The following is a 115919-nucleotide window of genomic DNA, read 5'->3' as shown; positions in this document are numbered from 1 at the left end:
TTTGTATTTTATTTAGAAACAGGGTCTCAGAGTTGCTTAGCACCTTACTTTTGCTGAGGCTGGCTTTGAACTCATGATCCTTCTGCCTCTGCCACCTGAGCTGATGGGAGTCCAGGCGTGCACCACCACACCCAGCCTGTTAGGGTAACTCTTTAACACATTATACTGTACAATTTTTTCTAGTTCTTTGTTTTATTTTTCCTACAGGACAATGAGCAACTTGAGGGCAGCTTCTTATTCTTTTGTCTGCAAGGTTTGGGCTTGGATTTTTTTTTTAATTTAAGATTATCAAATTGGTATAGAAACCACAATTTGAGAGAATAACCACACCCTAATATTTGCAGAGCATTCAGTTGTTTACACAGATCTATCTCAGTTGCCTGCGGGGTGCACTGAGAAGGATGTGGTTTCTTTTTTCTTTCCTTTTCTTTTTTTAAGAATTTAAGCTTTATTATTTATTTATTTATTTTTATGTGGTGCTGAGGATTGAACCCAGGGCCTCATCCAGGCTAGATAAGCACTCTACCACTGAGCTACAACCCTATCCCGAGATTGATGCTTTTATTACCATCACTTCTACCCTGCTATTTTTCAGAAAAAGATCTAAATTCTAGAGAGTGCAATACCTTGCCCCAAGGTAAATCAGCACTGGAGCCTCTCTATCAGAATTCAGATCTCATGCCAAGCATGGTTCTGGAGGTTCTGGAGGTGGAGGCTGAGGCAGGAGGGTCAGAAGTTCAAAACCAGTCTCAGCAACTAAGCAAGGCCCCAAGCAATTTACAGAGGCCTGGTCTCTAAATGGCCTCCACAACAACGTCTCCCCCCAAGTACTGGGGCTCCAATCTGGGGCCTTGTGCATGCGGGTCGCTACTCTACCACTGGGCTACAATTCCCTAATCCCAGTGGCATGTTTTTTATTTTTATTTTTAATTATGTTTAATAAAATAAAATTTACCATCTTATCATCTTCACTTTTTAAAAAAATGGTTAGTTGGATACAATGCCTTTTTTTTTTTTTTGAGAATTTTTTAATATTTATTTTTAGTTTTTGGCAGACACAATATCTTTGTTTGTATGTGGTGCTGAGGATCGAACCCGGGTCGCACTCATGCCAGGCGAGCGCGCTACCAGCCCCAGGATACAATGCCTTTTATTTATTTATTTATTTTTATGTGGTGCTGAGGGCCTCGCACATGCTAGTTGAGTGCTCTACCGCTGAGCTATAACCCCAGCCCCTATCATCTTTTCTTCTTTCTCCCTTTTTTTTTTTTTTTTTTTTAATATTTTATTTCTTAGTTTTCGGCAGACACAACATTTTTGTTTGTATGTGGTGCTGAGGATCGAACCCGGGCCGCACGCATGCCAGGCGAGCGCACTACCGCTTGAGCCACATCTCCAGCCCCTTTATTTCACTTGTTTGTTTTTGCATGTGGTACTGAGGATCCAACCCAGGGTCTCGCATGTGCAAGGTGAGCTCTCTACCACTGAGCCACAACCCCAGCCCGATTTTTTGTGTTTTTTTTAGGGGGTGGGAGGGACCAGGGATTGAACCCAGAGGCACTTAACCACTGAGCTACATCCCAGCTATTATTTATTTATTTTGAGGTAGTCTCACTAAATTGCTTAGGGCCTTGCTAAATTGCCAAGGCTGGCTTTTTTTTTTTTTTTTTAAGGTGGACACAATATCTCTATTTTATTTATTTATTTATTTATTTAATTTTTTATTTTTTTAGAGAGAATTTTAATATTTATTTTTTTTAGTTATCGGCGGACACAACATCTTTGTTTTGTATGTGGTGCTGAGGATCGAACCCGGGCCGCACGCATGCCAGGCGAGCGCGCTACTGCTTGAGCCACATCCCCAGCCCTCTATTTTATTTTTATGTGGTGCTGAGGATCGAACCCAGTGCCTCACATGCCAGGCGAGCATGCTAACACTTGAGCCACATCCCGAGCCCCATCAAGGCTGGCTTTGAACTTGCTATCCTCCTGCCTTAGACTCCTGAGTTGTTGAGATTGCAGACATGCACCACCATGCCCGCCTCATCTTAGCCATTCTTAAGTGTACAGTCCAGTATTGCTAAGTACATTCACATTGCTGTGCAGAATATCTCCAGAACTTCTATATCTTGCAAAACTGAAACACTGTACACATTGAACAACTACCCCTTTCTCCTTCCCCCAACCCAATCCATTTTCTGTTTTTATGAGTTTGACTATTTTATTTATTCATTTATTTATTTAGGTACCAGGGATTGAACTCAGGGGCACTCAACCACTGAGCCACATCCCCAGGCCTATTTTGTATTTTATTTAGAGAAAAGGTCTCACTGAGCAGCTTAGCACCTTGTTGTTGCTGAGGCTGGCTTTGAATTTGTGATCCTCCTGTCTCAGTCTCCCAAGTCTCTGGGATTACAGGCATGCGCCACCACACTTTGCGAGTTTGACTATTTTAAATGTCTTATAAGTGGAATCATGTAATGTTTATGGTTTTGTGACTGGCTTATTTCACTTAGCATAGTGTCCTCAAGGTGGATGGTCCATGTTATATCATGTGACAAGATACTCTTCTTTTTTCTTAAGGCTGAATAATCAGGTAGACACCACATTTTGTTTATGTTGCCATCCATTGGTGACATTTGGGTTGCTTCCATCTTTGGGTTATTATGAATAGCAATGAATATGGGTGTGCGAATATCTCTTCAAAATTCTGCTTTCCATTCTTTTAGATATAAACCCAGAAGTGGTATCCCAATGAGTTTTTGTTTTTCTCTTGTTTTGTTTTTGAGATGGGGTCTCTGTGTTGCCAGGTTGGCCCTGAACTCCTGGTTTGAGTGATCCTCCTGCCTCAGCCTCCCAAGTTGCTGGGACTACAGGTGCACACTACCATGCTTAGAGTTTTGTTTTGTTTTGGTTTGGTTTTTTGGTATTGCGGATTGAACCCAATACCAAGCTACATACCCATTCCATTTTTTATTTTGATACAGGGTCTCACTAAGTTGCTAGTGAAGATCTCACTAAATTATGGACTCCTGTCTCAGCCTCCCCAGCTGCTAGGGTTACAGTTGTGTGCCACCCCACCTGGCTAAGGATGTATTCTAAAATTCCACATCTTATCCCCAAAATGATTTGAGGACATGGTTCCAGCCTCTTCATCAGCATCTTTTTAAAAAAAATTTTTTTTTTGAACCACTGAAAACCACTGAAGGTAAAAGAGGAGTGTGACCAACAAATCCTTGATGGAAGCCAGGTGTGGTGGTGCATTCTTGTAATCCCAGTGACTCAGGAGGTTGAGATAGGAGGATCATAAATTGCAGGTCAACCTGGGCAATTTAGTGAGAGCATGTCTCAAAATAAAAAAGGTTGGGTTGGGGGCTGGGAGTGTGGCTGAGCAGCACTTGCCTAGCATGCACAAAGTCCTGGGTTCAATCCTCAGCACCACATAAAAATAAATAAAATAAATGTATCCAAAAAAAAAAAAAAAAAGGTCGGTGTTGGTATGTAGCTCAGTGGCAGAGCACCCCTACGTTCAATCCCCTGCACCATACACACACAAAAAGTCTTTGAGGAATAAAACTCTTCACCTTTACCTTTGGGAAGTAGCTGCAGATAATTAAGACCATAAGAAATGGACTGAGTGGGCAAAGGCAAAGCTTTTTTCCTCTTTTACAGTCTTCCAAAACATTCACAAAGTTGCATTCAAACATTTAAGTCCTACAGATGTTCAGGGGTCACCAAGGACCGATATCCTGTGTATGATACTTGGTCTGTGTTGGGGTTAATAGCATAGATGCAAATGAAGATGTCCTGGGCCTGTTACAGAACCTCACTGAAGTCTCCGAGTAGCGAGTAGCTTATCTTAAACTAGCACTCAGCTCTGGACATTTATACCAATTATACCAGATATTGTTATTATTATGGTACTTGGGGATGGAACCCAAGGGTATTCTACCTATGACCTACATCCCCAATTTTTTGTTTTTGTTTAAGATAGTGTTTCACTAACTTGTTGAGCCTTGAACTTGTGATCCTCCTGCTTCAGCCTTCCAAGTTGCTGGGATTATAGGCATGTGCCACCATGCTCAACTAAAACCCAGTGGTGGTGGTGGGTGTTTACGTGGAATATCCTGACTTCTTTCTTTCCTTCTATTTTACCCCTTATACCTTTCCTAAACTTTGTGTTTGAAATATCTTGATTTTTTAAAAATTGGCAATTAAATTTTCAAAGTGTCTTAAGAAGCATTGAGTAGGGGCTGGGGGCGGGTAGCTCAATGACAGAGAGCTTGCCTAACATGTGCCAGGTCCTGGATTGAAGCCCCAGCACTGCAAAAAAAATTAAAAAGCATCATGTAAGTCAAAGGAAAAACTGAGAGTTTGCAATCTCTGGTGTGCTTGTACTATGGAGCATTTATGGTAGTCGGTGGCCTCTGGAGAAGAAATGTGTGTTCTCTCCTGGAACAGAAAGAGGGTGTGGTAATGGGGCATCTGTCAAATACCTACAACTATACTTGGGAATTGTTGAATATTTTGTAGGCTGAGAGGAAACAACCTAAAATGAACAAATAAGTTCTCCATGTAAGCATGTCAGTGCCAGTCCCATCGGAGAGACAAGCCCCAGGTCTCTCATCTATTCTGTTTGTGTTTACTTCTTGGAGCCATTATAAGAACTGACTTGCAAAACATTGACTTTTTCCTAAAATGTTATGCAGGTACTAATTGGAGCGATTATTTTGCCACAACAAAATAATAATAGCTCAGAGGAGTGTAACATTTGTGGAATGAAGGTAGCTTTTGTAGAAGCTGAGCCAGGAGATGTTAGAACCAACCTCTAGCTGGAAGAAACCAAGAGGAAAGAATGCCCTAGTGGTTCTTCCCTAGTGGGTTTGAGACAGAGACAGAATGCTGATCTTTTCTGGAAGTGATGTTGAGGAATCTGTGGATTTTAGAAATACATGTGGCCATAAATGGTCTGCGATCTGCTCTGAACAACTGAGCTCACCCCCAGACCTCAGGAATCTCACACTGGAAGTTCAGCTGAAAGAAATTTCTGACCTTTCCACCAGTTCTCTGGAGTAGGTCAGGGTTTTATAGTGTATTTCATATTCCCATCAGGAAAATACTAACTAAACTCTCAGATTCTATTACTCATAGTCTGGGCATGGTGGTGCACACCTGTAATCCCAGCAACTCAGGGGGCTAAGGCAGGAGAATCACAAGTTCAAAGCCACCTTAGGCAACTTAAACATTGACTTCAAATATAAATAATAAAATGGGCTGGAGGGGCTGTGGCTGTGGCTCAGTGGTAGCGCACTTGCCTGGCATGTGTGAGGCACTGGGTACAGTTCTCAGCACCACATATAAGTAAATAAAATAAAGGTATATATATGTATATATATATGTATATATATATATACACACACACACATGGGCTGGGGATATAGCTCAGTGGTAGAGCACTTCTGGGTTCAATTGCCAATACCATACATATGCACACAAAGGCAGCATAGTTAATCATCAGTACTGAGAATATTATAATTCCATTATTGCTATAATGCTTTACAATTTACACTTGTGGGGGCTGGGGATGTGGCTCAAGCGGTAGCGGGCTCGCCTGGCTTGCGTGCGGCCCGGGTTCGATCCTCAGCACCACATACAAAACAAAGATGTTGTATCTGCCAATAACTAAAAAATAAAAATAAATATTAAAATTCTCCTCTCTCTCTCTCCCTCTCTCACTCTCAAAAAAAAAAAAAAAAAAAAACAACGACAACAACAAAAAAAAACAATTTACACTTGTATCTCCTCATGTTGCTCCATAGCTGTTGTCATTCCTACTTTCAGATGAGGAATCTGGTATTTTCCCAGATATATTCCCTATTTCCGTTATAAGAATTCCCATTGACATTTAGTTAGAGCTCAAGATTTTTTTGTTTGTTTGTATCAGGAATTGAATCCAAGGTTGCTTAACCCCTGAGCCACATCCCCAGCCCTTTTTGAGACAGGGTCTTACTAAGTTGCTGAGACTGGCGTTGAATGTACAATCCTCCTGCCTCAGCCTCCCGAGTCATTGGGATTACAGGCATGTGCCACTACACCCCGCTGAGTTCAAGATCTTTCTTTTCTTTTCTTTTTTTTTTTTTTAAGCAACAAAAAGGTGTTTATTGCAAGCTAGCTCGGTCCTCCGCGCACACAGCAACTGGTGACACTGAGAGGCCCCGAGCCCAGAGTTTGCAGCAGTTTTATACATTCTTTGGAGAAGGCAGGGCCCCCACATACAGCATAGCATCTCTTAGCAAATCATCACAAACCGCGGGAAAATCAAACAACAACTCTAAAAAATGATTAGCAGATTCACTGGTGGGAACAAGTTGGGTAGGGATGATTGGTTACTACAAAAGGGGTATTCATTTGAACTGATTGGTTTAAGCCAAGAGGGGTGTACGTGGTGAACTACATGGTTTCCCAACACGTTTATCAACCACCATAAACTACTGGGAGGGTCATCTGGAATCCCAGGTATTTCCCTGTCTCATGCTGATTGGTGGCTGCTAGGGGGCTGCTATGGATCCCCACCTAGCCTGACTGAGTCAGGGACACCTGGCGCAGCAGATCTCTCCTGTTATTTGTAGATAAACAACTTAGCAGGGTGGGAATGTGCCTAGGAGTGCTCTGTGGGTCTTTCTAAGGACAAAGGTGATGTCCCTTCCTTGGATAGGCTTTGCTCTGAGGTAGAGGCTGGTTTTTCATTCCCCCTCTTTATCTGGAAACTTGGGAACCAATGATGGTTCCCTCAGTTGGGGGCCTATTTGGGCTGGCTCTACATCTTGGTAAACAGTAATCCTCAGGGGACAGTCTTCAACTTCCCAGACTCACTCAAAATTGGCTTCCTAGATCCAACCTGACTCTATTTACCTATCTACACTATCTATTTTTGGCTTCATTCCCCCCTAATTTTAGGAACTCTTTATTGCTGTAAGGAGAAGGGGCGATGGCTTGTTCTGGCTTCTTCAGAGCTGAAAAGGGGTGTCGAACATGAGGGGGCTCAACCACATGGGGGACAACGTGGGGGACGTGAGTTCCCTTTTAGAAGTCAGTTCTATTTGAAGTCTGGTTGGGGAAAAACATGTTGTCATCTGGGGATGGGTGCTTCTATGAGAGAAACAAAAACCATGAGTACTGGGCTGGGGATGTGGCTCAAGCGGTAGCGCGCCCGTCTGGCATGCGTGCGGCCCGGGTTCGATCCTCAGCACCACATACAAACAAAGATGTTGTGTCCGCCGATAAATAAAAAATAAATAAATATTAAAAAATTCTCTCTCTCCCTCTCTCTTTAAAAAAAAAAAAAAAAAAAAAAACAAACCATGAGTACTGAATGAATGTTGCAGCAGCTAGAATATGTCACTGTACAGAAGTTTCCTCACCAGGCTTTAACATCCCCAGTTATCAGGACTGTAAGCATAACATTTAACTTTTAGGGTTACAGATGTCCTCCCCCTTAAGATACAGTTTAATAATTTAATGTCATCTGATCTAGTTCAAGATCTTTCACATGGCCTAAGTCCTTGTTCTGGTCCTTGCCCACTTCTCCAGACCCCTCTTGCACCACTTTTTCCAAAACTTTCCGTTTTAGCCATCTTAGATTTCTTTTACTTTTTTTTTTTTTTTAAAGAGAGAAGAGAGAGAAAATTTTTTAATATTTATTTTTCAGTTTTTCGGTGGACACATCTTTATTGTTGTGTCCACCGAAAAACTGGATCGAACCCAGCGCCCCGCGCATGCCAGGTGAGTGCGCTACCGCTTGAGCCACATCCCCAGCCCAACTTTCTTAAATAGGTCTTCTTTCTAGCTAAAGATCCATTGTATATGGTATTTCTTCTGCTAGGACACTTTTTTCTCTCCTCTTTGCCTGGTCTCAGTTTAACATCATTTCTTCAAGGGAGCTTTCATGAACATTCAGGCTACTTTGGACTCCTTGGTAATGCTGTGTAGTGCCCCACACTTTCTACTATGAAGACTCATCATACTTAGAATTATTCATTCAAGGGCTGGGAATGAAGCTCAGTGGTAGAGCTCTCGTGTAGCATGTGCAAGGCCCTGGGGTCCATCCCCAGCATCACACAAAAAAAAAAGAAAAAAAAATTTACTCATTAGACTTTTCTCTCCTCACTAGATCCTAAGTTTCACACAGGCATAGTGCAAGTCCATCTTGTTTGATACTGTAGCCTTAAAGCCTAGTACTATATTCTTTTGTAACCACTGTCTTTCTGCATGGCCTATGGCCATGGAATGAATGCATCCAAACTTTACCTTGAATCCCACCCTCAGGTTCAATGCTGTGGGGCTTTTTTGACAAGGCTCCTTCTGCTATTTCAATAACCAAAGTCCTTTGATCAGCAACAAAAATGTGAACTTACCACACCACACCAAATGAGGTTGGAGCACAGTGCCTCTCTTTGATAACAATCAGAAAAGGCCAGTGCTAATCTCAGTATCTTCCAGTTTCTGTGATGTTCACAAGCCTTGGACAGTACCCTATTGGGCAGGGTCACAGATGGTAGGGAAATTTAAAGCTGCCCAGACTATTCCTATCTCAGCTGCTTCCTGGGTGTAGTGCACATTAGGGTCATTTGTAGATGGATCACAATTTTTTCCCCTCCTTTGTTCATTTTTCGTGGTATTAGGGATGGAACCTAGGCCCTCAATGCATGCTTGGTAAGTGCTCTACCACTGAGCTATATTCCCAGCCAAGTCCCCCCCCCCCCCTGTGGTGCTGGGGATGGAACCCATGGCCTTGTGCATCAAGGCAAGCACTCTAACAACTGAGCTATATCCCCAGCCCCATGCCCCATTTGTTGGAAGGAGTAAGGTATAGTCACCAGATTAATAAGGCAGTCAGAGGAAGTAACAGTCATTCCAGCTGGTGTGGCAGGCATTTGGCTGGTAAGCAAGCCCTAGTGGGAGGAACTCATGGCCTTGTTTCAACTTTAGCCAGCTGAAGTCCCTGCAAGTTGGGTATGCATGAACACCTCCCCGCCCCGCTTTTTTTTTTTTTTTTTTTTTTGTACTGGGGATTTAACCCAGAAGACAATTTGCCACTGAGGCACATCCCTAGCCCTTTATTCTTTTTTTCTTTTTTGGTGCTGGGGATTGAACCCAGAGCATTGGGCTTGCGAGACAAGCACTCTACCAACTGAGCTATATCCCCAGCCCCTAGCCCTTTATTCTTTATTTTTATTTTGAGACAAGGTCTAAGTTGCTTAGACCCTTGCTAAGTTGCTAAGACTGACCTAGAACTTGCAATCCTTCTGCCTGGGCCTCTCAAGATGCTGTGATTACAGGAGTACACCACTGAGCCCAGTATCCCTTGCTCCTTTTGAAAGCCAGTTACGTCTCTCCTTACCTGTCTTTGTGAAGTTCATCACCATATACTTTCCAACATCTAACTAATGGTGATATTAGCCAAAATTTGAAGTTGAACATTCAGGCAACAATGTATAGAATTGCAAGGCTTGGTTACAAATATGTGCAGTTCACATTGCCAGTGAGGAAAAGAAGATTGAGTATTGAATTCATAACATGAGCCACTTTAAAGTAAGCAACAAGGAGCCTAAAGCTACATTTCTCAAATGTGTGCACTCTACAAAACTGGTGTGTAACATCAGGAAGTCAGACGGGAAAATATCATGAACCAATGAATCTAAACAAGAAAGACACATTTCCCCAATTATGAATTTGCCAACCATGACTTTTTTTCCGCAAGTAGTCTTTAATGAGCATGACATCAACTCTGGCACACTGAGCTTCAAAAAGTTAAGACTAGAAATAAGTAGCACTGGTTACATTGGATACCTGCAAAGGGGGCATAGTCTATCTATCTCCGTTACCAAAAATACTCAAAATACACAAACTGGTGTATAAAAACAGAGCTAGAGCTGGAGCTGGGCATGGTGGCACATGCCTGTAATCCCAGCAGCTGGGAAGGCTGAGGCAGGAGGATCGCAAGTTCAAAGCCAGCCTCAGAAAAAAAAAAAGTGAGGCACTAAACAACTCAGTGAGACCCTGTCTCTTAAATAAAATACAAAACAGGTCTGGGGATGTAGCTCAGTGGTTAAGTGCCCCTGAGTTCGATCCCTGGTAAGAAGACATAGTCACCTTTTTTTTTTTTTTTTTTTTGAGATGGTAGTCTAACTACTTTGCCTAAGCTGGTCTCAAACTCATTTGCTCAAGTGATCTGACTCAACCTTTGAGTAGCTACAGGTATGTATATGACCATGTCCAGCTTTCATGTTGTTTTTTTTTGCCCTTGTTATTTTATCATTATCATTGTGGTGGTAGTATTGGGGATGAACCCATGGCCTTGGGTATGCTAGATACCACTGAGCTATCTCCTATCTTTTTTTTTTTTTTCTTTTAAGTTTGGAAAATGAATATGTATTGCCTTTTTTGTTTGTTTTTGGTGCTGGGGATTGAGCCCAGAGCCTGTTCATTCGAAGTAAGTAGCTCTGACTACTGCTTATCAACCAAAAGTAATGTAAAACTGTCTACAGGAAGTATCTACACACTAATAATTCTTCCTAACTCCTCTGATTTCCACTAAAATATTTAACCAGAAAGTATTAGGAAGCTGGACCCGGTGGCACACACATGTAATCTCAACAGCTCAGGTGGCAGAGGCAGGAGGAGTTCAAAGCTAAACTCAACAATTTAGCAAGGTCCTAAGCAACTCAGTGAGACCCCTCTCTAAATAAAACAAAAACAAAAGGGCTGGGGGTGTGGCTCAGTGGTGCCCCTGAGTTCAATCCTCAGTACCAAAAAAAAAAAAAAAAAAAAGTATTAGGAAAAAAGAAAAGTTATGAAATACTTCTAAAGCTCTTGCCAGACTCAGCCTTTTTTTTTGCACCAGTGTGTGTGGTGCTGGGGATTGAACCCAGGGCCTATGTGCAGGCACTCTACCAACTGAGCTATAGCCCCAGCCCCAGTCTTAACTGGGTAACTTTTTAGCTGTGGAGACATGACAGATACCTGGAAGAATACGTTTTGGAAACTGGCAAGCCTGGGCTGACTACCAGGTCTGATAATTATTTGCTGTATAAAAAATTTATCTAATTTTTCTGAGCCTGCTTTCTCATCTATGAAATGTGGTCATGTTATTTATGATAGTGAGCTACTTGGAAAATAACAAAATATCCAACATAAAAAAGGCTGGATTAAGGGCTGGGGCTGTGGATCAGCGTTAGCACACTTGCCTGGCAATATGTGAGGCACTACATATAAATAAATAAATGTCTATCAACAACCAGAAAAAAAAATACATATTTTTTTAAAAAAGGCTGGATTAAAACCTTTTAAAAAATATATTTGCGGGCTGGGGATGTGGCTCAAGTGGTAGCCCGCTCGCCTGGCATGTGTGCCGCCCGAGTTCGATCCTCAGCACAACATACAAAGATGTTGTGTCCGCTGATAACTAAAAAATAAATATTAAAAAATTCTCTCTTTTAAAAAAATATATTTGCTTTAATTGTAGATGGACACAATAGCTTTATTTTATTTATTTTTATGCAGTGCTGAAGATCAAACCCAGTGCCTCGCACGCACATGCTAGGAGAGAGCTCTACTGCTGAGCCACAATCCCAGCCCCTGGATTATGATCTTTAGAGACTCAAAGCATCAGGACTTTGGTGCCCAAATCGGTTGTTAGTAGAAAACAGAGAACACACTCAAGCTGAGGTAGGCCTAACTATTAACAAAGACATGGTAATGGAGTCCACAGAAACCATCAAGAAATAATGGGAGTTCCGGGAGCGGTCAGGCACGTCTGTAATACCAGCTGCTCGGGAGGTTGAGACAGGAGGATCATGAGTTCAAAGCCAGCTTCAGTAATAGCAAGGCGCTTAGCAAATCAGTGAGACCCTGTCTCCAAATAAAATACAAAATAGGGCTGGGGATGTGGCTCATCCCATGGGTGGGGTCCTCCTGAGTTCAATCCCTAGTACCCCGCCCCCCCCCCAAAAAAAAGGAGTATTACAGAAATCCAGAGCTAGGGCTGGGGCTCAGTGGTAGAACGCCTGCCTCGCACATGAGGCACTGGGTTCAATCTTCAATACCACATAAAAACAGTTAAATAGGGATATTGTGTCCATCTACAACTAATATATATATATATATATATAAAACCCAGAGCTAATAAAAGAATAGTCCTCTACCCTGCCACCTTTAGTATAGCAAGCCCCCTAACACTAAGCTACATTCCCAGTCCTTTTATAAATTTTGAGATAGGATCTCCCTAAGTTGCTCAGTCTGGCCTTGTAATCCTTCTGCCTCAGTTTCCCAAGTAGTTGGGATTGTAAGCTTGCATCATTGCACCTGGCTAGTTCTATCTTTAGATCTGGAGAGGAAAGAGGAGCTAGAAGCTAAAGAGAGCTGCTTGATAGGAACTCTGGTCTTTGGGGGACACAAGACAATCCATGTGACCTTGCCAGTAAGAAAGCCAGAGGAATATATTCTTATCATCCTTTCCTGATGTCTTTTGATCTTTGGGTTTACTAGTTGGTTACATATAACCTGAAGTCAGAAGGCAAGGGGTCCTGTTGATACAGTCCATGGAAATTTATGCCTCCTAAGGCCCAGGCAGCATGAAAAGTGGTTTTGCTTTGGGGATTAAAAATACTCAGCACCAACTCTTCCCCAACATAACTCATATTGTTATACACAAATTTGCATGTATGCTGCAACTAAAAGAACTTCTTTTCAGAATTTCTGGTTTCAAAATTCTATAAATTCTTCAATTAAACCTGCATCTCCCCCACCTCACCCCTTACATTACCTTTTTGTTTTTAGATATACATGACCGTAGAGTGTATTTTAGAGTACAACTCATTCCAATTAGGATCCCATTCTTGCAGTTGTATAATGTGGAATCAGACTGGTCATGTATTCACATATGAACAAAGGAAAGTTATGTCCAATTCATTGTACTGTCTTGAAGCTGCATTTTTCTCAGTATTTTTGGTGCCTAGTCTTTTTGTACCTTAAGCACATGCATAGACACAGGCAGCCCTGGGCCTGGTGCCAGAGAAGATGAGTTAAGTCTCAGGTTAACTCCTGAATACTGACTGTAAGGATCTCTGAGAGATTTTTTGAGAATCTAGAACTAATTTAGAATCAATATTAGGATTTTTCTGTTTAGGTTCTATTCATTAGGAATTCAGGAACTAGATGGGTTTTTTTTGGCAGTACTGAAGACTGAACCCAGGAGTGGGGTGCTCTACCACTAAGCTACATACCCAACCTTTTTTATTTTGAGACAGGATCTCTTACTAATTTGCCCAGGCTAACTTTGAATTTGTGATCCTTCTGCCCAAATTGCTGGGATTACAGGCATGCACCACTGCACCCAGCAGGAACTAGATTTTCTTAAACTCAAAAAATCCTATGATACTAAAACTTCCTACAATCCTACTGAAACAGTAAAATTTTCACTTTCTAAACAAAGAGAATAAAAGAAACCAGGACATCAATTTCACATTGACATTTTTATTAACGCCAACCGTTTTTTAATTATTATTTTTTTAAAACAATAGCACAAAAATGTTTCAAGGAAGCAGTCTCACAATCTGATGACCTTCTGAAATACAGTTAAGCCACACCAAATATGAATTTCTGTTAACACAAAAAAATTTTTTTAAGAAAAATAAAAAGAAAAGGAAAAAAGAAAAAAGTAGGTAAAGAGGAAGGGAAGGGAATGAAATTTAGAGTTAAAACTTATTGGATTAGGTAGGTGAGGCTTGTTAGTAGGATACACTGTTGAAGCAGAGTGGCACACATAGGCTTATAGTCATTGTTTTTGAAACCAGTTACCACTATTATATAGGCCCCGTAGCAGTTACCACTGGCTTTTTGCACGCAAAAAATGAACCAGAAGAAGCCAGAGTTGACTTGATACTGTTATGAAGAGGTTCAATAGTTGGCATGTTAGACAACTAAGACCATTTTTAGCAGAATAACTCCTTCAGGAAGGACTGGCTAAAAATCATTTTATTACTATTGTCTCACCTATATGCATTTTGGGGTTCTTAAAAGTCATCTTAAAAAAGGAAGAAAAATAATGTATATCAGTTTCTCTTATTTAATGTGGCTATGAAAGATGTTTTCTTAATATTTCTTTCTCTCTAAGAAGGACATCGGGGTCAGGTTGGGGGCTGGAGTAGAACTACGGGAGGAAAAACCCAGAGAGGGTAGAGGATTTTTTGTTTTTACTTTTTTTTTTTTTTTTCTTTCTCCTTTTTTGGCCAAGGGGTCACACAGAAGGGAGGCAAGGAGGAAAACTACAATCCTTGGTTCAGATTGAGTTATGCAGGAAAAGTTATCTTCCTGGTCAGTCCCCATGACAAAGAAAAAAAAAATTTTTTTTTTTTTTTTAAATATGCACAGACTTGGACTATGTTATACCAACCATTAGCCTTTCATGTTTAGCCATTCCCAGCAATGGACAACACTATCCTGGGCTTGTAGGCTGCTTGCAGAACCCACTGCACAAAAATTCTCTTCCCTAGAAGCCTCTAGTTTCCTTTTGGTAGGTTATAAAAACAGAACATCTGTCATTAACAAGAGTGTTAAATACTTTTAACCACTGACAAGGCTTCAGGAAGTTTCACAGTTTCATTATGCTCTACTTTATTACTATCATATTTACATTTTTATTTATTTATTTTTTTTGCTGAATTGCTGATTTTCCTTTTTCAATAGAATTTAATTCTGGAGTGTGAGCAGGAACCAGTTAACTACATTCATTGTCCAACCCCCACTGGTTTGAAAGAAGACTCCAAATTCTTGGCATATGAATCAGCTGTTCGATAGCTCCACCTTATCCTGGCAGCAAAGCAGCAGAAGAGCCGCAGCAGTGGCTGTCCAGGGTTCACACTGCAGGTGGGGAGGCTTTTCTCTGAAGGAGGTACTGGTGGATGCTCTCAGCATCTCGCTTTAGCCAAGCAGCATTCAGCAGGATATTTTCACAACACTGCTGGATGGTACGCTCAGCTGAAGGAGCTGGGTGACTCTCGAAGAAAGCCTGGTGTAAGAAAATCCATAGTGTAGAATCATTGCTAGCAAAAGCAAGTTAATATCAAAGCTATGAAAAAGTACCCACTGGCCTACATAAAGGATTCATTAGCCACAGTCATTAGAATTAACTGCTGCTACCCTCAGGCTAAGACAAATAAATACTTGGGTCTGCATATAAGAATTTTCCCCCAAATATCGAAAGTACAAAACCTAATCAAGAGAGACAGAACCTACTGCCTTTCTCTTAGGGTAATTGTTTAGTGGTTAATCTAGGCTTTGGATTTAGATGTAGCACTCAAATCTAGGCTTGGTCAAAATACCAGCCTGTCACTTTAAGTAAATTAACTACTCTAAGTCTCACTTTTCTCATCTGTGAAAAAATATGCACTCCAAAACTTAAGAGACAACTGAAACATTTGGCAAAATACCTGGCACACAGGACTCATGAACTCAACACGTTCTGACACATTCTGACTGTCGCAAATAAAGATCAATTTGTAAGGAATGATAAAATTAAGGATTTTAAATTGCTGTTTTATACTATAATACTTCATAGTCTCATATTTTTCATAGAATAAACAATTTTTTCTGCTGGTACTGGGGACCGATCACGGGGTGGTCTACTATTGAGCTACATCCCCAGCCCTTTTTATTTCGAGACAGCGTTTTGCTAAATCGCCAAGGCTGGCTTTGAATTTGCAATCCTCTTGCCTCGAGTAGTAGAGATTCCAGGTGTGCGCCGTCATACCCAGCTAAATAAAACTATTTCTGTTTGTTGTAATTTATCAAAATGCTTAAATAGGCTGGCGCTTGCCTGTAATCCCAGCAGTGAGAGGCTGAGTCAGGAGGATCGTGACAAAGCCAGCCTCAGCAAAAGCAAGGTGCAACTAGTGAGACCCTGTTTCTAAATAAAATATCAAATAGAGCTGGGGATGTGGCTCAGTGGTGGAGTGCCCCTGAGTTCAATCCCTGGTAACCCCTCCTCCCCACAAAAATCTTAAAAGTCAAACCATTTTTAAATGAAGTACACTTAATTTCAATGAAAATAAAGCAGCTCTTTAATACCAACCTGCAAAATGATAGGGGTCTTTCCTTTAAGCTAGTATTCATAGGTGTAGAAGAGAAAAATGACTATTTCATAAGATTAATTCTAATCTTTTAGAAATCAATTTACAAGGATAACAATGGCTCTTGCTTTAAGGCTTCTAATCATGGCTGGTTTCTCAGTGACTAAGTTAAAGTTGGATACAAGTCTTCCAGTTCCATCTCCAACAAATAGCACCAACATTTATATATCAGAAACCTGGGAATTATCTTTGACTTTCCTCCCAGACATGTTCACAATACAGAGAAACCACTTGGTAAATATTGTTAAAACTAAAGATTAACAAAAATCAACCCCTGAATCTCTTTTCAATTCCTCCATTCTTACTGCTGTGCCATTCTTATTTTTCATTTTTATCTTTTAGATGTAGATGGACACAATGCCTTTATTTTACTTATTTTTATTTTTATATGGTGCTGAGGATCAAACTCAGTGTCTCATAAGTGCTAGGCAAGCGCTCTACCACTGAGCTACAACCTCAGACCGTGCTGTGCCACTCTTGCTTGGAGAATTAGCACCCCAATTTCCTCCTCATTCTAAATAATTTTCCACACTACACAGACTGAAATTTTTACAACACAAATCAGATCATGTTTATAAACCATTTGAGGGTTTTCCAGTCTAGAAAATTCTTAATATGATCCACAAGGCCACATGTATGAGCTAGCTCCTACCTACCTTATCAGCCTCCACTACTCTGCCACAAAACCCATTACTTAATTCTCCTGCACAGAACCTATTAACATTACAATAATTGTTTATATAATACAATATATAATGTACACTAGATGACAGTAGAAGCCAAATCTTTCACTATTTTCTCAAGATTTAAATTCTTAAAACCTATTCCTAACAATGGTTCACACACACTCAGGGGCTGGGGTTGTGGCTCAGCAGTAGAGTGCTTGCCTGGCACGTGTGAGGCACTAGGTTTGATCCACAGCAACACATAAAAATAAACAAATAAAACAAAGGTATTATGTCCATCTACAACTTAGATTTTTAAAAAATTAAGAAAAACTGTTATAACTCAGAATTTCCAAATTCACACCTGACAATCACTATACTTATTTATAAAAATATTTAGCAGTTAAATGCAATGGGAAGCTTAAAGTTAAGATTTTTCTAATCAAAGCAAATTTGTCTCCCAAATGCTGAATTTTATTAGGTCCAAGGTCCATACTAAGCTGATTATCAATCTTTATTAAGGGCTAAAAGGAGAGACCACACATAACCATCTAGTCTCACTATGCACACAATAGACCTATAGAAGTCATGTTACCTAATCTAACAATCTCATCATCACCTTATTTTATAGATGAAGATACAGGCTCACAGGGATTAAAAAACATCCTCAAAGACAAAGCTAAGGGGCTGGGATTGTGGCTCAGCGGTAGAGCGCTTGCCTAACATGGGTGGGACCTGGGCTTGATCCTCAGCACCACATAAAAATAAAGACATTGTGTTGTGTCCATCTACACCTAGAAAATAAATATTTTTAAAAAGGACAAAGCTAATATGGGACAGAGCACAAATTGACACAGGTCAAGTGACTTGATTTCATACTCTTTCAACCACAATTCAACATCTTCAAAGATTAACCCAACTATAAATTTTTTAGACATGAGAAGATACAATCTAACCAGTCTTTCTCTAAGAAAAAAAAGCGAGGGGGGGAAATACTTTATCCCAATACCTCTACATTAAAACAAAGTTTAGTGTTTTTATATTTTAGATTGAAAGATAAAAAAGTAAACAGTACTTTCTCCTTACCTTAACCTCTCCAGCCATTTTATCAATTGCAAATCCCTCTACTGATAGCTGAAAAACAAGGTTTTTAAATAGTAAGTGAAATCAAAAAAGGCTAGGAACAAACTTTCATTTACCCTAAAAAATGAATTATTTTGTTATCTTCAAAACTTTAGTTTGTTATAGAAGGTAAAGGAGAGGGATGCAGAAGCCCTTAAACAAATCTAATAATTATTTGAGGAATCTCTTAAAAAGAAAGAACCTTTGGGTCTATTGAATCATGTATATTGCTCAATAACATCCATGATTATCAACCTACTCAAATAAAAAAATTCACACACCTTTATTAGTCTGGATATTAAGAACCCTCCCTGGTATCGATTATAAAGTTCTTCCCAGTTGTCCTTTATGAATTTCCATGCAGCTTTCCTCCCATGCTTGCTGCCTCCAGCTACTCCACCAATTACTGATACAGTGTCCTGTGGACGTACCTCTTCCTAAGAAGAGAAAAAGATTAAAAGTCTAGCATTTCCACAATATCTTCTGGTTCCGGAAAGTGCAACATACTGTTGAAATACCTAAGTAACCACATCAAAGACATGTATTCTTTGTTTTTAGGAATAAATGGCACCAGAAGCTTGTAGAGAAAGCATTTGTTTCCTCTCCCAAATACTCTGATTTTGAGTCTCATTATTAGTGGGAGATAAAATAAGTCAGTTAAAAAAGTTTATACCAGTTTTCCAAGAAGAGGACGCCTTAATCTATCAAGAGGATACTGAATCAAAGACACTTGCCACAGATGAGTGAGTAACAACTCCCTCTGAAAGCAGTTTTCCTTGTAACTTACTGAAAGTGCAAATGTAAGGACTTTTTGAATCAGTTCAGGCAAAAGAGTAGCCCCAAGGACCCTTTCAATTCGGTTTTTCTCTTCTTGCATATCTGCTTGTTTGTGAAGCTATAGGGAAAAAATAAAAACAGAGACAGTTAGCTCTTCCCAGGAAATTCTCCATATGCATATGTAAGCTTCTCCTTCAATAAGGTAAAACACTGGGTAGGACTGTCAAGGTATTACATTAAAAAGAATACTTGTCGTGGGCTGGGCTTGTGGCTCAGTGGTTAAGCGCTTGCCTTACATGCGTGAGGCACTGGGTTCAATCCTCAGCAATAAATAAATAGATTAATAAAAGATATTGTGTCCATCTACAACTAAAAAAAAAAATATTAAGAAAAAAAATACTTGTCAAGATGGTTGGGCACTAAATTTGTCCCTTGCAATTACAGTCAGTCAGTCATGAAATATAAGTGCTCAGTAGATAAATAATAGTAGCCTGTCATCAGTTCTAAGCAGTTTAACATCAACATATAAAGAGTACATCTATCGTGGCCAAATACTTTATAGCACTGATATCTGGTTAATGGTCTATGTTTTATGAACAAAACTAATCATTGGTAATCTTATACCATTAAAGATCATCAATTTAATTTATAATAGTGAAAACGAAAATAATCTAAATACCCAACAGCTATCCTAATTACTTATTCATTTTTAAAAAGATGCTTTTGGGGGGGGGGGCGTACTGGGAACTGAACACTGGGGGTACTTTATCACTGAACTACATCCCCAGTCCTTTTTTGGGGGGTACCAGGGATTAAACTCAAGGGCACTCAACCACTGAGCCACATCCCCAGCCCAATTTCTGAATTTATTAGAGTCTCACTGAGTTGCTTAGCACCTCACTAAATTGCTGAGGCTGGCTTTGAACTTGCGATCCTCCTGCCTCTGCCTCCTGAGCAGCTGGGATTACAGGCATGCGCCACCCTTTTAAAAATTCTTTACATTTTGAGACAGGGTCTAGCTAAGTTGCCCTGCCTGGCCTCGAACTTATAGTCCTCCTGCTTCAGACTCCTGAGTTACTAGAATTACAGGGATATGCCACTATGCCTGGCTCAAAAGATGCACTATAGAAGGTTACATTTTAGGAATATTTCATGACATAAGCATGTTCTTTTCTTTTTTTAGTTGTAGATGGACACGATATCTTTATTATCTTTATCTTTATGTGGTGCCGAGACTCGAACCCAGGGTCTCACACATGCAAGACGAGCGCTCTACTATTAAGCCCCAGCCCCAGCCCCCATAAGCATGTTCTTGATATTGAAATGAAAAAAAAAAAAAAAAAAGAGAGAGACAAAGCAAATAATCCTATATATATAAAAAAAGGTAATGTGAAGGGTAAAAACTTGAAAACACACCAAAATGCTAATACTAATTAATGATGGTCTCTGATCAGTGGCATCATGTACCTTTACATTTCTTTCTTTTCTGGAGTGCTGGGGATTAAACTCAAGGCCTTGCACATACCAGGCAAGCACTCTACCACTGAGCTATACCACTAGCCCTCTTCATGTTTCTTTTTTTTTGGTACCGGGGATTGAACCCAGGGATATTTAACCACTGAGTCACATCCCCAGTCCTTTGTTTATATTTTATTTTGAGACTGGGTCTCACCAAGTTGCTTAGAGCCTCGCTAAATTGCTGGATTTGGCTTTGAACTCTAATTCTTCTACCTAGCCTCCCAAGCCACTAGGATTATAAATTGCCACTACACCTGGCCCTCTTCACATTTCTTAACTGTAAAAGCAGCATACACTGAATGTGGAATATTAATAAGACAGAGATGCATAAAGAAAAAGTAAAATTACTACTATATACACACTGCCAAACCTGGAATGAGATTATATTATACATGCTATTTTGTAATCCACTTTTAAAAAATAATTACAGGTAAGTTTTATTTTCTTCTTTATTCTTTCCTAGTCTCTAAATCTTCTGTAGTGAATACAGAAAATCTTTTTTTTCATAATTAGAAACAAAACATCATATTTTTAAAAATTAAAACTGCAGAGGCTGGGGATGTAGCTCAGGGCAGAGCATTTGCCTAGGTTAAAGTAAGTCCTAAGCCTCTCTGGGTTTCACTTCACTCACCAGTAAAGTGAGGGGGACAAACTGATGATTTGTAAGGTCCTTTCAGCTGCAATATTCAAGGACAGAACTCAAGCTTTCAGGAAGCATCTCTTCCCAGAAGATAACCCTGATATATTAGTCCACCAGGTGGCACTCTAGTACCACATATTAAGAGGCATTCAAGCATTTGTTTTAACGCTATTCCTAAATTACCAACAGAAAATAATCACTTGCCATCAAACTGTTTGCTTGTCTATTTGTTTGTATGTTTGTTTTTGCAGTGTAAGGGGTTGAACTACAGGTGTCACACTTGCTAGGCAATACTCTACCAATGAGTTATATCTCCAGCCCCACTAAATGGTTTCTTCAAGAATTCTGATTTGAGGCTGGGGTTGTGGCTCAGAGGTAGATCTTTCGCCTAGCATGCATGAAGCACCGGGTTCAATCCTCAGCACCACATTAATAAAATGAAATAAAGGTATTGTGTCAACCTACAACTAAAAAATAAATGTTTTTTTAAAAAAATTCTGATTCTGCCTTCATTAGAACTCTTCCTATATTGATACTGTACACTCCCTTATGCTAATAAATGCAACTTCTCGTAAATACATATACTTGTATAACAATTCTTAAAAATATACCATAACATGAAGATGGTAATTTATGGCTTCTGCCATAAAACTTTCAGAACTGTTGTTTTTTTTTTTTTTCATACACTTATGGAATAGACAAAAAAAACCCACAAAGTATCCCATTTCATATGTATTTCATTCACATGATTTATAATCCACAGGTTCATAGAATATTCAGACTGAGAAGGGACCTTGATGTCTAATTGAAAAGTAAATCCAAAATATAACTTTTATATTATTAAAAAGGAAACCCATGGATAAACAACATGGGTAAAGTGGTAATTTTTAAAAAAATAAGTATCTTTTTAATTGTGGATGAATCTTTCAGTGCCTCACATATGTCAGGCTGAAAGCACTCTACCACTGAGCAACAACCCCATTTTTTGAGCCAGGGCCTTGCATTTGAAGTTCCCCAGGATGGCCATGAACCTTCAATCTTCCTATCTTCGTCTTCCAAGTAGCTGGGACTACAGCCCTGCAATACCACATCTAGTTCCCATAGCTTCTTTCTTTCTTTCTTTTTTTTTTTTAGTTGTTGATGGGGCCTTTATTTATTTATTTCTTAATATTTGCATGTCTGCAAGAAACATATATTTTTGCCAGGGCATTTTGTTCTTTTAACCATTTAAAGCTGTTCTCTGTGTCCATCCAAGTTCAGGAGCCTTTTCCAAATCACTCACCTTTAGCATAATGTCTAAGGTAGTACCATCACCATGCTTCAAAACGGTCAGATAGACCTACAAGACAATAAAGGAAGTTATCTGAGTACATCTACCCTGTTTCAAGGTATTTTAACATTACAAAAATACAGAAAGCAAGTAAAAACGTTGCAAGAAGTATGGAGGTACATATAAATCAGGGTAAGGATGTAAAAACCCCATGAACAACCATAGAGACAAATGGCATGTCGTAATAGCACAGCACACCAACTCTCTCTGGGGAATGTGCACAGGGGAATCACCTTTCAGAAGCACCATGTGGCAGAGAAATTTAAATGAGAAGCTGGCTACAAACCACCCAAATGGGATATGTTAAAATGAGAGTTAGACATGGCTTGTGGGTCATTCCTTAGGTCAGTTTTGGTTAGTATTAAAGAAGTTTCATGTTTCATAGAGTAATGTAGGTAACTAGAAATCAAAGAAATTTATTGTGGAAACTTACAGGACTCCTCAGGTCAGCAGAGAGAATCTGTTTTCCTTCCACATGGTCCTTAAACCGACGACGGGCTTCATCTAACGTTGCCTTGTGTCCTGCTTTTCCTAGTTTGCCCAGAACCAAGCCCCTCAGGAGTGCATCTAGATGACCTGATTGAAAAGTAAAAAAGACATAGGACTATTTAAAAGGACTGTTTTTATTAATTTAGCACCTGAATACTTTATAATTATATTACTGTAAGTCTGTGGTCTTAAACAAACACAATTCCCCTAATACGAAAGAGAACACTTGATTTAAATTTAATAAATCGTAAGAGGGAAAATGCTGAACAGCAAACTTGCTGACCATCTCTATTCACAAATGCCAATTATCTGGATTTACTAAATGTTACTCAGTCTAGTTAATTATACTGCTAAGGGCTGTGTGGAAAGAATAGGCTTATTATATCACAAAGCTCTGACACAAGATTCAGAAAAAGATAGTATGTGGAACTAGTATACCCTGTGTATGACAAACTGAAATCATATTTAAAAAAATATTTTTGTTATTGATGGACCTTTATTCATTTATTTATTTTTATGTGGTCCTGAGAATCGAACCTAGTGCGTCACACATGCTAGGCAAGTGCTCTACCACTGAGCCACAACCCCAGCCCTGAAATTATATTTTTAAATGAAGGCTGGTTGATGAATTCTTCCAAAGATACACAAACAGTCATTAAGGACGTAAAAAGAGTATCACCACTGATCATTAGGAAATGCAAATACAAACCACAATGAGATACTACTTCACACTATGATGGCTACAATCGAAAAGACAGAATATAAACAAAAGTGTTGACAAGGATGTGGAGAAATTAGAGCCCTAAAACACTGCTGGTGGAAATGCACAATGGTGTGGCCATTTAGAAAGACAGTTTGGCAGTTCCTCTGTAGGTTCAACATAGAGTTATCATGTGACCTTGCAATTCTACTCTTAGGTATTTACCCAAGAGAAATGAAAGTATATGTCTATATAAAAACTTGTACATAAATATTCACAGCAGAATTCATAATAGCCAAAAAGTGAAACCAATCCAAATGTTTACCAACTGATAAAATGTGCTACATCCCCACAATGAGATATTATTCTACCATAAAAAGGAATAAAGGGCTGGGGATATAGCTCAGTTAGTAGAGTAATTGCTGGGGTTCAATTCCCAGCACCACCAAAAAAAAAAATTAGGGCTGGGTATGTGCCTTAGAGGTCGGGTGCCCCGAGTTCAATTCCCAGTAAACACCCCACCCCAGCGCCAAAAAAAGAAATGAGATACTGACATTTAAGCTACCACCTGGGCAAATGCTAAATGAAAGAAGCCAGGTACACAAGGCCATATACTATGAGATTCTACTTATATGAAATGTCAAAAATAGGCAACTTTATGAGAGAGAAGGATTAGTGGTTCTCAGGGAATAGGGATTAACTGCCACTGGGCATGGGGCTTCATTTGGGGTGAAGAAATTGGTTAATGGTGATGGTAGTATAAGCTTATTATGAGCATACTAAAAAGCACTGAACTGTTTTTTGTTTTTTTTTTCTTTTGAGATACTGAGGATTAAACCTAAGGCTTTGCACTTACTAGGCAAATACTCTACAACTGAGCTACATCCCCAGTCCTTTTTATTTTGAGGTAGGGTGTCACTAAGTGGTCTGGAAACATGTATATGTCACCATGACCAACACAAAAAAGTCAAAATTAGCACACAAATCTGATAGATGTACAATGGAAAATGCAGTATATTCTTACTACCCAGCAGTAAAAGGAATGAACAACCTATATGTTTCTCAAAAACATGCCGAATAAGAAAAGCAAAATATAACACAATTTCACACAGGATATATTGGTGTACTTCTGTAATCTCAGCCATTTGGGAGGCTGAGGAAGGAAGATGGAAAGCTCCAGGCCAATTCTGATAATTTAGCAAGACCCTATCTATAAATAAATAAATAGGCTGGGGATATAGCTCAGTGGTAGAGCACTGTTGGGTTCCATCCCCCGTACTTGGAGGGGGAAGAAATATGTATATGTGTATGAGATTCTACTTGTATGATAGACAACATTAATCCACAGTGAAAGTAGTTAAAATAGTGTTTGCCTGGATAGGGTGATCAAGTAGCAGGGACTGGTTTAGAAGGGGCCTGAGGCTACTTTTAAAGAATAGAAATGTATGCATTTGTCAAAAGTCATACAGCTCAGTGGTAGAACATTTGCCTAGCATATGCTGAAGCCCTGTACTGACAAAGAAATGGGGGCAGAAGGTATCATTGAGCTAGACAGAACACTGACATTACACATTTTTGCAATATTTAAATCATAATTCAATAAAAAGCAAGTTTAAGAAAACTTACCAAGAGATCCAAAACAAAACAAAAAACAATTTATAACTCTGGCTCTGGTACTGACTTGCTATGTGGTGGAAGGTGATGTTTTATTATTTTGCTTTTTGATTCTTTCATCTGAGAGAAAACTAAAGCCATTCCCCCCTATATAATTTTTAAAATTTTTTGGTTTTAGTTATATATGGCAGTAGAATTAATTTTGACAAAATTTTTTAAAGAGAGAGAGAATTTTTTAATATTTATTTTTTAGTTTTTGGTGGACACAACATCTTTATTTTTTTATTTTTATTTGGTGCTGAGGATAGAACTCAGCGCCCCGTGCATGCCAGGAGAGTGTGCTACTGCTTGAGCCACATCCCTAGCCCAATTTTGACATATTTATACATGACATATACCTTATTCTAATCAGGATCCCAGTCTGGTGGAGTATATACAATGTTGAGATTCACCGTGGTATATCCATGTGTATACATAGGAAAGTTATGTCAGATTCATTCTATTGCTTTTCCTATTCCTATCTCCCCTCCCTTCCCTTCTTTCCCCTTTGTATAATCCATCGAACTTCTATTCTTCCCCTTACCAATAGCAACCATAACATTCATCCTTTGATCTTCTGGGATTGGCTTATTTCACTTAGCATATAGTCTCCAGATCCATCATACTGATGAATGTCATAAAAACATTCTTCTTTATGGCTGAGTAATATTCCATTGTATATATAAACCACATTATTATCCATTCATCTGGATTTTGAGGAATTCTATGTTCAGATGTCTAACATGACCTCAATTTAATATGCCTCAAACCAAACTCCTGTTGATTCCCTTTTGTCCCCAAAGATGCTTCTATGGCAGTTTTAATTTGATGACTCCTCTCTCAACCACACATTCTTTTTAGCAAAATTCTTTAAGGAAGTTCTTTAAAAAAAATAGTTTGTTCTACCTTCAAACTTCACACAGAACTTACTAACTACTTAGGAGTTGTAGCCAGCACCTCAAATGGATTAATCAGATAGCCTATTTTTCTTTTTTTGTTTTGTTTTTTCCTGCAGTGCTGGAAGTTGAGTTCAGAGCATGCTAGGCGAGTGTTCTACCACCAAGCTATATCTGTCTTCAGCCTATTCTTCGCATACTCAAGTACATCAAATCATGTTCGTCTACCCAAAACTCTAAATTATCACCTCAAGTCACAAAATATGAAAGTCAAAAACTTCTTACCACGGGTCCACAAGTCCTATAAGATCTAGTACGCTTCCCATGTTCCTCCCTCTCTCATTTACTCTGTTCTGACCTTACTAGCCTTCTTGTTATTCCATGTTCCCACCTTAGGCATTTGTCAGTCCCTCTGTCTGGACCATTTCCCCCCTAGATATACTTATACTTCTCTCTTTGGTATCTCTACTTAGATTCAAAGATTACCTTATTAGTGATTTCCCCAACTGCTCTCTATAAAATAGTGGTCTAGTACTCCTTATTTGCCTTACCTGGCTTTGTTTTTCTTCATGATACTTGTTATCAACCCAGAACAGTATATATTTAATTGTTTGCTGTTGTCTCCCACTAGAATATAAACCATACAGGGCAATGTTTTGCTTTCTGCTGTATCAGCAGCTTCTAGAATAATACTTGACATATAAGTTGCATAAATATTTGTTGAACCAATGAAAGACAAAGAGTGCTTAATACTGTTACTACTGTTCTTATTTCAAAAGACTCTCAAATTAAAATTAAGAGAAAGTACCACCTTTAACTATTAGAAGATGGTAAAAAAAATAATTATATTTGGAGTCTTCAAATCACCATTCTCAACATTTAAATGATAGCAAAAAGAGTAAATATGTGATTACAGAAATAATGATGGAGGAGAACATGTGTAAAAAAGCAATTAACTTCTTTAATTAAGAAAGCTGGGGCTGGAGATGTGACTCAAGCGGTAGCGCGCTCGCCTGCCATGCGTGCGGCCCGGGTTCGATCCTCAGCACCACATACAAACAGAGATGTTGTGTCCGCCGAATACTAAAAAATAAATATTAAAATTCTCTCTCTCTCTCTCACTCTCTCTTAAAAAAAAAAAAAAAAAAAAAAAAAAAAAGAAAGCTGGCCCCTGTGTCTCTTAGCTGTAACCTCGAGTTATAAGTTGTATATAAGGTGCCTAGTAGTATGGTAATATAAATAAGAAAAATAACTCAAAATTCCCATTAACTTTTCTTCACTATAAATGTGACTTTGGAACACTTTATTTTCTTTCTTTTTTTTTAAAATTTGTTTTTAATATTTATTTTTTAGTTTTCGGCGGACACACTTGTTTGTATGTGGTGCTGAGGATCGAACCCGGGCCACACGCATGCCAGGCGAGCGTGCTACCGCTTGAGCCACATCCCAGCCCAGGAACACTTTATTTTCAATACTGTATAAATCACATGTAGCAATAAATATATATGTAAGTACTACTGCACTGATGGTGATGACACATTAACTTCACCAGCAGACTTGGATGACTTGAGTTTTAATTTCTGGCAGTTGAATATATAGTAACATCTTATAAATATAAAGATGATTTTAATTAAGTTGTTAACTACAGGTGAATAAAAAAGTACCAGTTTCTGACTGATTTTTTTTCCCCATTAAGTACATCCATTACCTTCTCCAGGTTTGGGGTCCCAGCCCAGTCTCTCCCCTATAGGTGAAAAGACATCTTTCACAAACTCCTGGATTTCCTCATAGAAGTCTGTGTGGGACAAGAGAGTTGAGAGAATCCCCAGGTTACAGCTCAGGTCGCTCCATACAGTATAATTGGGCTCATTCACAAAAGCCTCCATGACTTTTAGAACCTCTACAGTGCTAATGATTCCAGCTCGAGCCTGGGATAGGAAAAAACATAAATTAACCTAGTCTTCAAAAAACAAAACAAAAAATAAGCATGTATTTTCAGCATAATCTACAGCTAATAATTTTTTTGGTTTGAGGAAATGAGACTAAATAAGTTCAGAAGAACACCATTGAAATAAAATTCCTATTATGAAAATATCCCTTACTTCTTCACTATTTATAAAAGAACTACTTTAAAAACTACAAAAATAGTTGGGGTTTTAATTCTTGACAGAGGCTCTTTCAAAGCTGGACCTTAAAAACTGTGTCAACTTAAGCCTCTCCTTTACTCGTTTCCAAAAGAGCACAAACTGGAAGGCACTACAAATTGAGAGTTCTTTCAGCACTAACTAATGGAGTTGGGAAAAAGAACTTCTGTTACAGCAGCCAACTGCACAAATGACCCACTCTCCTGGGACAGGTCTCTTTTGGCAAAGAGATTAGTAGATGTAAAGTTTTGAGCATCATTGCTAATCTATGTTTATACAAAGGAGGAATCTAAAACCAGTGATTGCAGAGGGCAGGGAAAATTTCAAGTTCAATTTAAAGGAACACTAGGAGGAACGTAACAATTTTATCATAGTCAAAGACATCCAGAAATTACAAAACCTATGTTGGAGTCACAAAAATAATATTACTAGCTGCTGCTTTAAGTCCTTTCTGGAATAAAACCAAATATAAATATATTTCTAAATTAATACACACTATAATTTGAATAATGACAAAACTACAAAAGTTCTAGCTTTTCTTGCAAACTACTTTAGAAAAAACATAAAATCATTCTAAATTACTGCCAGATGTAGTGGTGCGTGAATGCAGGCACGCACGCCTGTAATCCCAGTGACTGGGAAGGCTGAGGCAGAAAGATCATAAATTCAAAACTAGCCTTTTAGCAGTTTATTGAGACCCTAAGCAACTTAGCAAGACTTCAGTCTCAAAATAAAAAAATAAATAAATAAAAGGACTGGGGATGTGGATCAATGGTTAAGTGCCCCTGGTTTTAATTCACAGTACCTCTGCCCTCCACCCAAATCATTGAATTATTAAAAAAAAAAAAAAAAAAAAAAAGTAGGGAAATTTCTTAAAGGCTTATATCTATTTCTATTTAAAAGAGAACTTTTTGTCTTATAAAGAATGGTTTGACTAAAAATGATTAAAAAAAAACTGGCTTAGGAGTAGTGAAATGGTATTTGCTTCTGGTAAATTATATAGATCCAATCTTGTCATTTAATTACTAACAGTCATTTGCTCCTTTCCCAAAGGTGTTCACATTCAGAAGAACCATACTCTTCTAATTATGCTTTAGACACTCCAGGAAAAAACAAGATCCTTTAATCAACAAAATCTATCATATTACTTAAATGAGAGACACTTACCAAGGAGAAGAGGTCATTCTGTAATCCAAGTCGATCCACAGGAGGCAGAGAAAGGTCCCGAATGCCTGGTAATAAACTTTCCAGCATGGCAGAGCTATACTGGGTTCGATAAAACCCAACAGTTCCCAGATTTAACTGAAAAGATATCCAATAGGCACTATTAAATGCTTCCATTTATTTTATTTTATGTCTTTTTCGAACTTGCATTTATTTAACAAATCAACCTTTTGTATGTGTAAAATGAATTATGCTTTTAGATATATTTGTGTTAAAAATAACAAAGATCACACATGCTAACGAGTAGGGATTAAAACACAGAGCCCACAAAGTTAGCAATCAGTTGTCCAAAATAAATGCAAGGGCAAAAAACCCAGAAACTTGTAACAATAGGGCCAAAGTGAGGGACAGTGGGAGAAAGAGAGAGAATAATGTTGGCTAAATTTCTATTTCTAATCAATGGATTGTTATAGATTTATAGAAAATATTTACTATATATAAAAGCACTTGATAGAAGACTCTCTGAGAAAGATTAAGCTTTTACAAACACTGAGTAAAAAGCCTCAACAATTTCATATTTAAAATTTTTTTTTTCAAAGAGAGAATTTTAAAATTTTATTTTTTAGTTTTCGGCGGACACAACATATTTGTTTGTATGTGGTGCTGAGGTCTGAACCCGGGCCGCACGCATGCCAGGCGAGCGAGCTACCGCTTGAGCCACATCCCCAGCCCCCCATATTTTAAATTTTAACCTCCAGGAAGAACCATATTTTTCTAATTATGTTTCAGACACTCCAGGTAGAATAAGAACCTTTAATCAAAAAAATCTATCATATTATTTAGGTGAGAGATGCAATAAAGGTAATTTCATATTATTTTTGGAGTAAGGTAACCACTGATTTCTCTATAGGCTATTTACAAACAACTGAAACCATTTTTCTTTCCTTTTTTTTTTGTGACTGGGATCGATTGCATTTGTTAGGCAAGTACCCTACTACTGAGCTACAACCAAAAATATTTTTAAAAATATTTATATACAGTATAGTATAATGGTAAAATAAGAAGACATAAGTATTTTACTTCTTTTAATATTTATATTTTAGTTTTAGGCAGATACAATATCTTTACTTTTATGTGGTGCTGAGGATCGAACCCAGTACGTCACATGTGCTAGGCGAGCACTCTACCACTTGAGCCACAACTCCAGCCCTAAATATTTTATTTCTTATAAATATTTTAAAAAATCATCCCATAATTCTAATGCAACTTTTATTTTATTGATTCCCCCCCCCTTTTTTTTTCCTCTCCCTCTTTCATTTTGTAATGCTGGGGATTGAACCCAGGACCTTGTGTATACCAGATAAGTGCTCTACCACTGAGGTATGCCCCCCAGCCTCTATTTTATTGATTTCCTTTATCATCATCTTTTTTTTTTTTTTTTTTCCTGTTTGGTGGTACTGGGAATTAAACCCAGAGATGCTCTACCACCAAACTATATTCCCATCCCCTGCCCTTTTTTAATACCTTTATCCCTGCCACTGAGCCACAATCCCAGCCCTTTTTTATTTCTTAATTTTTTGGTACCAGGGGATTGAACTCAGGAACACTTGACCACTGAGCCACATCCTCAGCCCTATTTTGAGACATGGTTTAAGTTGCCCAGGTTAGCCTTGAATGTGGAATCCTCCTGTCTCAGTTTACTGAGTTGATGAGATTATAGGTGTTTAAAGTTGTAAGTCCACAAATGTTTTGGCTAAAATGACTTTATACAGAGTCTATTATTTTTCTTTTCCACTTCAGTCTTATTCTGTTTTATTTGCTTATCTACCACACCCTTATCTAATTAAAAGCACATATCTGGATTATACTATTTGAAAAATGCCCTAAATTTCACAAAGTTTTAGAATTGAAAGTCCTAGTCTATGGGGCTGGAATGTAGCTCAGTGGTAGAGCACTTGTCTAGTATGCATTAGTATACATGAAATCTGAGTTCAATCCCTGCACTACGCCTTACTCCCCTAAAAAAGTCTCAGACTAAACTGGAGCAGTAAAATTTAGAGAGAGTTATAAAATACATTAAAGAAATCAGTTCAGATAAGGTAAAAATGGCTCTGCCATTTCTGGACTCACCTTAACCCACTGGTCTGATTTGACATTTTTCAAAACCACATTCATCTCTGGCTTATCCATTAGAATTTTAAGTTTGGCCTGATTGGGATCTTCACTAGTAGAGATTGTGATAGGAACCATCCACTGGGGACAGTCTTCTCCTAATCAAGAGAAGAACAAACAGAAAACCTGAAAATTAACTTAATCCTGGAAGAAATAGATGGTAAAATGTACAGAGAGGACTGGTGTTGTTCTAGTCAGGGGCCCAAATTTAGGTGGTAAGCCAATAGCTCATTCTTAGTGCTACAGAAACTCTCCCAGCTAACCCAAATATTAGTGGAAAGGAAGATATAACTAATGAAATAATAACAGCCTAAAAAAAAAAAAAGAGAGATCAGTTAACTCATAGAATCACAAATGCAACGATTTAACCTTTATCATTGTTTTCCCTTCACAAAGCAATAGACATAGCAATGATTTTACTGTGAAAATAAATTTTGAGTAGGTGAAAGTGTTCCCATTGCATTGCATTTAAAAACCAATTTTAAGGTGCAGTCTTTAATGGGTATACACACTGATGAAACACTGATATTTATTGCTATGATACGACACATCCTGGGACCTGTTGCATTCTATTAATGAGGAGTCATATCTAAAAGTCTAAGCATTTGTAAGGCAGAAATACTATTTTAGATATCAGGCAGCAAAACAGACTTGCATTAAGATGCCAAACAAGAGTCCTTACCAAGTACATTAACAGTTATTTAAATAGTTGCATACCTAACATATGTAAGTTATATAGCCTAATTATCAGGCTAAACAACAAATTAAACCCCTCCCCTTCACACACTATTCAGGTTTTAATGTTGTTTATATTTGTCATTGAACATTATATTTATTTTTTAGTTTTCGGCGGACACAACATCTTTGTTTGTATGTGGTGCTGAGGATCGAACCCGGGCTGCACGCATGCCAGGCGAGAGCGCTACTGCTTGAGCCACATCCCCAGCCCCTGTCACTGAACATTATAAAAGCCTGTAAAACCTATCAGTATTTCAAAGCAGATTATAGGTATGAGGTAGAAAACAGCAACTATGACACTTAAGGATTTATTTGGATATATTGTTTGACTTGTAAGGCATTTATTTCATTTAAAAAAATCTTTTATAATTCTGTGAATTTAACCTAGGAGCACTTTACCACTCAGCTATATCCCCATCCTTTTTTAAAAAATTTTACAATTTTGAGACTGGGTCTCACTAAGTTGCTTAGATCAGTGCTAAGTTGTTGAGGCTGGCCTCAAACTTGCGATCCTTATATTTCTGCCTCCTGAATTGCTGGGATTACAGGTATGCACCACCACTCCCGACTTGTCAGACCTATTTATTATAAGAGTAATTCTAATGTTTTAAGAAGAGTTAAGGGCAGAGGCTATACTTCTTAATCCTAGGAGGATGCACCAGATCTTGAGGGTAGAACATGACAAGGCATTGGTGATGATAACATATACTTCTCTCTGTTGAGAACTACTATTCAGAGAAACACTTTACTTTTGGTTTTTTTTTCAATCAAACTTTAATTTCCTGGATAAAATTTTATAGGTAGGGAGTCTAACGTGTTTGAAAAAGTGTGAGTTAAAAACATGAACTCATGGGCTGGGGATGTGGCTCAAGTGGTAGCGCGCTCACCTGTCATGCGTGCGGCCCGGGTTCGATCCTCAGCACCACATACAAACAAAGATGTTGTGTCCGCCAATAGCTAAATAAATAAATAAATATTTAAAAAAAAAAAAATGAACTCATGGGCTGGGGCTGTAGCTCAGTGGTAGAGCGCTTCCAGCCTTAGAACCACATAAAAAATAAATAAATAGATAAACAGATAAATAAATAAAGATATTGTGTACATTCCTGTGACAAAATAAAAAAAAAATATTTAAAAAATAAAAACATAAACTCAGGGTTGGGGAGGTAGTTAATTGGTAGAGTGTTTGCCTAAATGGCAAAGCCCTGGGTTCAATCCACAGTGTGGAGGGAAAAAAAAGCAGAACTCATGGGGTTCTATTATTTTGTTTCAATTTCCTCCCTTGCCCTTTTATGTGTGTATGGGAGGGGCATTTGCAGTCTTCCTGCTTCAGCCTCCCAAATTGCTGGGATTACAGGCACATGCCATTGTGCCCAGCTAATTTCCACTTGTAACTTATTCGATAAGTGACCTCAACCAATTTAACTAGTTGTACCTCAGCTCTCTCATGTGCAAAATGAAAATAATACCACCTATATTTAAGCCATCCACTTAAGTACACCAGAAATCCTCTTTTATGGATTACGACTAGATATCACTTCTTAGATGTTCTAATTCTTCATTATAGACTCCAATAATACATAGACGCATGAGATTTTTTTTTAAGAAAGCAATTAAATACTATAAATAGTGTGTTGAATCTTATATTTTGATTTCTTAAGTCTCACTTTTATCCTTTTACCATCTCCTTTTTTTTTTATTAGTTCCATTATAACTATAAATAATGGATAATAATGCCAGGTGTGATGGCACATGCTTATAATCCCAGTGGCTCAGGAGGCTGAGGCAGGAGGATTTTGAGTTCAAAGCTAGCCATTAGCAACTTAGTGAGGTCCTAAGCAACTTATCAAGACCCTGTCTATAAATAAAAAATAAAAAGGGCTGGGGATGTTATTCAGTGATTAAGCACCCTTGAATTCAATCTGTGGTCTGGGGGGTAAAAAAAAAAAAAAGGATAATATTTCCTATTAGTTGGCACCCACTACTGATACCCCAAATCATCAATTACCTCCCATTTATAGCCATTTGCTTACCAACATAAGGTCCACTGGCACAGAACTTCTTTTGAGACAACTTCAGTAATCTGTCATCTTCTACCTAAAGAAACAAAATAAAGACTATAATAGCATCAACACTTTTGGAGCAGTGGGAGGAATATTCCTGTGATAAAGTAGATGATGGAACCAATAGAACCAAATGACTGATAAATACACAAAATGCAGTGGTGATGAAGATGATGTACTATAGAATCTTTATTCTAAAAAAAAGGCTGGGGCAGGATGTAGCTCAGTGGTAGAGTGCTTGCCCAGTATACATGAGGCCCTGAGTTCCATCCCCAGCACTGCGAAAATAAATACATAAATAAATAGCTAGTTGTGGTGGTGCATGCTTCAAATCACATCAATTCAAGAGGCCAAGGCAGGAAGACTGCAAATTTGAGGTCTCTCTTGGCAACTTAGTAAAACCCTGTTTTAAAATAAAAATTAAAAAAAAAAAAAAAATGGATGAGGGATGTGGCTCAGTGGTTAAGTGCCCCTGGGTTCAATTCCTGGCACCATAAATCAATCAATCAATCAATCAATTAATAATGGGTTTGTGGGGGCACTCAGTTGTAGAATGCCCCTGGATTCAATCTTTAGTACTGCGAAAAAATAAATATTAGGGGGCTAGATTGTGGCTCAGCAGTAGAGCACTTGCCTAGCACGGATGGGACCTGGGTTTGATCCTTGGCACCACATAAAAATAAAGGCATTGTGTTGTGTCCATCTACACCTAAAAAATAAACATTAAAAAAATACATATTTAAATAAATAAACAAACAAATAGATAAATAGATATTAGGGCTGAGGCCAAGGCTCAGCGGTAGCGCACTTGCCTGGAATGTGTGAGGCACTGGGTTCGATCCTCAGCACTGCATATAAATAAATGAATGAATGAATGAATGAATGTCCATTGATAACTAAAAAAATGTTTTAAAAAATTAACAAAATAAATAAATAAATGGCAAGTGTCCATGTAATATGACCCCTCAAAAGGGATGTATACCCAGTTGAGATGTTCCTAAAAGCAATGTATGTTTTCAAAGTATACAACACAATAAACAAGTTATATTAATCTTTATAAAGAAAGTCTTAAACTTTAGTCTTAAACTTCTAAGAAGCAGCAACATTACATTGGCATGTGGACTCACTATTCAAAATTCAAAATTTAAAATGCTTGTTAAACAGGAAATAGGCATAGGTGTTGTTTCAAAGGATGAATTTAGCAATGAAACAAAAAGTGTGTGTGTGTAGTTTGGGGGGCAGGCACTGAAAATAACTAAAAAGCCAGAACCAACAATAGCAAGTTCATTTGTTTAAAAAAATACTTCAACAGCTGGCCTTTAATCCCAGCAGCTCTAGAGATGGAGGCAGAGGGATCACAAATTCACAAATTCAAGGCCAGCCTGGGCAACTTAGTGAGACCCTGTCTCAAAATAAAAAATAAAAAGGGATGAGGATGTAGCTCACTGGTAGAGTGCCCCTGGGTTCAATTCCCAGTACTGCATTTAAAAGAAGAAAAGAGGGCTGGGCTGTGGCTCAGTGGTAGCGCATTTGCCTGGTATCTGTGAGGCACTGAGTTTGATTCTCAGCACCATGTATATTAAATAAAAAAATAAAGATCTATCAACAACTAAACAAAAATATTTTTTAAAAAAGAAAAAAACTATGTTAGAGAGTTCTTCTACTTTCAAAAGAATTAAGTCACAGATAGCCTTTTATTTATTTATTATTTATTTGTTTATTTATTTATTTTTATGTGGTGCTGAGGATCAAACTCAGTTTGTCTCTAAGTAAAAAAAAAAATGGCTTAGGGATGTGGCTCAGTGGTTAAGTGCCTAACACATGCTAGGCTAGCACTCTACTGCTGAGCTACAACCCCAACCCCACAGAGAGCCTTTTTATTATAATATAAAATGGGTGAGTTTAGCTCTGTACATAGACAAAAAAACAACAAAAGAAACAGAGCATCACCTTTAAGTAACTAGATGGGAAAAGTAAGCTCAGTTTCAGTAACACTATGAAGCAGTGATATTCCTGTTTTCTATTTGATAACAACTATGCTCTTAAAAGTGTGCATTAGAGGCAGGCATAGTGGCTCATGCTTATAGTCCCAGATACTGAGCTGAGACAAGATCACAAATTTCAGGCCAATCTAGACAACTTGGTGAGACTCTGCATCAAAAATAAAATTACAAGGGGGCTCAGGGAAGTAGCTCAGTGGTAGAACACCTATCTAGCATATATAAGGCTTTGGATTCACCCCACAGTCCCCCCCCCCAAAAAAATTTTTTTTTAAATATTTTTTTAGATTTTGATGAACATGCTAGGCAAGTGCTCTACCACTGAGCCACAACCCCAGATCCCCCGCCAAAAAATTTTAAAGTGTTTCGCTTGAAGAAAAAAATTAAAACTAAGAGTTCACACTATATGTTATCATTAAACAGTTGAATAGTTTTGAGGAATGAAATACTTAGAGATGAAAAGAACAATTATCTTTGTATGCTAATATCTTTCTTCTTTTTTGAGTCATTGGGATTATAGGTGTGTCTTATTTTGAGAAAGGGTCTTGATAAACTGCTGAGAGCCTTGCTAAATTAAGGAGGCTAACCTCAAACTTGCAAATCTCCTGCCTCAGACTCCAGAGCCCCTAGAGTTACAGGTATATACCACCATGGCTGGCTTGCTAATATTAAACAAATCAGGTAGAGAGATAACTACTTGTCAAATCTATATGGAATGTCGAGTATAATCAGTCATATATCATGAGTGATCTCATAATAGACTTTTCTTCTAAGTGGACAAAGAAGATTAAAAGAAATACAATATAGGTCTCTAAACTTAGAGGTAGTCTAGTCCACCAAATATGATAAATTGCATTCCCTAAGTTGACATTTCAAATCCTTGCAATCATTTAACTGAGAGGTCTTCCAGTATGTCTACTTTATTATAAATCCACTCATATTTTAAGTTAAGATATGGCTCTAGAAGGTTAACTTGCAAGCATCCACATTAAAATATTCTTTGTAAATGTGGTTGCATTTTGAGAGTGTAAGGGCTGGTTTAAATGTCATGTAGAATACTTGTAAAATTATAAATTTAAAAATTATAAATACTTTTTTTAAAATATTTATTTATTTATTTTTAGTTTTCGGTGGACACAACATCTTTGTATGTGGTGCTGAGGATCGAACCCGGGCCGCACACATGCCAGGCGAGCGTGCTACCGCTTGAGCCACATCCCCAGCCCCAATATAAAATTGTAAATACTTTGTAAAATTATACTTGACTTTATGAACAGTTCAAGACAAGAAAAAAAATTATAAACTGGGCATAGTGGTGTCCACCTGTAATCTCGGCAACTCAGGAGGCTGAGGCAGAAGGACTGCAACTTTTGAAGCTAGCCTCAGCAACTTAGTGAGGTCCTAAGCAAATTAGAAGACCCTATTTCAAAATAAAAAAACAAATAGGGCTGGGGATGTGGCTCAGTGATTAAGTACCCTTGAGTTCATTCCCCTGTACCAAAAATAAAGAGAAGAAAGTGCTATCAATCTTTTTCCTTAAAAATGGATAGTAACTAATTCCCTACACAGCTCACAAAACCTTGACAAACACATTTAAGAGAATAATTTCATAAGTAAAACTGAATTAAGACAAACTTTTTGGTAGGCATTAAGGGTTCATGTGTAATTTTCAGTCCTGCTGGAGAATAACTCATTCTGAAGTACTCCTCTTTAATTCAGGTTCAATCAATCAACATTAAAAACAATATTATAAAAGGAAATTATAAAGGCATATTGAATTTTACCAATTTTTTTTCTACATTTAATCAAGTGATTACATGGTTCTTCTATTTGGTTCTAGTAATATAGTGAGATTTTCTTTTTTTAAGATGGGGGTCTCAATGAATTGCCCAGATTGCCCTGAATCTTTTGATTCTTCTGCCTCAGCCTCCCACGTAACTGCAATTATAGGTCAGTGCCACTATGCCCAGCTCTTGTAGTAGACTTTTTAAATATTAAAACAACCTTGTATATCTAGAATGAAACTCATGTGGGGATTGGGGTTTATTTAGCCCAGTGGTAGAGCACTTGCCTTGCATGCCTAAAACCCTGGATTCAATCCCCAGCACCAAAACAAGAATAAACATCAAGTAGTGTTTTTAGAAGTAAACCAACAAATTTTCACAGTCTTCCTGAGGATAGTACAAGTAGACAATTTTGTTCCCTAACTATGTATAATTTAATGATGTTGGGCAGGGGCAAAGTCACTGAGAAAAGAGTACAAAGTTGGTATAAATTTCACTACAATTTAAAAAGTACAGAAAAGCAAATTTGGTAACATTGAACTGAATTTCATGCAGTGTAATATCAGACAAATAGGATTTTTTATAAGTTTACCTGTTCTGCTTCCACATAAATGAGAGGGAATCCCATTTGTTTGGTCCAGGTATTCATCACAGCTGCTATGGGTTTGCCACTAGCATTTTCTAAACTTTCCCAAAGATCCTCTGGAAGGCAAATCACAAACAATGATAATCTAAAATGTTTATGTGTTTATTTTCTTAAAACAAATTAGAAATATTATTTAACTCTTAACACTGCAATGCTGACCAATTCTTTGTTTCTTTCAGGTTCAGGAAACAGTAGGCCAAATTAACATCTCCTTATAAAAACTTGGCTTTCAGTCTTTTTTAACAAATGGTGCTGGGAAAACTTGTTATCCATATGTAGAAGAATGAAACTAGACCCTTCTCTCTCACCCTGCATAAAAATCAACTCAAAACAGATCAAAGGCCTAGGAATTAGAACAGAAACTATTTAACTCCTAGAAGAAAATATAGCATCAAGACTCCAGCATGCAGGCACAGGCAACAATTTTCTTAATAGGAGATCCCTAAAGCTCAGGAAATAATGCCAAGAGTTAATAAATGAGATGGCAGCAAATTAAAAAACTTCTGCACAGCAAAGGAATAATTAGGAATGTAAAGAAGAGGACCTACAAAATGGGAGAAAAATCTTTACTACTCTTCTGACATAAGATTAATATCTAGATTATACAAAAAACTCAAAAAAATTTCACACACACACACAAAAATAATAATAATCCAGTTCCCCAATACCAATAAAATAAAATAAAATAAAATAAAAATAAATGGGCAAATGAATTAAACAGACACACTTCAAAGACACGGAAATGACCAGTCAAAATGGTAGTCATCAAGAATACAAATAACAGTAAATGCTGGAGAGGATATAGAGAAAAAAAGGAACATTTTTTGGATTGTAAATTAGTACAACCATTACATAAATCAGTATGGAGGTAGGTATCTCGAAAGATTTAAGCATGGAACCACCATATGACCCAGCTATACCACTTCTCATTATTTATCCTAAAGAATTAGTCATCATACTATAGTGATATATGCATACCACATTTATAGCAGCACAATTCACAACAGTCCAGCTATGGAACCAGCTTAGGTGTCCATCAACAGATGAATGGATAAAGAAAATGTCATACACACATACACACACACACACACACACACACACGGGAGTTTTATTCAGCCATAAAGAAAAATGAAATTATGTCATTTGAAGGAAAATGGATAAAACTAGAAACCATTATGTTAAGTTAAATAAGTCAAATTCAGATGTCAAGGGTTGTATGTTTTTTTCTCATATACGGAATTAGAGAGGAAAAAGGTAAAGAAAGGTAGGTGTGGTTAGATATCACGAAAATCAAAGGGAGATCAGTTAAGAAAAGGGACTAAGAGAGAGAGGCGAGGTGGAAGGGAAGAAGCACTGGGAAGTGATACTGGCCAAATTATATTGTTATACTGTGTACCTATACAAATATGTGATAATAAATTCCATAATTATATATAACTATAATGCACCAATAAAATAAATTAAAAAACTGGTCTTTTATTCTAAGATGTACTTAATCATTCTAGCATATAAGAAAAATTATAAACTATAACAAAAGACAAATGAGTTCAAACAAGAAATAAGAATGAAAATATAGAAACATGTTCAAACTCACTGTGTAAATAAGCATTGTATCCATTCAATTAACCAGTTTTAAAATATTCATTGCTTAGCAAACTGAAGTAAAACTCATGGTTAAATTCATATGGTGGAAGATAAAGCAAAATATCAATAAGGGGTACATACTATGATGGTAGCATGCACAGAGGAAGGAAAAGCACATAAAGAAAAATCCAAAGAAAATAAAGGGTTCACAAGTATGATTTTTAGCCTTCAACTTGGAGTTGTTCATCACACACACAAGGGAATAAAGGTACACAGAATAAATGGTCTAATATACAAACAGGAAAAGTAAAAACCATAGCAATATGTTCAATAAGCTCCAAGAAAGTAGGGTATGAGAGTGGGAATAACAGGAGATGAGGCTAAAACATTAGGTAGGGGCTAACCTATTGATCACTGGCTTACAAAGAGGTATAGACTTCAGTGACAATAAATAGGAGGATATGATCTGATATTCCCTCTAGCAAGATAACTCTAGCCTCAGTGTAAGAGATGAACTTGAGCTGGAGTTGTGGCTCAGTGGTACAGCACTTGCCTAGTATGTGTGAGGCACTGGGTTCGATCCTCAGCACTACATAAACTAAACAAATAAAGGTATTGTGACAATCTATAGCTAAAAAATAATATATATATATATTAAAAAAGAAGAGGTGCACTTGAATAGAATGCAGCAGGGCAAGAAGTAGTGGATAAGTAGGCATTTCCAAGATTCTAGCGCAGAGATCACAAAAGCATGAATTAGGGAGAACAGCCGTGAGGACAGACAGGGTACAAGAGGATGCTGGGAATAATAATGGAAGTATATTTGAACTGCCAATTGACTTTCATAAATAACAAGGAAAAAAATGTTAAATGGTAGGCTTTGCTTTTCAAAAGTGTGACCCATGACTTAGTAGCACTAGGTTACCCAGAAGTTTGTTAGAAATTTCCCACCCTGGATAAAGTGACAATGCTTTCACTACTAACTCAAGCTATTAAGATTACCTGTAGCAGCATTCTTTTGTTGGAACTTGGTTAAATACATATTCATTCCTTTCTTAAAGTCCTGAGAAAACACAATTTTTAAATCCAGAAGAGTCAGATTTTGGAATTTACAGTATATATGCATATTAGTAGTCAAAAGCAAAATTTACTCAATTACTCAAGTATCAGATATACTGAAAAACATCTATCCCTCTAACATTTACTACCTTTTAAGAATGTATACACTTAGTCTTCTACTTAAAGTTTTAAATCAGCCTCCCATTCCTATCCCAAAACATACTTGGCACATTTTTCTTCTAAGAGACCACAACAGTAAATAAAAAAAGAAATGAAGATGAGCCAAAAATTACCTAGGAACTTAATTTTTTAAAAAGCCAGACATTTTATCCATGCAAAATTTAGGATTTCACCACAAAAGAATAGAAGATTAAAAAAAAAAAAATGCTCTTTTACCTTATCCCCAATGTAGTCATGTAGCATTCGGATGACAGATGCACCTTTGCTATATGATATAGCATCAAATATCTCATCAACCTCAGATGGATGGCCCACACTGACCTGGCAGACAGTGTGATTCAGGGTTATGACAGGAAGCAGACAGCCTGTAATACTGAATTACATAAAGAGCTTTCTAGGAAAACCCTTCTAACTTATAGTTTTCTGTCTTTAGATCACTCACAATGTGTATCTTAACCCTCAAAAGGGCACAGTAACTAGTGTTAATGAAGTAGAATATATAACACAATCCCCGTTATCTTTCAGAGCCTAGGTTCTAGTCCTGACTCTGCTCTTCTGGCAGGCAAGTTGTTACAGCTCTGTTTATTCTTGGTGGGGAGTGGGAGGGAAAGGAATATAGAGATGTAAAACATTTGATTTCTTATGTTAATTTTAACTATTCATAAATATATCAATCTTAGCTAAGTATGTCAAAGTAGGATTATAACTCTAGTTCTCTGAATGTAAAATATATATGTATATACTAACTTTAGTAAGGATAGGCTAACTCAAGAGAATTAAAATATGCACAAAAACATAATGACAATTATGAAATAATCTGTCCAGCATTTTCCTTGAGAGAAACAATGGAATCATAGTGTTATTTAAGACATATGGTTCCTACAGTATCATTCACAAAAATGTACATAGCACCGTCCAAAATTTTTATATGAGCTACCTTAAAATGAAATATTAATTAGAACTTATTCTTTTTAGATCTTCAAGACTGGAAATATGAACTATAAAAACAAGTGAAGGATAGGGATATAGCTCAGTGGCAGAGCACTTGCTTAGAATGTACAAGTTCCTAAGTTCAATTCCCAGTATTGCAATTTTAAAAAAAGTGGAACCATTCATGCAATTTTTCTTGCTTTCAGAATCCTAAGCTTCTCCGTAACTAATTATTCATTTCACTGAAAGGAAAGCAGTCATAAGCCAATGGTTGGAAAGTATAGCTCACTTCAATAGGATGGCTGTTATCTAAGGCATCAAGCTCCTGGGCACGGGTGTAATCAGCAGAAACAAACTGAGTCCAGATATCATACTCTGGAAAGCAGTGGTCTACACATAGATACTCAATCCAGGATGCGAAGCCTTCATTCAACCAAAGATGAGTCCACCATTCCTAAAAACAAAAAGTTGAAATATTTGAAAAAAACAAAATGACTGCAATTCCACTAATTTGAAAAGCATGTCCCTTCTACTATCCTCCAAAACTTATGATTTAATCAACTAAAATTAAATTGAAAACATTTGTGAAAAAAAGAGAAGCATCAGATGTCAACAAAGACCAACTAGTGATATCAGAGTCATGACTGAGAGACATTTTCAAAACATTGCTTAAATCACTTCTTACTACCAAAGGAGAAAAGAAGGAAAGTGGGAGGGAAGGAACCTATAGATGGATAGGAAAAGAGAAAAGATAAATACAGGTAAGAGCAGAGGTATCATTACATAAAATGTAGTTACAAATTTTTCTTAAACAAACAACAAGAAACCCAGAAAGCTATCAGAACAAAACAAGAAAAGTGGAAATTATTTCTATAATGACTAGGAAAAAAAATGAGAAGCTGAGTTGAACTTTCTAGATAAATAGAAAAACAATACTACTTCAATAAGATTTATGTGAAATTAACAGAAATGTCATGGCAGGAAGTAGTTCTCTAATGAATGGTATTTAAGCATTTATGGAATACAAAATTCTCACTATTTTAAGAATATATAGCGAGGGGCTGGGGTTATAGCTCAGTGGCAGAGCACTTGCCTAGCATGTGTGGGGCACTGGGTTTGATCTTCGACACCACATAAAAATAAGTAAAATAAAGGTATTTTGTCTATATACACACATACATATATATATATGTATGGATGGATGGAGAGAGAAAGAAAGACAGGGGAGAGGAAGAGGGAGAAATGAACAAACAAATGGGTGACATAAAAATAAAAAATTACATTTTTTAAAAGTCAAATTTTTAGACAGTTATCTTAATCTAATTTTTATTAAAGTTGATTATAGGGGCTGGGGTTGTAGCTCAGTGGTAGAGCACTTGCCTAGCATATGTGATCCTCAGCATCACATTAAAAAAATAAATAAATTAAATAAAGGTATGGTGTCCATCTATTAAAAAAATAAAAAAGTTGATTAAATTTCTTAGCAAAGGAAGGACATATATTAATCTAAGGCAGAGACCAAAATCCTAGTGTAAAACAAAAGTATTTAGAAATACTGAAAAGATCAAATACTTTTAACATTATATGATAGGTGGCTACTTGTCTCAGTGCTACTTAACTAGTAGACTCTATTAAAATAAACTGTTCTTCAACCCACATGGAGTTTCAGTTTATCAAACAACTCACATCTATAATAATTAGAACGGTTATATAAATCCAGTAAAAAGTTGCTGGTAAACAATATGCGCACATTTCCTTTACTAAAATTTATGGTAGTTTCAAAATAAAATCATAAGTTTTCTAAAAGCTAAGGAAAAAAATTTGATAGAAAGTAGCAAACTTGCTTCATTAAAAGATAATTTTTTGCATGTATTTGAATGCAGGCACTAACACACATAATTCCACATGAAATTTTATTTCAAAAAATTTTTTTCATTTGTAAGTAAAATTTTAAATATTCAAAGGTAAAGGAAAGAGTTTATTTTCAAGAACTGAATCAGGCATGTCATACTTGCTAAATGCCATACTTTGTTCCTTGTTTCTAAAACATACATATGAATTTAAACAACATTCAAGCCAGGATCAACTCTTTAGCAGCCTAAAATGCTATCAAGGAATCTGGCTGGCTCTACAATCTCCAGTTCTTTCACTGCAGAGGTACTTTTAGTTCACTTAATATCCTGTGCTCCTAAGGGCTTCCATAGACAGGATTTATTTAGAGTAAGAGTGAAAGGTCAGGACTAATGTACAGATTATTCACTGCAAACACTCTGATAAATGAGGATTTCAACAGCACTGTTGAAATTTTTATATACCTTTATTCTGTAGTCATTCTGTAGTTTTAGCTTTTTGTTTTTTTTAACTTTCATTTCATCATATTTCAACTTAATATTTTAGGAAACAACAAAATGGCCCCCGAAAACATTTCAATCTAATCAAAGATCAGTTTGTTATTTATCTGGTTACATTTCAGCTAGTGAACCACAAAGATGACTCAAGAAACTACAGTTAGCCTGGAATCTCACTGCATGATACATTCATCTTTACCAAAGAGGAATGTTTCTCACCCAATTTAGTATCTTGAAATTCCCCATTTGCAGACAAATTATAGAACAAGTTAAATTGTCCATATGTTCTCAATCAACACAGAGATTATGAATCCTTTTCAAAGTAGATCTTTTAAAATAAAATTTTTGAATCAATTATTTTTTGGCACAATGTTACAGCCAATCCTGAAACATAATGTGGCCAAAATAATACACAGCAAGATGAAAATAAATATATTTGAGCACTTAAAAATATTAAATACCATAGTAACAAGATTTCCAAACCATTGATGGGCGAGTTCATGTCCTACAACCAGAGCAACCCACTGGCGTGATGAAGAACAGGAGTTTTTTGGATCAATAAGCAATGCAGTCTCCCTGTGTTAAAGGGGGAAAAAATTGAAACAATTAAAATATTGTAATAAAAGCAGACTTGCACAAGTGGGGAACATTCAGATCAATTAGATACCAAGAAAACATTTTTTAGCATACACAGGATAGAAAAAATTCTAGGAATATTCAAGACTACCCCAAATAGATGTGAAATAGTTTAATTATCTGTTTGTTTTCTGAAATTTTAGAAACATTTTGTCTAAGGGATTAGGGATAATTGTGGTAGAGAAGAAGTCCTTCCATTAACTGAGGGAAGTGGTGGGGAAAGATGCATTCCAATGTCCTGAAAAGAACACTGAGCAGGATGTCCAAAACTTAGTGCATCTAAAAAGGCAATTGAAAGTAGAAGGCAAAAAAAAATGTTTACAGACTTTGTTTTAAAATTTACACAACCACATGGTTGTGTTGTGGTGACAGAAATGTAAAAACTTGGCTAGAAGATATGAAATCAGAGGTTCTTCAAACTGGATAAATAACCATCAAACTACTGGAGGAAGGAAAGGCACTGAAATGAAAGACTCAGCCAAGAATATATCCAAAAATGCTACTAATGCCAGATGCTCACTTTTAAAATTTTACATGCAAAGACAGTAGCACCAGAGGGGGATGTCCATCTGCATTTTTGAAATGTGCATGGAACTGGAGGGAGCCAGAAAAATTTATACCAGATCATAAAGCAGAAGCTGCTCAACTGTGATTAGGAGGAAGCCCTTATGAAGACAATGATGAGAAAGATAGGGCAGAGTAATGCATCATTAACATACCTATAAGTAACAAGGCCCCAGTTCTCCATGGCACCTTCATAAAATAAATATAAACATTTATTGATACATATGAATGTTTCTTCCTCAAAAATCTCAAAATTCAAATAAATTTATTACAATTCAGCAATAAAATGAAATTTACTTTACCAGCTGCAAAGTCTGCAATAGCAATGAGATCAATTTTAGGTAGAGGATAAGGAACATTGAAGTAGTCTTTATAAAAAGGCAAGGTTTTAGCAGCAACCTATAAAAGTATAAACAAAAGAACCATCTGATAAGTATTTTATTATAATTCATATAGAAATCCACAAAGGAAACCTGTTGCAAGCCAAAGTATCTCAAGTTACTAGAAATCAATCCCAGGGAGCCCTACTTCCAAAGACTGCCTTAGCCCCAAGCTTTGTATACATTGGCCAAACCCTAATCCATTTGTAATTTGGTATGAAAAAAATATAACTACATATTTTCTTGCCCTTTTCCTAAATAAATAAATTTTACTTTTATATATAATCGTTTTTTTTTTCAGAGCTAGAGTTTAAACCCACCGCTTTGTGCATGCTAAGCAAGTGCTCTATTACTGAGCTACACCCCAAGTCTGACTTATATTCTCTGAATCATTTTGTAAAATGTTAATACAACATCAAAGTTGGTATTTCCAAAGTTCTATTAAAAATAAAACCAAAGTAACACAACAACTTTCAGATTAAATTATAAATAATGGCACTAAGTAATTGATCAGAAATGTAAATTCCCCAACCTGGAGTTATGGACTGTTGGAACAATCCTCTTCAAGTACATTTACCTCTAACGCAAATTTTCCTTGCTCTGCTTTGCCAACAGGGGTGTAAACACGAACACACACACCATCTTTTGACCTTGTTTCTACAAAGTCATATTCACCCACAACAAATGCAACCAGATATGTAGACATAACAGGTGTTCGAGCAAACTTCACTTCCACTAAATTTTCATCGTCAGGGTATGGTTTCCGGTCTATTACATTCTTTAAAAAAAAGACAGGAAGAATAAAGAAAATTTAAACAGATTTACACTAATACCTAAGAGTAAACACTAGCCAAAAGCTGCAGATTTCAATGTTTTTCTTTTCTACTTTCCAAAATGGCTTGCTTTTCCATCCCAATTCATCCAGTGCTACCAAGATCTTTCCTCTCAAGAAGGAGAGTGATTTGATAAAGCACTCATACAAATAGCTGGGGGCTAAAATATTCAAATTATGAAGACTTGTGAGAGAAAAAAAAGAAATCAACTTTTTAAAAAATTCTTATTATATACCAGACACTGGGATGTTTTAAGTAAGATCTCAAAAACTTTTCAAATGAAATAGGATAGGAGAAAAATTATCAATAAAAATAAATATAACAGTGGATTATATTTTAAAGATATAGATTTCTAGATCTCAAGCAGTCTCTACAATAAGACTGGATCTGAGCAAATTTATAAGAAATGTTCACTTTACCCTTAGAAATTAATTTTTCTCTGGTGTTCTCCTTTTTGTCCTATTCAAACTCTTTCTAATTTCCAAGGAAAATTTATTCAAGAATAGAACCTAATAAATTCATTTACACTAAAATATAAATTAATATTTCAGTTTAATATGTTAGCTTCCTCTCTAGGAATATTTAAGAAGAGAATAACATTCTATCTATGGAATTCTCTCCACTAATAAATAGACAAAAACTACTTATTTTCAGGTACAGTAGGTTTTTCCAAGTGCCTCAGAGTCACACTATAAACTGCAGGCTACTACATGTCTTAAACAAGGCAATTCTAGACAATACACGTCAAGTGATGAATGCTTACTTTATTTATGAATGAGATCAATGACAGTAGTGAAGAGAAAATACACTTTATAGCTATAACTTCTGGTATTTAATAAGAAAATTAAGACCTTTTTCATTTAGGTAATATCTTTTAAATTTCTTTTTATGTCTTTAATAAAGAAGTAGATAATGTTATTCATGTATTTAACAAGAAATTTCTTCCATGAGGAGGAAAACTCTCCAAAAAATAAGGCAACTATGAAAAAGAGGGCTTACCTGAAAATAAAGAAAACTAATACTGGTGTTTCTGTTATATACTAAACACTGTACTAGTGGTTTCATGTTATCCAACCTAATCAGCAAACTAAATATACCTAAGCCTATTAAATATTTAAATGGACTTGTAAAACACAAACATACCATATTTGATAAAGCTACTCTGTCTTTAGGAACAACCAGTGAGATATCAAAAGTTGCTTTGATTGCAGGTTCATCCCAGCAAGGAAAAGCCCTCCGGGCATCAGTAGCCTTAAGAAAAAAATATGAAAATACCACGAAATTAAATACCACAAAAATTAAATATCAAAGTACCACAAAATTAACCTAAAAGGTAATTTCAAGACATAATCACCATTTCTCCATCATTCATTCCTTCATTTGATCAATGCCAGGCAACAAGCTACAATACTAACTACTAAGAAAATAAAATGCTTGCTCCCTTTGTCATACCAGCAATTATCTAGGAACTAGGTCTGCTATAGATCTTAACAAGATATGTGAATCGTTTGTAATTATATTTTTGCTTTTAATAAAACATTTCAAATTTAATGTGATTGACTTCACCAGTAATGCTAACATAACACAAAGCACAGACCACTCAACAGTATGCTGTAAGGATTCAGAGCTGGGAAAACATGAAAGGCTGCCTCTCTCGCTTTTATTTTAAAATTAAAGTATTCTCAGTCTTTGATGTGTTTGTGTGTGTGTTTTGTTGTTTGTTTGTTTGTTTGTTTGTTTTCTGGAATGGCAGCAACGGGAATAAAGATAGATGCTCTGTCAATTCAAAACAGGTCATTAGTTTAATAGCATTTCCATACACTACAAGTAAAACTGTCACCACCTCACCTACTTAAAAAGACCTCTATCTTTCTTTAAAAATAAAAAAAGAATCAGCTACCTGGGAAGTTGTAGTAGGAGAATTGCAAGTTCGAGGCCAGCCTAGGCAATTTAGCAAGACCCTGTCTTGAAATAAAATAAAAAGGGCTAGGGATGTAGCTCGGTGTTAGAGTGCTTGCCTAGAATACTCGGGGTCCTGGGTTCAATCATAGTTCCATTTATTTAAAAAAAAAATTAACGAATCAAAATCAAAAAGAATGCACTTAAAGCAAGATAAAATCTAATGTCTCTGAAGGATATCAGTAATAATAAAAGGAACTTTAGAATCAGAATAAAATCATAAAATGGAACGAATGATAAGAACACGAAAATAAATAAAATATGCAGAAGTGTATATTATTTCTAAAAAAGGATTTCTTCAAGAGTAAAATGTTAGATGGCTAACAGCGCACTCAAATTTAAGTAAATCATATGATTCTATCAATGAATACACAAGATATTATAAAACATGATATAATGAAATAAATTACAGCATAGAAATTTTTAAATTAGAAGCAGCAGCTATAGAGAAATGAATTCATACTTGAGAATATTAAATAAGTGACATAAATAATAAGATTTAAGTTTTAAAATGTCCAAAGGATATAGTGATAAAAGCAATGAAAGGTTCACTTGAGAGACACAGGAGCTAAATTTATTACTAACTGGTGTTCCTGAAGAAGAGATCACAGCAGATACTACAATGAAAATGTAATGGGAAAATTATGCTACTCTGAAGGAAGATCTGAATCTGAAAAACCAACAGGGTTCACCAAGTAATATGCAAAACTAATGAAAAGTTAGCTCCTGGTAATTTTTTTTTTTTAATTTTCAGGATCAAGAAATAATTTGATACTTGGCGCATTGGCCCACACCTGTAACCTCAGTGGCTCCAGAGGATGAGGCAGAAGGATCTCAAGTTCAAAGCCAGCCTCAGCAATTTAATGAGGCCCTGAACAACTCAGTGAGACCCTGTCTCTAAATAAAATTTTAAAAGGACTGGGGATTTGGCTCAGTGGTTAAGCACTCCTGAGTTCAATCCCTGGTACCTGCCCCAGCCCCACCCAAAAAAGAAATAATTTAAGAAGGAAGAAAACAAAGCAAAACAAAATAATGTGTTACCTACAAAGGAGAAGAAACACTCTAGTCTGTGATTCCTCTTGATAAAATGAGTTGCGAATGACTTTGGAAAAATATTTATAGACTTTTGAAAGGAAAAGATTTTAAGCTAATTGTATTATTCTTATAGTTGAACAAACTGGGCTTACTACTCACTGCTGCAAGAATTCATACCACAGGGAACTACAGAATGTTTCACCACCCTATTATATGATTTGGCTGGGTAAGCTGGGACTAGGAAGCAGAGATTCACTCCAGGTTGAGTGCTGTCAGAAAGTAGGGGCAGGAGCTAGGCACAGTGACACACGCCTATAATCCCAGCAGTTTGGAAGCTGAGGCAGGAGGATCACAAATTTGAGGCCAGCCTAGGCAACTTAAAAAGACCAAAATAAAAAATAAAAGCTTGGAGATGTAGCTCAGTGGTAGAGTGCCACTGATTCCATTCTCAGTGCCACAAGAGAGAAAGAGCACATGAGCAAGTAAGGGCAATTCTAAGAGTGGGGATTTAAAAAAATCCGTAGGGAGGGCAGACTAGAGCAAGCATAAAACTATAATGGGTAAAAATGCAGTAGTCACTCATTTTAACAGACAAATGGAGATATTTGGTATTTTGTGAGTAGCAAAATGACCTTGTTTTTGTCTATGCCTAGATGAAATTATGAAGTATTCTTGTTTTGTCTCACTTTATCATGGTCTCAGATTTCCCTTATCTGAGGTTGGTATTTTGTGATATTGTTTATGATCAACAGGAGAAAAACACAGACCAGAGCAGCTTCCAGATAGCTCTTTTGTTTTTCATCAACAAATCTATATACCCAGTAAAACTGATCAAGTATAAAGGCAAATAAAAGGTTTTCAAATATGTAAATGCTCAGAAATTATACCACACATACATCCTCTCTTTAAAAAAAAAAAAAAAAATTTGGAGGCCAGGCAAGGTGGCACACGCCTGTAATCCCAGCAGCTCAGAAGGCCGAGGAAGGAGAATTCCAAGTTCAAAGCCAGCTTCAGAAATTTAGCAAGCCCTAAGGAACTAAGTGAGACCTGTCTCAAAAAATAAAAAAGGGCTAGAGAAATGGCTCTGTGATTAAGTGACCCTGGGTTCAATCCCTGATGGATGGATGGAAGGAAGGAAGGAAGGAAGGAAGGAAGGAAGGAAGGATAAACAAAGAAGTTGGAAAATGGACATCATCAATTCTATCATTAATTCATATTGAAATTTACAGAAATAAAATTAATTAGATTTAACACATGGAAGGAAGGAAGGAAGGAAAATTGTTTTGGATACATACTCCTGTCTACATTCCAGGATGAAGTGTTCAAAGAATTACAAAAAGGCTTTAGAATCATTCAGACAGAATTAAGCCTAAACAGTAGTGGCAAATGTTAATAACAGAAGGAGGGCTGGGGGTGTGGCTCAGTGGTAGAGCATTTGCCTAGCATGCATGAGGCACTGGGTTCGATCCTCAGCACCACATGAAAATAAATAAGTAAAATAAAGGTATTATGTCCACCTACAACTAAAAATTAAACAACAACAACAACAAAAAACAGAAGGAACCAGGTGCACTGGAGCACGCCTGTAATCCCAGTGGCTCGTGAGGCTAAGACATGAGGATTGCAAGTTCAAAGCCAGCCTCAGCAACCCAGCAAGGCCCCAAGCAACTCAGTAAGACCCTGTCTCAGAATAAAATACACAAAAGGGCTGGGGATGTGGCTCAGTGGTCAAGTGCCTCTGGGTTCCATCCCCAGTACCAAAAACAAACAAACAAAAAAAACCCAGAAGGTTTAAAATTCTTGAAAGAGAATATATACCAGGTAAAATAAGTTGCACTAAACTGCACCTAAAATTTCAGGTTACACAAAACAAATAGTCCAAGGATCAACAAAGAAGTTGGAAAATGGACATCATCAATTCTATCATTAATTCATATTGAAATTTACAGAAATAAATTTAATTAGATTTAACACATAAAAATACCATTAGCAGATTTGAAACAATTTATATAACTTACACTTGAAAGAAGTAAGATAAACAAAGTAAATGTCAAAGGAGCAAAATAGCCAGGTATGGTGACATACACCTACAAGGCGGCTGAGACAGGACTATCAAGTTTAAGACCAGCCTGGGCAATGTAATGAGACCCCATCTCAAATTGAAAAAAAGGGTTAGGCTGTAGCTTAGTGGTAGAATACTTGCCAAGCATGTTCAAGGCCCTCAGTTCATTCCCCAGCAACACACACACACACACACACACACACACACACACACACATAAAGGAAACAGTGGTAGCAGCAAAGGAATGCCACAAAATAGCTAATAATGTAGTAGGAAAACCCATAGTTATCAAATATAAAATTGAAAAAGGCAATTAAGAAAGGCACATAGTATAAAAGCAATTCAACGAGGCATGATAGCACATGACTATGATCCTAGAAATTCATAAGGCTGATGGGCAGGAAGATCACAATTTTGAAGCCAGTCTTATGCAATTTAATGAGATCTTGTCTCAGGGGGAAAATAAATTGGGATACAGGGGGGATATAGCTCAGTGGTAGAGGACCCCTGGCTTTTATCCCCAATACGGGGTGGGGAGGACATAACAGTTCTGGCAGGTATTGAAACTTCTTTTCCTGAATGTATGTGTGTATGTGTATACACCTATATATAATCATTCCCAACACACCCACTTAATTCTCTCCATTTTGAAGATAGAAACAATGGGTGAATATAAACTATTCTATAATTATGTTCAAAGGCATCTAGTCTCAAATAATTATCCCAAATAGAATCAAGTTTTGTAACATGGTTAAAAATCATAATGTTAGAGAAGAATAACACATACCTCAAACTGTGTTACAGCAGCATAGCGCACCTCTCCAGAAGGGGTAGTATATTTACTTCTATAGAAACCTTTCATTTTGTCATTCAGCTCTCCAACAAAATCTATCTTTAAGGTTCCTGTACCTGTGATTAAAGATAAATAAAAAACACTTTTACGGATATGTTAAGTACAATTATCAAAAATATGTGCTCAAGATACTATATTCCGTTAGCTATTTACAATGTTCAAATCATTCTTTCCTTTCTCAAACACTCCTGCACTGGAGAGAACAGTCTGAAGTAAATGGCAAACTAATCCTAAAATAACTTTTCAAATTTAGTTTAGGTAAATGCTCAGAAAGTTCTTTATTTTTTTTTCTTCTGGTACTGGAGATTGAACCCAGGGCCCTTTACCACTACACTACACCCCCTTTCCCCATTCCCTTTTATTTTTGATTGAGAGACAGGTCTTGCTAAATTGTCAGGCTGATCTGGAGCTTGTGATCCTCCTGCCATAGCCTCCTGAATCACTAGGATTACAGGTGTGAGCCACCTTGCCTGGCTCAAAGTTCTTTAACTTTTTTAACCTAAGTCTCAAATTACGAGTACATGAAGATGGGAACAGGAAAGGAAACATTTATTATTAAATGCCTGACATACAATACTGTTCATAGAGTTTTTCAAATATTTATAATTATAAATTTGGAAATAGGTATTGTCCTCATTTTTTCAGATGAGGAAACTGAGACTGAAAAGTTATATAGCTTGCTGAAGGTCATAATAATTAGTAAGCAGCAAGAGTGAGATAAAATGTTTTAACCTAAAATTCATGCTCTCTGTCATTATTCTGTATGGATTGCTCTTTTAAGAAAACTTCATGCACAAGAAGAAAAATGTAGCCAATTACTCCATCATTAAAGACTAGTGCTATCTGTTCAATCCAAATGAAATACTGATTGCATACTATTGTACACAGGGAAGACCAATGACTTAATCAGCAAAAAAGGAACAAAACAAACTCAGTTACCTCAGTCAGTTGAACAATGATATTAAAAAAAAATTAAATTAACAAATTATTAAAATGAACAAATACAAAATACTAAATATGAATTCTATTGTTGTATAGAGCAAAACCAACTTCAGTGTATGACTTTCTTTAAAACAACAACAAAAAATATTATCTAGTGGTCATCTGCCAAATGTACATGCATGGCAAAACAATAATCCCATTTATAAATCAAGCTACCAAAAAACCCTCAAAAATGTTGAATTTGTAATTGATCTTTTTAAAGCCTATTTTTAACAAGGTCCAGAGCATGACAGTCTAACAAATCAAAGATATGGTATAACTATAAAGAAATTAGCCAATCATACAAAACTTGTATATTCTAGTGTTTCAAACTGTTATTTTAGAATGTTGTAGAGCAATGTTGACATTGGTCAAAATGTTTTTGACTTTCTTTCTCTTGACATATTATTTTGGATGATATTAAAGTCAAATCTTCACCTTCTAAAACTGAATCTGCTTTTTTGCAAAAGTCCAAAATCATGAGAATTGCAAGTTTACAAAATAAGCGAATGACAAATTACAAACTGTTTCTACACAAAAACAAAGCTTTCTTATGTGCCTCAAACTAGTTTGAAAGTAACTTAAATGAAAATTTCAGACCTCTGTAGCAAATCATCACCAAAGACAAGTGCCACATCTTAAAGTAATCATGTTGGAAAATCATAACTCCTCAACTGAAGTTTAATTGAACAGACCATCTGTGATGGTTATTTTTTTTTTTTTTTTTAAATCAGACATCTGTGAACATCTGAGGGAACAATGAATACTTTTGTTGTTGTTTTGTTATTGTTGACGAACCCAGGGCCTAAGGCATGATAAGCAGGCAATCCCATACTAACTATACTCCCTGAATGAATGCTTTTTCTTCAGAATTACAGATTACTGGGACAATAAATATGAAGAGAGAATCTATAAGAATTTTTAGTGATTAATACTAAAGAATTAATAAATAATATGGAATTTTTGAGGGGGAAAATTATTATATTTTATTTTCTTTAGGAATTCACTGAAGTTTTTATTTTTAAAAAAGCAGGTATGTTTGGCTGGGGTTGTGGCTCGGGTAGAGCGCTTGCCTAGCATGTTCGATTCTCAGCACCACATTTAAATAAATAAATAAAGGTCCATCGACATCTTAAAAAAAATGATAGGTATATTCACATTAATAAAGTTGGGCAAGGAAGATCTAATGGACTAGTAAAACCCACTACTTTAAATGGGACTTGTTTCAGGAATTTTATGTTATAATTCCATTAGTGGAACTGGCCAGTCTGTTCTTGCTAAGTCAGCTGTTTTTAATGTAACTCATAATTCATGGTAAATCTACTTTAAACTTTTCCTACTTTTAACAAAAGTGGATTTAAAACTCATAACTAAATAAGAAAGGCTGCTTACACTTTTACTTGGTTTTAAATCTCCAAGGCCATCAAACCATAACAAGATATTGACAGTGGCCACTTCCAAAAAGTGGCATACTAAACAAAATACAAAGTATTGGAAAGTTATTACCTGAAATTCAAACAAAACACAAGTTAAAGTTTTTTAAAAATCATTAATAAATGTAATTAGTGTCACATTATAAATACTAATTACAAAATACATACTATTAATAAAGTAGAAACATGGTAAGTTGAAGAAAAAGTACTTCTTGACAAATTTCACTTATCAAATTTACACCATATTTATACCATAAAGTAACTGCCAATTACTCTAATTTATACCTATTCACAGACATAATTTACATTGCTTTTCAAATTAGAGATCTTATTTCAATATCCAATGTATCCATTTGTGTAGTAAACCTTTTAAAACATTAATAAGCTTACTTATAAATTAAACAACTAAAAAAACAGAAACATCCACCAAATGTTAAATGCTAAGACCTACACTCTTTTTTTTTTTCAAAAAATTTTTTTTTTTTGGTCAATAGACTTTATTTATTTATATGCGGTGCTGAGAATTGAACCCAGTGTCTCACACATGCTAGGCAAGTGCTCTACCCCTGAGCCACAACCTCAGCCTAAGATCTACCCTCTTTAAAATGATAAGACCTAATAGTGCTTCTCCACATAACTACCACTCTACAGGACCCTTAACCACCGCTTCTGAGGTTGTGAGACCTTACAATGGTTAAGGTAGCTTAACCACCGTTCCAGAATAGTGCCAATATCAAAGTTAAATTTGATGATGTTAAGCACAAAAGTTACTAATATCATATATTTAATGTTTACTCCATTATCAGATAGACCACTTCTGCAATGTGTTAAAATCTGAAAAAACAAGAACTTTAGTTTTCTCTATTTAATTGACACATAATAATTGTAAATACTTATAGAGTCAGAATTTCATTCTTAAAGTAAACAGTGACTGGGTCACACATGCCTATGATCCCAGTGACTTGGGAGCCTGAGTTCAAGGCCAGCAAGACCTTGTCTCAAAATAAAAAACAAAAAGGACTGGGGAAGTTGCTTAGTGGAGTACCCCAGGGTGCAATCCCCAGTACCACAATAAAGAGAGAAAAAGAGAGAGAATTACAGCAAACAATAACTGGATAACTTTGACCCAAATAATTCTGTAAAATGTAAAAGCCAATGATTTTCCAGCAGATATTGATATAGATATTCGATAATTAAATATAGTCATACCTGCAGAGTTTCCTATTCTAACATTTGTACTGGTTATTTCTTTATTATATTAACTAAAAATTGTTACATTACTAAAAATCTCAAGAACTATGTTGTCAGGAATAGTAACACATGCCTGTAATCTTGTAAAAAGATAATCACAAGTTCAAGGCCAGGGTAAGCAATTTAGCAATACCCTGTGTCAAAATAAAAAATAAATAAAATGGTTAAGGTAGCTTAACCACAATTCTAGAACAGTGCCAATATCAGAGTTAAATTTGATTATGTCAAGCACAAAAGTTACTAATATCATATATTTAATGTTTACTCTTTGGTAAAGCAAAAGGGATGTAGCTCGTTGGTAAAGCACCCTGGATTTACTCTCCAGAATAAAAAATAAATAAAAAGCTAAATTATAAAATATTTATGGTCATAACCTTCCTTGACTTTTTTCTATTATTTGAAATGGCTTTACCATGTAGCATGTTAGCTGTGTCCTTATCAAGAAAGATGCAGGTCTTACTAATGCTGATTTTAAAAAATGACCTCATATATATATACGACCTCATATTTAAAGGGAAACACACACACATAAAGGGGAAAAAAGGTACAGACTATTACCTATGACAGTAGTATGAAATTCTGTGTTCTTAAACATACAACATTCTATGTTCTTAAAAATTATGTACATAAATGTCACAAAAATATGGTATAGTCTTATAAGGCAACAGAAGAAACTGTTTTTGAGTTGAGCTAAGACGACTAGATAGAATGGCAAATAAAATTTCACTATACAGCATTTGAATTTCAAATATGTACATGTATAATGTTTTAAAAATATTTAATTAAAAAATAAAAAACAAGCTGGGCACACATACACCTATAATCCCAGCAACTGGAGGCAGAGGCAGAAAGATTCCAAGTTCAAAGCCAGCCTCAGCAATTTAGTGAGGCCCTGGGCAACTTAGTGAGGCCTTGTCCCAAAATAAAAGGCTGGGGATATGGCTCAGTGGTTAAGTATCCTTGGATTCAATCCCTAGTACCAAAACTATAAAATAAGTAGATAGATAGATAGATAGATAAATAAATAAGCCAGCAAGCAAGCATAATGTTGTGATTAGAAGTACAGTCTTCTGATTTAAACTGCTCGGGTTTAAATCTCACCTCCACTCACCAGTTGTGTGACCCTAGACAAGTTATTTAAGTTAATTAAACATTTTTGTATCTTAGTTTTCTTTTCTTTATCTATGGAGATAATAAGACACTCTCTCAAAAGGGTTTTACTATGTTGTTCAGACTGGCCTCATATTTCTGAGCTCAAGAGATCCTGGGATTATCAGCATGTATACTAGGTTGCCTAGCTAATTTTTCATTCCTTTGTTTCTTTATGTTGGCAGTGCAGGGGATTGAACTCAGAGCCTCATACATGTTAGGTAAGCATACTACCACTGAGCAACATCCTCAGTCCCAAGTTAATATTTCTGATGCACTTACAATATTATCTGGAATAGATTAAACACTCAATATATATCTCCGTGTATAATACAAATCTATCATGTTAAGAGTTCTTACTTTTGTCCCATGAATTCAGCCAATATATTCTGATTTTTTTTTGGTAAGTATGGTTGATCTGCCTATCCATTCATCCATCCATCCATCCATCCCAGGGGCACTCTACCACTGTGCTATATCCCCTGTCTTTTTTATTTCTTGCTTCAAGATATGATCTCATCAGATTGCTGAGAACTTGGATCACCCTGTCTCAGCCTCCTGAGTAAGTGAGATTATAGGCTGTGCCACTACACCAGGCCCATGTGACACTTTTTGTTTCCTATGCTTGCTAGGTTTATATATTTTCTCAGACTTCTTTGGCAGTAAGGCTCTTTAGCACTGAGATACATCCCTAAGCCTTCTTATTTTTTATTTATTTATTTTGGGACAGGGTCTTACTAAATTGCTGAGGCTGGCCTTGAACTTGCAATACTCCTACCACAGACTCCCAGGTCACTGGGATTACAGGTGAGCACTACTGCACTTGGCTCAGACTTTTTTTTTTTTGGCGGGGGTGGGGGGGGTGGGGGGTGGTGTATTCTGGGGATTGAGTCCAAGGGCACTTAACTACTGAGCCAAAAGAGCTTTTTGTTTTTTACTTTGAAACAGGGTATTGCTTAGGCCTCACTAAATTGCTGAGTCTGGCTTTAAACTTTCAATCCTCCTGCCTCAGCCTCGAGTTGCTGGAATTACAGGAGAGTGCCATCATAGCAGCTCAGACTATTTTTAAAATCAGTGTTTCAAAATATTTTCTCCTGCCTTCTTCTTTTTACTTCATTAATTTCTGCTCTTTAATCTTTATTTTTATCTTCTACTTTCTTGAAGTTATGTGCTCTTTTTTGTCTAGCTTTGGGATTTATTTAAATTTTTTTTGTATTGTAGAATGCCTTTATTTGTTTATTTTTAATGTGGTGCTAAGGCTCGAACCTAGTGCCTAATAAATGGTATACAACTGCTCTGGCACCAAACTACAGCCCCAGCCCAAGCTTTGGTATTTAGCTAATTAATTTTCAGTCTTGCTCCTTAACTAAATATTGTTTTTTGTGTAATGTCTTACCTACATCCCTCATGTTTTATTTATTTTTTTAGAGAGAGAGAGAGAGAGAATTTTTTAATATTTATTTTTCAGTTTTCGAAGGAAACAACATCTTCATTATGTGGTGCTGAGGATCCAAACCAGCGCCCCAAGCATGCCAGGCAAGTGCATTACTGCTTGAGCCACATCCCCAGCCCATTTAAGCCACATCCCCAGCCCCCTCATGTTTTAATATATGGCAATTTCTTTATTCAGTTCTAAATATTTTCTGATTTTCTTCCTTTTCTTTTTTGGAAACAGGGTCAAGTTTGTCTTGAACTCCTGGGCTCAAATGATCCTTCCACCCCCAGAATCCTGAATAGCTGGATCTACAGGTATATACACACCACCAAAGCCCAGCTTTTCCTAATTATCATAACAAGTCGTCTTTGACTCATTAATTATTCAGAAAAATTTCCAATTATAGAAAAGAATTGTTTTGTTTCACTTTTGCTACTGATTTCTTTTCACAGAAAAGAAATAAAGATTTAAACTTAATTTTTTTTATTTTTATCAAAGTAATCATTCATAGTTTAAAACTCATATAATACTGAGTCTTATAAGTTGCAGGCCCTACCCAATACTCCCCATATCCTGCCCCCAGAAGTGAACAATTTCAACTCCTGTGATTTCTAAATACTTGTTTAGAAGATATAACTGTTTATTCAGTTTTTCAATCTTAAACATTTTCTCCTTAACGTAGAAAGTGAAGTCTTAGCTAAACCATCCCCATCACATCTCTTACAAAGAGTGAAATTTTCTATAGTTTGCAATTCTGAAAAAAAATTATTTTTTTTACTCTCACACAAATTCATAATTTGGCTAAGCACAGACCTCTAAGTTGAAATTCAGATTCATTTAGTATTCTGAAGCAATGGCTTCACTATAGTCTACATTCCTGATGAAAGCCTAGTGCTATTCTGATTACTGAAATTTTTTCCCTTTTCTTTCTTTTTTCTTTAAAGTATTAAGTGTTGAACATGTTAGAGAAGCACCCTACCATTGAGTTATATCCCTTTATAAAATTTTCAGACAGGGTCTCACTGAGTTGTTTAGGCTGACTGAATTTGGAATTCTCCTGCCTCAGCCTCCAGAGTAGCTGAGATTGCAGACATGCACCACTGCTCTGATTCCTGAAATTTGAAAATAATATAACAGCCTTTCTTTCTTCTGTCCCATCCCAAATACAAAATCTATGAGACCATCACTTTATTGTAAAAGTTCTAAAATTTGCTTTGGTCTGGAACTTTTTACACTTTATGAGTTAATCTCTCCCAATGGTATACCTCTGCAAACTGAAGGCTCCTGCCTCATCAATTCAAATAAAATGTTTAAAATTTTATGTCTTTAATAAATTCTTCCCATTTTCTCTGTTCGTTCTCTCTCTCTCTCTCTCTCTCTCTCTCTCTCTCTCTCTCTCTCTCTCTCTCTCTTTTTAAGGTGGATATTGGTCCTGTTGGATTGGTTCTCAAACCTTCAACTTCTCTGTTTTCCATTTCTTTGGTTTTCCTCCTGTTTGGAAGATTCCTTAATTTCATTTTCCAAAACTTCTACCTGTTTTGTTTTGTTTTAATCATATTATACTTTTTCTTCCTGTTGGATGGCCTTTTGTCATCCTTATTTGATGAATGTATTGTCTTCCTCTTAATTCTCTTAAGGATATTAATTAGTTTGAGGTTCTTCTTTCTCTTTATAATTTGTCTTTGTTTCTTCTAATTTCTTATGTTACTATAATATTTCTTTGCTTTTGTTTCTTCTAATTTCTTTTTTTGTGTGTGATTTTTTAGTTGTTGATAGACCTTTATTTTATTTATTTATATGTGGTGCTGAGATTTGAACCCAGTGCCTCACACGTGCTAAGCAAGTGCACAACCCCTGAACCACAGCCCCAGTCCCTCTTTCTAATTTCTTATGTTATTATTGTTTTGCTTTGTGCTCTTTCATTTATTTCATATTAGAAGTTTTCCCCACATGTTCGGTAATTATTGCCCCAGAGACTGGGTTTGGTCATGCTACTTGCTTTGGCTAACAAAATGTGAGTGAACATCAAACATATAATACCCATGAAAAAACTAACTTTTTTGTGGTTCACCTATTTGCCCTCTGCCATGTGTGAAAAATAGTATGCTGCAGATAGTGGTTAGTCACTAAAGATCCTAAGTGACTTGTAAAAGAGAAAACTTGTAAGCCAAATGGAGCCCTGTAAAGTTGGTAACAAGGCTACAGATCATCAGCAGTCCTCATAAGTCATGTGTAAGCAAGAAATATTAACAAGACAAGCCACTGAGATGTATGATCTTATTTGTGGGTTCAAATGTATACATACGTGTTTATATACACATAATATATTTCTGGAAGTATTCACCAAAAACAATGGAAGTGAAAGGGGTGAAAGACAGGGAATCTCAATTTTCATATTACTGTATATTTTCCAATATCTCTTAATATATTTCATGGCAAAACATTTATTTTGTTAATAATCATAAACAAAAAGGCCTCCAAAAGTACTAAAACAAAAGAAAACTACTCCAATTTAAATTTTTTCCAAAAAGTATTCATATTAAGGCAATAGATTTTCAATATAAAATTTTTAAAAACCTGGGCTGGAGATGCAGCTCAGTGGTAGAGCACCAGCCCAGCATGTGCCCCAGGTTCAATCCCCAGTAGTATACACACACACACACACACAAAAAAAAAAACACACACGAAAAAAAAAAAGAAAAAAAGAAAGAAAGAAAATTCTGGGAACCAGAAAACAGGTATAAATAAAAGTAAAAATCATTTATGCCAACACCCAGAGATAAACAAGACAGCATTTTATTCGTACTATTTTAGACAGATTATTCATCAATCTGAATATGTAATTTTATATTCTGCTTTTCAATCTTGCCTTACAATAAGCACTTTACAGTGTTATTAAGAATTCATAATCTGGGTGTTATAGTACCTGCCTGTAAGCTATTTACTCAGGAGGCTGAGGCAGGAAGATTAAAATTTTGAGGCCAGCCTAGGCATCTTATTGAGACTTTGTCTCAAAAAAAATAAAAAAGGATGGAGATGTAGTTCAGTGGTAAAATGCCACTGAGTTCAATCAGTAATGCAAAAATAAACAAATAAATAAATTTGCAGATCTTCACTATTAAATATATTTTACTATATTGATATGTCATGATTAATCATTTCTTTAGTTGTAGACAAATACATTAATTCAATATTTTTAATTTTTTAAATATTTTAGTTGTTGATGGACCTTTTATTTATTTTATTTTTTTAAAATATTTTAGTTGTTGATAAACCTTTCTTTCTTTCTTTTTTTATTTGTTTGTGATGCTGAGAATCAAACTCTGTGCCTCACACATGCTAGGCAAGTGCTCTATCACTGAACTACAACCCAGCCCTATTAATTCTATTTTTTTTTTTTTACCACCACATACAATAAGATACTTCTAAGCATAAAGTATTTTATTATTATAATTTTTTTCCTAAGAATACATTTGGGGGAGGGGGGTATGTGCAGATTAAACCCAGAGCCTTCTGCATGCTAAGCAAGTGTTTAACCACTGAGCAACATACCAGGCCTTTTTAAATTTGTAGATAGGGTCTCACAAAGTTGCCCCAATAGAGCTTAAACTTGCCAATATCCTGCCTCAGCCTTCTGTAATCCCTCAGCTGGGATTTCAGGTGTGAACCATTGTGCCTGACTAAGAATACAGACTTATTAGCAGAATTGCTAGGTTCCTGATATACAACGACAATTTATTTTTCAAAACAATTACACGAATTTATACTCCTACCAGTAATATCAAAGAAACTATATCATCAGGAATATTTTTCTTCAGTTCATATAACAGGCAAAAACTAATTTGGAAACAACACTGTTTTGATATTTCTCATTAATAAGAAACTAAATATTTTTTCAACTGTTTAATAGTCATTTTCATTTTCTTCTCTATGAATTATCTGTTCTTTTTCATTTGTTCATTTATTGAATTCTTAGTGCTTTGCCAATTGATTTGTACATAATTTCTTCCACTACATTAGGTTCAGAAAGTCTTTCATTTTCTTTGTTTTAATAATAACATTTTAACAAATCTTTCCTAGAATGCCCAAAACAATGTGCTGGTTGTACATCTGAATTAAATGTGGAGTATAAAACTAGAGGTTTGAATCAATTAGTATAAGATGGGTCTAGGTAAGTGTATTTTTAAAAAGCTGAAGCTAAAAAACAATGCATTCTAGGGCTGGGATTGTGGCTTAGAGGTAGAGTGCTTGCCTAGCATGTGTAAGGCACTAGGTTTGATCCTCAGCACCACATAAAGTAAAGACACTGTGTCCACCTATAAGTAAAAAATAAATATTTTTTAAAAATGCATTCTAGAGTAGAAAGAGCCTTAGTCTTGTTTCTTGGGAGAGAAAAAACCTTGGTGCCCCCTGAATTACAATGAACCTTTTTTATTTAAAAAAAAAAAATCATTCTTAAAACAATCTGCTAACAACAATAAAAGATAAAACAGTACACATAAATTTCTTTGGAATAACTAAAATGCCACCATTTATCATGGGACTTTACAAAAATCATGTCTCTTACCTGTTTGGAGAGTACTAGGAAAAGACAAGGTAACTTTTTCATCTTCATTCTGATAGTTAAATCCTGTAGCGTGTATTTCTGGAAAGGAAAAAAAAATTACTTTACAAATCTGGATGGACAAGACCAAATCTAGACTGCAGCAATAACACTTTTGAGAACAAAATCTCTACTAAAGCAATTTTTTTTGGGTGGAGGGAACAGTACCTGAGGCACTGTACCACTGAGCTACATCCCCATCCCTTTTCATTTTTTATTTTAAACAGGGTCTTGCTAAGTTGCCCAGGCTAGCCTTGAATTTACAATCTTCCTGCCTCAGCCTTTCAAGTGGCCAGGATTACAAGTGTGTGTGACCGCATCGGGCTTTAAAATGAGATATTTTTAATTTAGTAAAACAAGAATGTCATTTCAAATTAACATATTTTAGATTATATGACCGAAGTTAAATATGTTCCTAAAAAAATTATACATTTTTCATAATTCGCAAAACTTTGGTGATGTTAAGAGAAACACTGCCATTATAAATGTGATAGCTTTCTACGAAATTTCAAGAAATGTTTCATTTCTAATCCTTTGTGACTGATGTTGTAGTCTTACTGATGAGCATTTGAAGGATTTACTAAATGGCCAAAATTTTGGCCTTAAAGATATATCGGTGAAGCCAGGTATGGTGGCACACACCTGTAATCCCAGCAATTTGGGAGGTTGAGGAAGGAGGACTGCAAGTTTGAGACCAGCCTCAGAAATTCAGCAAAGCCCTAAGCAACTTAACAAGACCCTATCTCAAAAATAAAAATAAAAAGGGCTGGGGATGTAGCTCAGTGATAAAGCACCCCTGGGTTCAATCTTCAATACAAAAAAAAAAAAAAAGCTGATATCAATGAAAGTCCCCCCCCTAACCTCTGGCCAATTGATAATAATTCAAACTACAATATAAATCATATTCACATGTAAAAAAAATCTTTGTTGTTACATTTTACAGAAATAAAAAGATAAAAACACACATGTAGATTAAATCAAGTCTTTAATTTACCTTCTACCAAGAGTGAGAAGAGACTATTTATTTGGTTGCTACTTTAAGATGCTTAGTTGACTCATTTAAAAAACAAAACAAAACAAAAACAAGTAGGCCAAGTTCCAACCACAGACATCCATCCCCATTTAAAAAGAAAAGTCACTCAAAGAGGTGGCCTTAATAAGTATGTGAAAAGATCCTTAGAATCATTAACCACCGGGCAAATGCAAGTTAAAACCACAAGGAGACAACACTTCATACCCCTAAAAAAACTATAATCAAAATGATAGATAATAATAAGTGTTAGGGGGAGGTAGAGAAATTGAAGCCCTCATACATTGCTGGTAAAAATGTAAAATGGTGTAGTCACTTTGGTAAACAGCTTAGAGTTCCTCAAAAGTTAAATATAGAGTTAACATTTGATTCAGCAGTCCCACTCCTGCATATACCCCAGAAAAATGAAAAGATGTTCACACAAAAATGTGTACACAAATGTCATAGTAGTATTACTTATGATAGTTCCAAAGTGGGCTTTTGTTATCCAAATATCTGGCAATTGATGAATAAAATGTGCTATATCCATGCAATTCAAAATTTTCAATAAAAAGAAGCCAAGCACAATGGTGTGCATCTATAGTCTCAACTACTCGACTTGGACAGTTCTTTTTCCAGCTATCTAAACCTTTTAGGCCTCTGCTCAATTCACTTCTTGAGCTATCTATTCATTCCAGAACCACAAGAACCCTTACTCTGGAAGGACATGGTGACACATGTCTGTTATCCCAGTGAGGCTATAGGAGCCCAAGATCAAGGCCAGCCTCAGCAACTTAGCAAGACTGCCTCAAAGTAAAAAAAAAAAATTTAAAAGGGCAGAAGATGTGGCTCAGTGATTAAGCATGCCTGTGTTTAATCCCCAGTACCCCCCCACCCCCACACACACCCCCACCCCCGCAAAAAAGAAAAAAAATCCTTACTCTATATCCTCTGGTGAACTATTTTTAGCATTCACCACTATTTTACATTATATATTTGCTGTTGCCTATTGTAATATTATATCTACTTGGGGGGTTTTGTTTGTGATTCCTACCTCATAACCTCATGTGATTCCTTCCATACCTCATAACTGTTAAATCTTCTCCACCTCTCTCTGACTTATCTTGGTTGATAGAAGATAAGACCCCCATTTCAGAAGGGGTTCTGAAGAATCTGAAGAGATAGGCCATGCTGAATTTCCCCACTTAGTCTATTAGATATGTAATGAAGGCTCCATAAAAACTCAAAAGGAGGTCAGGCACTGTGGGACAGGCCTATAATATTAGCAACTGGCGGTGAGGGCACTGAGGCAAGAGGATTCCAAGTTCAAGGCCATCCTGGGGAACAGCCAAGAACCTGTCTCAAAATAAAAAATAAAAAGAGCTGGGGATGGGGCTGGGGATGGGGCTCAAGCAGTAGCGCGCTCGCCTGACATGCATGCGGCCTGGGGTTCGATCCTCAGCACCACATACAAAGATGTTGTGTCCGCCAAAAAACTAAAAAATAAATATTAAAAATTCTCTCTCTTTCTTAAAAAAAAAAAAAAAAGAGCTGGGGATCTAGCTGTAGTAAAGCATCCCTATGTTCAACTGCCAGTAACAACAACAACAACAACAAAAAACTCCTTTTCAAGAAGATCATAATATTCCTGACAATTCATTATTAATTTAATTACAACTAATTGGTTATATATGTATAAATAAAGGCTCTTTTTAAGAAAAATCCATTTATTTCTTAGTTGTAGTAAAGGACACATACCTTTATTTTATTTATTTTATATGTGGTGCTGAAGATTGAACCATGCTAGATGAGCACTTTACCACTGAGCCACAACCCCAGTGCCTAAATAAAGGCTCTTATTGAAATAATTTATTATGTGAGTGTTGCTACACTTAAGAAAAAAAATATTTTAAATACAATTGGCATTTTAAAATCTATGCACAGCGCTGGGGTTGTAGCTCAGTGATAGTACACTTGCCCAGCACGTATGAGTCACTGGGTACCATCCTCAGCACCACATAAAAATAAATAAATAAAGGCATTATGTCCATCTACAACTAAAAAAAAAAAAAAAAAAAAAAAGATTTTAAAACATCTACGCACATATAAAATATTTGGATACAGAATGCATGAGTGTATATGTTAGTAGTCTATTAATTAGAAGTACAGTAGTATATTGATTATTAATAAGAAGTAAAAAAAAATTTTTTTTTGAAGGGGGTAGTGCTGGGGATTAACCCAGGACCTCACATATGCTAAGAAGGCACTCTACCATTGAGCTATAATCTCAGCCCCAGAAATAGAATTTAAATATAACCCTAACTTACATAAAACTATGACAAGAAAGAGCTTACACTCAAAATACAATTACAGTACGCTCACTTTGACTAAAAGTTTACTTACAACAATATAGACCTAGAGTTTTCATTTAATAAGATGGGCTCATAAACTGAATTTTTAATGCCTTATTTTAAGAATTAAGATAATTACTTAAAATTAAGATACAATTTTAACTATAAGTAAAAAAATTCAAAATATGTATATGATATGCTATCATTTGTGAGCACAAACTTTCTCATACATGACATCTATAAAGGCACAGAAACTCTGAGGAAGGATATGTGATAAAAGATAATTATCACCATGAAGGGGGTTGGGAGGGTTGTAATCTATGCTGTTTTCACATTCTGAATTTGGCATCATGTGGTATATATTAACTAAGAAAGTTTTCAAATGTTTAAAATTACTTTTTAAAGATATTCATTTTGAGATCCTAATCAAATTTTTATAGCCAGTCTGCTAATGAATATGTGATCCTATTCTGGGTCTTCCAAGAATGGTTTAATAATAAGAAGATGCTCTTGCCTAGGTCTTTAGGTTTTGGGTCACCCATAGTTTAAAAATTATGATTGTTCTTACAGAACAAAGAGAGTACAGTGACTCACCTCATTTGTATAATCAGTCAGTCTTGAAGGGTAACAGTCCTCAAGGAGCAACAATACTTTATAACTAAAAGAAGGCAAACACTTGTATAGTATTACTTTAGTTTGTGCCAAAATTTCAGAGCCTCCCTCATGTGAATTCTTCCAAAATACAAAGTTAATTTTCTGCTCAACATTTGTGCAGATATGCTAATATTTAGTCCAGTGTGTTTCCTTTAAATATCCCTGCTCAGGGCAGGGATATAGCTTAATGGCAGAACACTTGCCTCTTCTGTGGCAAAATGTCCTTGGTTGGAGTCTCAGCACTGCAAAGGGAAAAAAGGTCCTTAAGAAACAAACTTCATCTTCTGTGGCCTCCTCTATGAGCCCATCTATTTAACTCCTAATTATCACCCTCTCTGCTGACTTTTCCTACTTTTCACTTAATATAGTAATTTTGGTTCTCCCCTTTTGACACAACAGGACTTTTCTTTGGCAAACACACAGCACCATGAGGGACCCTACTGTTATTGTTAGAATCAATGCGTATTATCGATAAATAATACAATCAGTAATTTTAAGGTAACTCCTGCTTTCCTTATTAAATAGTATTTAGATAGCAAAATTTTCTTTAGAAAAACTACTTAAGTATGTCCATGTGCCCTTATGAACTTGTAATATCTTTATTTAATCATTTATTCAATCAGTACTATAAGGAATAAAAAATGAGGAGTTTCCTTCCTATAAGTCTCACTGATTCTCTGGTCTCTTTTATTAACAGAATTAGCACAGAATATTTCTAGACACTTTAGTGCCATATCAAATTTATTTATTTATTTAGGGTACTGGGGATTTGACCCAGGGGCAATTTACCACTGAGCTACATCCCCAATCCTTTTTATTTTTTATTTTAAGACAGAATCTCACTAAGTTGCTTAAGGCCTCACTAAACTATGGAGGCTGGCCTTGAACTTGTGATCTTACTGTCTTAGCCTCCAGAGCCTCTGGGATTACAGATATGGGCTACCACGATTGGCTCAAATTTAAACACTATTGGTAAATACTATTGGTATTCATAAAAATGAAAAATGCTGGGTGCAGTAGTACATACCTATTGAAATGGTTTGCTACTCTCTTGACCCAGAAACCTTCACAAAATCATGCAAATCAATAAGTTCAGGGGGCTAGGGGTATAACTCAATGTAGAGTGCTTACCCTAGAATACACAGGCCTTGGGTTCAATCACTGGAACCACAAAAAATAAAACTCAGTGAAAGAGGTTCAAATCTTTGTGTTCACACTAAGAACATCCATGAAACTGCCATCAAGGGTATGCATACCCAAAAAAAACACAGAGTGTCTGAAGGATGTCACCTTAAAAAGTAATGTTTGAGGGCTGGGGTTGTGGCTCAGTGGTAGAACGCTGACCTAGCATGTGTGAGGCACTGGGTTTGACTTTCAGCACCACATACAAATAAATAAAAATAAAGATTCATTAACAACAAAAACAACAAATAAAAAAAAAAAAAAAAGCAATGTGTGAGTGCTGGGTGCAGTGGCACATACCTTTAATCCCAGCAGCGCAGGAGCCTGAGGCAGGAGGATTGTCAGGTCAAAACTAGCCTCAGCAACTTAGTGAGGCCCTAACCCTAACCCTGTCTCTAAATAAAATACAAAATAGGACTGGGGATGTGGCTGAATAGTTGAATATCCCCGAGTTCAATCTTCAGTAGCCCCTTGAAAAAAAAAAAGCAACGTGTGCTATGTGCTATTCGGGTGTTACAATGGACGAGTTGGAAAGTGTTCCCAGGCCAAACAGTGGGGCTGGACACAGGATTGGTGGCTTAAAAGGAGTGATGAATTTCTGTTGCACAAGCTTAAAAATGCGAGAATAATAACTCAGAATTTAAGGGTTTAGATTATAGATTATGTGGTCACTGAATATACGTAGGTGAACAAAGCACCCAGGATGCATGGCTGTACTTACAGAGCTCATGGTTGCATTAACCAATACATGAGTTCCCCCTGCCATACTGAAATGATCCTCAGTGAAAAGGAAAAAGGCCAAGCATGGTGCATGCCTGTTACTCGCAGTGATACAGAAGGCTGAGACAGGATGATCCAAATTCAAGGCCAGCCTCAACTGAGCTCTGTTGGATGTGGCTCAGTAGTTAAGTGCCCCTGGGTTCAATCTCCAGTACCGCACACCCCCAAAAAGAAAGGAAGAAAGGAAGGAAGGAAGTATGGATCAATTATTCCTAAACCAGAAGATAATTTGCATAAAATATATCCCTGAAGAAGCAAAACCTTATGGCACAAGAATCGATTATGGTTTTATGAATAAAATAAATGCAAATAAAAGTTTTATTTAAAAAAGGGAAATATAGGGCTGGGGCTGGGGCTCAGTGGTAGAGCACTTGCCTAGCATATGTGAGGCATGGGGTTCAATACTCAGCACCACATAAAAATAAACAAATAAAATAAAGGCATTCTGTCCATCTACAACTACAAAAAAAATTAAAAAGGGAAATATAAACTGTATTTAAAATATATGAAAAGGGGGTTGGAGGTGTAGCTTGGTGGGAGATCCCCTGGCTAGCATGCTCAAGGCCTTGCGTTTAATCCCCAGCAATGAAAAAATTCCAATATATATGAATTCACAAACATATACAAATGAATATTTTCATTGCACGTGTACATGTGTATGTATATGTTTGTGTATATATACATACAAACATGAAAATATGAAAAATTCATAATACTAATAAAGAAATTCAAAATAAAGACACTGCAAGATAACCAATTTTTAACCTATCAGATTAAAAAAAGGATCAAAAAAAATCTCAGATATACTGCTGATGAGGGTGTTTCCTTAACAAATTGGTGAATATTAGTCGAATCCCTCTGAAGTGCAATTTGAATATCAATCAGAATTACAAAATACAAGCCAGGTCTAGTGGCATAGGCCTGTAATCCCAGCAACTGGGGAGGCTAAGGTAAAAGGATCACAGGCTTGAGGCCAGCCTTAGCAGCTTAGAGAGGACCCACCCCTCCATCTTAAAAAAATAAAAAGGACTGGGGATAGAACTCTGTGGTAAAGCAACCTAGGTTCCCCTGTACTTTAAAAAAAAAAATCATAATTATAAAATACATATTTTCATATATATTTATTGAAACAGAAAAAAAGTCAATCAAAATTGTTACTGTTTATGCCAGCCTTATATATACAGATATATGCATACACATATATTTGAAAAAATTCTTAATACAAAATAAAGATATGTGTGTGTGTACATGTGTGTATGTGTGAGTGTGCATGAGTGTATGTGTATACACATAGTCTCTGACTCAGCATTTGTTCTCCCAGGAATTTATCCTACATATACCTTCCTGCATGTACAAAATGATGTGAGATATATACAAGGTTGTTCATTGTAATATGGAATTCCATTTAAATGATCATCAATAGAGGACTAGCTTGATGAATTATGATAAATTTATTCCGTCAAATACTATTTAACCATAAAAAATAAGAAAGCCTTTTATGTACTAATTTATGACAACTTCCAAGATATGCATATGCAGAGCACAGAACAGTTTCTCCTAAGATGCTACATGTACATTAAAAAGGAAATTTGTAATTCACTAAAATAGCTGCTTTCTCAGTAAAATTTAACAGACAAAATAGATTTTAAATTTAGGACACTCTCTCTGGTTCCTCACCCCATTTAACTTTTCAGTGTTATACACTGAAAATATACACATACTGCATCAAAAAAGTCTTCCTGTATTAATTTTTTTTTTTTTTAACCAGCAATTGAACCTAGAAACGCTTTACCACTGAGCCACATCCCCAACCCTCTTTATTTTGTATTTTCAGGCAGTATCTTGCTAAATTGCTTAGGGCCTTGCTAAACTGCTGAGGCTGGCTTTGAATTGGTGATCCTCCTGCCTCAGCCTTCTGAGTTGCTAGGATTATAGTGTGCACCACTGTGGCTGGCTTTATGATGAAACTGCATCATGGGAAAGGATGATTGAGATGAGATGGTATACTCAGGAGTCTATCTTTTTTTTTTTTTTTTTTTTTTTTGATACTGGGCATTGAACTCAGGGGCACTTGACCACTGAGCCACATCTCCAGCCCTATTTTGTATTTTATTTAGAGACACTCACTGAGTTGCTTAGCGCCTCACTTTTGCCGAGATTGGCTTTGAATTCATGATCCTCCTGTCTCAGCCTCCCAAAGCCAATGGAATAAAAGGTGTGCGCCACCACACCTGGCTAGGAGGCTATCTTTTAAAAAAGAATAAAAAGAACCAGGCATAATGGCACACGCCTGTAATCCCAACTACTCAGAAGATTGAGACAGAAGAATGACAAATTCAAGGACAGACTCAGTAAAAAGAAAAAAATAAAGCAAAAATAGAGCTGGGGATGTAGCTCAGGGGTAGAGTGCCTTTGGTTTCAATCACCAGTACTGAAAAAAAAAAAAAAGAAGAAAAAAGAAAATCACTGAAATAGAAAAAAAAAAAAAAAAAAGCCCGTCAAAATTGTTACTGCTTATGCTAGCCTTGTGCAGACAAATCTCTAGTAGATTTTGCCCTGCCATTATAACAAGACAATAGATATATAACCCAAAAATTCTAATATCAGAAATGCCAATTCAACTGTACTTCAAAATTTCCTTTCTAGCTGGGTGTGATGGTGTGCTCCCATAATTCCAGCTACTATGGAGGCTAAGGCAAGAGGACACCAAGTTCAAGGCCAGCCTGGCCAACTTAGAAACTGCCTCAAAAAAAAAAAAAAAAAAAAAATTTTTTTTAAAGAGGGCTGGGGATATAGCACAGTATAAACTGCTTGTCAAGCATGCATAAGGTGCTGGGTTCAATTCCCAATATCTCACACACACACATACCCACACACATCCAAAAAAAAAAAAATTACAAATTTAAATGTCTTCCTTTAGAATAAATTTAAGAGCTCTTTTGTACAGTATGATGACTATAATTAATGACAATATATTATATTCTTGAAAAATACAAAGATACTAGATACATGATCTCATTACAAAAATAATAACTATGTGAGCTAATTAATATATTTGTTAAATCAGTAGATTTACCTCTCTCCACATATATACAAATATATTTAAAAACACAATAGATATATATTGGTTAACTTAAAAATAAATACAATTTTTAGGGCTGGTGATGTGGCTCAAGCGGTAGCGCGCTCGCCTGGCATGTGTGTGGCCCGGGTTCGATCCTCAGCACCACATACAAACAAAGATGTTGTGTCCACTGAAAACTAAAAAATAAATAGTAAAAAATTCTCTCTCTCTCTCTCTCTCTCTCTCTCTCTCTCTTTTATAAATAAATAAATAAATACATACATACATACAATTTTTAAAAGTAAATTTAAAAAGACTGTCTTCTTCTAAGCCACTGCAGTAAATAAATAAAATAACATAATAAAGGTAACATAATCTACAAATTTCTATATATCCCACATGTGCCTATATATTTCAGTACTGAATCAAACATAATGTTTTTTTTTATTTTTAATCCAGATGACAATCTACCTATCATATTATTCATTTTAAAAAGTAATTCATGATTCAATGAAAAAGAAAGTGCACGGTCAACAAAGGATTACAATAGCCATTGCTACTGGGAACATAATACTTCTTCATAAACCCTCATATGTGTTGCATTGGAGGGGGGAAAAAAAAAAAAAAACATCATTCTGGAGAAATTCCAAAAGAGACTAAAGAGAAAATAAAATCAAGAGTTCAAAGATACATCTTACTTTGCAAGGATGAAAAAGGACTTCTTTCTCATCCTCAGGCATAAGAACCATTCAGACATATGCATAATTAAAGTTCAAGCCAAACCTATCTGACAATTCTCTATTTCTAAATTGACCCATTATTTATGTAACATAGGATGATACTATCCCATTGAGCTATCTAAAAAGTATAAAAAGAATGTAAATATGGCAAATATAAATCTCGTCCAACAAAGAAATTCCTTCCAGGGTATACCTATTCTTAATAAATGATTACTGAGTATTTAGTTAAACACTCATCAGCAGTACAAACACTAAAGTAATGCAAATATCTGGAGTCTAGACCCAATTTTGCCATTGATTAAATGGTATGACATTACTACTCAATTCTAGATTTTCATCTGTAAAATGATTATTAACTTTATTTAAAGTAAGAATGGAGCATAATTTAAACAAATTCTCATTCTCCTTTACCTGACTCCCCTGCAGAAATAAAAATATTCCGTGGAGGAGGGATTTCTTCTTAAAAGTAGTAAAGGACTACAAGACTAGGAAGTCAAGATGAAGAAGAGTATGGGTTTCCAGAAAGGAAGCTTTGCACTCTAGGTCACTTCTGCTCTGGAGTCATTTGCTGAGTCTGCTAGGCCTCACAGCCAAAAGTCAGAATCCAGGACCAATTAAGAATGGGAGCTTTAGGCTAGGATTACAACTCAGTGGTAGAGTGCTTGCTTAGCATGTGTGAGACATTGGATTTGATTCTCAGTACCGCATACAAATAAATATTGAAAACTAAAAGAATGGGAGCTTTGATAAACCACGCTTCTGCTTTGGACTTAAAATCTGAAAAATAATATTCTCATAATAAGAATGAACAAGAAGAGAGGTAATCCACTCATGGAATGAGATTAAACTTCAAAAACACCCTTGCAAGTCCTGATAGTAAAAAAAGATGATCCCTGAGTAGTATTAACCTTAAGATGAATAAAGATGAAGCAAACAAAAAATCTTCTCCAGAAGATGATACCATCATTGTATTTTGAGCACCTATTTTTCCTAATTCAGTATCTGGTATTCAATCAAATAAACCTTGGCACATCAGCAGAAAAAGACAAGTTGAATCAAAACAGCTAAATCAATGGACAACAAAATAAAATAGGATCCTCTAGATAAATTCCAATAAAAATGTGGCAGGAAATGATGCTGGGAAAACTGGATATCTATACAAAGAATGAAGTTTGGATCATTACTTTATACCATTAACTCAAAATGAATCAAAGATCTAAATGTAAAACCTAAAATTATAATGTGAGAAGAGAAGGGCCCAATGCTCTCCAAGAGTTACTTTTTGTTCTTCTCTCTTTGACAACCATGGTTGCCCCAAAATATTTCGTGGTCAGCCAAGACTACATCAGACACCCCTTAGTCATGCCCACTGGAAGACATTTTGCTTTGGCTGTCGCAAGTTTCAGTGGCATGTCGATCCCAGATAATTCTGTCCCACAGCTTCTCTAAATAACTCAAGCCCTCTGCAGCCACTTCAGTTGCCCCATCTGTGAGAAGCCCCTTCTTACCCATGACCAGGTAGAAAATCTGTGATTAGCTGGCAAGACACTGCATATGCAAGAGCCCAGGCCGGCCGCCTTTTGATCTATATAAGCAGGCGTCCACATTTGCTTATTCGAACAGTCTGGGTACTGCTTCCCCTAATGCTGTAACATAAATCCAAATAACGTCTCTTTTGGATGGTTAAATTTTGCCTATTCATGATTTCTATCTCAAGTAGAGCAGGTTCAGCTGATAACCCTGAGGCTGCTGGCACTGAAAGAGGCCAGCAGCAAGGGATGGTCACACTGAGGGCAGCTAGCAGCAGAAGAACTGTCGGGAGCAGCAAATAAATCATTACTTTTCTAACTCGATAGCCTTGAACAGCAGACAGCTGCTTCTGGGAATCTTTCCCAGTAATGGTGCTGAAAGACACACCAATTTGCAGGTGGCCACTGTTAATGGGGCAGATTCCATGCCTGGCATGGAATTTACGAGTTCTATAGCTTTGAATTCTGATGCCTGCTGCCCTGGGGTCAAAGAAATATGGGCATCCTCAATAGCCTTGAGGCACCAGCTGTCTAGAGGAAGAGAAGATACTGTGCAAGTGATAAGACTCTGATCAATCCATTTTCCCCAGAGCTTCTCAGTTCTTGTTTATCTTAAAAAAACTTTTCTCACAATAAATCCCCTTGATGTGCTTCCTTATAAATAAAGGTTGGTGGGCTTTTTCTCTTTGTTAGCGATTACGTCTAATCCACCCACCGTCCTGCTGTAAACTATTTTTCGTGTCTTTTATTTCTCATTATTACTTCAGACATTTATTTTCTCAGCTTGCTCCCAACCTCCATCTGGTTAACTGTTCCCTCGCTGTGCGGGACACAACAAGAGGAGAACAGTAGGTAGCCATGGATAGCTACCAGAAACGGCTAGCTGCAGCTGCTGGAAGAGTTCCAGCAAGTTCTGGTTGTCAGGAGAATGCTGATGAGGACTGCTAATACTAGGAGCCGAAAGACACTGGTATTCAAAGCTCAGAGCTGCTAACAGTAAGGGAGCTGCACTTTACCTATTTGTGATTTCTATCCAAACTGAGCAAAAGAACCTTCAGCAGATTAATGACAATACTTAGAAGAAATGTAAGAGAAAAGTTTTAGAACATCAGAGTTGGTATTTCTTAACTATGACAACAAAAGCACATACAACAAAAGAAAAAAAGACAAATTAGACTTAATCAATCTTAAAAACCTCTGTGCATCAAAGGACACAGTCAACAGAAATGGCATAATGGAAGAAAATATTTGTGAATCATACATCTGACAAGGAATTAAAATCCAGAATATTGGGCTGGGAATGTGGCTCAAGTGGTAGCGCGCTCGCCTGGCGTGCGTGGGGCCCGGGTTCGATCCTCAGCACCACATACAAACAAAGATGTTGTGTCCGCCAAAAACTAAAAAATAAATATTAAAAAAAAAACCTCTCTCTCTCTCTCTCCTCTATTAAAAAATTTTTTTTAAAAAATCCAAAATATATAAAGAACATATACAACCTCAATAAGAAAAAAAAATCCTGATTTTAAAAATGAGCAAAGGATTTGAACAGACATTTCTTCAAAAAGGATTTACAAATGAACAGCAAGCACATGAATAGATGTTCAATATCTCACTAAGAATTACAGAAATACTGACCAAAACCACAGTGATGCCAGGTGTGGTGGCACACACCTGTAATCCCAGCAGCTCAAGAGGCTGAGACAGGAGGATTGGGAATTCAAAGCCAGCCTCAGCAAAAGCAAAGGCTAAGCAACTCAGTGAGACCAAGTCTCTGAATGAAATACATAAAAAGGCTGGGGATGTGGCTCAGGGGTCAAGTGCTCCTGAGTTCAATCCCTGGTACCAAAACAAACAAACAAACAACAACAACAACAAAACAATGATACACCCATTAAGATGGTCACTAATAAAAAAGAGAGAGAATAACAAGTATTGGTGAAGATACGAAGAAATTAGAACCTTTGTATACAGTTGATGAGACTCTAAAATGATGCAGCCACTAGAGAAAACATTATATTTTCTCAAAAACTTAAAAATAGATTTACTATAAGATCCAGAATTTGCCTGGCACAGTGGCGCACACATGTAATCGCAATGGCTCAGGAGACTGAGGCAGGAGGATTGCAAATTCAAAACCAGTCTCAGCAACTTAGCAAGGCCCTAGGCAATTCAGACCCTGTCTCTAAAGAAAATATTAGTAAGGGCTGGGAATGTGGCTCAGTGGTTAAGCACCTCTGGATTCAATCCCTGGTACACAAAAAAATAAAAAATAAAAAAAATTTAGAAATTCTACTTCAGAATATTCGCAAAAGAACTAAAATTAGGGTCTCAAAGAGGTATGCGTGTATCCATTTTCATAGTACGGGCTAAGAGTAGCCGAAGGTGGAGGCAAGCCATATTCCTATTCATAGATGAAAGGATAAAATCATGTGTGTGTGTGTGTGTGCGCGCGCACACACACACACACACACACACACACACACACACACATAGAGTTTTTGGTGGTAGTACTAGGTATTGAACCCAGGGCCTCAGTCATGCTAGGTAAGTGCTCTACCACTAAGCTGCATCTGTGGCCCTTTCTAATTTATTTCATTTTGAAACAGGCTCTAGATAAATTATCCAGAGTGGTCCCAAACTTGTGACCCACTGGCCTTTCAAAAGAAAGGCAATTGATGTTATAGAATGCTATAACATAGCTGAATGTTGAGGACATTATGTTAATTGAAATAAGTCATTCACAAAAAAGCATACTGATCATGTGTGGGTAACACACACTTATAATCCCAGCAATTCAGGAGGCTGAAGCAGGAGGACCAGAAGTTTAAGGACAACCTAGACAATTTAGCAAGGCACTATCTCAAAATAAATAATAAAAAAGAGCTGGAGAGGTAGCTCAGCAGTAAATTACCCCTGGGTTCAATACCCAGTACCAAAAAAATGTGCGTGTGTGTGTGTGTGTGTGTGTGTGTGTACTTCATTTAAGTAGAATTACATTGTGTGTGTGTGTGTGAGACACACACACACACAATATAATTCTACTTAACTAAAGTACATAGAGCAGGGCTGGGGATGTGGCTCGAGTGGTGGCACGCTCGCCTGGCATGCATGCGGCCCGGGTTCGATCCTCAGCACCACATACAAACAAAGATGTTGTGTCCGCTGAAAACTAAAAAATAAACATTAAAAATTCTCTCTCTCTCTCTCTCTCCCCTCTCTCTTTAAAAAAAAATAAAATTAAAATAAAGTACATAGAGCAGTCAAATTAAAAAAAAAAAAAAAAGTGGAATGGTGACTGCCCATATTTTCCTTCTGCTCCCTCTATCTCCTGATCAACTTTGGTGATTCCCCATGGAGCTCTGCAGGTATGGCATGCCTTTATTTACCTCTTGAAAATTATAAGCAATTGATTATCTTTTCAATAGCAGTTATTTCCTGATCTGTTGACTTCACCATATCTGAATAATAAAATTGACCTTTTAAGAACACTGATACTCACATAGCCAAAGTTAATTTTATGCTGAATAAAGTCAAAACAAAAAACAAGGAGTATAGCAGCATAATTCCACCCATATAAAATTCAAATTCATTTAGAATGTCAAAAAGTAAATCACTAATTGTTTATACAGGATCTCACTACCGTACTGAGCTGGTCTCAAGCAATCCTCCTGCCTCAGACTTCTGAGAGCTGGGATTACAAGTGTATGCCATGCACCCAGCTATCTTTTTTTTTTTTTAAGTTGTAGTTGGACACAGTACCTTTATTTTATTTATTTATTTTCATGTGGTGCTGAGAATCGAACCCAGGGCCTCACACATGCTAGGCAAGCGCTCTACCGCTGAGCCACAACCCCTGCCCTGCACCCAGCTATCTTCATTTTAATTGTGCAGATGTGTGTGTGTGTGTGTGTGTGTGTGTATACATGTCAAAACTCATGAGCCCAGTGTGGTAGCACATGCCTCCAGAGGCTCAGGAGGCTAAGGCAGGAGAATAACAAGTTTGAGGCCAGCTTCAACAACTTATTGAGGACCTAAGCAACTTAGCAAGACTCTGTCTCAAAATAAAAAACAAAATGGGGGAACTCATCAAACTATACACTTCAAATAAGAGCAGTTTACTGTACATTAAGTACATATCAAAGCTGGGGTTAGGATACCTACAGAAAAGACCTCACACTTTCCAAAGAACAATAAGAATAATGACAACTTACAACAGTTCAACTTAGGATTTCATGACAAAACCATGTGAAAGCATAAGCGTTCAATAGAAAATATAGAATTTTGAATATTGGCCATTTTCTGGGCTAGCAATATGCCATACAATACTCTGCAGAAGCTAGGTAGCCACAGTGAATAGTAGCTCAAGAGAGCCACTCAATCACAAGGGTCAACAATCCCCACTCTAAGAGTACTGGGTTGGTAGGCTATGATGGTAGGTTAAGTATGTTAAATGCATTTTTGATTCAAAATATTTTCAACTTTTGATGTGTTCATCAGAATGTTATACCATCATCAAGTCAAGAAGCAACTGCACAACTTAGTTCTTTCCGAATACAAATGATGGAAGCCAGAAAACAATGGAAAAGCTTTATGGGCTGCAAGAAAATAACTGCAAACTTTAAAAGCTATAGCCAGAAAAATTATTCTTCAAAAATGAAAACAGGCTGGGGATATAGCTCAATTGGTAGAGTGCTTGCCTAGCATGCATCGAACCCAAGTTTGATCCCCAGCACCATAAAAAAAGAAAGAAAGAAAAGAAAAGGAGAACAGCTGGGGATGTAGCTCTGTAGGCAGAGCCCTTGCCTGGCATGCAAATAAAATACAAAATGGGGCTGGTCAAATGCCCGAGTTCAATCCCTGATTACCCACCCACAAAAAAAGAAAGAAAAGTTCAAGCCTCTGGCTAAAGAAATCAAACATCTAAATAAATGGAGAAACAGTCCACATTTGCAGACAAAGACTCAATATTATTAAATATCATTTCTTCCAAATTTGATGGATAAATTTAATGCACTTAACCAAAATTCCAGCAAATTATTTTACAGATTTGGACAAAATGACTCTAAAATTTACATGGAAAGGCAAAAGACCAGAAAAATCACAATATTGAAGAAGAAAAGAATACAGTCAGAGGACTGAACCACCCAACTTTAAGACCTATTATAAAGCTACAGAAATTAAGATGGTGTGGTATTAGTGAAAGAATATACAAATAAATCTGACCAGAGAGCCCAGAAATAGAACCACACAAATACAGTCAAACAATCTTTGACAAGAAGCAAAGGCAATATGATGGCAAAAAGCCAGTCCCTTCAATAAGTATCATGCAAGAACAACTGGACATCCACATGCGGGGAAAAAAAGAATCTAGATACAGACCTTACACACTTCACAAAAATTATCTCAAAGACTTAAATATAAACCATAAAATATTAAAAACTAAGAGAAGACAAAAAAAAGTAGAAATTCTAGGAGACTCTGAGTATAGTAATGGCTTTTTTGGGATGAGGATTGAACTAGGACCTTGCACATACTAGCCAACTAGCTAACACTCTACTAGTGAGCTAACTAAATTAAGGAGTGCTCTACCACTGAACTATATACCCCCAGTCCCTTTTATTTTGAAACAGGGTCTCAATAAATTGCCCAGACTAACTTGTAATTGCTGGTGATGACTTAAATATATCACCAAATGATTATCTATGAAAGAATAACTGATAAGCTAGACTTCATCAAAATTAAAAACTTCTACCGGGGCATGGTAACATATGCCTATAATTTTAGCTCCTCAGGAGGCTGAGGCAGGAAGATCATGAGTTTAAGGCCAGCCTGGGAAACAAAGCAAGACTCTGTCTCAAATAAATAGGGAAGCAGGTACAGTGGCACATGCTTATAATTCCAGCTACTCTGTAGGCTGAGGAAAGAAGATCACAAGTTAGAGGCCAACTTGAGCAACTTAGTGAAACGTTGTCTCAAAATAAAATTTAAAAAGGAGACAGGGATGTAGTTCACTGGTAGAGCATCCCTGGGTTCAATTCCCAGGATTTCAAAAAGAGGAAAAAAAAAAAAAAAAAGAGCAGGGGAAGGTAAGTATCCAGATAGACACCTCACAAAGACCTAGGAGATGGCAAATAAGCCTATGAAAAGATGCTCCATATCTTATGTTACCAGAGAAATGCAAATTAAAACAACAATTAGATAACAATATACACCTATTAGAATGACAAAATCCACAACACTAACACCACCAAATGCTATTAAGGATGTAGAGCAATAGAAACTCTCTTTCACTGCTGGTCAGAATACAAAATAGTAAAGCCACTTCAGATGACAGCATGGCAGTTTCTTACAAAACTAAACATACTCCTACCATATGATCCATAAATCTTACTCCTTGGTATTTATCCAAATGGGATGAAAACTTAAGACCAAACAAAAACCTACACATGGATATTTGTAGCAGCTTTATTCATACTTGCCAAAACTTAGAAGCAATCAAGATGTCCTTGTAGGTAAATGGATAAACTGGTACATCCAGAAAATGGAATATTATTCAGCACTAAAATGAAATAACTATTAAGCTGTGAAAAGACATGGATAAAATAAAACTTCAATGCATATTAGTAAATTGAAAGAAGCCAATCTGAAAGGCTATATACTACATGATTCCAACTACACGATATTTTAGAAAAGGCAAAAATTATGACCACAGTAATAAGATCAGTGGTTGCTAAGGGAGGGGATGGGAGAATGATAAACAGGCAGGGCAGAAGTATTTTTGTTTTGTTTTGGTACTGGGAACTGAACCCAGGGGCCCTAAGCTACAACCCCAAGACAATGGGGTTCTTTCTTTCTTTCAAGACAATGTCTTGCTAACTTGCTGAGGCTGGCCTAGAACTTGTAACCTGCCTGCCTCAACCTCCCAATGTCTGGGATTAGAGATGTATGCAGCAACATCCAGCAGGGCAGAGGATTTTTAGGCCAGTGAAACTATTCTGTATGATACCATAACGGTGAATACCTGTTATCACACACGTACATACACATACACAAACCCTAGATTGTACAACACCAAGAATAAACTACAAGATAAACCGTGGACTTCAGGTGATAATGACATTTCAACATAGGGTTATTTGTTGTTTAGAAATATACCACTCTGATGCAGGACAGTAGGAAAGGTTGTGAGTATATAGGAATTAAGTTTGTTATCTAAAAATAAAACAACAACTGAATTAAAAAAACCAGGATGCCCTGAAAGTTATCAAAGAATTTGGAAAATATTTGGTTCCTCAGTGTAGCCTGAAATGGTGAGTGGCTTGTGCATAAATTCTTCAGTAGAACAACAGCAAAGACTTTATACTCAAATTTCCAAAACTTCATACACTAAGGAATAGTGAATAAACTAGAGACAAAAAGTGTTCACTAATTAATAAAAGTAAGATCTCAGAAATAAGGCCTCTAAAAATGGCATGGGGTGTACCTCAGTAGTGGAACATTTGCCTAGAACACTGGGTTTGAACTCCAGCACCAAAACAACAACAAGAAAGCTGGGGTTGTGGCTCAGCGCTTTCCTGGCACCTATGAGGCACTGGGTACCATCCTCAGCACCACATAAAAGTAAATTAAAAAATAAAGTTATAGGGCTGGGCTGTATAACTTTATTTTTTAAATAAACTCCGTAGCAGAGTGTTTGCCTAGCACGTGTGAGGCACTGGATTCAATCCTCAGCACCACATAAAAATAAACAAAATAAAGGCATTCTGTCCATCTACAACAACAACAAATAATAATAATAATAAATTTATAAACAACAACAAAAAACAAACTTCTAGGAGATGGGGCTGTAGCTCAGAGGCAGAGCACTTGCCTATCATGCAAGAGGCACTGGGTTCGATCCTTAGCACCACATAAAAATGAAACAAATAAAATAAAGGCATGCTGTCCATCATCTACAGTGACAAAAAAAATAAAAATAAAAAACTTCTAAAAGCTATCCAAAAAAAAGAAAAAAAAAGATTGTGTTAGATTCTGAATCTTTTTAAAGAGTGTTTATGGGTTGGAGATATAGTTATGTGGGAGAGCCCTTTGAAATGGCTCACACCTGTATTCCCAGTTGCTCAGGAGGCTGATAGGAGTATCTTGAGTTCTAAGCAAGGCTCAGCAACAATGAGACACTAAGCAACTCAGTGAAACCCTGTTTCTAAATAAAATACAAAATAGGACTGGGGATGTGGCTCAGGGGTAAAGTGCCTCTGAGTTCAATCCCAGGTACCCTCCTCCCACCTCCCAAAACAACACCGCATGTATCAATGGAGTACACACAAAAAACTCAATTTAACATATTTCACCATAATATGGCATATTATATGTTTTCATTAAAAGCCTATGAGAATCTAAAAATTAAAAAGTAAAAATAAAAAGAACAAAAAATTAAATAGGGGCTGGGGATGTGGCTCAAGAGGTAGCGTGCTCGCCCGGCATGCGTGCGGCCCCGGTTCGATCCTCAGCACCACATACAAAGATGTTGTGTCCGCCGAAAACTAAAAAATAAATATTAAAAAATTCTCTCTCTCTCCCCCTTTCTCTCTCTCTCTCTCTCACTCTCTCTTTAAAAAAAAATTAAATAATAAAAAAGCCTATAAGACTCTCATAAGGGTTTTTCCTCTGTTCAATGAGGCAGCTATGTTAAATTTTGTCTTTAGGTTCAAGATACAAAGAAGATGCAAATTACACCACTTCCCTGGAATATCTCTTCAGCAGAGCCATTTCAGCAGAACTCAAAATGGCTCACAAAAATGTTTTATTTGGCCATTAAAGTTCTTTTTGTAATTTGAATATATATATTTGAAACATTCTTTCTTTGGTTCAGCCTCTGTCCTGTCACTCATTTTCCTAAACCAACCAATTCACTCATTCTTGTTATTGATTTGTCCCCACAAGACCTTTGGTTCTAATCTATATTGTATCTTTTAGAACTGAAGTTATACTTAAGAATCCTTTCATTTAAAATTTCTTTGTGAAATTCTATAATATATTTAATATATTTGTATTTAAAAATTGATATTTCCTTTTCTTTCAATCTTTCTGTTTTGAGGGTTGCATGTCTTTTCAGAATGACACTAAATAAGTCAAAAGCAAATAGATAATGGCTCATTAATGTTACTAGTTATCTACATATAATTGTATGATAGGATAGATATTACTAAGAATTGGATAAAGATATGATCAAATGTGAAAAACTGGGTTTGGGGTTGTGGCTCAGTGGTAGAGTACTCGCCTAGCACAGGTGAGGTATTGGGTTCGATCCTCAGCACCACATAAAAATAAATATATAAAAATAAAGGCATTGTGTCCACCTACAACTAAAAAATAATTTTTTAATGTGAAGAACCATTCCTTTTTATTATTAATATAATACTTCTGCTGTGAAATTATTACTATTTGACAATATTTATAAGCTACTTCATTCCATTAAACAAATGCATACACTCACATGCATACAAATATGCAATCACAAATATGCAATTTTGAGAAAAATGTTAAAATTTGCATGCTTTATATAGATAAACCAAAGTGATGCTAGCAGATTTGAAACTATATATTAGAATTTTATATGAATTATGTCACAAATGGAAAATGTTTTCTTATACAGCTAATTCTACAAACATATACCTGACAGAGTATAAGGGAAAAATTGGTATAAAACTTTCAAGTGATAATTTTCTATGTAGTTACACTCAAGCCATCTATAATGATAAATTAAAAGACTCTTTACCTGTTAGACCTGAGTTCAGTCACTCAAGAGTTTCGTATTTCTCTTGCAGAAGCTGATGGCAATACTAATCCCTGCACTGTGTAGGGAGGTACATTCCTTGTACTGGCTTAAATGCTAGTGATTTCACCAACCCTTGAAGTGCAGAACAGTAAAAAAACAGTTTTCAGCCGTTTTTCTTACTGATTTCTCATTTTTTAAATATTACAAAGTAGGATCTCAAATAGGTTTTTTTAATTAATTTAATTTAAAAGACAGTGCCTTAGTTTAAAGAGACACATGCCAATAGGTCTTTCAGGATTACTGCATATATCACAAGATGGCCTTTTTACACCCATTAAAAACTCACACAAAGAAGCAACAGTTTTATGCCTTCAAAGAATTTTCTGATTTTACCTTAAAGCAACAAAATTTAGTGGCTATAAATATCCAAATCAATCTTGCAGAAGGCCAATTGTAAGCATTAATGGGTACTAGAAGTGTGATAAGTTGGATCAAATAATGATGTCTAATTTATTCATTTATTTCCCTGTCATCAGTATACAGCTTGGGAAAGAGCTGGCACTGAAAAATCATAACTGCTAATTTTGAAGAAACAACATATTATATTTCCCCAGAAGGTAAAAATCACTAACTGCTAATATATTTAAGGGCAAAATTAAGATCTGTGTGTGTGTGTGTGTGTATGTGTGTGTGTGTAGTATAGAAGGCCAAATCTAACCCTGTTGCTGACAAATTTTAAAATACCAAATTAATACCATTTCCCATTTTCTTATACTCTAAAATTAAATGGGTTTCCATATGACTCCAGGTTTTTCGTGTTGCTATAGAAGAGAAGAGATGAGAAAAGTACCTTACCTAATTCTGAAGGAAAATAATTTATGTACTTAAAATAAGTTTCATGTTGTATTTGAATCTGTCTCCAAATCCTTTCATTTTCTATAAATGTGTATATTTCTCTTGAGTCACTTATAGAACATTAACTCGGCTTCCCTAAGAAATGAATCACTGGGCTGGGACTGTGGCTCAGCGGTAGAGCACTCGGCTAGCACGTGCAAGGCCCTGGGTTTGATCCTCAGCACCACATAAAAATAAATAAGTAAGGGTATTGTCTACAACTTAAAAAAAAAAAAATGTTGGGGCTGGGGATGTGGCTCAAACGGTAGTGAGCTCGCCTGGCATGCGTGCAGCCCGGGTTCGATCCTCAGCACCACATACAAAGATGTTGTGTCTGCCGAAAACTGAAAAATAAATATTAAAAAATTCTCTCATTCTCTCTCTCTCCCCCCCCCTTTAAAAAATAAAAATAAAAAATGATAAAAAAAATTAAAAAAGAAAGAAAGAAATGAATCACTGGGGCTGGGGTTGTGGCTTGACAGTAGAGTGCTCGCCTAGCACAAGCAAGGCACTGGGTTGAATCCTCAGCACCATGTAAAAAATAAAATAAAATGAAGGTATTGTATCCAACTACAACTAAAATGTACATATTTTTAAAAAAGAAATGAATAATTATAAATTTAGCACAGCTAATTCAGTTATGCACACTCAAAACTTTTTGTCCTCTGAATTCTTTCCTGGCTTTTTAGTAGAGGAAGATAAAAAAATCAAGTTCAAACCATGTCAGCTAGAGAATGTACATTTAATTTTCTGGCTCTCTGGGCACCATTTTAAAACCCTATATTGAATTTCAATGTTCTCTACCTATAACAAAGAAAGCTTGCCTTGATGTAATTGGATGAAGTACTTCCATTTTTCTTCACAGTTAAAAATAAAAATCATCCCTTCATTTACCATATAATTTTTAAGAAATTGGCACTCACTCAAGTCCATTTGAAGTATATGTTACTTTAAACTTAAAACCATGGCAGTTCACATTCACAATCAGCTGAAAATAACATAATCATGGCAATAATATGCACAAAAAAACTGCTACTACTTCAACTTGGTATGGACAAGATAATTAACGAAAAATACATGACATAAATGTTGCCAGAGCAAGGCTTATGCCTGTAGGCTAAATCAAGAGGATTGTGAATTCCAGGCCAGCCTGGACAACTTACCAAGACCCTGTCTCAAAATAAAAATAAAAATGGCTGACAATGTAGCTCAGTGGTACAACCGCCCTGGTTCAATCCCAAAAATAATAATGATAATTTTTTTTGCCAGGTCTTAGAATAAACCTTGTATGCTTCTTTTCAGCATTAATGTAAAGGAGAAAAGAAATAACAATACAAAATGTAAATTGAAAGATCAAATTTTTAACTTATTTTATATCAAATGAGAGGACTTAAGAGGAAGTCTCAGAGTAAACAATCAACCATTCTGATAAGAAATGCCAAGGTAAAGTCAAAAGTAAAAGGCAATTCAGCTCCAATATTAATGTACTTGTATAAGTTTATATCAAACTTGACATCTTTTTCTCTTCAAATTTTTTTAAATATTTACTTTTTAGTTGTAGTTGCATATTTTTAATTTATTTATTTTTATGTGGTGCTGAGGATCAAACCCAGGGCCTTGCCCCGGTTAGGCGAGCACTCTACTGCTGAGCCACATTCCCAGCCCTCTTTTTTTTTTTTTTTTAATATTTATTTTTAATTGTAGTTAGACACAATACTTTTATTTTATCTATTTATTTTTATGAAGTGCTGAGGATCGAACCCAGGGCCTTGCATATGCTAGGTGAGTGCTCTACCGCAGAGCCACAACTCCAGCCCCAAATTTGACATCTTTTTTTTCTTTTAATATTTTTTTTTAGTTATACATGGACACAACATCTTTATTTTGTTTATTTATTCATTTTTATGTGGTGCTAAGGATCAAACCCAGGGTCTCACATGTTCGAGGCGAGCACTCAAACGCTGAGCCACAACCCCAGCCCAAACTTAACATCTTTTAAAAGTGAAGCTTGAGGATGGGATTGCGGTTCAGTGGTAGAGCGCTCGCCTAGCAAGTGCGAGGCCCTGGGTTTGATCCTCAGCACCACATAAAAATAAATAAATAAAGATATTGTGTCCAGTTACAACTAAAAAATAAATATTAAAATTTTTTTTTTTAAAAAGTGAAGCTTACGTGAGAATAAGATTTGTGGCTCAAACTGATTATATCCTTATTGAAGTTCAAGTTCTCATGTTAAAGATATTAATAGTTTTCATACTCTATGCCACTCTTCATTTTAACATGTTTTTCCTGAAAAACCAGTCCTATCATCTAGCCTTCTAACCTTCAAATTTATTCTCATAAAGCAAGTATTTTTCTCTTAATTATAAGTTAAGACATTATCTTAAAAATTTAAATTTAAAGCTGTGGAGGAGTAGAAAAACTCATATAAACTAAGCTCCTTTAATGAAACTTCCATGTTCAAAGTACTTAATTTTTAAAATAACTCATCAGCTTTATTATACATATTATTATACTGATTTTACACTTACGAAAATCTGATTTTCTCATGGTCTTAAAAAAAGTTAATGCTTAAAGCAGAATTTAAGTTGTGACATTTCTGTATCTCAATAAGATTATACTATTCTGGGCTGGGGTTGTAGCTCTGTGATAGAGCACTTGCCTAGCACATGTGAGGCACTGGGTTCAATCCTCAGCACCATACAAAAAATAAATAAAGTTATAAAAAATGTAAAAAAGAAATTATACTATTCAAATATTTCTCATAAACATCTTTTGTTTTTGTTTCCGCCCCCCCCAAAAAATCTATAAAATATTCTTTTCTTTTCTGAGTGTGTATGTGTGTATGTCTATGTGTGGTACTGGTACTGGGGATTGAATCCATGGGTGCTCTACTACTGAGCCACATCCCCAGCCCTTTTTATTTTGAGACAGGGTTTCACTACCCAGGCAGACCTCAAAACAGCAATCCTCAATCTCCCAAATACCTGGGATAATAAACATGCACCACAGCTCCCAGATTTTTCTATTTTTAAAGTAACAAACATTGACATCTTAACCTGAAAGTGTGTATCACATGTACATACACACACACACCCCAAATTAAAATGAAAAACAGCTTTTACCTTCATCTCCTTCTGGTGCATATGAAGCTGTAATAATGTCAATATCAGCACAATTCATCACAATCTGATTGGTCGCCTGTCTCACCTAAGGAGAAAAGAAAGCAATCAAAAATAGTCTATATTAGTAATATGTACATCTTCATTTTAGACTAATATTGCAGGCAATTTACTGCAGACTTAACTGCCAGACTTAACTAAATCTGGACGAGTATTTATGCATCAAAGGTAGAAATAAAAGAACAGTCTTAATATAATTCATTATTTTCCAAGTTATAGTTTTTGTTTTGTTTTGATACTAGGGATTGAACCCAAGGTTACTTAACCACCGAGTACATCCTCAGCCCTTTTTAATTTTTATTTTGAGATAGGGTCTCACTAAGCTGCTCAGGGCCTCACTAAATTGCTGAGGCTGGCCTTGAACCCCCAATCTTCCTGCCTCAGCCTTCTGAGTCACTGAGATTACAGGTGGGTGCCACAGCACTCAATTCCAAATGTTTCAATAACATTTATTATTATTAATAAATTTTTTAAATAATTTAATAAATTTATTTCACACTATTTAAACATCTAACCAATGAAACAAATAAAAGCATCTTTTCTCCCTACACTGGGATTTAAAACAATTTTAATTATTTTTTTTAATTTCAAATTTTTTTTAAATTAGAAAACTTTTTTTATTTATTTTTTAGTTATAGTTGGACACAACACCTTTGTTTTATTTATTTATTTATTTTTATGTGGTGCTGAGGATCGAACCCAGGGCCTCGCACACGCTAGGCAAGGGCTCTACTGCTGAGCCACAACCCCAGCCCAGAAAACACTTTTTATGTATTTTTTTAGTTGTAGATGGACACAATATTTTTATTTTATTTATTTTTATGTGATGCTAATGATGGAACTCAGTGCTTCACATATGCTAGGCAAGCACTCTACCATTGAGCCACAACCCCAGTCCTAGAAAACATTTTTTACATACTGTAAATTACATATTTTAACCCAGCATGAGGTTTTCTTTGAGGATACAAGAAAAAGGTATATCTCATAAGGTCAAAACTTCATAAGAACCTATTCAAATTTTTCTTTTCCCAAAGAAACACTATTCCCAAATGTAATGACCCACACTAATGACCCACGACCCAAGATAAAATTGGCTTTTAAGATTATCTTATTTTCTTCTGATCCAAAAAACTAAAATATAGTGGTATCCCCCACCTTTGTCCATGGTTCCCTGGCAGCCTGAAAATTCCAGAAGTAACAATTCTTAAGTTTTAAACTGTCTACCTTCACATAATAAAATCTCATTCTGTTTCTTCTGGGAATCAGCAATTTGTCTATCATTGCCAGGTTGTACACACTACCACAGTTAGTAACTTAAAAGCCTTAAAAGTGGGCTGGGGATGTGGCTCAAGCGGTATCGTGCTCGCCTGGCATGCGTGCGGCCCGGGTTCGATCCTCAGCACCACATACAAACAAAGATGTTGTGTCCGCCAAATACTAAAAAATAAATATTAAAAAAAAGTTAAAAAAAAAAAAAAAAAAGCCTTAAAAGCTAGTCTAGGTTATCAGATTGACTACTGAGTTTTGAAGTGCTTGTATTCAAATATTGACCTTATTTAACTTCATAATGGCCCCAGGGTGCAAGAGTAGTGATACAAAGGAGGTACCTAGGCATTAACCATGAAGGACAGTTTAAGTCTGATACAATGTGGCAATACTGCAGGGCATATGGGGGAAAACACAGTATATAAAGGTTCAGTACGACCTGTGGTTTCAGGCATCCACTAGGGATCTTGGAACATGTTCCTCATGTACAATGATGGACTACTGAATAGACACAATGAAAAATCCATTCCATTCTTCCTCATGCCCTAAAGATACCACTATCCTAAGGCTAATGTATCTCTTTCCCATGTATGTTTCAGTACTTTAGATACACATATATAAGGACCTGTAAATAATTTTAATTTTACATAAATGGTATCAAAATGTGTACAATCTTACAAACTTTCACACTTGCTTTTTTTATTTAGCAACCCCCCCAAAACACAAACACACACTGGAAGTGAACTCAGGGGAGCTTTTCCACTGAGCTGTATCTCCAGCCACTTTGATTTTTTTATTTTGAGGTAGGGTCTCACTAAGTTGCTGAGGTTAGCCTTGAACTTGCTATGTTCCTGCCTGCCCAAGCAGCTACAATTATAAGCAGGTGCCACCATTCCTAAATCATTTAATATTATATTTGGGGGACAAACAATGCTTATAGAAACTAACATAATTAATTAACTTTTTTAAATTTTAGTTGTAGATGAATACCTTTATTTTACTTTATTTTATATGTGTTGCTGAGGATCAAGCCCAGTGCCTCACAAAGACTAAGCAAGTGATTTAACTCCAGCCCCTAATTCATTATTTTTTTTTTTTTTTTAAATATTTATTTATTAGTTCTCGGCGGACACAACATCTTTGTATGTGGTGCTGAGGATCGAACCCGGGCCGCACGCACACCAGGCGAGCGCGCTACCGCTTGAGCCACATCCCCAGCCCCTCATTAATTTTTGACATAGTAGTATTCCATTCTTTGAATAAACCAATTATTTATCTAATCCCTTCCTAAAGGAAGTAAGTAAGGTTGTTTCCACTTTTTTATTTAAATGATGTTTTTGTTTTTGTTTGAAGAAAATAGTATTACAATAAACATCTTGATCCATGCTTTCTCATACACACATGGAATAATTATTCCAGGGAAAGAAGCCTAACTGTGAGCTTTCTGCAACTCAGGAGGCAGACGTTGGGGGATTGCAAGTTCTAGAGCAGCATGGGCAACTAAGCAAGACCTGTCTCAAAAAAAAAAGGAAAAGGGGCTGGGGACTAGAGATGTGGCTCAGTGGTAAAGTGCTTGCTTGGCAAGTATGAGACACTGGGTTCGATTCTCAGCACCACATATAAGTAAATAAATAAATCAAAGGTCCATCAACTGTGCGTGCGTGTGCGTATGTGTGTGTGTGTGTATTCTAAAATTCTTAAAAAAAAAAAAAAAGGAAAGGGGCTGGGGATGTGTGGCTCAGTGTAGATCCCCAGCACCACAAAAAATAAAAAATCACTAAATAACATTGTTTACTAAGCATCTTTTCATATATTCATGTGTATATATGTATGTGTGTTTATGTGTGTGTATATATAATTTTTTGTGTGTATACACACATACACATTATTAAGTTTTTCCTCTGTGTGAATTGCTTGCTGAAAACCTTGACCCTAGGGGGCTGAGGCTGTGGCTCAGTGATAGAGCGTTTGCCTTGCAAGTGTGAGACTGAGTTCAATTCTCAGCACCACATACAAATAAATAAAATAAAGATCCACACATCAAAAAATTAAAAAAAAAAAAAAAAACAACTTCCTCTTAGGGCTGGGGCTGAGCGGTAGAGCGCTTGCCTAGCACATGTGAGCCACTGGGTTTGATCCCCAGCACCACATAAAAATAAATAAATAAATAAAGATATTGTGTCTCACTACTACTAAAAAAAATATATTAAAAATAAATAAATAAAGGTATCATCTCCAACTACAACTAAAAAATAAATATTAAAAAATAATAATAATAAAAACCTTACCCCTAAACCAGGTTCAATGGTGCATGCCTGTAATCCCAGCAACTCAGGAGGCTGAGGCAAAGGGATCACAAATTTGAGTTCAACCTAAAGAACTTAGCAAGACCCTCTTTCAAAATAAAAAAACAAAAAGGGCTGTGGATGTCATTTAGTGGTAAGGTACTAAGGGTACAATCCCCAGTACCACCAAAAAAATAACAATAAACTTGCCCCTAGAGTATGCACAGGGCACTGGGTTTGAGCCCCAGCACTACAATAAATAAATAAACCCTTGACCATTTTTCAATTTGGAAATAAGCCTGATTATGTACATTTATTTTGGTGCTTTAAGCAAATCTGAAATTCATTCTCAGACATCTGAATGGTCTAAATCTAAAATAAGAATATAATGGAATAAATATGCCTACTGGGGCCAACCAGGCAGCTGGCCACTTGGAAGCTATACATAATCCCCTAAACCCTTAAAGAAAGGAGAGAGTAGCTATTTCTTGGAGCCAACCAATTTTGCTATAGCAAAAAGCAAAAAGTGTTGAGAGACCTTATAATTAAAAAAAAAAAAGAAAGAAAAGTCACAAATTCAGATTTCATATGCAATCTCCCAATTTTTTTTTAAACATTTATTCTTTAGGTATAGATGGACACAACACAATGCCTTTATTTTTATGTGATGCTGAGGATCGAAACCTGGTCCTGCCCGTGCTAGGTGAGCGCTCTATTGCTGAGCCACAATCCCAGCCCCCAATCTCCCAATTTTTAATTGATGAAAATTAATTTAAAATTTTCATAAACAACGTGTAGACCAAACAAAACTTGTATGAAGATCAATGATGTTCTTATACTATTGAATGAATCACGAGATTAGGTAAAGACATTGGAGTAATATGATATTTGTATGTAAATGCTGTATTTGTGAGCACTCATTTTATTCATAACCAATACATACTGTTTTTAAATATTTAATTTTTTTAGTTATAGTTGGACACAATACCTTCACTTTATTTATTTATTTTTATGTGGTGCTGAGGATCAAACCCAGGGCCGCACATGTGAGAGACAAAAGCTCTGCTGCTGAGCCACAACCCCAACCCCAATAACCAATACATATTTAAACATGATAAACTATAAACTAAAATTACCTGGTCTAAATCACAGATAAAGGCTAATGGATGTAGTTTAGTGGTAGAGCACTTGTCCAGCATTTGCAAGGCCTGGGTTCAATCCCTAGCCCACTAAACAAAATAAATAAATAATATTAATGTTATTAATATTAAGCCTGTTAACAGGCTATCAAAATCTCTAACACAGGGAGGGCAGTGGCGCACTCTTGTAATCCCAGAGGCTTGGGAGGTGAGACAGGAGAATCCTGAGTTCAAAGCCAGTCTCAGCAACTGCAAGGCACTAAGCAACTCAGAGAGACCCTGTCTCTTAATAAAATACAAAATAGGGTGGGGATGTGGCTCAGTGGTTCAGTACCCCTGAGTTGAATCCTCAGTACCAAAAAAAAAAAAAAAAACAAACAAAAAACAAAACAAAAAAAAACTCTTAACACAGGGCTGGGGGATTTGGTTCAATTGATAGAGTGCTTGCCTACCATGCACAGGCCCTGGATTCAATCCACAACACCATACCCCCCGCAAAAAAAATTATATAGATTTAGATACAGATATACAAATTATATATATATATATATATATATATATATATATATATATATATATATATATATATCTCACATAGAACTACAAAGTGAATCTACTTTGGCTTATTTTAAAAAAAAATTTTTTTTTTTGGAGTGAGGCACAGTGGTACACACTGTAATCCCAGCCACTCTGGAGGCTAAGGCAAGAAGAAATCAAATTCAAGGTCAGCCTGGGCAATTCAGTGAAAAACTGTCTCAACAAAGAAAAAGGGTTGGGAATGTACAGTGGTAGAGTACCACTGGGTTAGATCCCCAATACCACGAGGAAAAAAAAAAAAAAAAAATCTGGACTAAGGGTGTGGATCAGTAGAACATATGTTTACCATGCTCATAGCCCTGGGTTCAATCCACAAGGGGAGGACAGAATCTTTCTCATAAATTTTCTTTCCTTCCTCTTTTTTTTTTTCTTTCTTTCTTTCTTTTTTTTTAGTTCTTGGCGGACACAACATCTTTGTTTGTATGTGGTGCTGAGGATCGAACCCGGGCCGCACGCATGCCAGGCAAGCACGCTACCACTTGAGCCACATCCCCAGCCCCTTTCTTTCTTTCTTTAAGACAGGGTCTTGCTAAGTGCTCAGGGCCTCACTAAGTTGCTGAGGCTGGCTTTGAATTCAAGCCTCCCAAGACACTGGGATTCCAGGTGTGTGCCACTGTATCTGGTAAATTTGCTTAGGCATTCAGCTTTTCTATGAAGTGGCAACATTCCTTTTCACTGTGTATTTCACCAGAACATATCCAAACAGCACTAAAGCCTTTACACCAAATTGGCCATTTCTGGTATTACATTTGGACCAAAAAAAATTTTTTTAATTGACTTAAATATAAAAATCTTAAAAATTAAAAATAAAATCTTAATTGACTTGAAAAGCTCAGAAACCAAGAGAAAAATGAAGCACTTATTTGGATTTGCTCCAAAGGGCAAAATGAATAAAAATCTTTCAGGGGGCTGGGGCTGTAGCTCATTGACAGAGTGCTTACCTAGCATGTGTAAGGCACTGGGTTCAATCCTTAGCACCACATAAAAATAAACAAATAAAGGTATTCTGTCCATCCACAACTACCAAAAAAAAAAATTTGTTTTTTTAAATCTTTCAGAATTTGGAGCTGGGGCTGTGGATGTGGCTCAGCAGTATAACACTTGCCTAGCACGTGCTGGGTTCAATCCTCAGCACCACATAAAAATAAACAAATAAAATAAAGTATTTAAAAAAAAATCTTTCAGAATTTGAGGTTTATGTTAACAGAATAACAGTGGTTTAGTTACTGGTCTTAATCCTTAATAGGCAACACATTGTCATTCATCAACTTCTACAGTGAATTTTAATGGTAACCAAGCAGTAAATCTACCAATGTCCAGACAGCTTTATAACATTACATTTGCCAAATAACAATTGGCACACTACTACCACTACCATCCTGAGTGAAAGTTTTAAAAATGTGTACTTTGAAAAGTCACAGTACACAATATCCAATTACAAGTGCATTCTAATTCCTCCTATATTTAGAAAAAAAAAAACTACCTATTTGTACTAATGAATTAAGCTGTTTGTTACTTAATAGTTACTGATTTTTTTTTTCAGGATACTGCCATTTTTGAAAAAGTAGGCAAGAAGAGCCAAAAGACCAAAAAAAAAAAAAAAAAAAATACTTATCTTAAAAAAGGAACTTGGGGGCTGGGGATGTGGCTCAAGCGGTAGCGTGCTCACCTGGCATGCGTGCAGCCAGGGTTCGATCCTCAGCATCACATACAAACAAAGATGTTGTGTCCGCCGAAAATTAAAAAATAAATATTAAAAAAACAAAGGAACTTGGGGGGGGGGGATAGAAAGGGCAGCAGAATAAAATAGACATTATTATTGCTATGTGTATATAGGTGACTGTATGACCTATGTGATTCTGCAACCTCTACAATCAGAAAAATGAGAAATTATACCCCACTTGATTCAAATGTATGAACTGTCAAGATCATTGTACTGTCATGTGTAGCTAATAAAAAAAAACGGAACTTGGGGGCTGGGGTTGTGGCTCAGTGGTAGAGTACTCACCTAGCATGCACGAGGCACTGGGTTCAATCCTCAGCACCACATAAATGTAAACTAAAGATATTGTGTCCACCTAAAACTAAAAAATAAAATATTTTTTTAAAAAAAGGAACTCGGGCTATGGTTGTGGCTCAGTGGTAGAGCACTTGCCTAGCATGTTCAAGGCAGTAGGTTCGATCCTCAGCACCACATATAAAAATAAATTAAAAAAATAATAATAAAAGTATTAAAAAAAAAAAACTCAACTTGAATTTTAAGTTAGTATATTGTACCCATATTGGAGATGCACTAATTTAAAAAGCTGACCAAAAAATGTAAAGTGCTTGTGTTAGCACTTGCTGATATAGTAATCATTTAATAAATGTTATTAACACAGAGATTAAATGTATTCTCCTCCTATCATGTAACAACATTTACATACTAGTTTATAAAGTACTTGATCCAAAAAAAGAAAAAAAAGAAAAAAAAAGAAAAAAAAAAAAAGTACTTGATCCAAACAATATAAATGTTAGGAACTATGTGTCATACTTTAGAGGATATTGACATGTATGTACTACCCAAGGAAAGTAATTTTAAAAATCCATGTGGAAGCCAGGCATATATCTGTAATCCCAGCAACTCAAGAGGCTGAGATAGAAAGATCACAATTTCCAGGCCAGCCTCAGCAACTTAGCAAGACCCTGTCTCAAAATAAAAAATAAAAAGGATTGGGAATGTGGCTTAGTGATTGAGTGCCTCCGAGTTCAATCCCGGGTACCCTCCCCTGCCAAAAAAACCCACCACCAGGCATGGCGGTGCATGTGTGTAATTCTAGTGGCTCAGGAGACTGAGGTAGGAGAATTGCAGGTTCAAACCCAGCCTGACAAATTTAGCGAGGCTGAAAGCAAAATAATGAGACCCTGTCTCAAAATAAAAAATAAAAAGAGCTAGGGATGTGGCTCAGTGGATAAGCACCATTGAGTTCAATCCCTAGTACTAAAATAAATAAATAAATAAATAACAAGTAATAATTGAAATGAATCATAGCATTAAAATCTTCATTTTCCAAGTTTAAAATTGAAATGAAATGTTACAGTTGGCATATACAGTGCATTGATAAGAAGCTCACTTTCTGGCTGGGGATGTGGCTCAAGCGGTGGCGCACTCGCCTGGAGTGCGTGCGGCCCGGGTTCGATCCTCAGCACCACATACAAACAAAGCTGTTGTATAACTAAATAATAAATATTGAAATTCTCTCTCTCTCTCTCTTTAAAAAAAAAAAGAAGAAGAAGAAGAAGAAGCTCACTTTCCTTTATTTCACCTGTTACTATTAAAATATAGAATGCTACCATATTCTTTGTTTCAACCACAGGGTTAACTCTTTTTGTCTCCTATATAGAATGTACTTCAACTGAAGCACATACTAAGTAATGACTATACTAAAGAGGCAGCATGATCCTTGGTAACAATTTCACAGTGGAAGTTTCCTATGAGCTAGGGAGGCAGCAATCTGAGACAAGTTTTCCTGAATGAGCCTTTACTACAATCACTACTAAGTAAGACTCAAGAGGTTTTGTTTTTATTAAGTTTTGTTTTCTAATTACCAAAGTCCAAAGATGTTCATAAAGAAAATCTCCAGGGGACTGGGGAAATAGTTCAGTAAGTAGAGTGCTTGCCTAGAGTGCACAAGCCCTGGGTTCAATTCCCAGCACCACCAAAAAAAAAACAAAAAACCACTAAGAAAATCTCCAGCCAGACACAATGGCACAGCAATTTAGGAGGCTGAGGCAGAAGGATCAAAAGTTTAAGGATACCCTAAGCAATTTAGGAAGACCCTGGCTCAAATTAAAAAAAAAAAAAAAAAAAAAAAAATTAAAAAGGGCTGAGGAAGGATGTAGCTCAGTGGTAGAATCCCCAGTACCACAAAAAAAGAAAAACTCCAAAAGTGACAATTCCAATACCAATCAATAGAAAGCCTGATTCATGGGCTGGGGATATAGCTCAGTTGGTAGAATGCTTCCCTTCATGCACAAGGCGGCCATGGGTTCAATCCCCAGCACCAAAAAAAAAAAAAAAAAGAAAAGAAAGAAAAAAAAAAGAAAGCCTGAATCACTTTGCCTAATAGTTGATTTCACTGCTAAAATTTTGATTAACTATTGCCTTGGTGGAATAGTACACTAATTTCTTAAATTAGTAAGAAGCAAATAATAGAATGAACTCAAAGTGTGCCAAGTTTTCTAACAAAAGAGACATAAAGAGTAAATAGAAGAAGGTCAAACAGAAGTATCCCTAAGGTAAAATTTCAAATCACACAGAATATTGGCATTTATATTTTGTAGCTACTTACATACTCATTAAAGTTTAAAACATATGGAGGAATAACATGAACCTATCTCCAAGAGAGAAGTTATTTTTCAGGGTGGTATCTGTGACATTTTATTTCCCCAAAAGCAGTCTGCACAGCCTAAAGTAAATGGAGCAAAATATTATATCTGGGTGGCAGATTACATCTCTGTATTTCTAAAATATTTCCTTGTTTAAAATAAAATTTTAAAGAGACTACAAATGACTAAATAAACCAAAAAGCCACATACTTAATATGATGTTTAATACAAAATCTCTAAAATCTGGACAGCTAATCTTAGTTAACAACACAGCTATCAGAAAGCTGAGTCCTTTGTCACTGACTCATGTACAGATTAGAATAAGATTTACTTTACAATTAGAATAGGCTCATTTATGTGGCAAAGTTCAGAGAAGTTTCATAGATAGTTTACTACACAAGACCACATTTATCCAGGTTGTATTAGACAATATCAATTATCCAGAACCAGGAAGTTTAAAAAAAAAAAAAAGGCCTGGATACAAAGCCAGAATAGAGGATACAAAGTCCATACAATAAAACTCATATCCTTTACCCAGAATTCATCAAAGTCTCTTGGAAACATTTTTAAGCTCAAACAAGTTTGTTTATCTGGTTACATAGATCTCTTCAGCTCAAATTCAGTGAAATAGAAGAGGGAAGAAATTATACAATAGGCAGCAGCAGGCACAATAGCAGCAAGAAGTAGTAGCAGCAAACAAATCAAAAAATTTTAAAAACCAGATAATAAACTTAAAAAGTTATAATGCAGGGGCTGGGGATGTGGCTCAAGTGGTAGCCCGCTGGCCTGGCATGCGCGAGGCACTGGGTTCCATCCTCAGCACCATATAAAAATAAATAAAGATATTGTGTCCACCTAAAACAAAAAAACAAAAACGAAAACAAAAAAAATTATTAAAAAAAAAAAAAGGGGGGGCTGGGATTGTGGCTCAGTGGTAGAGCACTCGCCTAGCACGGTCGGGACCCGGGTTCAATCCTCAGCACCACATAAAAATAGAGGCATTTTGGGGCTGGGGATGTGGCTCAAGAGGTAGCGCGCTCGCCTGGCATGCGTGCGACCCAGGTTCGATCCTCAGCACCACATACAAAGATGTTGTGTCCGCTGAGAACTAAAATAAACATTTAAAAAAATTCTCTCTCTCTCTCTCTCTCTCTCTCTCTCTAAAAAAATAAATAAATATAAAAAATAAAGGCATTGTGTTGTGTCCATCTATACCTAAAAAAATATTTTAAAAAGTTATAATGCATAGTTTGAGGTAATACCTATGGTTCTAAATATTCTGGCATCAATGATGGATGTTCAGAATGATGTCCAGTATTAAAAAAAAAGAAAGAAAGAAAAAAGAAAAGAAACCCAGATTATGAAGAATTATAAAGCCTAAAAAGATATGAATTCACTACAGAATTCATTGCTAGGTATTAAAAAAAAAGATTAACATATGAAACAGATTCTTATACTCTTCTCACAGATACACTTCAAAAAACTGAATAGGTTTGGGTATATCTCAGTGGTGGAACACTTGCCTAGTATGTGAAAGGCCCTGTGTTAATTTTCAGTACTGGAAAAAAAGAGAGAAAGAAAGGAAGAAAAAAGAAAATCTGAATAAATTCTACTCCTTATCTCTAATCTTCCAAATTTATAGATTTTTTTTTTTTAATTTCGGGTTTGAACTCAGAATCCTGTACATACTAAGCATTTACTCTACTACTAAACTATACTCTCAACCCACCTAAAATTTAATTTAATGCCATTTAGTGGTCTGGCACAATACAAACATAATTATTAATTTTACCTTTTCTTTAAAGAAATAAAAAACTTCCCCAATGACTGCCTAGAAAACATACAAACTTTGGGCAGAAATTTCATAGAGTTGACAATAATACCCATTTAGGTGCCAAGTTTTTAGTCTGCCAAACACAGCTACTGTTTCTGTATCTCTCTTCCTAGTGCTAATTTAGTCATCCCCACATGAATATTTTAATGGTGGAGGTCAGAGATTGGCCAGCATATCCTGATTTCTGGCCTTGATTGATTAAGTTAATTTCTCTGGCACAGATGAAATATTTCCATAAGACAAAATTCCATTGTTGTACCAACCACTATAAATGTAACCAGGAATTATACTCATACATACCTGTAACCATTTTAATTAATTAGCCATACAAAGAGGTCCAGAATTTAAAATATCTACAAAAGCCCACTGCTCTCAAGTAATATAAAGGAAGGGGAGAGAGAATAAAATTAGAATTGCAGGCCTACAGAAATAACAGGTTTAAGTAGCCAGAAATTTCCCTAGGCCTACAATGACAGATTTTCAAAACGTGCAGAATTAGAACATATTTGCCTATGGGAAAGACAATTAATTTTTAAATTACTGCACACTGACTAATTTTTTCCCTTTCTCAAGGAGTCCACACCCAGACCAGGTTAAAAATCCACTAAGTTTCTAATGTGTAACCTGTACAAATACTCTGGTCTTATCATAAAATTTTGCAACAAAGGCAACCGAGCAACTTGCATACTTTGTGTAATATGATTCCAACTGTTAGAAAACTGACCTGATACCAGTTATAAATCTAGGTTTCTAGAAATGGGAATTCTATCAATAATTAGATTTGCACCATAAGATATCACTTAATGCCACAGTTAAAAGTTTATTCAATTCAGGGATTTCAAAAACACTTATATGTTTTTAGTTACTTCTTACTAATGTTAACTCCTTTCTAACACTCTGAAAGGTATCAATAGGTACAATTATAAAAAGCCCAATCATTCTTTAATAAAACCTGTTAGAATTCATTATCACACTATTTTTGTGTTGCCACCTAGCTTGAACAGAATTTTTTTTTAATTTTTGAAAAGTTCATATTACCAAAATGATCCATTTACTTCTTTATATCAAATTAACAAATCAACTGACATGGTGGCACAAGCCTGTACTTCCCAGCACTTCAGAAGGCTGAGGAGGAGGATGGCAAGTTTGAGGCCAGCCTGGGCAACATAACAAGACCCTATCTATAAAACTTTAAAAAAAAAAAAAATTAAAAGTCCCTGCTATTATCAAAAATATTGTCAAGTGCTTCCTCAATAACACAAACCAGTCTTTCACACATTTCTCATATCTTTAGTGAAATAGAAAGAGGGTAAAGAGGGCTGGGGGTTGTGGCTCAGAGGTGGAGCGCTCTCCAGCTTGCATGAGGCACTGGGTTCGATCCTCAGCACCACATAAAAATAAAATGAAGATATTGTGTCCACCTATAACTAAAAAATAAAAATGTTTAAAAAAAAAAGAAAAAAAGAAAGAGGTAAGGAGGAGCAGGTCACTGTTTGTTCCATCCAACACGTCAATAAAAGTCACCTCTTAATAAATAATTATTTTGGGGCTGGGGTTATAGCTCTGCGGTAGAGCACTTGCCTAGCACCCACTGGGTTCGATCCTCAACACCACATAAAAATAAAAAATAGGGGCTGGGGCTTGGTGCTAGAGCACTTGCCTAGCATGTATGAGGCACCTGGTTCGATTCTCAGCACCACACATAAATAAATAAGTAAAATAAAGGTACATACATCTAAAAAATATTAAATAAATAAGTAAAGGTATTGTGTCCATCTACAACTAATAAAAAAAAAAACTTAAGTTGAGCAACAAATATACCAAAACTAAATAAATAAATAAATATTTTTAAATATATACTATATTCTCCTGACAGTTTTTTCCTAAGTATGCATACTTCCCAAAATTTTGAACCCACTGTGCCAACTAATGGGACAAGAAACAAATTACAGGCTCTGGGCAGAGTTCAATGATAGAGTGCTTGCTTAGCATAAGCCAAGCCCTAGGTCCCATCCCTAGCACTGCAAAAAAAAAAAAAAAAAAAAAAAAAAGAAGAAGAAAAAGAAACAGAAACAAATTACTTTTAAAAGTCAGTCTTTTCACACACATAAGGCGAACTCATCCATGGCCAGGTCCCTCTTCCGAAGGTTTGCCAAGTCACAAGACACACTACTGTTTACAATCCCTCCCATCTGCCCCTTGCCAACATATATCAAACACTCTAGTCACTTGGCTTAAACCAGTCTCCCAAATAGCCCTCTCAAATCCTAATTTAGATCAAGATGCACTCATTCTGGTTCATATTCTTAATGGAAATATTTTAAATCATCTGACTTTCACAGGGATAAATAGTGCCTTTTAATGCAACCGAACCCTAGATCCTCAAGCTTTCCAACCAGAGCCCCATATCTACAAATATACTTTTAGATTCTGTACTTTTAGACATATTTTCAATGTGAGTATCCTGCCCTCTTGGCTTTCAAAGACAACTGCCAACTTTCAGTTCCAGTACTAGTTCACATTTCTTTTATTTCATTGCCACACACACCCTGTTATTTCAGGTTGAGGCCTACTGATTCCACTACCACCCACTAGCTCTTAGTGGAAAAGAAATGAACCCAAATATATTTACCACCATTCTCTTTACAGATAGCTATTAAACATCTACCATTTTTATTGCAGATTTCATATTTACATAGTATCTATCATAAATATCCATTGTTCAGAACCATTGTAGGGCACCTATATTAATGGTCTCCAAACTCAAAACAATAGTTCAGATAATGCTGCAGGAGGAGGGAGGGGAATATGATTCACCAAAAACTGCAATGAAGAGTAATGGAATATTTTCACCAGTGGTATGCTAAAACCAAGAGTTTCTTTCAGAGGAGAATACTGCTAAGCAACCATCACTGTAGCAATAAATCCACCGGACTCAAAGGTTGCAAAGCAAGGAAGATAGGAGGAAACGCGGAGATGGGGTCTTCCCGCAGCTTCTCTAGAGGTTAGGAGAGAACAAAGTCACTGCTGCACTGTCACTTGAGGGGAAGGGGGAGGAGGCGGATCATCTTGGAAACCCAGCCCCTTGGGCTGGAGCAGGCGGGGAGAACTCAGCGAGGCTGCCTGGGATTAACATTCTCGTTCTACTCTCTCCCCCCTTCTAGAAGCTCCCCTCCTCGCTCCAGCGCAGAGGCCAGAGTCCCAGATAGTCATTCTCATTCTAATCTATTCCCCGTAGGATGTAGGGACAACCAGAGAAAGAACTGAGTCAGGAGGCTGAGGCTGAACGGGGATTCCCACGACCCCTCCCCAAGCCCCTTCAACCTCTCCCAGAACACTACCAAACCCAGAAGGGTTGATGTCGGGGGTGCCCCATACAGGTGTGCCCGCCCGGGAGGGGCGCACGGGCCAGGCCGCGGGCTCCCGAAGCGCGGCCCCAGCCCCAACCCAGTACGGCAGAGCACGCCGACCCCGGCGCCCTGCGGCGGCCCAGAGGGGCGCGCCCGCGCCGCCGCAGCCTCCCAACCCCAGTCCCGAGGCACCGAGGCCCACCCGCCCTCCGGTCGGGCCCCCAGTCCAGACCGCGGGCGCGGCCTAACTGCTTGCCCCGCAGCTCGCCCCCGGCGCCCGAGGGTCGCCGTACCTGGGCGGCGGCCTCCAGCTTGCCCTCGAAGGTGAAGTCCAGCAAGTCGGGCTTGAGGCAAAGGCTGTAGTTGATGGGGGAGACATCGGCGGGCAGCCGCTCGAAGGGCCTCTTCTCCGGCATCGCGGCGAGGCCCAGGCTGTGGAGGCGGCGGCGGCGAGAGCGGCTGAGGAGGAGAAGGAGGAGGGGAGGAGGCGGAGGGCCGAGGAAGAGCAGGCGGCGAGCGAGGGAGGGGGCGGCGGCTGCCAGCCACATCCACCGAGCGCGGGCGCCCGCCTGAGGAGAGCCACTGGGGGAACTTGGGGGGGCGGGGGAAAAATCCAGCCGGAGAGCCAGGGGCCGGCAGGGCAGCAGTGCGGGCGGGCAGCGGGCGGGCGGTCGGGCTGGCTGCCTACGGGGAAGGGGGCGGAGGGGAGGGAAGGGGAGGAGGACCCGCAAGGAGGGAGGGAGGTACGGAGGGAGGGAGGTGGCAGCGGCGGCTGCGTGCGCGGTCCCGCCAGTCGGGCGCGCCCCCGCGAAGTGCACGCGCGCTGAGGCAGTGGGCGGGGCGGCGAGGGCGCGGCTGGCAGGGCGGGAGTGCGAGAGCCTGCAGCAAGCCCTGCACCTGTCGGCGCTTGTAAGGAGAGAGGGCCGCCTGCGAACCGGAAGGAGCCCGGAAGGGCTTGAGAAGCCAAGGGGAATGTGAGAGGGGCGCCTGGGTTACCTTGGGAAGTTGGCTCATACACGTTTGGTCAGTTTCGTCAGGGTAACGTGTTAAAATATCAGTTCAGAGCAAAGCCCCAAACTGGATTCTACCTTCAGATCAGCGGGGAGCCCTGATCTGAGTTTCTTTGCCTCTAATTTCTTTAATTTTATCTTAGGTAGCAAGTTCAAAGAATGATTTGAAAAATTTTTTGACAGTAAAACTTTAATAATCCAGATTACTCCGGCTTATGAGATTTGGACCTTCAGAAGAGTAGTTTCATGAGACAGGAGGATCGCGAGTTCAAAGCCAGCCTCTGCAAAAAAAAAGCTAGGTGCTAAGCAACTCAGTGAGACCCTGTCTCTAAATAAAATACAAAATAGGGCTGGGGATGTGGCTCAGTGGTTAAGTGCCCTTGGGTTCAATCCCTGGTACCAAAATAAAATTTAAAAAAAAAATTAAGGACATACAGCTAATAATTAGCGAAGTTGGAATTGGGACCCAAATCCTTGACGATTTTGCAACAGCTTCCCTATTTTTCTAACTCTCTAGTTTTGTTTTATTCTAATCCATCTGTATCTCAGCTTTTCAAAATGTTATTTTCATTATGCAAAAACCCATAAGGCTCCTCTTGTCTGTTAAAGCAAATTTTATTTATAACCATTGAAGGCTGTTCATGAACTGTCCTTACCATTTTTCCAGGCTTGTTTTTTGTTTTTGTTTTGTTTTGTTTCTTTTAACGTAAATTCTCCAGTCTTAACAAGCTAACCTGTTTTCTGATTGGCCTTTACAACTTGCTCATTCTCTCTTCTCTACCATTGCTCACACATTATTGCTGGAATGACCTCCTCATCTTTTTTTTTTGTCAGACCCATGCCCCTCCCTTCTTTTAAACACCTTTTCCGGAAAGTCCTCATTGACTAACTCCACCCAAAATCTAAACCCTTTCCCATCAGCTTACAAGTACTGTGTTTTGCTGACTTATTTCTACACATTCTTTTGTTCTATAACTGCACTTTAAATTTGTTTTTATATGTATCTGCAAGATATACTACTAGCAAGAGCTTGCTTTCTTACTGTACTTTACACACACACACACACACACACACACACTTATTTTTCTTTTTAATAACCTGCTTTCTAATCCTTATATTACTTCCAGTACTGGGCCATACACAAAGTACTATTGCTATTGAACTGACTAACCAATTGATTAAGAGAAAATATTTATTCAGTTTGTGGCCTTTCCTTTTTGTGTGCCCTACAAAGAAACCTGTAGCTAAAGGCAACCTTCTTTTATAAAAATCACAGGTAAGATTACAAACAAAAACATCAGGGCTATAGACTTCGTGTCAACAGTAATTGTGATCTTGCTAAGAAAGGGAAAAGGCTTACTTGGCCCTGTCCCAGGTCCCATGACCAAAGAGGCCTCAATGCAGCAAGTCAAGGATGAGCCCAGACTTACTATGTACGATTTGGAATAGGGTAATAGAACGTAACATACAATTCCCTTAAATATAACTGGATGCTCCATGCACACTTCTCTGAAATAACTGAAATGAAGAACTCAAGGAACCTCAGAGTTAATTTTCCTCCTTGGTGCTTCAGAAGGAGTGGGAAAGCCAATAAAGTCTCAATGTCATTAGCCCTACTTCTAACAGATTTCTGGGCTTCTGTTTACCAAGACTCTGAAAATCTGCAAGTGGAAAAAAACTGTGGAAGTTCATAAATTTCAATTAAAAAGTTAAGAAAGTGGACTGGAGCTGGGTGCAGTGGCACAGGCCTATAATCCCAGCTGCTCAGGAGGCTGAGACAGGAGAATCTTGAGTTCAAAGCCAACCTCAGTGAAAGAGAGGCATTAAGCAAGTCAGTGAGACCCTGTTTCTAAACAATATACATAAAAGGGCTGGGAATGCGGCTCAGGGGTTGAGTCCCCCTGAGTTAAATCCCCAGTACAAAAAAAAAAAAAAGACTGGGAATATATAGATCAGTGATACAGCACTAGACTACATAAGGCCCTGGATTCATTCACCAGCACCAAAAAAAAAAAAAAAAAAAAAACTTATTGTTAATGTCAGAAAGGTCCTCTGAGCAGGAATGGTAAAGGGTTAGTGTAAAGAATATATGGAGCCTATGTTAGCCACTAAAGTAGATGTTTCAAAGAAAAGAGAATAAAAAGAAGTTGGAAAAGGGAGCCAAAATATTCAGGCAGGAGATAAAGAAACCTTGGCTGTGGAACATTAAAAGGAGAAGAGAAAGATGTGGAGAGTTTGGGATGAAAAAACCCAACCTATTAAAGGAAAACAAAACATCACTGTTACTATTTAGCTTTCCTGATTTAGAAATTATAGCCTTCGCTGTCGATTTCAAGCAAGGAAATCATAACTCTAATTCCAGTAATTTGAGTCTTACCTGAGGAATACAGTGAAGGGATTCCAAAAGCCAGGGACACAAAAAACTGGAGAGCAATCCATGGGAAGCTAATATCATGAGATCCCCACCTTGACTCTTTAGTAACTTAAAAGGGCTGTTGGAATGACAGTTGGAAATGTGAGTAGATGGAATGTTGCCTGTCCATCAGTGTTTCCATGAAGGAAGTAAGGTAATTCCATATCGTTTAAGAAGTATGTTATAGGGCTGGGGATGTGGCTCAAGTGGTAGCGCGCTTGCCTGGCATGCGTGCGGCCCAGGTTCGATCCTCAGCACCACATACAAACAAAGATGTTGTATCCGCCGAAAACTAAAAAATAAATATTAAAAACTCTCTCTTTAAAAAAATTTTTTAAAAAAAGAAGTATGTTATACTTTTGGGCATGATAGCATGCATCTGTAATCCCAGCTACTTGGGAGGCTGAGGCAGGAGAATTCAAATTCAAGGCCAGTCTGAGCAGTTTAGGGAGACCCTGTCTCAAAATAAGAAAATTAAAAGGGCTGGAGATGTAGCTCAGTGGTAAAGCACCACTGGGCTCAATCACCAGTGCAATACCACAAAAAGAAAATTAAAAAAACAGCATACTATATTAGTTGGGCATAGTCACAGTGGTGTAATACCAGCTACTCCAGATCACTTGCCTAGCATGTGTAAGACCCTGGGTTAGATTTTCACAAACTAGAAAAAAAGAAAAAGAAAAAAACTTATACTGTACTAATAAATAGATGATATAATAATATTTGAGAAAGATATAAATATACATAGGCTTAGTTATTTGAGATATATAAATATCTATCTAACTATGGCAAAAGAAAAGCTTGTGTCTAATCCAAAAGATTTCTATTTCTCTTAGTATCTTTCCATCAGGAAGTTCAAAAAGTCATACATTTCCACCTGTCTCACTTCCTTTCTAGCCCCTCCCCTCCCATTTTTTTCAACATTGATGTTTCCCTTCTTACAACCACTAAGGCAGTTTTATATACCAATCCCAAATAACAAGCAGCTACATGACTTAACCCAGGCCCTTCATTGGTGATCTTCAAATTGAAATGATCTTATTTGACTGTGTCCTCTCTATAAAACGTTAAGGCACCAGAGCTTTGCAGAATATGAGAGTGAAGCCAACACCCTTTGCTGGAGGCAAGAAAAAAATGCATATGTCTATGATGTGTGGGTCTCTGGAATGCTGCTACAACATTTCTTGTAGAATCCCCAAGTCTTTAAAGGCTATAGTGTTCTGGAGCTGGCATGCTGACATTGAGTTTACAATGATGTTTGCCATGATTTCAAATCCAAACAAAAATAAATAAATCACTGTGGGCTCACATAGAACCAGTCCGGTGGAGTAGCCAAGAGGATTAGAAGTCTCAGCAGTTTGACAACAAAATCTCAGAAGGCCTTAGTTTCTCCACCCTTGGCTCTATTTCTGTTTGCTTCTGAAATCTCTGAAGAGAAGAATTGACATCGGAATTAATCCTCTCTCAATATCTGATAGAGAATAAGCTCAACCTTTGTCCAATCCCAGGGTTAAGGGTGGGGTGAAGAGAAGAAATCCAACACACTAAGGCATGCCAACTCAGTAGACTCTCATCTCTTGGGGTGTGATTTAACAACAGTGATTCGCCTTCGAGTCTCAGTCACAAGCATAACTAAAGATGAGACTCCTCGGCTGCCAGGCTTCCTACAGAGTTTGTACAGGAGTCAAGATTCATACACAGACAAAAAGCAGAGGGGAAGGGAGAAATTTTGTGACCCGCTTATTCAAGAACTCAACTGACAGTCATCTTGTCCCCAGTAAACAAATAATGTTAGAGCTGAAGAGAAACAAGGTAAGTATCTGGGACCCTTTCATTTTCAGATACTGTGCATTTTCTTTTTCTTTTGGTACCGGGGATTGAACTCAGGGGCACTCTACCACTGAGCCCCAGCCCCAGCTCTATCTTGTTTTTTTTTTTTTTTTTTTTTTTTAGAGAAAGGGTCTCATTGAGTTGCTTTGCGCCTCGATTTTCCTGAAGCTGGCATTGAGCTCATGATCCTCCTGCCTCAGCTTCCTGCTCCACTGGGATTATAGGCGAGCACCACCGTGCCCGGCAGATACTGTGCATTTTCTAGCAAAATAGTTTGGCAAAGAGGCCAGCTTTGAGAATCTGAAGTCGCCTTCATCTTTTTTTTTTTTTTTTTTTTTTTTGTTAAACAAAATCTAGATGGTGTCCCAGCTACTCAGGAGCCAGAGGCAGGAAGATTACAAGCCTTAGCCAGCCTCAGCTACTTAGTGAGGCCCTGAGCAACTTAATGAGACCCCATCTCAAAAAATTCTAGAGGACTAGGGATGAAGCTCATTGGTAAAGCACCTGGGGTTCAATCGCCAGTACAAAAAAAGAAAAGAAAAAAAATCTAGATGGTAACACCTCTGTATTGTGAATTGAACTCACAAAAACCAGAGACAAAAAGCAATTCGAACTGCTCATATTATTTAATCCTGGGAAGCCTGAACCAGCAGGTTTCTGGATATGGTCTATTTTAGTTCAAAGTGCGATCACACTGTATAAAATATACATTCACTGAGAATGAAGCATAGCACAGATACCCTAGGGATCTGACATCAGGAATTAGGGCATGTTAAAAAAAAAAAAAAAAAAAGACAAATTTTCAGGCAAAAAGGCACAATTTAAACTATTCAAGGGAAATTTTTGTTCTTCTTGCCTTAAACCTATGCAACTTAGCTAGTGCCTAGAGACCACAATTTTAGTCACTTTGCATCAGGAAAAACCCTGAACTCTTCTGAGTCCTGTCCTGATATGTCTCAGCACCAAGAGATACCAATATATGTCATCTTTGTTTAACCCTATGCACTTTTGCTAAAGTGATTCATTACTGTTTTATCTCAATGCAAAAAGGTATCAATAGATGCAAGGGAGAGTGACAGGATCAAAAGAATGGGAGAAGTAGAAGGGAGGGAAATGAGAGATTATGTTACAGAAATTATTACTGACAGGGTAAATGGATGTCTTTAGTTTATAAGTTCCACTCCCTTTTATTTTTTCCATGAACTAGAACAGTAGAGTGAATTCTGTCCAAGTTGGTTTCAGGTTTAGATTTTACAAACTGCAGTCCTGAAAGTGGACAAGATTGATCATTCTCCTAAATAAGACATTCACATGACAAAATCTTTAAGGCCTTTGAATTCCATAGTTTCTCTCCCACTTCATGATAAAGGGAAAGAGAAAATAGTATGCTATGTTACAAACCCTAGGATTCATTTTTTACGTTTTGAGGATAGCCCACATAAGTTGGAAATTAGTTCCTTTTTCTTTTTAAAAATTATTGTTATGGGTGCTTCAAATAAAAGGGAAGAGGAAACTGATACAAGACAGACATAGTTGCAGCAATTTTCCCAAGATTAACTGCAAAGCAAAGACTAAAGTCACAATGAGAAGGATTTCTGACTCCCAACCTTGTCCCCTTTCCAAACATCCTTGCTGTCCTAGGTAACTAACAGAGGACAAGTGTTGAAGTACTAGGGGGACCATCCATGCCCTAGATTTTTTTTTTTCTTTTTTTGTACCTAGATTTTTTTTTCTTTTTTTGAACTGGGGATTGAACTCAGAGGTACTAGGCCACTGAGCCACATCCCCATCCCTATTTTGTATTTTATTTAGAGACAGGGTCTCATTGAGCTGCTTAGTGCCTTGCGGTTGCTGAGGTTGGCTTTGAACTTGAGATCCTCCTGTCTCAGCCTCCCAAACTTCTGGGATTACAGGCATGTGCTACTGCGCCCAGCCATGCCCTAGATTTTGCAGAATGCTCCTGAGTGCAAATATTCTCCATTGCTGTTATAAGCCATGTAAATATCTTAGAAATCCCAATATTCTGGCATTTGACTTGAAATAAAATGGGAAGAAAAAAAAGGATTTTATATCTGAGATCAAGAAAAAGAGGACACATGATAGCTGGTGTTAAGACCTGGTAACAAGAAGGAGACAGAAAGATCTGATTGCTAGAATAACCAGGCAGCTCAAATGAGGGTAACAGAATCTCATCCTTCAGAGCGTCAGCTGATGCTGAAAAGAATGCTCTCTTCACAAGTGCTTAAACCAGACTCACAGCCATGTTGCTGTTTGCAACTTACCTCTGAAGTGACTATACTCCAGCCTCCACTGGGTAGGTTTTCACCCTGCAGATCTGACATAGAATGATGAGTCCTATGCAGTCCAACATGAGCAGTAGAATAAGGTTTAGAATTTGTAGTAATTCTAACAATGGTGTAATCCTTTAGTGAAAGGAGTGGGGATGAATTCATTAGAACAAAATATTTTCATTCAGCATATTTGAAGTCCTCAAACTGTTTATCAAAATCGAGTCTGCTCATTTCTCACTAAGAATAGAAAATTTAGCAAGAGAAACAAGGTCTCTGGGTTCATAAATTCATATGTTTTATTTTATATACAGAGATACGAAAAATTGTGCTCTTAGTGTGTAATAAGGATTGTATGCATTCCTCTGTTGTTGTGTATTTAAAAAATAATAATAAAATCAATTTTAAAAATTCATATGGTTAAACCTAGGCTTTTAACCCCTGAACAAACCAATGATAGAAATCCAAATGAAGTATATTCTTTGTTTAGTACAATCATTCCATTACTACTCTGAATAAATAAAAATACATTTAAATGTTTTTCACAGTGTAAAGGGAAAAGGTTCAATTCTCCTTTCACCATGATCAATGCTAACCTCATAATATGATTCCTTGTAGTAACCCAAAAGGCACGTTCTCATCAGTCAGGTTAGGACTCCTACTAAAAGGTTAAGTCAAGTAACTCTCCTGAGTTTTAGGGTTGCCAGATAAAATATAGGATGCCGAGTTAAACTTGAATTTCACATAAACAGTGAATAGCTTTTAGCTGGGCATGGTGGCACACACCTGTAATTCCAGCAGCTCTGGAGGCTGAGGTAGGAGGATTGCATGTTCAAAGTTAGCCTCAGCAGTTTAGTGAGGCAGCAAGCAACCAAGCAACTCAGCAAGACCCTGTCTCTAAATAAAAAAGGGCTGAGGATGTAGCTCAACGGTTAAGAGACTCTGGGTTCAACCCCCCGATACAAAAAAAAAAAAAACAGTGAATAGTTTTTAGTATGTCTCAAATGTTCTGAGAGATATGCTTATACTAAAAATATATAATAGCTAGGGGCATACTTATATTAAAAACTATTCATTGTAGTTGGAAATTAAAATTTAATTGGGAATCCTGTATTTTTACTTGCTGAATCTGGCAATCCTGCTAGTACTCCACTTTCAGATTTTAAAGATTGCAGCCAATGACTTGACTTTTTTTTTTTTTAATATTTATTTTTTAGTTCTCGGCGGACACAACATCGTTGTTTGTATGTGGCGCTGAGGATCGAACCTGGGCCGCACGCATGCCAGGCAAGCACACCACTGCTTGAGCCACATCCCCAGCCCCGCAGCCAATGACTTTTTAAATTGTTTGATTTTATAAAAGGGAATTTTAAAATAGCCATGTGCGTTTGCAAAAATCTTTTTCTTCAGAGTTGACTGGCATTCTATCATGTTTAATGTTTCAGGCTGTGAGACCCTTAAAAGGATTCTCTGAATCTCTTCTGATTTTCTTATAATACAGGGGATTCACTTTTGTGGAAAACAACATAGGTTAATATCACTGGCTCCATAAGATTAATTTGACTCTTCAAATATTTCAAATACCTTAAATGCTCTTTCTGAGATTAAATACCCATGTTCAGAATAGGGAGGTGATTGTGCCATATTTTATATGAAATTACTTTGAGAGTGATATTGGCAAGATTATGTCACGTAGCAGCCAAGGGCTGATATACCACACTGGGAAATCAATAATGTTTTTTATCTGAAAATGATGCCGGCAGAAATTCTAAACCTAATTCTACTGCTCTTGTAAATATCAAAGCTTAAGCACTTTAATAGGGAAGGGGGATGGGAAACACTGTGAAAAGAGAATATTCATTGGATTTTAATCAAAAAAATATCCCAACAGAATCTTACATTTTACCATAACCCAGAGGAATGAAATCTTTTTCATTATCATTAATAATTTGGTTCTTCTGAAAATATCATCTCCTTTCACTTGTTCTCTTTTTTTTAATATTTATTTTTTAGTTTTAGGTGGACACAATATTTTTATTTTATTTTTACATGGTGTTGAGAATTGAACCCAGTGCCTCACGCATGCTAGTGAGCTCGCTACCACTTGAGCCACATCCCCAGGCCTTCAATTGTTCTTTTTTTTTTTTTTTTAAATATTTATTTATTTTTAGTTTTCAGCGGACACAACATCTTTGTTTGTATGTGGTGCTGAGGATCGAAATCGGGCCGCACGCATGCCAGGCAAGCACGCTACCGCTTGAGCCCCATCCACAGCCCCCCTTCACTTGTTCTTTAAACATTTATTGAGCACCTAGAATATGCCACTCATGTTGTATGTGCATGGAGATATATATATATATATATATATATATATATATATATATATACTTCTATCCAAAAATTACCCACAATAAAAAGGCAAATTTGACATGTTCAAGTGGATGACTACTGACAATTGTAACCACTGTGTAACTACAATTCAAAACAAGATATAGAATCATTCTTTTTTGGTACCAGGAATTGAACCCAGGGGTACTTAACCACTGAGCAACATCCCCAGCCATTTTTATATTTTTTTACTTAGAGACAGTGTCTAGTTAATTTGCTTAGGGCCTCACTAAGTCTCTGAGGATGGCTTTGAACTTGTGATCCTCCTGCCCGAGTCACTGGGATTACTGGTATGAGGCATCCCACTGGGCTTGTTTTTATTATTGCCATCCAATTATGTGTATCAATAGCTAATTCTTTTATATTCTTTTATATTGTGGTATAATATTACATGACTATACCACAACTCTTATCCATTCTTTATTTGATACACATTTGGGTTATTTTCAGTTTAGAGCTATTACAATGAAGACCACCTGAGTATTCTTGTATAAATCTTTTTATGGGTATGTATGTCTTTATTTATTTGGGATACATACTTATGAATGTAATTGCTGGTCATAGGTTAAGTATATATTTAATTTTATGCAAAAACTATCAAATAATTTTCAATGTAGTTATACCATTTTACCTTCCACCAGCAATGTATGAAAGTTCCACTTCTGGTGTTGAGGTTGTGGCTCAGTGGTAGCACGCTTACGTAGCATTCACTGGGTTCTATTCTCAGCACTACATACAAATAAATAAAATAAAGGCCCATTAACAACTAATTTAAAAAAAAGAAAGCTCCACTTTCTCCACAACTTTAGTAATATTTAGTGTTAGTCTTTTGTAGCTCTTCTGGTAGATGTGAAGTGGCATCTCAGTATGGTTTTAACTTGCATTTCCGTGATGACTGATTATGTTGAGTATTGTCACAAGTTGGGTTCACATGGTAGCAAACTCAGGGAAATTAAAGGACTCAACATCTGTAAAAGGTATTTCAGTCCATTTTCTGTTGCTATCACAAAATATTCAAGACCAGGTAATTTATTATAAAGAATAGAAGTTTATTTAGCTCGCAGTTCTGGAGACTGGGAAGTCAAAAAAGCATGGTGCTAGCCTCTAGTGAGGGCCTTTTGCCACATCACAACATGGCAGAGGGTAACACATGGTGAAAAAAGAACAAATGTGCTAGTTTTGATCTCCCTCTCATAAAATCACTAATGCCATTATAAGGGCCCCACTGTCGTAAACTCATTGATCCTAATTACCTCCCCAGGGTCCCACTTCCAAATATCATTAACATATGAAATGGGGACTGTATTAGTTCTCTTTCCATTGCTATAACAAAATAATTGAGACTGAATATAAAGAAAAGAGTTATTTAGTTCATAATTTTGTAGGTTGTTAAGTCCAAGATTAGGCAGCCCCATCCATCCTGACAAGAACCCCCTTGGCTATGTCACAACATGGTGGAGATTCAGCAAGGGTAACAGCCATTTGTAGTAGGGGCCAAGTGTGTGGGGTAGACTTGTTTCATCCCAGCCCTTTACAACCCAATCTTGAAAGGACTAATCAGGATCCTTCAATAACTACAATCGCTTCTGAGGGCAGTGCCCCCATGACCTCATCACCTTCCTCTAGGTCCTGCTCTTACAGGTTGTAGAACCTCCTGGGCTGGGGATATAGCTCAGTTGGTAGAGTGCTTCTCTCACCACAGAAAAATAAATAAATAAATAAAGAGGTTGTACCACCTCTCACACCATCACACTGGAGAACAAGCTTCCAGAAGATGAACTCTTAGGGGGCATACTCAAACCATAACCAAACCATAGCAAGGATTAATTTCCAACATATGAACTATTAAGGGATACATTCAAGCTACAACAGAGAGGGAGGGAAAGATAGGAGCACAAATGGGCAGAGTCATATATTGAGCTGTGCCGGTAATCCCTGTGGCTCTAGAAGCTGAGGCAGGAGGATCACACGTTCAAAGCCAGACTCAGCAAAAGCGAGTGCTTAGTAACTCAGTGAGACCCTGAC

The 115919-nt window shown here is 36.8% G+C and overlaps 1 protein-coding gene across 1 annotated transcript; it reads right to left on the bottom strand.

The window, feature by feature from the left end:
• Positions 1 to 13517: 13517 nt before the first annotated feature.
• On the bottom strand, positions 13518 to 104668 carry Npepps (aminopeptidase puromycin sensitive). Its single transcript, XM_076869396.2, has 23 exons — positions 104259 to 104668; positions 89070 to 89154; positions 63928 to 64005; positions 53046 to 53167; positions 48346 to 48453; positions 46947 to 47147; positions 46292 to 46388; positions 46145 to 46178; positions 45251 to 45365; positions 42731 to 42895; positions 41728 to 41832; positions 41275 to 41335; positions 38635 to 38744; positions 34229 to 34292; positions 31416 to 31555; positions 29289 to 29423; positions 27686 to 27905; positions 22673 to 22815; positions 22192 to 22248; positions 18762 to 18869; positions 18256 to 18411; positions 17939 to 17986; positions 13518 to 15067 (listed from the first exon to the last, which is right to left on the bottom strand). Exons 1-23 carry the CDS (start codon positions 104511 to 104513, stop codon positions 14915 to 14917), a joined length of 2760 nt encoding a protein of 919 aa, XP_076725511.1. The 5' UTR covers positions 104514 to 104668; the 3' UTR covers positions 13518 to 14914.
• Positions 104669 to 115919: the final 11251 nt, after the last annotated feature.

The sequence above is a fragment of the Callospermophilus lateralis genome, chromosome 11 (genome assembly GCF_048772815.1).
Source record: "Callospermophilus lateralis isolate mCalLat2 chromosome 11, mCalLat2.hap1, whole genome shotgun sequence".
Classification (NCBI taxonomy): Eukaryota; Metazoa; Chordata; class Mammalia; order Rodentia; family Sciuridae; genus Callospermophilus; species Callospermophilus lateralis.
The sequence above is the reverse complement of the archived record's forward strand: the minus strand, read 5'-3'. Positions and strand labels throughout refer to the sequence as shown.

Excerpts from the sequence above, each read along its gene's own strand:
- Npepps (XM_076869396.2), bottom strand. The coding sequence starts at position 104,513 with ATGTGGCTGGCAGCCGCCGCCCCCTCCCTCGCTCGCCGCCTGCTCTTC. Across the intron at positions 47,148-48,345 it reads GAGTAGCTTTATCAAATATG|AATGTAATAGACCGGAAACC; the intron begins GTATGTTTGTGT and ends TTTTTTTTAAAG. Across the intron at positions 17,987-18,255 it reads TAATATCCAGACTAATAAAG|CTATCAGTAGAGGGATTTGC; the intron begins GTGTGTGAATTT and ends CTTGTTTTTCAG.